This window comes from Bombyx mori, chromosome 15 (assembly GCF_030269925.1).
Source record: "Bombyx mori chromosome 15, ASM3026992v2".
NCBI lineage: Eukaryota > Metazoa > Arthropoda > Insecta > Lepidoptera > Bombycidae > Bombyx > Bombyx mori.
This window is the reverse complement of record NC_085121.1, coordinates 18,191,554-18,335,732: the sequence shown is the minus strand read 5'-3', so window position 1 is coordinate 18,335,732 and position 144,179 is coordinate 18,191,554. Positions and strand designations below refer to the sequence as shown.

Here is a 144,179-nt window from a genome sequence, read left to right as displayed (position 1 = left end):
AAAAGGTGACATACAATATCGGTGGCGACGGAATGTTTTTAAGTTGTGCTCACACAATAACGTACCTGGCGTCTCCTGCTACGTAAATATTTAAGAGAACAGCAGCGCCTTCTGGTGACATCACCCGACCAGAAATACTGTATTAAAATTTAATCTATAATTCACAAGTGTCTTTCTTCAAGCGGTTTAGGTAAGAGAAGTTTCTCGTGTAGTTCTTAGGGCTGTGTTACGAAAATCACTTTCCATTAAGCTTGCTTCATTCCTCTAAAACAAAACTAAAACATGTTCTGTTCTCTCTGATATTTTTCGTTATTAAATATAAATAATGATCTTTATTTTGTCCATTAGAGTGTTTGCTGTTCGGGATCGGAGTCTCTCATTTTCCTGCACTCGGTTAATCTGTCTTTGTTTGTCACAGAATCGTTGGCTGAACCAGAGATCTATGTTTTTATTTGACATCAAGGCAATGTTGGACATGTACCTTTGGTACATATGTTTTCTTGCAACCAGACTATATTTTATTCCTATTGAATAATAACACAAGAACACGCGATGGCTACATCACAAAATTGGATCTCTTACAAAGACTGTAATAGTAAATAGTAATAAAAAACTACAGAATAGATAGATACTTATCGGCTATCTGAGACCGACAGCTTGTGATTACATGTTAAAAAAACGTCAGAATGCAGGAGCAGCGATGTTTTCAGGCAGGTATCACTCTGTGTAATGTTAATTTATGAAGTTTCCGATAGTGTATAGTGTATACCTAGCACTACACAGTCCAGTGGACCTGCGCGGCATCACACCCAATGCTTACAAACGAGCGCCACAATCTGACTGCAATAAAGACACATTTACGACGCTCGCAAAAACTGTTGCGCGTTGAGGGGCGCGCACATGTCGCGGGCGCGGTCGCAAATCTCTCAGCGTTCGCTTTCTCACATAGGAACCGCACCCTAATTAATTACCTCACATCAAGTGTCACAAAAACAACGAAATGGTCGTGGCTTAAAAGCGGCGGCGCCAGGCCTGCGCCCCCAGAGGGACCCGAGGGGGACAGGAGAGGGCCACGAGGGGCTGCACCGGGGGCTAATGCAGGCGCCACTCGATAACGCGTCAGACGTATGGGAAAACGAGCGGCCTATCTGACCCATTACCATAATAATTCGAGTGACCCTATCGCCGATAGCGAGTCTCATTTTGATCAACGTCAACTCTCAATATAGGCCGTGTGAAACACTTACATTTTTCACAAAAAAAAAACATGAAAATCACAAAAAAACGCTGTAAAAGAAGGAGCGAAGTAGGAGTACGGTCGGCGGGTCACGTCCCAGCGGGTCACTTGCGTATTTATAAACGTGACGTGCGACCAGAACCGCTGCTTATGAATGAGAAATACGCAAACAAATGACAATTATAGCTCACCACAGTGTCGTTTCACGGGAAAATCGATTAAACTAACAATTAATATTATAAGGATGATAACTGCGCGGGTATTACCCACGCACTAATATGTACAGGAAACATTTAGTGTCCAGTCAATACCATCGACAAAATATAGATATGGAATAATTATTAAAATCCAAAATATAAACGAAAACAATATTAGAATTGCGTTTGAAGCTTCTACGACCGATAGATATATACATATATATGTATGTATGTATGTACGTATTGACAAACATGCATACATGAACGTGAACATTCTGTTAGCGTTGCCTGTTGCATATTACACAATGACATATGCAAGTGTTTCAAAATATATTTTAAAATTATAACTTTCCAAATAAAACGAGACATGAAGTAGGTACTTGTCTTAAATGATATTTTTATTGAGTTTCAAGAAGTATTTGAGAACCAAAAAAGTACAGATACCTAACAATAATTTTCATAGACGTGAATTACTAATAATTATTAAATTATAATTATTCAATTTAACGTTACACTGTTTTTATGAACTTATTCTAATAACTTGTCAGCACAGATATGCAAAAGCACATTTTTCCCTGCGCGTCCAATAATTTGGTCAGCGCTGGCCCGTACAACATCCAATATGCATGAGTAATGTCGAGGGTACGCGAGTCGCACTTATTCATAATAATGCATTTGTATTGTGCTGCTGGAGATTAGCGCCCGCACACAGCACTCAGACAAAAGGTTGCAAGCATATATATATATATATATATATATATATATTTGAATTTGTACAGAATATTTTATTAATATTCTCGATTATAATAATATGATGATAACAAATCTACAAAACTTATAATGTATATACCTTGAAAATGTCGCCGTTCGTGAATAGTAGCTTCTTATGTCTGTTTTAAAGACCACCATGAGCCATAGATGAGAAGAGACCAGAAATAAGTCCATTGACAAAATGTTCTCTTGGCTCATGTAGCAGCGTTGGCTAATAAGAATACATACATAGGTACAAGTAAACATAGTATTTAACCGTCCCGATTGTTTCCTACGACGAGATGCTCTTAGATTTAATGGAGTGCATCCACGGGTCTGTTATCGCTGTATCGAAACAATAAAACACGAGTTATCGACTCAAAGGCAGCGGCCCCACTCTCCTCCGCGGCTAGACTTCATTAACGGGCAAACGTAATGAATGTTACTTTTCTAACAGCACTATAGGTACTTTGAACCCTATGGTCACAGCCATTAAGCACTTTTCGGAAAAAATGATGCGCTTTGGAAATTTGAATAAAACATTTTTTTGTAGAAAGTTAAAAATTTTAAATAATATTTAATAATATAAGTTGTAGGTATGTTAAATTATTCATATATGTATCATATTAAAGGTCAAATGTTGAATATAATTAATTTGTATTTTACATTATTAAAATAGTTCAAGTTATTTTATTATTTTGTGTCATTAGTGTTACTTACTCAGACTACGCAGCTTAGTTACAATTTACAGTAAATGTTAAAAAGCTTTGCAAAATTAATAATTTTCCCAGACAATCATTACATCGAGAGGATGTGTCGTAATGATTCAAAGCGATTTCTTTGATGTGCGGTCAGTGAGGACGAGCTCGGAATATTAACTCATATTTGGCATTTCGTTACAAAAAAGGATAAAATCACAAAGAAAAAATAAACGATTTCAATACAATAATCATTTATTTTTCAGCACTATTATTACTTCATATAATATATTTATTTACAACACTGTCACTACACAACAAAGCCTTTTCCAAAGTTTATAATTCACAGAAGGCTCTGATCGTAAACAAAAAGCAAGAATTCTCCAAGTGTCGTTACGTATGGGACAATGAGAGCCGCTATCTCTCACAATCTCGACATGATGTCGAACAACCGACTGACATTTCCCTTCGGTGATTTGCATTCACGTGCTCTCTCGCTCGGCATGTCTACTTCACGTTATGTCGCATAATTAATGATAAACGCTTTTAAGTCTTTTTAATAGTTAAAACACGTGTTTCGGGTCGTAAGTGCGAAAGTAGAGCACATGGTATTTCACGTATCGTGTAACAGGTGAGAACGTAGGATGTTCTTACGTACTCCCGGACCACAGTCAATAGGCCAATGTATCTATCTCTCAGTATAAATCTAACTAATTTAAAAGTTTTCGGTCTGATTTTTATTGGTTGCTTTTACTGATTGATTACCGAAGACAATAAATATTCCTAAATATCACACCACCATCCATCTTAAGACATGAGATGGAAATCTCAAAAACACTTGGCCCTCGCACCAGCAGCTCCGCCCTCAATGTGGCATTCACGGTCACCATTCAATTCAATTTCGGTAGTAGAGCCGGTAGCCAGCGCTCGGCTCTGTTCGTGAGCACGCTTGCGTCTACATAAAGTAAACAATGTCAATAAAAACTGTTTCATAATTGTGTGCAATGCCAACTGACAAACACCTCTCTTGAGGACATTCGATACATAAGAACAGTATCAATGGACGCCTACTCAAACTAATAAAATAGTAATACGTAGCAATTAAAGCGATTATAAAAACGTAACGCAAATTAAATTCGTACTTAATTTAGCGTTTAACATTTCAATTTTATAATTCCTCACATTTCGGAATATTTGAACGCAAAATTAGTATATTCTAGTTGTGGACACCGAAGAAAATGCTTCATAATTATTGCTTTTAGGCTTATTCGTAACCAGATAAAAATGGAAATGGAACAAAAGAATTTTGCCTCAAACAAGAATAGCACGTACCTGTAAAATCGAAATAGACCTATGCATCAATCCAAAGAGGTTTTATAAGAGATATTATTATTTCCGTGTTTTATTATTGTCAATATTCGCAGTCGAACGTATGCATAGACAACCTAGCGACGGTAAGTAGACACTGACACTCCTGCTGTGCGCTGCCCACTGTATTTTTGTTTAAAACTCAATATTTAATATTTCCCAATATATAAAAAATACTTTTAATACAATATTTATTTAATTATTTGCCCGACATGTTTAAATGAATGTTCTGAAAAAAAACAGAGAAACAACAAAACAAAGCATAAGTTGAAAACAATCTACAACTTTGTTTAAAATTTAACTCGCATAACATCTGTCTACTTCAGAAGGTAAGTCCCATGAGTAAATATCATAACACGCGTGAGTCATTGACCGCGGATGGAATAATCCAAGTTGCGCCAATATTCGAGTAGGTACATCTATATTTTAATACGTGAAGTAAAAACTTTGTTTTCCTTTTTACGAAAATTGCGCGGACTGAGGAGTATGAAATTTTCCACACTTATAGAGAATATAGAGAAGAAGTGCAAAATGCTAATATTTTTTTTAAATAATGCATAAAAGATACATTAAGTCAATAAAGAAAACATTACACACACTACATACCATGTATTTGACGCACACACGTATGCATACTATTTATTGTCAAACTTTTGTTCTTCACGTCTGTGGTCAAATTGAGAATAGATTAAATATTGTTTGTCTTTGTTAATATTTTTATAGTGTAGTCTTGGCGAAATTTGTGATTATAGAAGTATAAAATACAATCATAATAGTGTACAAACTTACAATTCCAATTAATTATAGTCGAATTTCTACAACTGCGGGACCACTAGTTATCATAATTAGTTCATTACTCAAGAACTTGAACTTGACTAAATAATAGAATTACAATATGTATTAGGTTCAATTAGGGCAGATACGTGGGGTAGAATCAGTGTGCCCCCAAATCTGGCCGAGTCCACGGTCAGGCCCAGGGACGCACCTATCAGAGTTCCACACTCCGTCTACGTAATTCTAGTTCTACGTGAAAAACATGAAGTGTTGAAGTTTATACAATTGAATATTGAGGCCGGGAGTAGTGCTGTTTCTGCCGCTGCTGCTACAGAAATGCGTAACGCGATTGTTTGTGTTGTTACTCTACTACCTACCTACCTACCTACCTACTGTATCGCTTTTTACGTCGTCGTTATCTTTAGGCCTTAGTCCAGGACGCCTTCCTTCTCCTCGCTCTGTCTTAAACTTTAAATAATTGTATTCCAACTTCCTAAATCTCCTAATTAAAGTACAAGGCTTCCAGTCTGACCTTCGCGCTTAATTTAACTCCCCGTTTGATGTTACGATATCCTCTTCCGCGTGTCGAAGAACACAGCGCAGGGGAAGTTAGATTAATAATATAATGCACATCAAACAAGTTGAGTGCTATCTTTGACCGAGTAATGGTTCGTTTAACTAAAAATCTACATAACAAAATCATAATTTGGTCGTTAAATATTCATACTACATTGTTGTTGAAGCGTGCACACATACGCGAATAAAAGAGCACACACACTGTGTACACAATTACGCTGAGACTAGCAGCTAGGGTGACAGTGATATATCTTAAATATTTATTACTTTAAAAGTGTTATAATAAATAAACTCGTCTAATACTTTTTATTTATTTATTAAAACTGATATGATTGAAAAGAACATTAACTTTTGATTTGGTTTAACAATCGGTATCAGCATGATTCGTAACATAAACGTTGTAAGTGAATGCAATCAAACAAAAGATACCTGTAGATCAATGCATTTTAGTACAAAAAAATATCAAATAATTTAACATGAAATCATTAAAAATATATCAAGCTTAAATAAGAGGTCAACGTCCTGGAACATTCCGTTCCTCGTCTGAATTATTGCTGGTCACCCTACGAACAATAAATTACACAAAACCTGTATGTATCGGATCGGTGCGGCGCGGCGGTGCGGCGGAGTGGCATTAGCCGTGCGTTTATTCGGGAACGTTATTGTAGGGCATCACGCACGCCCCCCGAGGGGACGGGAGGAGGGGGATAGGGGGGCGGGACTCGAAGCCTCCAGTCTCCCTCGTCGGGCCGACTCTATTTTCTTTTCTTTTTGCTTTACATCGATGCTTTTAGTCGAATGAAGGTTTTACATGTTTATTTTTACTGTGCAGCGAGTTGTACGCACGTAAACTATCGTACATAAATGGACTTGAGTTGTTGTTTTTTAAATTGTAAAATATGTTATGATGTCTATTACTGGTTCTGTTTGCATTGGTGAATGTTGTGCTACTACACACATGTACTATTTTTATCGATTATTTTAGTCTTGCTGTGTTACATCAGACCTTTCCACTCACATGATGGTATGTGGTTCCTGATGTCCATGGACGCCAGCAATGCCAGAGACGAAACAAGGCCGCTGCGTATCGTAAATTAGGTCTTCTGAAAGCTCATTTGAATATTAATATCAGAAACCACTTGGCGGACACCATTATTTATATGTTTGGTAGTACGGGATAAACGTGACATAAGTAATGTACCTACTCTGCACCTACATGAAGTCATATGTACGAGGTGGTGTGGGTGAAGACAACTCCGGCGACGGATCATGTCTCTAAAGAAAGTAAAACATTTTCTAAAATGACACAACTTGCAAACAAAAACTAGAACAGCAGTTTTAATTATATAATAATATGCGACTCTTGAAAACTGAAGAAAATACCATCAATCAACATTATCTAGTTTTTTTCAATTAACAATTGGTTTCATACAACTCTTACATTATGACGAATCTCCCACGTCATTACGGATCCTCCCGATCCATTAACGGTGCTTTTAGGTACCGCAAGCACCGGTCATCGTCCTCGTCGAACCCGTCGCTTGCGACGAAGGGCTCGATGAGCGAATTAACCCATAAACACAGCCCACTGAGTTTCTCGCCGGATCTTCTTAGTGGGTTGCGCTTTCGATCCGATGGTAGATTCTGCGAAGCACTGCTCTAGCTAGGGCCAGTGCTAGCAACACTCCGGTTTGAGCCCCGTCAGCTCACCTACACGTTGCGGTGAAACTGAAGCCTCTCAAGCTTATCAGCATAGGTAGAAAAAAAAACGAATATCTTGTTTTAAAGTGTACGCACAGTAACTGTACCTACCATCCTTGTAGAAGAAGTTGTACCTGATAATAAATTAATTTGTCTGGTATTAAAAGTATTATTAAATATTTACTATCAACAACATAGACTAGTATCATGAAGTGAGTACCGGTACTTTAAAATACTGTTAATTACAACCTTTTTAACTAGAATAATAGTAAGGTATGTATGTACCTAGTCAGGTCATAAATTCTGTCACATGCTTAATGTAAAATAATTGAAACAATTTTATTCATTATGTAACCATTCATATACCAAAACGAACTTAACAAAACATAGATTCTTATGACACTAAAGTTTATTCAAAATGACCTCCGTGATTTTGAATACAGGCCTTCAATCTGCGCGGCCAGTCGTCTATCGCAGCACGAACGAGGTCCATGTCAATATCGGCGGCTGCCTTAATCAAGGATGTCTTGAGTGACTCCAAATTGGGATGACGCTTTGAGCACACCTTTTCCTCCAAGTGTTGCCATATCTTGTAATCTAACGGATTCAAATCTGGACTGGAGGAGGGCCAGTCTTCGTGCCGGATGAAGTCAATTTCACGCGCCGCCAGCCAGTCTTGTGTGCTCTTCGCTCTATGAGCTGGCGCCGAATCTTGTTGGAATACCCAGTGCCTGTTATTGAACATGGTATGAGAAACAGGTTCCACAGGGTTCGTCAGGACTGTATTTTGATACACAACTGCATTCGTTTTTATACCTTTCTCACAAAAATATACCTCTGTTAAGCCCCAATAAGAAACTCCCAACCATACCATGAGCGAGGATGGAAAATGACCTCGTTGGACACGCGGAATACGGTTGCTCGCTTCTTCACTACTGTGTGCGTACACTTTATCATTTTGTTTGTTGTAGCTCTCTTCTACGGTAAAAATTTTTTCATCCGAAAAAAGAATTTCCCGATATTTTTTTCCCGCGTACCGCTTCAACAAAGCGCGGCATCTCTTCAGTCACAGGTCCATTAGACGAGCATTCAAACGATGTCCTGTTTTTCTTCGATATGCCCGAAGCGCTAAGTCTTTATTTAACACCCTTTTCACCGTGGTTCTGCTTAATCCCATCTGAAGGGCCAACAGTTTCTGCTTACATTTGGGATTTCTTTGAATTCGCGCCTTCACAGCTTTTATCACTGCTGGAGTCCTAACAGACCGAGGGCGACCACTTCTTGACCTGTCATCTACACTAGAGTCTTCATTGTATCGTTTGATGGTACGATAAACGAATCTTTTGGTTATATACAAATTTTTCAGTATGTTAAAAATTTGAATTGGCGCGTAACCGCAACGATGCAACGCAATAACTGCAACACGGTCTTCTTTAAAAAAGCGTCCACTCCATATTTAAAAATGAGTAAAATTCTAAAAGTATACATTTTTATTTTCATGAACAATTCGAAATTCGAATTCAATAAACTTTTTTGTGGCCGGCATTCTAAAAGAAAAGTTTTTACTGTGTGACAATACTTATGACCTGACTAGGTATATACGTACTACTACTACCTAGTATGTGTCTAAATGAAATTACTGCTGCGTTATTATTGAAGACAATTATCTTATTACCCGACTAGCGATCCGCCCGTGGGTTCGCCTGCGTGCTCTACACTATACCTATCCCACGCGGCCGGAGACCTGTGCTCAGGAGTAAGACACAAAGTAGCCTATTACGAGTATATTCTTTCCCAGAACTCAAACTACATATTTCCATTCCGTATTTTGTCGAAATCGGAATAGCTATGTGGGCGTGCAAACGTAACAGACAAGCAGAATTACTTTTGTATTAATGCTATATACTCGTATTGTATGTTATATTATATAACAACTGATAACATGTAACTTGTATAAAAATTAATTGTAAAAATCTGCAAAGAGACTACCTTTTTGAAATGAAACGAAGTCTATGTGCAAATAAACACACAGACAGCCAGACAAAATAAACTTCAAATATCGTTAATTTATCTTCTATTAATCTTATTTAGTTACCAGGGAAGGAGAAGGGGTCTCCATTGTTGTTAGTGTTTTACATTGGGCAAAAACCCAATACCCAATTCCCAATTCTATACCAGATTCTACTGTTTTGTAACTGACTGTTTTTCGTTTGTTTTGCTTACACTATAAACTAATACACACTGAAATTAGTTTGTCTTAAAATAATAATACCAAGGATTTTCGAGATGATACCAACGTCTCGTTTTTACCATCGCACCGCCCGCCACTGGAGTAGAGTTCATCCATACTACCTGGAGCCACTGCGGTCATCCACAGTGCGTTTCCAGAGATCTTTTTTGCCACATACCATCCGGCTATGGAATGTTTCCCGAGCGCTATGATATGTCCTTCTTCAAACGAGGCTTGTGGAGAGTATTAAGCGGTAGGCAGCAGCTTGGCTCTGCCCTTGGCATTGCTGAAGTCCATGGGCGACGGTAACCACTCACCATCAGGTGGGCCGTATGTTCGTATGCCTACAAAGGTAATAAAAAAAAAAAAATTTGAACAATGAAGTATGGTACCAGGGAGATTGATACCACGTATTGTGATCGTCAACGAACATTAACTGATGGCAGGGCGTATGCCAATCCGCACAGATAGCTACCAAGGACAGGACAGCCGTTCTTTATCTTTGATTATTATAACTTGGGCGGTAACAGAAACGCCCGAGCTAACTGATTACAATGTGAATATCAAGACTCACTTTGTCACATGAATTGTGCCTTGTGCCACCCTTTCAGTGGGAGCACATAGTTACTTCTTCGTCGTTCTTCAAACACATCGCTCTGGGGATTTTTTCAACGGTTAGATTAATTTTACTGCTTTATTAAAGTTGTTTTGGTTGTGAATAATAAGGTGTGAACTAGTCGTTTGCTAAGCCCCCTTGAATAATCTGCGCAGCGCATCGACTGAAATACCAATTATTGATGTATCGAATGACTGCAGAGCCCCGACGCGTGCTCACCGCCATCTGTCGGCGAGGGTATAACTTAGATTAGATAACTGGTGATATATGTCCCCGGTCGTGCTCGTGAGCCCAGGACTCATAGGGGCAGAGTCGACTTTTTGCCGTTACACGTTCATTACCTACAATTAGTTTCGACGGTTTTATCGTTAAAATTTGTTTGACTTTATGTGAATGTAGCTTTATCTTTTGATTTATTTCATTTGGGTTGGGTTTTATACATTTCTGTCAAATTAGGTTTCATTTTTATAGACTTGTCAACTTTGTTCATTTAATCCAACTGGGGTATACGGCCTACCTGATGTGAAGTCGTTGCTTTAGTTGCTTATTTATTCAAGAGAGCTAGGTATATGAAATCAGCTGTATGTTATAACTGCGTGAATACAATGTTAAGAACTGATGGATGCTTCCAGCTTGACATAACAATCTACGTGAGCAACAGTTCATTACAGGCCGCCAGTTGACATAACTTGTATAGATAAACTTACATAAACATTACTTTTATCGCTATTTGACAATGCTTCATTGCATGATCTTGAAACTTTCACATGCGCTCATCAAACTAATTGAGTCTACAACTGTAATGCGCTTGTATTGATATTCTCTGGTTTTAGTCATTATTGTTTGCGTTCCATAGTTCTGTGAGAAATAAATTTGAATTACCTAAACTATTTAAAGTACTCACTTACTCACCTTGCTTTTATTTGATCGTGAGAACGCTTTGAAGTAACAAAACTGACTTTTAAAATTTTAGATACAATTATACGTCTCTAAATTTAATAAAATTAATTAGTAGTTAGTTTTTTAAAAAAAAGTGACGCGGGTATCGAGATATTATGTACTATTTAATATAATCTCAATGGACGCGGGTCATATTTCTCAACCAGATCAATAAACAAACAGAAAAAAAAGATTAATAACTGGGCATCCGGATAGTTTTTATCTGAAATTAATTTAAAATATGTACGCTAAAAACTAGTAGTATTGAAGAACATTAGTTAAAAGCTCTGTTGATTCGAAGTCCTAATAAAACATAAAAAAAACCTCATCGCGATCATTTTTTGTCAAATTTCTTGAATGTGTGTGAAGATGTTGTTGTGTACAGATGAGTGAAGATGGAATAAATAGACAGAGGCACTTATAGGTAGGACGGCCCAGATTAAATACTGGGGGAATCCGCCAGCGTTAGATACTTCCTTTGTCGTGTCACTCTTGTCAGAGCGGTCGTGGTTGTCATTCAGTAACTATCATTGCTGTGGGCAGATGTTATGCGCCTCACAAGTGATCACCACTTCTCCCGGTTTTTTTTATTGCTTAGATGGGTGGACGAGCTCACAGCCCACCTGGTGCTAAGTGGTTACTGGAGCCCATAGACATCTACAACGTAAATGCGCCATCCGCCTTGAGATATAAGTTCTAAGGTCTCAAGTATAGTTACAACGGCTGCCCCACCCTTCAAACCGAAACGCATTACTGCTTCACGGCAGAAACAGGCAGGGCGGTGGTACCTACCCGTGCGGACTCACAAGAGGTCCTACCACTAGTAATTATGCAAATTATAATTTTGCGGGTTTAATTTTTATTACACGATGTTATTCATTCACTGTGGATGCCCCGCTTATCTCTGCCGTGAAACAGTAATGCGTTTCGGTTTGAAGAGTGGGGCAGCCGTTGTAACTATACTGAGACCTTAGAACTTATAACTCAAGGTGTGTGGCGCATTTACGTTGTAGATTGTCTATGGGTTCCAGTAACCACTTAACACCAGGGGGGCTGTGAGCTCGTTCACATATCTAGGCAATAAAAAATAAATAAAAAAGAAGTCAATCGTGAACATTTGTTAAGTGCGTATTATCAATTTATAGATACCTCAATTTTAAAACATAACAATCAAATAGCGTTTCGTGACATATTGAACAAAACTCCTACAGTTTTTGAGAAAACAGCTTGAAGTGGCCACAACTGTAAATCCTCGTACAGATGTTTCCACTACAGTTAAAAAAGCTTATAATGTTTTTTGTGTGAAAACGTATCTCAAGTGGAGTTGGCTGGTTTAAGGGTACATGCACTCGACGCGGTCACATGTGGGAACTGTCCCGTTATGTCTCACAAGTGGTGTCTCAATGAATGTTTCATCTTCGAGAAGTGATTTTGTATTGATTTGCGTATTTGACAGTTATTGCAATAATATACCTAACTAAATCATTCACGGATAAGTGATGCATTGACGATTGGCTGATAGGCGATAAGTTGAGATAACCTTTACAAGACGTGACCGAGGCCTGTCCTTACGTAGTCAGAGAGTTGCGCTGGGAAAAAACCAGGTTCCCGCCTATTTCTTACCACGTACGGCCATTTCAGTACCATTGAGACTTCGATTTAGTTAGGTGATTGAGTAGCCAGTTGAGGTGTCCATGGACTTCATTATCGGGCGGCCGGCGGGCTGCCATCACATCCACCCATCAAAAAAATTTCCGAAAAAAAAGATAATCATCATCATCATCAACAGCCCACAGTCGTCTACTGCTGGACATAGGCCTCTCCCAATTCACACCACTTCTTGCCGGCCACCATTCGGAGGTCATCGCACCACCTAGCCAGGGGGCGTGCCACGTTACGTCTTCCGCTGCGCGGTCTCCACTCGAGAATCCGTTTGCTCCAGCGGTCGTCACTCCTACGGCCTATATGGCCAGCCCACTGTCATTTCAGCTTGCTGCCTCTTTGAGAAAAAAAGATTATGTACAATAATCCTACACTTCCTATCCAAAACGTATTCACAAACGATTTCAAAAGAAACAAAATTATCTAATTTAAAAAAAAAGCACAGTGAAATGTGTAACCAGCAGTCGTCGTGCTCAGAAGCGTAGGTCCTGCGGTCCCCGGTCCGTCGCGAAGGGCACGAGAACTGTTAAATAACACAATTCATTGGCGACATTTACTTTGCGATGTGTGTGGATTCCTCCTCCTATTTGATCGTAATGAAGTAACCAAAAACAGTTTTAACAATATTTGAAGACCTGGTGATCACCTGGTACGGTTGTGGGCTTCTATTGTGCGTGAACTTTGGATCTGCGTTCAGTTGCGCCATCGTCGGTGGGATTCGGTCACCTATTAACAACAGGTGAGCTGTGATCTCATCTACCCAACTGTCCATTAAAAATAAATTATCTCATTAACACGAATGTGGTAACCGCCACCCACCTTGAAACAGCTTTTAATAGTAAAATTAAATATGTGAACCGAAGTGCTATGTAAAAGATACAAGTTCAAATCTACATACCGCTTCACAGCCGTTGAATACATTTTCTAAATGATCTCTTATTAAAAACTAATAAAATGAAATTTAAAAGTATTTTAAATGTGTAGTTAAAGAACTTTCACAAGTTCCCATGGGTCGCGACTGGTTCACGGCTGGCTCCGAGCTTTACCGACGCGGCGATGTCGACGCGCGGACTCATGTACCTACTCGTACCTACCTACTCGTGGTAGTGAGTAGCGCGGGGACATCGGCCGCGGACCTCGTGTTCAACATCTATAATTATTATTTTAGCTACGGATTTTTATTCATTTTTTAAATATTGTTGTATTTTTTGTTTAGTATCGTTCGTCATATGAACTTACTTTACATGAAATTAATAAAGATAGATCAATAATCTGGTAATGTTACAATAAAAGGGTTCTTACCGCAACACGATTGAAAGAAAAATAAGCAGGCTTCTGGGCGGAACTCTGAAGTTTTAAGATTCTGTTGAATGACACGAAAACAAATAGTAATTATATGATTTATGAGGACTGTAGAGGAGTAGATGATTGGGCTCACCGGTAACCCCAGACCGGAGACTTCATAATGACAGCACCGCCAACCGCCTTGAAGCAAGTAGTCCTAATCTCAGTTGTACTGTACAACGACTGTGGTAATGGAGCCGCTGGGTACTGAGCCGGGACGAGCGCACGGTCCAGCGGCTCCGATATCCTTGGACGAGGACATCACAACACATAAATGAATAATTTAAAATTAATTTAAAAATTATTTTGAAATAAATTACAAGGGCTTCCTATTCTAACCCAGTACGCGTGACGACTCCGAGCGTTTTCACTGCACGGATGTCGACTTGACCTGAGCAAACACGAACCTAAGGAGTATTTTAATGAAGTCAGATAGAAGACGCAACGGGGAATATACGAAAGCCGTGAATTCAAGAGCCCTCAATAACACGCACATTATCAGTGTTCGCGCGCTATTCCTGTACCTATTAGTTGGGGGAGCACATGGCTCACGTACATTAGAGGCACCTGTCGGCCACCGGACCACTTCACGCGATAACATCCGCACTAACTATCGAATTTAGTGTTTAGTGCAAGCCGAGTCATACTCTAGTAAGTGCGTTACTTGAATGGATTCACTTGTCGCTTCTTGTTATCGAATTCTCTTAAGATACTGTGGTGGGTGGTGGATACCTACTGGACATCACATAAATGTATTGACCTGCAGAGTCTTCTTATAATAAGTATAGGTTATGCTCTGTATAACTAGCGAAGAGGTAAAGGTTTAAGACTGCGCACATAGCACTAAGTTAAAGGGAGTCAATATATCTACGTAAAGTGACAAAATGTAAGTTGTAAGTCGTATCCTTAATTGTATTCACGAAGGCGATAGTCGCTACCTGTCCCACGTCTAGGTATCATGTTATATGGAGGCTGGATGGTTTGCCGCGAAGGTAGGACACTCGCTATCACAATACAACAATGATTACGAACTCTACATGAATAGCGGCATTTATATTGTGAAGCCATGAGCTCCAGTGACCGCTTAGCGCCAGAAAGATCATGAGTACGTCTTTCAATACAACAATAAAAAGAAATGTCAACAAAGTATTTTAGCATTGTTAATGACAAGGACGTCGCTTGCGCACAAGCCGTTCGATCGGCCGTATCTCTGTACTCACTTATTGAGTAATGTCCTACGGTTCTGATCAATAACTATTGAGTTAATTCGTGAATATGTAAAGCTAATGTTCAGATGAAGATATATTGTCTAGGTTGCAAGCACGTTCGTAATATTGTAGGAGTGTGAGTGCGTGTGGCGCCGACCCGCCGGCTCGACTCAAGTGCTACTAAATCCGGCGCGAACCGCGGGTTGGCCTAGGTCGAAACACACATCTTGGAATTCACATATGATTCAAGATCAATTACTTGTATTCATTTGGCTTTTTTGCTGGCTTTAAGTGCTCATCAGAAGCCACAATACACTAGACGAAACACACTGTCGCGGTGTGATTGCTTGTGACGGCACGTTGTAGGGAAGAGTGACGGACTACAAAGACTTTAACAGTGAATATGAGGTTTGAATACTGTGATAATTCGTGATAATAGAGGGGAGCAGTTGAACAAAATGTTACATTGACTAGTCTAGTCTAGTCTTAAAGAGTGCGCGCAGAAGGAATAACAATAAGTGTTTGTCCAAACTACCTGACAGCGACATGAAGCTATCACACAACATTCAGTTTCTGCGGCCGGGCAGTGATGCGATCCAGTCTGAATAGGGGGGGGGGGGGATACTTTGTGTAATACAATACAAACACCTTCGCGTTTAAGTTGTATTTTATTGCTTTGAAAGGCAGTCAAGCATACGACTCAGCTCATGATGAGTGACCACCGCCAGTCATAAACTGCCTGCTGCCTTGACGGGATTCACGTTACGGTATCCATGGGCATGAGTAGCCACTTGACATCTGGAGAAACGTGTGCTTGATGACGTTGTGCAGTCACACACTAAAAACTGCAAAACTTAAGTAGGCGTTCGAGCTTAAATAAGTCTTAATTCGAATCATATGCTCATTCGTTAGGGAGCGGCTTGGCTCTGCCCCTGGCATTGCTGAAGTCCATGGGCGACGGTAACCACTCACCATCAGGTGGGCCGTATGCTCGTCTGCAAGGGCAATAAAAAAAAAACTCACTGGTTTCAGTTCAGTAACTCTTTTCAGTTATATATTTAGTACAGATGACGGTAATGTTATAATACTGGTTAGTATAGATCTGAGTCCAGAACCGTTAGGTACAGCTGCCTACATCAAATATTCAAACTAATTTGGAAAGACCAATGAAGCATACTTTAAAATAAAATTAGCGATCAATTTAACCAACATTAATATTTTTATATAGTCACTATAAATAGCACGTGATTTATACACTAATGCAACTCATAAATTAGCAGGCGTCGGCTCTCAGTCTTACAGTTTGTCTGGACAACATAAAATGTTAAGATAATCGCTGCACTAAAAACAATATCATGGATTATGATTTCTCTTCATAAATTAAATTTATTGTATGAAATGGATTGTAGGTACTGTTGGGACCAATTGGAACTGACAGTCAACTTACTAATCCTTCTTCGATTTCTGCCTCGCCCTTTCAACTTCTATGGTGTATTTTATTCAACACCTACAAATACATCTACACGGGCGCCATCTGTCGTGTGTTGATGGTACTACGACAAAAGTTTTCCAGAAATACCGTAAACAACTGGGCAAAATTTCATAACAATCGGCCCAGGGACGCTTACAGGACAAACCATCAAAAAACATATATGTAATAGGTAATAAGCTACCTACATTTACATGTTCTCATTTCTTTGCAGAGTAACAGTAAACAATACAACGGCGATGGAAATAAAGCGAAGCCTTCTGGACAGCCGGAAGGCAACTAAGAATAATAAATGTTTCAGAACAAAACCCACTTAATCATTGAATACTTCTTCTACAAAACCACGTAAATTTACTGTACAATATGTTACTTTTTGTGACTTGATTACATTTTATTGACTCGCGTTGTGTTGATGAGTTTTAATCGGTTTTGATGAATTAAAAATAGACGCATGAGATGTTCGAGAGACTAATGTTTGGCTTACTTAAGAAAAGTGATTATAGTAGATACATAACGTGCGACATAGAGCTGTTCTCCACAAAGTTGTCTGCTGTGCATCCAGCGTAGCACATGTCCATAAGAGACAGTGACTGCTTCCATTAAAGAGAGTACGCGACAAGGCAGTGGCCTTCGAATTCAATGAACAGATGTGAACACACTTCACGATACGCACAAACAGACTTCAGGAGAACTAAAAACGTACTCAATCTTGAACCCGAAGGTCACACACACATTCTGACAATCAAGGGGGATCTCTCACATACAACCGTGCGTTGCGTGAACAGCTCTATGCTACGCAGCTAAAAATCATTATATTTTATCATTATCCATCTTGACCAAATCTCAATTGTATTGTATAAAGGCTGTCTTATCTCTCAAATCAGAAAGCATTACTGTTTGGCGTTAGATATAGACAGGATAGTCGCTACCTTCCCGTACGGACTCTCAATAAGCCCTCTCCGTAAATGTCGCTCCGCTGCTCCCGATTCTCTGGCGAAACTCAAGATCCCATTTGACAACATACACGGGAAGAGATGGAGCGGTGTTGTCTCACACCTGACACTCATATTTATATAATGGGCACGTCAAATTAACACAAATAACAAGAGGATGTTCATAGTTTGAGAAGCACTAATACCGCATCTGCTCAACTACATTCTACTCAACTGCAAACATAAATCAGTATTATCTATACTAATCTAAAAATCTACAGTGGTTTTTACGGATGTTCCGTTATATCTACCAAACCATGCATCCGATTGAGTTGAAACTTGGTATCCATGTAGGAAAATACATGTACTTAATGGATAGGCTAATATTTATATGAGTGTTGGACTCCCTACACCCGTTGCGGAATCGTTAATGATGAGAATCTTTGTGGGAGTGACAAATAATAATGTTAATTTTAAGTGCCCAGCGAAGCGGACGGGTACATCAAGTATGTTATATGTATGTATACTGATTTCATAGCTGTAAGGGAGATATTTTTTCCGTTAAGACATTTAGTATTATTCTCATGATAATATAGTGTTTATTATCTGTATAGAAAAAAAAACTTCACTCATTGAAATTCAATTTAGAATTTGAGGAAACTTAGTTTTTAAGCCCTTAGATAAAAAATAAAGGTAAATATTAAGTATGCCAGATCAGATTTGTCTCGATACGACGTGCAATGACGGTAGATATGATAATAAAACCAGTGAATGGAACGGTGACCATTTGAACATTTATACACAATATATCTCACATCTAGCGAAACATTATAAACTGGAAAAAATAATCTTAGCTTAATTTAATAGGACCTAGAGATTATTCAGTAGGTATTACATACATATGCCACCTTGCCTATTTCTGCCGTGAAGCAATAATGCGTTACGGTTTGAAGGGTGGGGCAGCCGTTGTAACTATACTTAAGACCTTAGAACTTATATCTCAAGGTGGGTGGCGCATTTACGTTGTGGATGTCTATGGGCTCCAGTAACCACTTAACACCAGGTGAGCTGTAAACTCGTCCACCCATCTAAGCAATAAAAAATATCAAAATTAAACAAACGCTAAATTAGTTTGTAGAGAAAATGTCTTCTAAGAATAAAAAGCACGCGTCAGATATTTGAAACGAAATCTCAATATACTGGTTCTTAGTCGGACACTCTTGTCGGAGTGGTCGTGGTTGCGCTGACGATGTACGTGCAGAAGTATTTGTTAGGTCGCCCCCGTTCCCGAGGATTGCCCTCCTGACCATGCGCTTCAAGATCTCTCGATTTGAAGCGTTTCGAGTACATTGACCATAGTGAACTCAATTGCCTTCTTTATTAAGTCAGTCCAGCGGGTTGACGATCGGCTTATCAATAATCTGCCGCAATGTATCCTTATATTTGTTCGCGAAACTAAATCTACATTGAAATAAAATTTAAAATATTGAAATAGTCACCATTGTTTCTTAAATTGCACTCACAATTTCTAATTTACGTTGAATAAAGAAAAAAATAAATTCCGTTAAGACTTCGTAATTGTTTGCGAATAGCCTTGAATTGTTCAGTTTCGCGTTATTCAAATTAGAATATTTGAATTGTTAAGAAAATAAAATAATCCCACTGTGCCGTTTACAATGAATTATACATGTATATAATATTAAAATTGTGCTAAACGTGAGCACTCGTGAATATTTTTGAGGTTAAGTACGTATGGTGTTCAGACAAAATGGAATCGTAATGCCACGTGCTCAGAGTCGTACTTGCACGTGCGTGATGAAGACACGCCGCGTATCCCAAATGGAACTAGTTGTGTTGTTAATTATCTCATCGCCCTTAACCCGACCCTCAGTGAATTCCCGTAAATAAAGTTAATGTGACGCGGCCCTGTCAGCTGAGTGTCGGAACGCGCGGTATTCCGTAACGCGGAGCTTGGGTTCGGACCCGGATTGTGATTTAAAGCAGCTCACATGTTCACACGTGCTGTAAATGTACCCGATATTTTTAGATCCTCAAATGATAAATTGATTCTGACTTTACATTCTGCGGTTTGTCTGTAAACTTGTTCAAGTCTTCAAACTCATATTTATGTAAATATTTTGATGTGCGTCCGTCATTTCTTTTAGATTTACTTTTTACCTCTGCCCGAGTAACTGTGGCTCTAATTATACATAATATGTAGTCAACTTATATCTTCTCACCAATATCATTACTATCTCTACAGTTTATCTCCCCATATATAATTTATCTGCTCTAATTCCGGAGAGACGAGGAATTTTTCAATAAAGTTCTCACGGAATTAGCCCTTGGATTCTATGTGTATCGTCCGTTATGTCTTGACTATTTCTGCCAGAGATTACAAAGGTGTGTTCAGATTTGGACGGTACGGTAGAAACTATAGTTACGCGATTAAGCATTAAACAGGATACACAGTAATAAGGCTAGCAGAGGCAAGCCTGCCGGTACACTAACCTGTCTCTCGTTGCTTAGAAAAATCACATCTCAATATAATAAATGCACTCCAACTTATCTCGGAACAAAACCTCGTATCGGCTCGTGTGCAACGGCCCGATACAGCACGTAGCTATGTGTGTAGTTGCCCTTCATCTAACTTCGACATTTCGTACAGTTCCTGAAAACTATTTCATAGATACTATTAATATTAGGCAGTCAATGTGTAATAACGTCACAAGAATAGGAGCTATATATTTACATATGAGTATATGCTCAAATTCAAAGTACTAGACGTACAAATTTTTCGCAGTGTCTCTAAATAGGAATCTACAAACATATAATACATTTTAGATTTAAATTTGTTACTGATATATATATATATTATAAATAAAAAAAATCAGAAATATTATTAATTTATTTATTTATTAAAGTTAATAATTTTAAAGTAAAACTAATTAATTTTAATGGAAATATTTTAAAGTGTTCTTATATTGACAAGGTGTCTGCGACATAGCATGCCATAACATTATTTTTTAAGCCGAAAAACGCACCTTAACGCAAAGCATTATGGACTCGAGTCGACAAGAGTAAATTCCTGGGTAATTACCAAATATCAGTTGAAGGTAATCATTGCGACAAGTAAATGTGTTAGTAACTTATTTGTTGTATTGAACACGTAATGTGGGCCAGATTTGATAGAAGGTTGCACAATCATCTCGCAACCGACTCATATCACATAATAAGCTGGACGCACTGATATTGTTTTGTAAAAATATTAATATTATATCTATTCTACAGTTTAAACACGTTCACCAATTCTAACAATTTTGGTTGAGTAATTGTTTTAATTGTTTTCGGATCTTATCGATATTGTTATCTTTTCTTTATTAGTTTAGAAAAATATAAAAACATATGAATGTACTGCTACGAGCCGATGGCGCGTTTAAACTAGAGTTTCTCGAGTAGGTATACATACGGTGGCACCGCACGCACACGCGCCCGCCTGATTAGCAATCGCAAGCACTTATCTATTTACTAATTGTCTTTTTACTAATAGAAAGACGACGAAACAAACATTTTTATAATGTTGCGGATACTGTGCATTTAACATCCGTAATTATATGTATCACATTACAGCTGGCTACCTCCCTGTACTCCGCGGTCATGTTACTTAAAAAACAACTGTATTAACTCAACTAAACCGGATAAACGACGTGTCGGCGTAATCATCAAACATCAATATCACAAATTAGAAAACGTGAACTTTAATGTTAATAACAGATGATTAACAGCGATAACGCGTAGTACACATCGTGTATAGGCTAGTTTGTGCTCAAAAACAATATCTTGTCGCTGCAGTAGGTACCAGTCGACAAGCACGAGTAGAACGCCGCCGCGCCGTAACGCAGAGTACACACGAGCGGCGGTCGCGAAAGCCTCAGCAGATACGACGACCATACTCGATCCAAATTATTTTAATCTCCGGTTTACACAGCTAACAGCACTTGACGCTATCTACAGTACTTATCAAGTCAATTAGCAGTAAATCGATTTATTTATTCATTTAGAAATGTGTAAATAATTTTCATAGCGCATAATTATTAAAACAAGCAACTTGCTTCCCAACAAATTGATTTATAAACTGGTGTCCTGTCGGCTGTATCTCAATTGATTTATTTATAGATGCATTTATCTAGAAGTTGAAAAAAAAAGTTCAGTATTATTGTTAAGGCTGATAGACCATGTACTTTCTTTCATGTAATTATCAGATCTGCGTCGCAATAACAACACAAAATACATTTTATCAGCTCCCATACCACCGATTCGCGAATGAAAGTGTACAGTAACAAACAAACAGTAACAAAGCCGCAACACCATCCAACCAACTTAAGGAAATGGCTTTGTTGTATTGTCTATATGGTATTAAATAGAAATGTAATTTTAGCAAATCTGTCGTTATGTGATTAGGTGAATTAAGTACATAAAAGTGTGAATATCAATTTTTTGAGTCATCAAAAGGGAACGTAGCAACATTATATACAATATCTCTTACGTCATAAAAGAACTAAAACCAAAATATCTTATTAAATCTCACTTTATATCATATTTCTCTAAGACACTGGCTACGGCTGGATAACGCGGGCAACACGCTCCGAATGACAGCTTATAATATTTCCTACTAATGTATTAACTGCAACTTGTCTGATACTTGTACCGCAAAGCGATTCCTTCTAGTTTGAATGGTGGAACTGTCATTACACCTGTGTCAATATCTATCATTATATTAATACCATTTCTAAGTTTTGAATACTCATAAATACCAGGTTACTATGAAATCAATTCTGAGTTGTACAACAAACCAAGTGATCTTGAGATAAGACCGCAAGACTGTGTTTTTATTTATCGTAGCTATGCTGATAGCCTTGAGAGACTGTTTCACCTTCACCCTAACGTGTAGATGAGCTCACGGGGCTCAAACCGGGAGTGTTGCTAACATTGGCCCTAGGAAAAGCGGTGCTTCGCAGAACTGTGTTCGATGTGAGATCCGCGACTTCAGTAATCATACTGTAAACTAATGTGCAGCGCTTGTTCCAGGATTAAGTATAGAATGTTGAGGGAGCAGCAGTGATCGCCGCGATGTTTGGTGGCAGTGGAGCCGGCAGCGGTTACGGCGGGGGCGGGGACTGCGCCGAGGGCTACGGGCTGGGGTACGTGGCCAGCGGCGGCAGACTCCAGCAGTACGCCGCGCACTTCGCTCCGCATCAAAACGTTTGGCACCATCACCATGCAGCTCACCATGACGGTTATGGTATGTCTGATTTACTAATATCTGCGGTTTTTAAACTACCGTCATTTCTATCACAAATCAACATAGACTCTGCAAACATCGGCTTGAGGACGATGGTTACACACTGTGCTATTAATGCACGTCGTAAACCTCTTCTTGTCTTTACAATCTTCTGCTACACAAAGTATTCATTGAATTTATGTAAGACCCGTCCCGACTGTACCCAGTGTAAATACTGTAAGTGACCGCGCGCCGCAACGTCGCCTGAGACAGCCACTTTGACCGTTCAGTTGGCCATCGTGATATTCGCTTTCAGAAATTTTATAATTTTCTTTCCACGCTTTTAATTTTTAGTTCCTGAACCGTAAAATCTCATGCCTCTGAAACAATTTAGTTTAAACGTATCATTATCGATGATACAATGAAGCCTATAATTTCAAACTAAAACATTGATTAGAAATCCTAGCTTACAATAATGATTATCATTTACAAGAGATAACATTTTGTACTTTAGATCTTCCGGCGGCTTGGAAGCCTACGTCGATGAATAATGGAAATAGTAATTAAACTAATATATTAAAACACATGTATCTGAAGAATCTTAGAAATCTAATCGTAGATAAATGTTTTAATGATCTCACCGCTATCATTATTTTGTAGGCTTTCTTACGTAAGGAACTTATATTTTCGTAATTTATCGGGATCCGTTTTGAAATTTTATTCATAATTAATTCAGCACATAAAATTGATACTTAATCTTTTAGAATTACCTACTCGTTTGAGTTTCAAATTCCTAGTTTATGAAGTAACAAATTGTAGTGGCCGATAATTGACACCTAGAGCTACGTCTACCCGGTACTTGTACTACACATAGTATAATATGATTGAATGCTGTAAGATAAAATTCAATATTTTTATCTGCCAGGATAAATAGTCTTTGTTTCATGTATAATCTACTGAATCAACCTCTAACATCATTAATATTGTTTTTCAACTGTGGCGTCCTTAGTCTAAAGCTGTTTAAAATTTACATTTTATTTACCAAACCATAAAAGCTTTGAAATTTTATTTCTATTTTCTAACATGAATAATTTTGTCATAAATTGAAGACAATTATAAATGAATGCCGGTTGTATATAACGCTACATTCGCGGTATCCTCGTACGATATCTCATCAAAGGTTCATGAGCTCATTGTTGTCGATAAGCGTCCACAATTATTCTATTGTGTCCGAGATAAGCAAGCATTTATATTGTTTTTATCGCGTGACTCAGCCGCTACTAATATCTATTTGTGAGTCTATCGCGGATACATGACAAATAATTCATAATGCTCAAACAAAGTATTATATAAAACTATTATCGTATTCGATAAATTGAATTTGATTTAAAAACTATTCCAGTCAACGGTTGGGCTCATATTTATAGAAGTTATAACAACTAAATACTTTGAACTTTAATCTGTTTCTCAACACTTCAAATAACAGGATGGTATCTCCAATTAAAATTCAATTAAATTCAAACTCCAGTGCTATAAAAGTTAGTTCTGCCGTTTTATTAGAACATTCTCAAGTCACTAATCATTAAATTGCATTCACAATTTTCTTCGAGTTATCGCACAGTACACTTTTATATAATTTCCACAACCTTTATAATGTCTAATGTCTTACGCATGAAACCCTGTTTAGTTGATAGATTACAGATTACAGATTCCCGATCATATGATATTGCTGACCCTAAAAATATGTAGTTAAATGATAAATAAACTTATTCTGCGTTTACATTCAAGAAAATAGTTTTCAAAGCGTGATTTTCCGGTGCTATTTATGAGAATTATTGTCATTAACAATAGTATTTGTTACAATCCGAAACAAACCTAAATCGAGGTAGCCCTGTCAAATAACATCCTCATATTTTGAGTGTGTGACAATATTTTTACTGAGCGCTATCGAGCTGCGCGCACGAGTACGTAAGCACAACCGCAAAGTTATTAAATATCACAAGTTAATTCCCAGTAAGATATTTTTTTTCCTTCAGGAGGATAAATCATGTTTTTCTGTCGAATGTATGTCTGTGTGGCGCATGCGAACGGTGACAGCGATATGTTAATAGGCATTCCCTAATAGACTTGCCTTTATTAAGCAGTGATTTTGTCTTTTGATAAAATTGCCTTAAAAGATAGCTTTAAAGCCTACTTTAAAGTATTAGTATGTTAAATACTAGTTAGCTAGTTTTTAATGCGAGCACGTCAAATAGAGTGATAAATTTATTTCCGTATCTCATATAACATGTTACGTTATTTAGTTATGTTGTGTGATAATTTGTAAAATGTATAATAGATAACGGTAAACTTTTTTTTTAATTTGGTATTAATTTTATCACTTTCAATTGATTTAACAGATTGTCTTTTTATATTTCGAATAAAATAAAAAAAATCTGCGGTACAAGCAGTACAAAGGTCCTTGAACCGACCTGTTCTCTTATTTGTAAGCCTTGATGATAAACTTTGACAAATAACGCCTAACTCAAACAGGTAACCTAATTTCCATAATTTTCCTGGGATTTTTCTATTGTCGACTTGTAACGTTTGTAAAACTGTAAGCAGTAAAACAGTCCATAGCTCATGACTTAGTCCCCGCTCGGAGGGTCACAGTGACGTGATTCAGCGAGCGATAACCGTCTGCGGTACAGACCAGGCTCGCCAATCGTCGACACTCTGAACACTGAGCAGTCGGTGCGCGACCTGACCTGCGACTGCGCGGGTCAAATGTTAACCACACATTCACTTGCAATCAGTATAATCGACTAATAATCAACCGACAATTGATTACGATCACCCAAGAATCGATTAAAGTCGACAACATGGATGCTCTCTCAGTGAACTGGCTCAAAAACATAGCCTTGCTCACAGGTAACTAATTTATATTATAATACGATAATTATAATAATATGTTATCAGTGGCATCGAGTCGCGCTGATAAAGATCAGTGTTCGTTATAAATACTCTATTACTGTATGTTGATATGTTTGTACAAGTTTCGTTTGCGATACCATATTTTTTCAACTCTAATTGTTTTTTAATTAGGCATTAAATTTGTGTGTTTAATCTAATTTTATTTTTAGTTCAAGAAGTAAGGTTTTATATTAATATTAATATAATTGATAAAGTTAAATCAATTTTCGCATTCGATTGTCATCTATTTTATATAGGTAATATTACAATATGGCGTCGTGTTTAATATTTCTTGTAATGGAAATTAGTACCTATGTATAATTGGAAACGCTAGCAGCGTATTTGCTATAAAATACAATTAGAACACTAGTTTACTGGCCGCGTAAGAAACATCATTTTAGCGTATTGTTTTTACGCAACAATGTTGTTTGACATATTTTACTGCTTTCATTTTCTCATTAAATCGTAACAGTATTTATACTGGGTAAAAAAATAGGAACAACAACAGGTCGCCTTGTCTGTGAGCTAAAGTACTTGCGCATTGTTACAGTCAGAAGCTACTTGTCCATTTAGATATAGCTTACAGACGACCTTCCTTGAGACCTGCCTCCAGAATTCAATCATAAATATAATCTTGTGACTTGACACGTAGGTATACACCGGACATCTTATCCGGCTGGGACCGACCTTATGTGCCCATTAATACCTAGAATATAAAAGACGTGTCAAAGTATCTGTCTATGTTTTAGTTAGCTTTTATATATATATTTTTTATTGATTAGATGGGTGGACGAACTCACAGCCCACCTGGTTGTTAAGTGATCACTGGAGCCCATAGACCCTTCAAACCGAAACGCATTACTGCTTCACGGCAGAAATAGGCATGGCGGTGGTACCTACCCTACTTACAAGAGGTCCTACCACCAGTAAAATTACGACTTAATTAGTTGAAGGTGGATATTTTAAATGAAATAATGTGTTTGGATTTAGTATTTAAAGTATACATTATGCGTCAGCAGGCGGAGGCAGCGTGGGCGGCGTGGGCGGCGTGGGCTCGGTGGCCGGGGGACTCTACGGCCAGAACGTGGTCATGGGCTCTTGGTGTGCACCCTACGATGCTCTGCAGCGTCCGCCCGCTTACAGTGAGCATTCTCAGACCTATTTACAGTGACTATTGGACAACTACAGTTCTATCCTTCTTGGCAGAGGGTCGGGACGAGCCCTCGGCGGTTGATGATGACTTGACGGGCCTCTGATGTTGCAGATGTCCTTGAACGACACTGATTTCTTATGATCAAACCAACCAACCAATATTTAATATGTGTATTCGTAAAATTCACTCTGCTTAAGCCGCCTGGAACTGTATCTTGTAGAAATTATTTTAATTAGAAGATCACTTGCAGACAGTTTCTGTTGATATTTGTAGTGATGGGGACGTCACAAAAACACGGTCCACCTCGCGTACGAAGTCGTTAAAGAAAGTACGACGCAAGTGTCGCCGCTTGTGGCTCCACGACACGCACTCGACTCCCAAATGTTATTTACATGGTCAGATTCATTGAAGTAACAGCTATTCTGTCCTACAAAACAGAGCACACATTTTCTTGATGCCAAAAATAGTCATCTAGAATGTACCAGCCCGTATAAAGTTTAATGGCTATTTTTAAGCTGTGCCTGCTAACACTACTGTCTTTAAAATACATTAGTATACCTAATATGTGGTTTTATAAAAAAAAAACAATTTTCTTAAAAAATTAACCGAGAAAACTAACAATAAATATAGAACACACAAATTCCACTGTCTTTCGTTTATCAAGTCTAGTAAATTAATTTGATAAGAGCTGAGGCGACGTTTCGCATTGTTTCTAGTTTTTCAATTCAATTAAAATGTAACGATGAACAAATTAATGGATTTGGGTTAGCAGCAGATGGCTGCTGTTATCGCTCCGGATAGCTGATAACGTAACTGTTCACCCACCTAATAATACAATCAAATGCACAATATACAAAATGTACAGTATCGCACGTTTTGTACAATCATTCAATTAATTACGTTTAATGATACTGACTGCTGATTTCCAATTTACTTCAACAAAAAATTAAAAATCAGCATCAGCACCGTGCTTGCCTTAGACGATGCTAAACCGAAAAGTCATATTTCAAGGACTGGTTGCATTGCTTTGTAAATCTAGATCATTTTATTCCAAAGTTTGGTTCTAGTTTAGCGCATGTGTGTGTATTATGAAAAACTTTATTTCTTTTGATTTTACTTCTGATATTCGTTGTCATAATATTTATAATATAACGATGGTTTTAATCAAACATGAACAAAATTATATTTGTTTAATTAAGATAATATGCGCTACTGTACTATCATTATATCTCGTGTATCACATTACAAAGTGTAAGCCACGATTGTTTTTGTTCGAAACATTCTCGGAAGTAGATAAGCGATTATCGGTTGTGAGTAGGTACCCACATTATCCTGTGTGCCTGAATGTAAGTTGGTATACAGTAAATAAAAACTCACTGAATCTGTATTTCAAATTAAAAGTAGCAAAAGTATTACTAATTTAGAGCACGTAGCTCGTTGAAGACCTGGTCCCACGTCTCATGGCACATAGTAGTCCGCAGTCTTTTCATTCCGGTGTTCACGCGCTTTGCTGGGCTTTCTTTTACACTACGTCTGTGCTGAACTTGTTGTCAAACACAATATGAAGTCAAGGATCTTAGAATAGTTTGTCCGGCTATCTCCTGCAGCTGGTTTTGTGAATCACCTAATTTACCTTGTTAACATTCTCCCTACATACCACCATATTCACCATTACTCGGATCTTGTATAGGTTACCTACCTACTTGGTATAGGGCACAGGACATACGTAATATATCAAGATAGGAAAGTGACTCTTTAAAATTAATCAGTAGGCAGGGATTTGGCTGTGCCCCTGACATTGCCGACGTCCATGAGCGACGGCACCCGCTTACCATCAGATGGGCCACTTGCTCGTCTGCCTAAAAAGGCAATAAAAAAAGGTCGCACCGTGAGTCTAAAGAAGCTAGCAAAAAAATAATCATTCTAACTACCGCCCAAAAGCTTATTGTCAAAGAGATGTGTAGGTTGACACACCAACAGGAAGCAATGATATAAGGAGGTATGGAGCGCTAGGTTAGCGGTGAGGGTGGTAACGTGCGTGTGGCCACAGATGGCGCCCTCGAGTACGAGGAGGGGCGCGAGTGCGTGAACTGCGGGGCCAACAACACGCCGCTGTGGCGCCGCGACTCCACCGGCCACTACCTGTGCAACGCGTGCGGCCTCTACCACAAGATCAACGGCGTCAACCGACCGCTCGTGAAGCCCAGCAAGCGGCTGGTGAGTCTCTCCAGCTCTCAGTAACGGTCTGTCTGCGTGCAGGTGCGGACGCGGACCTCCTCACGCGCTTCTATAAGGAGGGCTCCGTGCAGAGATGGATGAGTGTGGACAGCATGACGCGGGGCATGAAGAAGGTGAGTCGGTGGCGTGTAGACTAGTGCATGTTTGGTTCGCGCGCACGCTGAAGTGGCTCCCTGTTGTTTGGCCTCGAAGGCTACACGCTACCGCTCCCCACTTCGGCCTCTGCTTTTTACTTGGCTTATGTTGCACTTTCCTAATTGATAACGGTGGGAGGGCCACTCACTGGGCTTGTATTTCGATGATCGCATTGACTAGGCGGGGCGGCCGCGCGCTCTGCGCCTATCTAAATAACTTGAACTAGGTGATAACTTATAACTGAAATGAGACTAAAAATAAGGCATTTGAATCTAGCTAATATATAATATATCCGTTGTTAGAGCTGCGTGGCATACCGCATAACTTACACACACAATTTAATTTTCATGCACAGTTTCAAAATTATAAATTAAAATTTCAACCTTTCATACTTCCACTAAAAAATATAGTACATATATTGAAATGCAATATTTACACATTAATATATCGATGGCTTGAGCTAAAACGTTTGTGGGCAGTAAGTTTTATTATTGCATGTTGCGATTAAGTACATAAATATACAAAAGTTAAACTGAATCCTTGGTGAAAACAAGAAAAGAACATGCATTGTATAAAATGCGAGTAGTCTGTCAGCCCTTGGCGCCGCCTCCCCGGCCGGCCGCCTCCCGCGCCATTGGTGCCGCCCGCTGCGACGCATACCCATAATCACCGCACCTACTGTATTATTTGATAACAACATGGCGCATTCTGTACATAGCCGCTGTCGGCACGATTGTATTTGCATGCAAAAATGTACAATCACTCACAGGCGACTTTAAAATAAGACTTATAGTCTTTATTAAAGTTGACTGGGTATCTACACTCGATTTATTGGTTGTTTTTTCTATGCACTTTTATGTGTTGTTGCTTAAGATTTATTTTAGAGCTCTTATTCCTTCCTAGAGCATATTCTTATTATATAGATTGAATTTACTCTATAATAACTTTCGATTATTTTAGTACTAACTATAAATTTATTGAAATAGATAGTCAACTGTTTAGTGAAATATAAAATAAATGTTATGAAATTCATAATTACAAACCCTATCGTTAAATTTATTATTATTAAAAGTTAGAAATAAAAGGTACATCCCGAGATAACACAAAAAGTTTCTAGGATAGATAGAGATTGTGCTATTTGATAAAACAACAACTCAAAATAATATGCATAATTGTTCTTCGGTAGACTACAGCTTAGTTCATTTTTGAAGCTCAGTCTGCCCAATTCCTTACTCTTCCAATTTCAAATATTTTTACTGGTGGTAGGACCTCCTGTGAGTACGCATGGGTAGGTATCGCCACCCTGCGTATTTCTGCCGTGAAGCAGTAATGCATTTCGGTTTGAAGGGTGGGGCAGCCGTTGTTACTGTACTGAGACCTTATAACTAATATCTCAAGGTGGGTGGTGGCATTTACGTTATGGGCTATGGGCGTCTATGGGCTTCAGTAACCATTTAACACCAGGTGTGCTGTGAGCTCGTCCACTCATCTATGCTATAAAAAATAAATAAATAAAATCTTAATTTCATAGAGTCTAACTAATTTACTATTACATAATTACATAGAACTACAGTTGATCTTAGTAGTAGTTAGGTACTTGACCTCTGTCATTCTAATACATCTTTATAATGAATAAATATCTATTAAAAGTTACACTTATTGCCCAACAGAACTTTTAGCTCGAAAGATTATTTGACACCGGGTCCGACCCGCTAGTAGCCGGGGCGCGTCCAGAATCAATCTGGTTCATACATTTTGTACCACGTCCCGCAAACTGCGTTTAGGTACTTGACCGATCATACATCGTCTTTAACGAGTTAAAGGTCTTAAGTGAGCAAACGTGTGTGTTATGCTACATGCATAAGTTATATGTACCTAACGCAGTAATGGCCACCTTTGGCGCGTCAGTGAGCGCTAGTTGTTAGATCGAGACCGTATCAGGGACAGTACAATGTGGCATCCCCCAGTCGGCGGCTCGTCGTCACGGCCAGTGCTGCACGAACTGCGGATCGCGGAACACCACGCTGTGGAGACGAAACAACGATGGAGAGCCCGTGTGCAACGCGTGCGGACTTTACTACAAACTGCACGGAATCAATCGGTAAGTCATTAAGGTATATCATAGAAAATGTATCCATGTTAAGCTCGACTTCAACTCTGTGGCGGCGAGATCCTCTTAGCTCCTATGCAAATTCTCTTGAAAATCTAAACGAACAATGGAAAGACGCGTCCACTTCTTCCTTGAACTCTTTCATTTATTTGCAATGAAAAAATCGCACACGGTTGTCCAAAAAAGAGAGACCAGTGCCTCTTCATATTCATAATCGATGTTGCAAAGATTAGGTACACTCTAATCTTTGTTACTTTTTCTTGACTTTCCTACCTCTCTTACTGTTCGAACCGACAGGCTAAACAGAGGCGGTGAATAATTCTAATCAAGGAAAGTGGTGATGAAAATGTGGTGTAAAACAAACAAAATCAAAAAGTATTCGCAATTAAAGTACCTATCTATTAACATTACGTAAACCTGAATAAGCAAGCAAACAAAATATAATTAAACAAATATTTATCCTATAGTAATCATATTTATTGCCATGTAATGTTTTGTAATTATTCAGTCAGTTATTGACATCATTATTCATTATGCCTCGTGTACCTACCTGCCCACAGCCAACCGCAGGAAAACTATTCCATCCAAGTAAACACGATCAACAAACAACTTTAGTTTTAGATATTATTAGGTATAGGCCAGAATTTCTAATTTTCTGCCAAATAATTCATTTAATTGAGGTATAGAGACAAAAGAGTGCACGATCCACTTAGATTGAAGCCAAGATCTTTGCATTATCTATAACAGTACCTAAAACTGTAACACGACTTTTACGTGTTAAAAATAGGAAGAAAGCAGGACCAAGCCACGTGGGCACGCAATAAGATCCGTAATAAATTACATATTATGGATTTTTATTGTTACCCGTAAAGGAAATTGTTGGTTGTACGTGCGAACATAATATCCGGACATCCGTGAGCCGGATCCGCGCGTTGTTGGGACGCGGACCTTTAATGAAGCAGAAGCGCTCCGTCCTCATCTACGTGTTATTCGTGTACTTAAGAATGTGGGTTCGAGCGTTTTTATTCGGAATTATTAATCCTACATCTCCAAGCTTATCTTGTAAATGTCGTTACCGAAGTTCAAGTGCCTACACATTCTATGATCGTTACCGCTACAGCTTGACCGTTCCAATCAAATTTGCTTGTTTACGCTTTACGATTAAAACTATAATGCATTACAGACCTCTGGCCATGAGGAAGGACGGTATACAAACCAGGAAACGGAAACCCAAAAAGCCAGCTAACGGCGCGAAACCAAATGGTGAAACTCCCAAAAAAGATGGACACAGCTCTCCTGCGATAGATGGTAATCTTGTGCTTTTAATTGGACTATAAACTGTTGCAGGTTCACTATTGAAAATGAAACGAATATAAAATTTTAATACCGATAATTTTGATGTCGAAATAGGTCTGTATGTTTTCCAACTGTTATCTTTGTATATTTTCTGCATAATTGTATTATCTTCGATTTATTTTACGAAAGTTTATTTGTCGACAAAGTGCTCGTTACATATTAAGTACCGACTAGTTTTTTTGCTACCTGTATCATTAGATATATATTTGTCTATTTCTTTAATACATAAAAATGTATTTTGACGTTCCATAACAGACAGCAAGTCGAGTAGTATATCCGAGGCGGCGCTCCCCCTGTCGGTGGGGGCGGCGGGGGGCGCGGGTCCCGCGGGGGTACACAAGCCGGACGCGTCTCCACAGCAGCACCATCACCACCACGTTCAGGTATACATCTTAAAATATCTTACTAGCACAATAAACCGAAGGACAAAAAGCGTTTCCAGGACAACTAGGTACGAATACACCACCCCGGTCACTTTGTCAGTACGTTCTTGCTCCTAACAATTTCCTCGGCCTTAATAACAAGCCACGCCGAGGCATTGCCGCGGTTGAGGGAGATTGAAACTTACACGACGCAAAGTGTCGCCATGTTTTTGAGTAAACGGTAGGTAGCTTCGAGGGACTCGCGTAACGAACCATTTAACTACAGCTACTTGCTACTACAGTTAGGCTAATTCCAGGTCTATTCAAATCAATTGTTAAAATAGCACGGCACTGCTGTGACTAGGAATCGCCTAAAAATCTTATGTAGCTTGTCGTATTCTACTGAAACATCATCATCGTCGGCATTTTATTAAGTATCATTTTTTCACAATGATTTTTCGAACCTATTTCTAGCTTCTACACAGTCGCGACCGATAGACGCCTGCTATTGTTTGACTCCAACTTATAAATTACAATATTCGACTGATATAAATAAGCACTTGTTAATCTCAAATAATTGTTAGATAAATTCAGTCTCGAAACTCGAATGTGGGTGATGTGATTGAGCATTCATTTATTGGTTTTATGTGTTTTATAACGGATCACACGTGACTATTTATAGTTTAAATGAAGTTTCGATAGTGTCCAAGCTAATTTAATAATTAAAACTACTTTTAGTTTAATCTTTGTGTTTTTACTATCGTTAATTATTTGCGACGTGACCACAACATCTGTGCAGTATTGGAAACGTCGGAAATAATATGTACAACGACAGTACCTAAACGATGCGATATACCGGCAACGTATTGACATGATGATGTGTAAGATTAATTTGAATACATTCCAGGGTCACAGCCAGGGTCAGTACCCGCTGGGTCTGTCGTCCCCCTCGTTCCTGTCGAGTCCGTCGCTGTTCAACATAAAGAGCGAGCCGGCGCCGCCGCCCTACGACGCCTACCCGCCGCCCGCCAACCACTATCACTCCCAGCAACACTATCTACACGCATTACAGGTACGTACTTAAATATGTTAGCACTTAAATTTTTTTTTATCTCGCGCTTATTCTAATCGCTTGGACTGAAACTTTGCAAGTATGATGGCTGGCACTTCCATACATTTTTGCGCAGTAGGTACCTACCTACTGTGAATGTAAAATAGATTCAAATAACAGTAACCAGCTAATTACAATTGATATATGATATATATCTATACTAATATAGGTACAATATAATACACGATTCATTTGGAACTTATGCCTAGTAGTTATCTGCAGTAGTCAAACAAATTATTATGAAAATAAGTCGTCCTTTTTTGCCCTACATATGCTGATAATCTTGAGAGGCTATATCAACGTTACCCTAGCGTGTAGGTGAGCTCTCGGGGCTCAAGCCGAAGGTGTTGCTAACACTGGCCCTAGCAAGAGCAGCGCTGCGCAGAATCTACCACCGGATCGGAAACGCGACTCATTGAGAAGATCCGGCGAGAAGCTCGGTGGGCTGTCTATGGGTTAATTTACTCGCCGAACCCTTCGTCACAAGTGATGGATTCGGCGAGGACGGTGACCTGTGCCTAAGGTGTCTAACAGCGTTGTTAATGGGTCGGGAACATCCGTAATGACGTTTTTTTTTATTGCTCGGATGTGTAGACGAGCTCACAGCCCACCTGGTGTTAAGTGGTTACTGGAGCCCATAGACATCCACAACGTAAATGCGCCACCCACCTGTAGATATACGTTCTAAGGTCTCAAGTACCTATAGTTATAATGGCTGCCCTACCCTTCAAACCGAAACGCATTACTGCTTCACGGCAAAAATAGGCAGGGTGGTGGTACCCACCCGCGCAGACTCACAAGAGGTCCTACCACCAGTAAATACGCAAATTATAATTTTGCGGGTTTCATTTTTATTAGGTACACGATGTTATTCCTTCACCGTGGAAGTAAATCCTGAACATTTGTTGAGTACCTAAGTATTTCATTAGAAAAATTGGTACCCGCCTGAGATTCGAACACCGGTGCATCGCTCAACACGAATGCACCGGTCGTCTTATCCGTTAGGCCACGACGACTTCAAATTTAGAGCGTATTTAGAGCGACGTCGACTATTTACCATTCGGTCCACAGGACCGAGTATGTAATTTCCGGCGGCCACGACAAGAAGGATTTCGTGTCGTGCCGCCTTCTCAAATTGATGACGACTGAATATACTTACTGATTGAGTTAAGCTCCAGGTCATCATGGAGCTGCGCATTCTTTAAGAGCCACGGTGCTCCGACGGTTATGCTGCAAAAACGGGATTGAATGACTTGAAGGGGTTTCAAGTTGGTGCGGGCCGCGTGAGCGAACACTACACTAGCATAGGTCATGACGGGGCGTATCCAGGTTTTGTAGTGTCACCTTATTACGAAAGGACAATTTACTTCGTGTGCAAATCATGGGAATAAGTCGCCAAAAAAACAGTCATTTAAATATTGAACGGCACCGTCGTCCGGTACCCGCGTGCAGATTTTTTTCTTTTTTTTATAGCCTTTGTAGGCAGACGAGCATACGGCCAACCTGATGGTAAATGATCACCGTCGCTCATGGACGTCAGCAATACCAGGGGCAGAGCCAAGCCGCTGCCTACCATAAAGTGCTCTCCGCAAGCCTCGTTTGAAGTAGGACATGTCATAGCGCTCGGAAAACACCGTGGAGGGGAGCTCATTCCAAAGCCGGATGGTACATGGCAATGCTGGATATGCTGGACATGTGTCGACTGTTCGGTGTTGTAAGAGATCGAAACGTGAACTAAGAAAGTTAATGGAGCAGTAAGGGAGCTCAGCTCGTGATCCGTCAGCTGGTCCACAAAGAGCACAGATCTTTTCGACAAAATATAAATTTCAAAACTTTAGCCACTTGTTATCTATATACTTTTTATAATCGTTATGCCCTTTCTTCATCGAACTATGCAGGCAGGCAGGTACCAATCGTTGTAATGAAATACGTAGTTAAGCCATGTTCACGAACGACTTCCACGATAAAGGAATACTGTCGTGTCGTCTCGTGTAGCTTTAGATAGAAATCAAACCTGCAGAAATTATCGTCCGAATACGTATCGTATACGTATCGAATAATCGTTGCGTTATTACTCGTAGCGGAGCGTAGTAGAAGACGGCGGCATTAACTTTCAATTTATCACTCTACAATTAAGTTGTAAAAATAATACTTAGTGTATTTTTCTTTTTCAGTACGGTCTGGGAAACAATGAAGAAGAGGAAGGGAGTGGGTTTCTGCATCAGCGCAACGTGACAGCTCACGCCAAGCTCATGGCTTCCACGTAACGAGAGGTCGTCGGCATGTGTGGCGCCGCACGCTCGCGTCGGATGCACTCTCGACCGATCGAACGTAATCATGGACTAGCGTCGAATCTCTATAATAACTGAAAGTAGCTTAACGTGGCGACTACCAACCCACACATTGCACACAGCCATCAATGGATTGCCTGTATGCGCGGTTGGCGTGATAACCACACAGAATCAGATCTTTAAAATGTTCCACGGAAAATAATAGGATATGCTAATACTAGCACTCAAAACCAGATAGATACCTGTGTAATCCACTGTGTAGAGCCACAGAATGGATTACTGATGCACTCTAGACTATTATTGAACAAATTAATGACAAGATGGTCTCAATGTCGACGAAGTTAAAAATATTGTTTTATAAATTAGTTTTTTTCGTAGACTTCCAAGTTATTTTAAATGCTGGTTTATAGAAGGAATGTAAATATTGAATGTATAAACCCTCGTTGTATTATATTCTAGTGGAATACACTTAGGTTAATTAAGTTCATAAGGGACAAGACGTCAATTTAATGATATATGTAAACAATCCCGTACAATTTTCGTATTCACTTTTTACCTACTGACTCTGTATTCAATAGAACCGCGATGTTCTTATATTCGGTATAATTCGTGGATATATTTTAAAACGCACCAACCTACACTATAGATTAGATATTTTGATTTATTTCGTCATTTATTATCAACACTAGTCGTGTGACTGTAGGTTAGATCTCGTTGTTTGTGAGATGTACAATAATACGCGGTAAATGTGTAAATACAATTAGAGTAGCACGTAATATTATAGATGGTAAGTATGACCAGTATTCACATTACGCTACCTATTACCTAATCTGTAATATTTTACTGAATGTTATCGCAGTTATTATTATTTTACTAGATAGAAGTATAATTAAATCTTATTGGATAATATTAATTGCGATTATTTCGACATCGCATAGCAAAATATGATCTGTCTTGTGTGAAATCGGCACTCAACTGAACACTAGATCGATTAACTCCACTACTTACAGATAGTTCCTAACTTTCCATGACTTTACTTCTCTTATACTGAGACACGTAGGTACTATTGTAAAACATTTAGTTGTAACTCCATATGCTTAGGTAGTTTAACGCATTTGTTTAATTGCAAAATGAATAGAATCCATGGAAATCCATCAACAAACACATCACAATGAACAAAAAATACGTATTAGTTTTTTTTTTTTTTTTTTTTTTTTTTTTTTTTTTTTTTTTTTTTTTTTTTTTTTTTTTTTTTTTTTCCTACCTAAGCTGATAGCCCTAGCGGCTATTTCAGCGTAGCCTTAACTTTAGTAGGTGAGCTCACGGGGCTCAAACCTGACGATGTTGCTAACACGAACCCTAGCAAGAGTCGTGCTTCGCAGAATCTACCACCGGATCGGAAACGCGACCCACTGAGAAGATCCGGCGAGAAACTCAGTGGGCTGTGTCTGAGAGTTAATTTACTCGTCGAGCCCTTCGTCGCAAGCGACGGGTTCGACGAGAACGGTGACCGGTGCTTGAAGTACCTAAAAGCACCGTTAGTGGATCAGGAGGATCCGAGATGACGTGTTTAGGGCGACGTCGACTGCTTTCCATTCTGTCCGCAGGATCGGGAATGTAGTTACCGGCGGCCACGATGAGAGGGTTCTCGTGTCGTGCCGCTTTATCGAAGTGGCGCATGGACGCCGACTGAAGATACTTACTGATGGACTCTAAGTCCAGGTCGTCATGGAGGTCGACGTTCCTGACGAACCACGGGGCTCCGACGGCTATCCTGCAAAAACGGGATTGAATAATTTGAAAGGATTTTAAGTGTATGCGGGCCGCGTGAGCGAACACTACACTTGCATAGGTCATGACGGGGCGTATGCAAGTTTTGTAGAGTGTCACCTTATTTCTAAGGGACATTTTACTTCGCCTACATATCATCGGGTAGAGCGTATTAGTAATTAGATGTTACTATACATATTTTATTAAAGCCAGCTATGTACATAGAATATATATAGATACGTGATATACATACATAGAAGCAGACCTAATTTTAGAACAGAACAAAGTACAAACAATATTCATTTAATTAAGAATAAAATGATTTGTCGCTAACAATAATCAAATTTTGTTTCAAGTACCAAGTAACCTAATATTATACAATCACAATCAACAAATAGCACTTTCATGACATGCATCATCTTCGGACCCAAAATCAAATTAATTCGGTGTTGTAATATAAAGCACATACTTGGTCTCCGTCTATCGCAAACATCTGAACGTCACTGCCACTACTTGTTGTTAGATGCGCGCATCAACGGCATAGTTAGGCGTTAGGGCATACAATGTTCTCAATGGGTCACGATTCCGATCCGGTGGTAGATTCTGCGAAGCACTACTTTTGCTAGGGCTAGTGTTAGCAAATTCTCTCAGGTTGAGCCCGTGAGTTCACCTACACGGCCGCGCGTGGCTGGAATAGCCTCTTTAAGGTACCAGCGAATAGGTGGGGAAATAAGTATACAATGTGTAGCATCGGCGGTTTAATGTACCTACATATTATACGTGCACCTACCTGGGCACTTTATTTCGGAGTAAAATGGCCGCACATATATTATTGTTAAACATTTATAATAAAATAACCTTAAATTTATATTAGATCTTATAATTATAATATTTTTGAGCCCTGTCCGTTTTTTTTCGCATATTGGGGCGTAGTTTAGCAGAAATAATTCAGTTCTTGAAGTCAATAACAAATTCTTGTAGGAAGCCAAGCTTCAACTATAAATCTTCGTTCAGAACAATAAGGTTAAAATCATTTGAGACAAATTAATTCTCTAATCTCAATATTTTTTGGAATGGAAATAACCGTTTTTGTATAACAGATTTAGGTGTAAATGTGTTGTCGTAAGCCGTCTGACATTTCATAATGAAACACTACGATAACGTAACATTAACAATCTAGGATAACTTAATACATTTCCATGTAACGCGATGACTTTGTTTTGGTCCCTTCTCTTGATTGAGCAAGTGTATTAGCAAGTATCAAAATGTTCTTACAAAAGGTTTGACAGGATAATGTTCATATTTTTCACACACAGAAGTGCCTCTTAACAGCTGCTTTGAGTTAGTGGGTGCGACCTTCCTTCTGATCTACGTCCAATTTTGAAGTATTCATTTTGTATTTAGTTTTAATTTTGATTGTCAGTTAAATGAGGCAATAACGTGAGTTAGTGAATATACTTTAGGAACACGGCATTTATAGATAAGATGTAAATAGTTTAGAATAGTCTTATAGAGAATATACAGATAAGAGTATTTCAGAAACATTGCACATAAATTATCACAATATCGTACGAGGGTATAGTGAGGCTCAAAGGATTCGCAACTGTAATATTAAAATGTCTATCTCATAAACTGCCGAGTTTGGAGGAAACGCAATGTTATTTTGAAGGAAATGAATAAGAATAAAAACAACACAAATGTACAAAACGATTTATGGTGTAAACTTAATAAATAAAAACAAAATCAGCACATAGAACTATTTTCTTGTACCCTATCTAATTTTATTTAAATGGTTCCGCGACCAGGTAACTGAATGTATGGATATGTGAGGATGTCTTCCCGTGTGTCAAAGATCGAACCGCAGGCACTTGATAGACGGAGTCCGGGTCGGTTGGTACAGCGTGTACTGTCAGGGTGCCGCGGCCGCTGCCAGCGGAGGAACCACATAGGACCAATAAGTGATGTCATCGGCACCGCGCAGACGATTGTAATAGTACAATAATTTCATGGTGTATATGTTCAAATGGTTTTTAGGTTTTTAAATAACTTTAAATCTACGTAATCAAGAACATTTACCTAGCCATCTTTGGCAAAGTCACGTAATGCATCTCCCGTAAGCCTGTAGTAGCACCACTGCTCCTTGTTAGTTAGATTTACCGCACCTTTGCTCTCGTAAAACGAACAAGCAGGATTCCACTCCAGGACGTGGAAGTCCAGGCGGCAGCAGCCCGTCGCTGACGCTTCCTGGAACATGACTGTACTAAGGATCGGCGGTGCGTGGGCTCCCGCGACCACTCAGCACCAGAGCACCCGCGCTAACAAAGATGTATAACTTCTCGACGTCAGCCAGGCAGTCATTACAACATTTGTGTGTCGGCCGTGCGCGCCGCTACTCCCAATGCATTTGACGGTTGTCCACATTGCGCGCTACATATCGAGGGCTAAGGATATTTGGTTTACGCGACATTTTTGCAACATTACAAGAGAGTCATTTAAAGTTTAAAAATTGGAAAAAATATAAAAAAAAAAATTCTTCAACTATTTTAATGGGGTAAACATAATATTGAAGTTCAATTAAAAGCATTGAGTTGTTGACACCTACTAAGAGCAAATAAAACGGACCTATAATTACAAGAATAAATGTCGCGCATTAAGCGACATGTCGGTTAAACCAAATAGCCTTTCACCCTTCGTTATGATGGCGGGTCGACGTGGAGGTGAATTTTTTTCAACTAAGAGCTTGCTTAACTTAAATTATTCATACTTAGATGAGCAAACGAATAATGTTTTCTGTTAGTGTGTGCAGCGTGCTCACATGTGCTGTGTGTGTTGCATGAGTGTATGTGAATGTCGACGCTTGAAAGGCAAACATGACTAAGCGACAAAAGTAGGTAAAATGAGTTAGATACACCATTGGAATCGTCTGATTTTTCTGCGTCGTTTAGTATAGGTTTCATCACTCTGTGACGTGTTTTATGTCGCTTAGATATGGTGTGATTTTCATAAAAATGCAGAGTTTTTTCCTACCAAACGACAAAAAAAAAGTTATTTTAGAGACATCCTGCAGTTAGGACATTTTAATAATAAGGTATTATTCACTTAGTCAGTTATTCATGTTTTTAAATTTTCATTTGTTTGTATTTATTTATTTTTACTTGTTATGAAATTATTCTTTGAAACCACTTAGTAGATTGTACCTATACAAAGTAGTCGTAATTGGTACAGCTATACAATTTAACCTGAAACAAAATGGAATAATATTGAATCTTAGATAGTTTTACTTGTTTAACATAATATCCCTTTCCATCCGTAAATATTTTTACATGACAACATTTCTAATAACTACGTCGCCTAGATAATTTTACTTGATTAATTGCAATGGTTACTTTTGGCGCTTAGTTTTGTTTACCCGTAAACAAAATAAATTTTTTTGTCGCTAAGGAACTGCGCAAGTTTAAATACGTCGCGTGGGTATGCGCAACTAGTCGCGTACCACGTTTTGGCGGGCTGGTAAAATGTGACATTCGTAAGCTGGGCGTCGCTTAGTAAAGTCGTTTGTCACATTATTTTGCATTTTGTTCCCATGAGGGAGATGTGAACCACCAAATAAGACCAAATAAACGACTATAGATTCCGTAAAAAGATTTATCAAAAGTTTACAGAGTCGTCGTGGCCTATAGGATAAGGCGTCCGGTGCATTCGTATGTAGCGATGCAACGGTGTTCGAATCCCGCAGGCGGGTACCAATTTTTGGAATGAAATACGTACTTAACAAATGTTCACGATTGACTTCCCGATCATCGTTCTCGTCGAACCCGTCGCTGGCGACGAAGGGTTCGGCGAGTAAACTAACCCACAGACACAGCCCACTGAGTTTCTCGTCGAATCTTCTCCGTGGATCGCGTTTCCGATCCGGTGGTAGATTCTGCGAAGCACTGCTCTTGCTAGGGCCAGTGTTAGCAACATCGTCAGGTTTGAGTCCCATGAGCTCACCTACTAGTTAAAGTTACGCAGATACATCTTGTGAGTCTGCACGGGTAGGTACCATTACCCTACCTATTTCTACCGTGAAGCAGTAATGGGTTTCGGTTTGAAGGGTGGGGCAGCCGTTGTAACTATACTGGAAACTTAAAACTCATATCTCAAGGTGGGTGGTGGCATTTACGTTGTAGATGTCTATGGGCTCCAGTAACTACTTAACACCAGCTAGGCTGTGAGCTCGTCCACCCAACTGAGCACTAAAAATAAAAAAATACCAGCGGTGCCTTCGCATTACTATCGTCAAAATTCGAGCAAAGTTTACCTTTCTGAAGAAATTAGAAATATCTCCAACTTATACAAACTATACAAAAAGCACAACACAATATTGTAAGCGAGAGAATTTGTCGTATAAATATCGTAAATGTCGTAAATATTCTTAGATAATTTCAACATCGGATTTCATGTACCTATAAAAGTCAAGTGTCTAAAGCGTCTTTCTTCACTACGAAAAAAATTAAAAATCTCGAAAAACAAAGAGAAAAGCAATAACATGAAACAGAAAAAGAAGAAAGCTATACCCGTTTTAGAGCCCACAAAAATATAGACGGAGAGGATCCGTCATCTCATATGCTAGTTTCGGAAAAAGTACTCAATACGCCTTTTGCACAATCTATGCTTTTGTATTATGCTCGTAGTAAGAAACTAGGCGTATATAATTTTTGTGTTTATGAAACGGAACTCGTAATGTTTTTGGTTACTACTGGGATGAGAGTATTGGCAAGCGTGGTGCCAATGAGATTGCAACTATTTTACATAAATATATTCAGTCCATTGATGCTAGAAGAAACGTTACGCGATTACTTCTCTATTGCGACTGTTGTCCAGGCCAAAACCATACGGTATTAGCAATGTTGCATTATTCAAATAAACTTTCTTTTGACGGGACACACTTACATGTCGATACCATGCCATTGTAGAGAATCGATCAAAAAATACCACTGTTTACGCATCATCACAATGGTTTACAGTATTTTCAACAGCTAGGCAAGATTCATCGCCTTTTCAGGTGGAAAGACTGAGCTATGAAGATTTTTATAAATGAGATAGTATTAGTGATAAGTACTTCAAAGGCAACCAAACCGGGAAAATAGGCAAGATCCGTGTTATGACTTTCAAAAAATACAAGCAAAGCGTTAAATACAAAACATCTATGAATGCTTCTGCATTATCTTTTGATGTCGAAGTTCAGCCTAAAATCAAGTTATCACTGACATCTTGTTATAGGTCTCAGCTACCCATATCAAAAGCCAAATATGATGATTTGCTCAAACTTTGCACTGACAAAGTCATTCCTAATTGTCTTAAACAAAAGTTTCTGAGCATTCCACGTGCACGACATTGTACGATTGTGATTGATTAACAAAAAATAACAAGATCTCATGTCGCATATCTATCGTATGCCTTTGGAGACTGATTATATTAGGTACAATAGTGTTGTTAAGTTTGGTTATGTTCAATAGCAGAATACAATTTATTATTGTTGTGAGGGAATAACTAGATTTTGGTATTATATTGGAATACACTACAATGTGTTATGGTTTATTTATGTAATATTGGCAAAATATTGTATAAAATATAATAGCAATAGCGTGATTTTGTTGCAAAAAACATATATATCCCTATTGTTTTTTACATTAAATGTTTATTCATAAACATCTCGCTCTTTTGGTTTCGCTCTTTTGCATGATTTACTATAGTAATTTATTACATCTTAGTTCAATTCTTTACACTTTCTACATGCATAAAAAATGGAATAGTATTTAGATACATTTACTCGATTTGTTATGAACTATGGGATCACTTTAGTCCAATATACCCAAAACGAAACTGTAAGCTGTGCGAATTTGTCTAACTTTACATGTTACTGAAAATCTTTCAACGATAGCTCATATTGTTTTACATGTTACTCCAAATCTTTCAATGCTGGCTTAGATAATTTTACTTGTGACGAGAAACCTTTTATATAAAATTCAGATAATTTTACCTGTTTATCAAATTATGGACAATATATATAAGCGACAATAACTGCTATATACACAAATGATAGGCAATAGCCTTTAAGTATATTCGATGGGCAAAAAAAAACTATATCTAGGTCTATTAAAATAATTTCTATCCTACAGTTAGATTCGTCAAAATAATTTTTTTTTCAAATATTTCAACTTTAAATTGCTCTACTGTAAAGTTCACGCATTGTCGCTTAGTCATGTTTGCCTTTCAAGCGTCGATGTGCATGTGCGACTCGGTATTGCCTAATTGACCAAATACCTTTGCAACTGCATCGAAAAGCAATCTACCAACACCTCTGCGCCGCTCATTCATTCTCACGTACAGATCCTCCAGCATTAGCGCACGTCCCTCCCACGTGGAATACACAGGAAAGTAAATAGCATAACCTAAGATATTTTCTTTGTGTTTTTCTGCAACTTTACAGAAGAACTCAGGTGGTTGTTTTTCAAAGCCGTCATGCACCAAATCTGTAATTTAAGAAGCATAAAACACTGAATAAAGTTTTATGCCAGTAGGAATAACGGATTTGACGTCTGATAGAAAAATCAAATATCAAAACAATTGGAAGCCCTCTCAAAAGTTTTGGCAACATTTCTTAATGATTCTAGAGGAAAACCTCAGTATTCTGTATCGAGTGTCCTAATGACCCCAAGAAAGAAGAATCCAGAAAATTCTCAAATGTTCGAATTTTATCGAGAGTATTCTAATAATCCCAAAAATGTTCTCGACATAGGCAAAGCTAGAAAATGATCAAATGTTCTAGTTCTGTCGGAAATGTTCTGGAAAATGGCATACATAGTGAACATTAATAGTTCTATTTGAAACAATACAACAATTGGGTTACCAAAAGAAAACAAAGAAGTGAAATGGGATAGTAAAGTACACCTGAAATATCATAATAATGAAATTCACTTTTAATTAGTATTTCAGTAAAAAGATTATTTTTTTATTTAGCCCTATAACATAACAATAATGATCATGATTCAGAATTTCAACAGCAAATGTAGTAGCAAACTTCACAAGATATTTATGGTAAGTACTGTCCTATCTCACAGCCAAGGACCCAAGCAACAACCACTTAAATTCAAAAAAGGTGCAGGCAATGGGTTCTCATTGATTGGAAGGGTTCCAAATAATGAGCTCTTTATTGGCTTGGGTGACAGATAAGCAAGCCCAAGTGATAGTGAGTGGTTGAAGTCTCTCATGGGCATGAGAAGTGCAGGAGCAAAATTCAGTCATTTCAAACTTGAACAATGAAATTTAGTTTAAATTAAACCCTTTGAAGACACAGGTATGTTACATACATACTATGGTCAATGTTATTTGTATATTTGTCTTTCTAAGACACGTTATCATAGTAATCAAGATACACACAATGATGAATGGGGCTTCCTAAGACACATTGATCATTTCATAGGGTAGCAGTATCATAAAGTATCTTCTGTGTAAATTTTTGATTATATAGATTGATGGGTTTGAATATTTAAACTGATTTAAATTGATTTAAAGGTTCTTCGATTCAGGACTCATCACAACTCTGCACCAAAGCAATAAAATATTTTTTTATGATTTCAACAAAAATATTCATTAATTTACCTTTAATGGATAATTTTGGACCATCAGACATTTTCTCGTAATCTGCTAATTCCTGCAATAATCTCATGAATTTAATCATGTAAAAATTATTTTTTACAATGACAACAACTGAGAAATCTTTTTTTGAGAGACAGCAATAAATAATTTATGTCTGGAGCCAATGCCTCAAAACAAGCCTCAATATACAAAATAATATTTTATCATTGTTTAATGTCATTGTTTCTGTTGTTATTTAATGACAAAAGAAATGTTTACTAATATCCTTCTTCTTATTGATACTTCTTTCTAATAGGTCGGACAAAATTTGTTTCAATTCGAGGACTGAAGAATTCAATTGGTTCTCAGTTGTAATGTATTTTATATACTTATGCAACCGTGCTCAGGATGAGATTTTTTAATAATGTTAATTATAAGTTATTTGACAATATTTTGAAGTCGTCACTCAATATGAAAAAAAAGTAAACTACGCTTCTGGTTGAAGACTTATTGTATGACAAAGAAGCATCGAAAAGAACACAACAGACTTGGATTTTATTTCTTTGGATACTTTTTAAGCACAAAAAGCCGAACATATAACTCGTATTCCATGTAGTTCCATACAATAAAATTAATGTAATGCATGAAACAAATAGTTTTGTAACTTTTCATTTTTAGCTTTAGGGCTTGGCTACTGAAAAACTTATAATACCTGTATCATTTCAGCGACTGCACTCATATCATGTTTAGTTGCTGCACGGACTATAACTTCACCGCTTTTATATTTGTTAGACATTTCAGGTGCTTTCCTATATACAGCCTAATATGAAAGACCTAGCGTTGTGTAAACTAAGAGTGAACAGTATACAATCCGAAGTATATATGTAGTTGCTGTGAATTTATAATTAATCTTGAGTGCGTAACTCAAAACACATTTAATTACATAATTTACATTTTTTAAGAGATTTTATGACCTAGTGACTGATACCTTTAAGTCATGTCTTATTTTAATTTATATTATTCATATTTTATGAAAAATGATATTATGGAGTGAAATGAAATGAAATGAATTGAGATGATATGGGATGAAATATAATCTCAGTAAAATGGTGGTCATTTACTAAGATTTTTTCAGTGGACTTTTTGGAGGATCCCGAGAAGTTACGTCCAGCGGCATTGTTTCATTTTCCCACATTTGTGCACTTTCACAGATATTAAACAGTTAATAAACCACCATTATTACACATTTAAACCCGAAGAAACACTAAATAGACAAAATAAAACAAATCACTCAACTTCATTCCTCGCGTTCCCGCCAAAAGTCCTTACAACTTACATTTTTTTAAAGGGATTTTATGACCTGGTAAGTAAGACCTTTAAGTCATGCCTTTTTTTAATTTATATTCTTATTTTTATGAAAAATTATAATATGGAGTGAATTGAAATGAAGATGATTACTTTGAGACATTAATCAACTGGGATGAAATTAAATGAAATGAGATGAGATGTAATATAATCTCAGTAAAATGGTGGCCATTTACTTATTTATTTAATAATACTCGTACATAAAGTCACTGCGATTAGGAGGATAGACTTGTTAAATAAAATGCAAATAATGAATAACTAATATTTTAATACAACTGAATATCATACAAGTTTTATATAAACAATAATTTGTGTACTTCTGTCTGTTTCTCTCTCTCTCTCTCTTTCTCTCAACATATATATATTTATTACATTACATTTTAGTAAGAGCGGTTTCACATGACATCGGATTTAAGAGCAATTAAAAAAAACTATAAGTTAAGTACATTAAAAGAATGTCGGAACGTATACTTTTCGTCAGAAACACAAGGCCGGATCTATTCTGTCAAAATCGCTTTGCAGTTCCGGTGTTGTCTTTTTTGTCTTTTTTCCGGGGTCTCGACGTCTACTCTTTCTCGAATTTAGCATTCTCACATTTTTTCTGGTAAAATGTAGGTACTTTAAATAACACTACTGTCGTAAATTATTGTGCATACCGACCACTTAGTGAATCACTACGTTAATGACCACTCAAACGAAAATCCCAGACGAAAATCGGTTTTGATATAATACAAATAAAAAAAATCACAATTAAGACTTACACAAGTCACTCTGCACTTATCTATCGCTCAATTGCTTATTTATAAAACAGTAAGTATTAGGTATTTATTTAGTGAATGACTTTTTTTTTAATTGTCAACGCATTGATTATGGCCAGTAGGGATGCGTGCTTTTAATTGTTTTGTGTAGTATCACTCCCAGGTTTCATGAGGATAATATCGATGTTCGAACATGTTCATTGCCGTTTACGTCCTACCGCACGCCGGCTGTGAGCTGGCAGTTCACGATCCTAAGTTTGACAAAGCGTTATCCTGAGGTCGGAGGGTCTGACGGCCTCCCTCCATGAGTTTCGTCCTCACAATGTTGACAAAGCGTAGAGTATATTTAAACGAGTCTCCCCCACCTTATCTCTGGATATGTACAATTTATCTTTATCAGTTGAATATGTTCAATCTAAAACATCAAATCGTGGACATTGGACGTTGTGAAGATTGCCACTATGTTATGTGTCCGAGAGGGCTTCCCTAATCGTTAATGCATTTACGGTTTTTGTTGTGGCTTTTCACCTGTGATTCTGGAAGACTCATTTTAGTTGCAATTCATTATTATTCATACTGTTTACATTTTACAGCTAACTCTATTATATTGTGCAAAAATAAATAACGGAACTAAATGTATTTATTGTCCATTCGAAAAAAGGTTGTTTGACATATGTTCCGCTCGAGCGACGCGCCCGCACTGGCCACACACACATGCACTTAGGCCTTTAACACGTAAGAGAAACGTAGAGTATTTAGTACAAAAATAGGATTCACATTAAAAATCCTTAATTAATTACATACATTTAAAACATTTATCTAGTTATTTTATATTACAAGTTAGAGTAGTTCATCTACACGTACCACGTTCGTGAAGCGTGACGTCCGTGCCTGAGAACGTTAGGTGCTGTCATGACAATGTGACATGAACATTGACAGTGACAGCTGCCGCTCGATCTACTCGCTGACGGTCACCGCTTAAGTAAAAACAAGTCAAATGGCTTACGGTCCGAAACGACAGTGTCGCCCAAAAGAATCGAATTTACCTAAATTGATTGTACACGTTTTAACTAATAAATAAACTAAAATTTTATTAATATATACAAAAACATAGATTTTAAGTGTTTTTTTATATACCTAATTATCTACATATAAGTATATTGCTTCATAAAATTCAATCTGTTTTGATTGATTAAAATTTGTTTTTGTTTTTAAACTCTGCGAAATTATATAAGAATATTAGTCATTGTTAGTCATGTTGTTGCCGCCTGTCCACCCCGGAGCCCGGGACCGGCTGGCGGGGGGCGGGGGCGTGAGTCCGGCTCGGGGCGGGGGGAGGGGGTATGTCTCCACGAAGGGAGAGTGCTGCTATCTCGGAGTGACCGATTTAAATTTTTCTTATATTTCTGGTAGTGCCTGTGCATTCTTTTTTCATGTTTTCACTAAGCTTTGGTACCATACCAGTTAATTTGTCATGACGCCACACAAATCATTGTCGAACAGTGACTTGTTACTCTTTGTTACACAAATATAATATAGTTGATTAATTAATATGTAGATTGAATAATATTGGTGGATTAAAAAAAATTAATTTTATTAATGTTTAGTAAGCCCGCCCTAATAAATAATATTTATGATGACACAATTGTACTGCCACGTTATGAAATCTGAGTAAGTATTTATTGATATGAAGCTTCTTTGAGCGCGACACAGTTGAATGTGAAGGTCACGATTTAAAACCGAAGCTTTTCTATTGCAAAAGGGACGGAAGATCTCTCTCGCTCTCTCCCCTCCCCAGCACGGCCGAGCCGACTGTTGTAAAGAAATGTTGAACTCAGGGAAATAACGAACACAGCGACGCACGGCGAGGGGCCGGGGCGGTGCGCGGGGGGCGCGGCGGGGGTCAGTGCGGGAAGTCGGGCCGGATGCCGAACTCCGCGGCGTACGCGCCCGACCACGTCGCCGCCGCCAGCAGGGCCGGCGAGGGGGCCGCCAGGGGGGCGGGGGTGGCGCCGCGCGACTGCGGGCTGCGCTCCTCCTTGCTCTCCGGGTCTGTCGGAGGGTCAGGGCGCCGGTCAACGGGCGTCGCCAGCAGCCGACACGTCACAGTCAACACATTTGCTTATACGTTACAGGCACGAGAAAGTGGATCTTTAAGTTTTACGAACCGCTTCTTGAAAGTATCGAAGTCACTTGCGCTGCTGATGTACATACGTGGACATACTCATGTGACATCGTGATACTCGTGGACATATCATTTATGTTAGACATAACTGCTTGATTTTAAGATTGATTATTATATTATGCACAGGGCTCACGGTGAGCCAGCACGAGTCGATCCCACCGCCCTGCTGATGTCTCCTACGAAACGGCCATACGTTCTGAGACTTCGACCGCGGGCCAAGACGGCGCTATTCTAGTCGTGATGTCTATGGACTCCACTGACCGCCTTACAACGGATGTGCCGTCAGCTGGTTCACATATTTACTCGTTAAATATAGAGTTAATAATAATATTGCGTGTCACCGTTGCTGTCGGGCGGGGCGGCGCGCTTGCCGAGCGCCTGCGCCTTCAGCATCTTGCTCATGGTGTTCCGCGGCGTGGGCGGCGGCCGCTCCAGCGTGCGCCCGTGCGCCGCCGGCATGTGCCGCTCCAGCATGTACCTGCGCGCGCGCACGCTACACCCGCCGCCCCGCGCCGCCGCCGGGCGGGGCGGACCCTCCATGAGGGGTGTTATAAATAAAATACCCTTTTGATTTTGATTGAAATTCTGTTATACGAATGAAGAAATCTTCGTAGATTATAGTCACAAGTGCCGATAGCGCACGTCGCACGAAAGCAAACGGTTCCCAATGTTCGAACTTAACCCACTCCTCCCAAAACGTTAATGAAGATATATAGTTGTGGTCAATAGTTAGGATCGATTTGATGTTCCAGAATACCACGTCCCAGGGTATATATACATTTTTGAGTCAAGGACTCAACTTTTTTTTTAAACTCCTGATGACATCATTACTTTCAATTACGATGACGTTATCAATTAGTTGGTAAAATATAACTACAGTGAATATTTAAAACAGTTCCTTAAATAAGTCTATTGCAACTTTTTTTATTGGTTGCACATTATAATAATATATATAGAATGCGCACGTACCGTCTCTCGTATCTCTCGGGACAGAAGTGGCAGCGGAAGAGGCGGCGGCGCTCGGGGCGCGGCGGCTCGGCGGCGCGCGCCTCGGGCCCGTGGTGCGATTTGGCGTGCGCCATGAGGTTGTACCTGCGAGAGACACGCGGGCGTGAGCGCGACGCGGCGGTACGGGGCGGGGCGGGGCGCGGCGGGGCGGGGCGGCACTCACCTCTCCGAGAAGCGCTTCCCGCAGAGCGCGCACTCGTGGCGCTTCTCGCCGCTGTGCACGCGCTTGTGTCGCTTGAGGTGCGAGCGCGTCATGAGCGCCAGCCCGCACACGTCGCACGAGTGCGGCTTCACGCCGGAGTGCGAGAGCTTGTGCATCTTGAACGACGACGTGTGGATGAAGGACTTGCCGCACAGGTCGCACTGCAACGCACACCGGACGGACTAGTGTCGGACAACGTTGTCGCGTGCCCCACGTCTGGCCACCGTTACTCACCTGATAGTTGAGCTTCCCCGTGTGGATGTTGTTATGCCTCTGGAGTGCATTCTTTGAAGGAAACAGTTTATTGCACTCTTCACATTTCCAATCGCTTATACCTGATGTAATAAAAATCTAATAAATTCTAATGCTCATGTTTGTTCGTCTTGTGGGATGTATACACCTATTAGAACATAGTTTATCTGGATGACATTCTTTCTATTCTTGTTCTTGACCAATTAGGAGAGGTGATAAATCTGGATAAAGGTAAGGATAACTCGTCTACAAGTGAGTGAGTGCGTGCGATTTGCGTGCGTGTAATTAATAAACTTAAAAACTACAGGAGCTACTTTAAAAACGCTTTCACGGTAGAATTCTTCATTACCACTGAGTAACTTATATTAGACTAGCCTTTGATTATTATTTTTTATTGCCTTTGTATGCAGACGAGCATACGGCCCATCTGATGGTGAGTGGTTACCGTCGCCCATGGACTTCAGCAATGCCAGGGGCAGAGCCAAGCCGCTGCCTACCGCTTAATACTCACAAGCCTCGTTTGAAGAAGGACATGTCATAGCGATCGGGAAACACCGTGGAGGGGAGCTCATTCCATAGCCGGATGGTACGTGGCAAAGATCTCTGGAAACGCACTGTGGATGACCGCAGTGGCTCCAGGTAGTATGGATGAACTTTACTCCGATGGCGGGCGGTGCGATGGTAAAAACGAGACGTTGGTATCATCTCGAACAATTCCTCAGAGCACTCCCCATGGAACATACGGTACAAAATACCGCAAAGAAAACCGCAGTCCCTCCGCAGACCCAGAGGTTCCAAACGATTCGAGAGAATGGGATTATCGACAATCCGAACGGCCCTCCTCTGTATGGAGTCAAATGGAAGAAACTGGTATTTGGGAGCCCCGGCCCAGAGATGGGAGCAGTACTCCATGCGAGGCCGGACTTGTGCTTTATAAAGCAAAAGTCTTTATCCAGGCGTGAAGTACCGCTTCGCTCTGTTGAGGACTCCCAGCATTTTGGACGCCAACTTGGCTTTGCCTTCCAAATGACTCCGAAACTGGACATCGCTCGAAATGTCGACCCCAAGTATCCCGATACTCTCGGAAGGTTGCATGGATACTCCTTGGAATTGCGGCGCCATGACAAAGGGGTCCTTCTTCGCAGTGAACGCGCAAACTTGTGTCTTTATCGGGTTGAATTGAACCAAGTTCAATTCACCCCATTCGGAGACTCGCCCCAGAGAGTTCTCCACTTCAGACACAAGTTTCGATCGTTTCTCTTTTGTCCGCAACTTCGTCCACGTGGAATTGTTACTTTGGGATAACGCTAAATTTTACCCGCGACGTCATTTACGTAGAAGGTGAAAATTTTGAATAATAGAATGTTAAGGAGCTATTTAAAGTACCAAAATCACGCTTTTTGACCGACCTCAAAAGAGGAGGTCATTAATTCAACCACCAGTCTTTTATCTATGTATGTTTATCGTTTTCTCGAGAATGCTTGAACCGATTCTGATAATTGTTTTTTTTTTGTTCGGAAGGATAGACTTCCCGAATGGTCATCTAATCATCAGGATCAAGATCTGACGATGGGATCCTAGAGAAATCAAAAAAAATCGATCTTGAAGTGATTTGGGTGTTTCCTGTTATTCTTATTAATCTGTGCCGCGCGCCCCGGCCAGCTGGCGCCTCGTATTATGCGCTTGATCATAATGTTGCTGCGATGTTATTTTAAAACTGTAATATCTTCTAAGAAACTCATTGAAATTATATGATGCAAAGGGCAAATTTCTTTCAAATTAAATACTTAGATGGTTATTGCAAAGTACGAGCGCGCGTGGCCTTTATTTGTAGTTGTAATCGCAAATACACATTTTCGTTAGTGTGTGTACTCGACGGAGCGGTCAGTAGCTACATTAAGCTGTCTACTGATGATGCGATTTCGTATTCAATCTGTTGATTCAATTTGTTGACACACCGCACAATTTGTCAAATCAACTCAAATTGAATCAACAGATTGAATACGAAATCGCATCGTCAGTAGACAGCTTTAGCTACATAGTCTCCATTGACGCGTATACAGATTGTCACTCACACAATTAAGGGCGGCGCGCACTCGTACTTTGCAACAACTATAATGAATAATGTATGTATTTGGATAGGGATTAATATCACCTTTATAAAAATACCTTCACAAATAATGCTTATTTTAGAACAAATTTGGTTAGCATAAAAACCGTTATAGTGAGCCAACCTTAAAATATAGACATGTGCTGTCACAGACTTTTTTTTAGAACTTTATAGGGTAAAAATTCTGTCCTATATTATTTTAGCGAAACTTTAACTGCTTCCGCAGCGAACGCAGCGCAAGCTCTCAAGAGGGAAAAAACCCCGATTTTAAAACATTATTAGTGCTCCGCTCGTATTATTTATTATTTATTTATTAAGTTGCACCAACAAAGTGATCATCAATACAAAACATTGACAAATTGACAAAAGTTCATGGCTGATGTCACCTCAATTATAGGTGCAATCGACAGTGCATTAACATCAAAAATAAAAAAAATATACAGCTAAGATTTGAATACATTTCATTCATTGCTTATGATTAATTTAATTGGGAGATGATCCGCGACAGATTTTTCCTGTAAGTAGTGAGACAATCAGAAAAAACATCTATTTCACTTAAAATAAGTTCAACGCAATCGGACGACTCCGAAGGAACACTGACGGAGACCGCGCTACCGTGGACATTATTGTAGTCCCAAAGGATTCTGTTTAAGGGAGAGTAAGCACCTAAATTCGAACGAGCGGGCTTTCTTATAAACGGTTTATATTTCTTCGTTCTTGGTAGGTACTTAGGGGCTGATATTTTTATCTGGGTTAATAGATTAGGCGTGTCGGTTATTCCATGAATTAATTTGTACAGAAATATACCCCCCATTAGTTTTCTCCGGTTTAGAAGAGAGTCTAAATTAAAGTGGCAAAGTCTATCTTCATAGCTGGGTAACTTCCTACCCAGATTGTAGTTGTAAGACAAGTACCATAGAAACCGTTTCTGGACACTTTCCAATCGTTTCTTGTATATTTCATAGTAAGGATTCCACACAATGCAGCAATATTCCAAGGTACTGCGTACGAGAGCATTATAAATTGTGATTTTAGTGTGTGGTTTTTTGAAATCTTTGCAATTGCGAAATATAAATCCCAATGTTTTAAAGCTCTTTCTGGTAATATTCTGAATATGTGTGCTGAATTGCAGCTTACTATCAATGGTCACACCCAGATCCCTAATAGAGTCTACCTCAGATAGTGGTGCACCATTAATATGATACGTTCGGGAAAATGAGCGTCTTTTTCTAGTAAAACGAATTACATAGCATTTACTGATATTCAGACTCATGCCATTCGCACTGCACCAGCCAAACAAACTGTCCAAATCCCTCTGCAATAATTCAGAGTCAAGAGATGAGTTTACTTTCCTGAAGAATTTTAAGTCGTCGGCGAACATATAGAACTTTGTGCTACGAAAACACGAGCCAATGTCGTTGATGAATGCATTTATTTGTCCCCATATCCCTATGTATGCTTAAATCTTTAAAACTACGCAAAGGATTTTGATGCGGTTTTTTTTAATAGATGGAGTGATTGAAGAGGAAGGTTTATATTATGTATAATAACATCCATTAAATAGTGGAGAAATCAATAATAAATTACAGGGCGGGTCGTTAGTTCTCAATAAATGGGCTATCTAACACTGAATGAATTTTTCAAATGGGACCTGTAGTTTCTGAGATTAGCGCATTCAAACAAACGAACAAACTCTTAAACTTTATAATATTAGTATAGACTAGTATTTTAAACTTTCTAAAATATTAAAAGATTTTGACTTCATCTGGAAAATCACTATGCAAGGTGTAAATTCTTAGTCGTAATAGCGTTTTTTTCAAGCAGGGTGTTGATTGATTGATATCCAATTCTATTATTATATCAGATATAGTACCGGATATGGCAACAGGCAGACACAAAAACAACTGTAAGAATGAGTGTCTACATTAGTTTAGTTTGGGCACAGTGATGTCTCGAGCAGTCCTGTGTACGTACCCTTGTGTAGAGCTATGTGTATGTCGCAGGCTCGCTTGTGTTTGTAGTGCGCGCCACATATCTCACAGATGTAAGGAGGCTTCGAACCTTCATGTTTAATTTGTTTGTGACGCTCCAAACGTACTGAAAACAAACATTTACCATATTTACTAAAATTTAAAGAGTGTTCTGTTTACTTCTTTGAGTTGACTAATACACAATATATTAACACAAGAAACACGCTAATGAATTTATAATAGAAAAGTATTGCTTACAGTTTTGAGTCAATATGCAGCATTTTGACACATTTTAAAGAAGACCGAAGGCAGAAAAATATAAGTAATCAGACGGAAGAAAACTGGCAGTACTTACCTAAGGAAGTATACCTGTTAGTACACTGATCACACTGATGCATTACTTTCGTTTTTGTGTCTTTTAATACTTTCTTTTTCTTCCGTGTTGCTTTAGTTTTTTTCTTTTTTATTTTTTCATCTCCTTTACTAGATTCATCCAGATTACCAAGTGCCAAGAGGAGCGATTCCTTAAATGTGTATTTAAATGGACTTTCTGAACTGAAATGCATTAAAATAGTGATTATGTTGATGTGAAATTGTATACAAATTAAAATATCCAAAAAATAAACATTCTTTACTCATTACCAATTATGCTGTGAATTCAATAATGGCAATGTTAGGTTATTACATTTGTTATTGATTAAGAAGTAATAATGGTTGTATAGAGTTTTAAGTAATCTGCACACTAGCTCTTTGAAGTCATCGTGGCCTAAAGGATAAAATGTTCTACCACGTTTGTTTATGTTGGAACCCTGCAGGCATGTCCCAATTTTTTTCTAATGAAATATGTACTGAACAAATGTTCATGATTAACTTCCACAGTGATGGAATAACATCATGTTATTAAAAATCAAATCCACAAAATTATAATTTGCATAAGTAATTACTGGTAGTAATGTAATGCTGGTAGTAAAGTAATGCGTTTCGGTTTGAATGCGTTTCGAGTTCGTTTCGGCATACAAATCTTTAATCTTTTCTCAAATCTTAAATCTTACATTTTCAATGGTCTATTAGTTGAGTGTTATACAGTTAATGATTTTGTTATAATCATATAGAATGTTTGTGGCAAAATATTTATGCCATATGCAAGCTATAAATAGCTATGCCAATAATTATAGAGGCATCCTTCTCCATACTCCATACTGCTACAACCTTTTGCTTTTTTTACCAAATATTAAAGTATAGGTTCAGACTTTTGTGAGGATATCCCAAGATTTCTTATAATTTATTTTGTTTTAACTAAAAAAAATATATGTTAAATAGATTATTCTAAAGCTTTCCCAGATACGAATTTAGATAGGCAACAGTTTTTGGTTGTGCCACTCACATTGTTGGTGTCCATGAACACTCATAATTAAGTGGGCAGTATTCCATCACCAAAAACCACATGAAAACAGTCTTACCCATCAGCTGAATCTTCAGTCTTGACATCATTAAAAGCTCCATTATTCCCTGAATTCATACCAGAGTGTACTGATAATCTGTGAGCTTCTTCAGCATTAGTACCACCTTTATCTCCAGTCTCACCGCATAATTCACATTTCCAGCTTAATAAATGTTTTAAAATATGTAGCACACAGGATTATCAAAAGTACACAAATAGAAACATAAAAGTAAAATTTTATTAATTTAGTTTTTATATGGTTGGTAGCAAACAGGTAGTATATAACATAGTATATAACAATTTTATCATTGATGTCATTAGCTTACAATAGTTCAAAGCTTTAATGAATTAAACAAATCATACCTTCCCTCAAATTTTTTGCTATTAGGTGTATGTTTAGCAGTTGTACAATTTTTCTTAACCTGGACTTTTCTTTTCCTCTTACACTTTACTAATGGCTCATCTTCAGAATCCTCTTCTAAATTATTAAAATGTACCGACACATCATCGTCATCATCATCATCATCATCATCTTCATCATCATTGTACTCAGCCTTTACAGTAGTTAATTTTAAAGGCACATTTGATGACACAAATAGAGGGTTTTTACTTATTATTGCTTCAAATGCCTCTTTTAGCTTAACATATTCTATTTCAGCCTGATCTAAAATGTTGATTAGGTCTAGGCAATTCTTGCAAACGTGTTTGGAGGACTTTACTGCGTCAGTGATATCCGTCTGAGTGAATTTAGCCAAGAATGTAAGAAGGCTCGTGCCCGACGCTGTCGTGTTTGTTGTGTATATATCATAGCAGTCCTGACTGCGAGTTACGCACACGAGACACTCACAAGGTTCCGGCTTCACTACAACCTCCTTCTTGATGCCCACGTCCACGGACGAGGAATTAAAATGCTCCACTTCCATCAGAGAGTTCATTGCACTTTTTTCGGCCATTGCAATATTCCGACATCAACGCATTCAGAATCGAATGAATATCCCGACCGATATTTAGATACATTTAGTCGTCGATTCTACTTAATTGCAATATTGAGATTGTTTTTTTTATTATTGCTTATTGGAGACATCAACTTTTGTTAAATTTATGACTTCGAAGAATGATATAAATCTGGTGTCATGTGTCAATGGTATGAAATGTCAAATTTATATGTTTTGGGAATAGAGGCTAACGCCTAAAAGTAAAAAATAGTATACAGCCGAAAAAGTCAACACAAAACTGCCTAATTTTTTTCTATATCACTTCAATTATTTAATCACCTCAAATTTAAAGAAGGAAAGGTTCTCGATTCGGTGTTTACATTTTCCTAATTATTTCTGTTTATCAATAGGTGTGTAAATTTTATAAAATATACCACAGTATTTTCCACGGTCTTATCACGTTTTTACTTTTAATGATAATTAATAATGTACACAATGTAGACGGCCACGAAATTTAAAAAAAATCTAGTCGAGTTATGAATAAAATCAGCCGAATTTTACGATAATAAATAATAATAATTTTCCTAAAGTCCCGAAAAAATACTCAAGGAACTGATGTTGCATTACAACATAAATAATTCAATCAATCTACCCAGGAATTATTCATTCCAATTCATCCAAATTCAAAATCTTTGTCTTAAAAAAATGTTAATGGATTGAATATTGTTATGAAGTGGGACTCAGTACTGGACAGTGGATCTAATCTTGTTGGTTAAGGTGGGAACGAAAGGAAGATTTTCCACCGAACGGGTGATATTGCTCGCTAGATCGACGATCCGAATGTTGTTCGGAACTTGTATACCTATATGCAAGCTTATCTTGAAAATGTCGTAAGCTAGATTCAGGCATCTGTCAAATATCTTGCGCTGTATGATGGCTACCCGCCATTATAATACTGGCCATTTGATACATAACTTATATATGACTAACAATAAATTCTAAATTCAAATGAATTCTCTAAGGATTATTTTCAAATCACGCTTGCAGAAGATCATATTGGTTACTTAATGAGCCTCTTGCCGGGCTTGAAAAAATACAGTATAGGCATCCTTTGTGAATCTGAGCTCGCACACAGGTCTATATGGTGGATCATAGTATTAGATAATAAACTTAATATGGTGGATACTACCGCGTTAATGAACTGCCTACATTTGCCTATTTCAGCTGAAAACGTGCTATGTGTTCTACCCGATGATAGAATATTTTTTACTGGTGGTAGGACCACTTGTGAGTCCGCGCGGGTAGGTACCACCGCCCTGCCTATTTCTGCCGTGAAGCAGTAATGCGTTTCGCTTTGAAGGGTGGGGTAGCCGTTGTAACTATACTGAGACCTTAGAACTTATATCTCAAGGTGGGTGGCGCATTTACATTGTAGATGTCTACGGGCTCCAATAACCACTTAACACCAGGTGGACTGTGAGCCCGTCCACCTATCTAAGCAATAAAAAAAAAAAAAGGCAGGCGAAGTAAAATGTCCCTTAGAAATAAGGTGACACTCTACAAAACTTGCATACGCCCCGTCATGACCTATGCAAGTGTAGTGTTCGCTCACGCGGCCCGCACTCACCTAAAATCATTTCAAATTATTCGATCCCGTTTTTGCAGGATAGTCGTCGGAGCCCCGTAGTTCGTCAGGAACGTCGACCTCCATGACGACCTGGACTTAGAGTCCATCAGTAAGTATCTACAGTCGGCGTCGATGCGCCACTTCGATAAAGCGGCACGACACGAGAACCCTCTCATCGTGGCCGCCGGTAACTACATTCCCGATCCTGCGGAAAGAATGGAAAGCAGTCGACGTCGCCCAAAACACGTCATCTCGGATCCTCCCGATCCACTAACGGTGCTTTTAGGTACCTCAAGCACCTGTCACCGTTCTCGTCGAACCCGTCGCTTGCGAGGGGGCTCGACGAGTAGCAGCATAGGTAGGAAAAAAAAAGCTATGTGTTCTAATTTGGTCGATATGATAGCTGTTATTTTAATTCAATACACTATCTATATAGAAGTAGCTCTTATGGCAGTTTGAGTATAGCTAAGGTACTTGATATAATTCTTCGTATCGCTTTACTGGCGTGAAGTGCCAGACTGGCTTACGGTCTAGCTGACACTATATCACTACTGACACTATGTAACAGAAATAGGCATAAGACACGGCCTTACGGATCCGTCAGATACTATAACTGTTGTATTAGACGCTTTCAGCTCTAACACTAGGAGCAGATTTAGGGACCCCGGTAACCATACTCGTCGAATTCGGCAATGAGTTAAACGTACAACCTAGCCCATGCATCAACCCGCTCAGTTTCTTGCCGGATCTTCTCAGCGGATCGTGATTCCGATCCAGTAATAGATTAATTCGCGAAGCAGCTGCTCTTGAGTTGTTAGGTCTCGTTAGAGACGTTCCGGCAGCTGTTAGCAGATCCCCCCACCCCTCCTGATTGGATTTTTGCTCGCCCATCAGTCCTGGTGAAACTGGAAAAACCTCTGGGCCACCAGTAATCTCTAATACATTTTTTTTTGTTGCTTCGATGGGTGGACGAGCTCACAGCCCACCTGGTGTTAAGTGGTTACTGGAGCCCATAGACATCCACACGCGGGATACTTCTCTCATTACAAATTATAATACGCCCTTTCACCAGTAATAATACAAATACATGGTTATGATTTACCATTCCGTCGTGCAAATCATTCTTGGACACGTTCCAGGTAAATTGGAAAATTGGTTACCTCACTGCCAGCACACAACTATTAGGAGTATGGATACGATAGGGATATTAGAGGAGCTTAGCTAATTTATTCAAAATAAAGTCTAAGCACAGTCGAGTAAACCGACCGTTGTCAATCGTATTGGTAACGTGTGCCGGTGTATTACAAGTGCACACGCGCAGGGGAGGCTAGTTGTCAGCGGCGACCCCACCCTTGCCCACTTGCCGTTAACTTGCACCACCATCGCTCGACAGTTTTGGCGCCAGTTAACCTGCTGGCACCACTGCGATTCCCCGCGCGTTATTCCACCCGGTGCGGTGTAATTTCACACCGTGAATTCAAGCCCCATTCATAAAAAGAAAAACATTTTGGAATCTTTGTTCTAGTTATTTTTAGTTTTGTGTTATTTTTTTCTAAATTAAACAGTGTTGCGTGCGTGAATTTTGAAAAAGCAAACATTGTGATTGTTTTGGACCGTGCAATGTGAGTTTATTGTTTTTTCTCATGTTTTTGATTTCCTTACATATTGTATGTACACATGTACTGGTTAAATAATATTTTGTAAATTTTATGATTTGATTTACAACTAGGTATTTGGAAAAGAGTTAGCACTGAGTTTCTCGACGATTCTTCTTAGTGCACTCCGACTCGGTGGTAGTCACGAAAGAAACTTTTGGGTTTTCTTAAAAAGTTCATAATGGACCCTTCGATCAGCAATGAAGAATGGACCAATCAATGATTCCGTTATTTCTGTTATGTTTAGTTTTTGTTCTACATGAGGTCCCTTGCAGCTTTGTTTTGGTCGACTGGAAACAAGGGGCGCGAACGTAACGCATCGCTACCACAACGGTCAATGCATTAAGATTGAGGCACTTCACTGCTCACCATACATAATGCATAACATGCATGACATACAAGTGTGTGCATAATACATTTAAGATCTCTTTCTATAAAATCTCGTTGACTAATGTAATTGTTAATCAGGACTCCGGATTTGGTTACAATTAATGTTACTATTATTTTCTTAAATATTTTTAGATCCCAAACACTTCCGTTAACTACGTAAGTAATCGGGATCTAAAAATGCAACTTGCAAACGCTACGTTGCATGGGAAAAATGCGTTGTCAAAAGAAAAATTTTTTTTTTTAAATATCCACTTGTTTATTTGTTTGTTAGTAAAATACACTGACTGCACTTATAATAATTAGTTTGGTTATCCAGTTGGAATTCCAAAATTTATTGTGGAAATAACATAATTGGCATAGAAAATACATTACACTTTGGCGACCGTTCATATCATTGAAATGAGAGGCTCCGAAAAAAAAAAACCAATAAAAATGATTACATAATCCTTGTAAGTAGATTGAGTTGAATGCAGCGCCTCGATGATATATCTTGCATTCATTTTACAATTTAAACTAAAAAATTAGAACACGACTTACGTACTAACCATTACTTCAAATAAACTTCAGGTTAGCTTGAAATTTTGAATTTGAATTTTGAAATTTGAAAGTGACAATAACTACCAACAACTAACTCGGATGCTTATTTTAGCCCAGTTAAATTCGCTAATGGGAAAAGCTGGATCTTCAACAGGTCTTAACCAAATGGCTCTATTACTACCACCCTCCGCGACATTATACTATTCAATAACAATATTCATTTGAATCGAGGCGAGGTTTTATCAATTACATCTCAATATGCTTTTGGAATTACTGTAACTTATCTACAAGTTTCGCATCACTTAGAGCAATAAATAGTTCCCAGTTGAATAAAAGCTAGCCAGGCTGGTTGTCTGTAAGTTAACGTCATCGTCATATCCAAGTATTGAAATGTGCTCCATTTAATGTTAACAAAAATAACTCTCACAAGAAACTCGTGCTTAACTAAAATTAATGAGAACTGTATATTTCCACTGCGTATGTGCATAATTATCATAAAATTGTATAAAAGTGGGATTTGCGCACTTACTTAAGTGTAGATATGGTCGGAAAGGCTGCGCGGTATCATGGCGCAACAACGGGTAAACCCAGTTAACCACGTGCCATCAAATGTACAGAATACTATGTATGGTGTTGGTAGCTTTACATGGCACACAGAAACTAGAATATCATCTGTATATATTATATGTAATATTACTTTTCACAATTTTATCATATGAGGATTATCTTTTTAATAACTGTTATGGATTGACGAACTCGCGAACCATCTGATTTAAAACTGTTACCGAAATTCATAGAGATATAATGTGAATGCGCATCCACTCTTAGAACGAGGTCTACGTCATAAATCTAACAAAAAATGTCTACCCCACTCTTCGAACCATAACGCAGATTGGCGTAAAGATGCGTGTCGGTCGAGAACAATATCTCTGCACTTATGTAGGTACATGTGTATGGGGTGGATGGGCTCAATTGCACCTCTTCACGATACAACAACTATTTGCGTTGGACTACTTTGTTGAACTGCACAGTGCATTACGGCAACGGGCTTTAAACTACGGCTCAATTTCAGTTTATAGTACCGTAACCAGGTGACAAAGAACGAAGCCACTATCATTTCTTAAAATTTATGTCTCCGTCTCGCTGCATTTGTCAGACCGGTAGTGCTTATTAAAGCTTTCAAGCGTAGGGGTAAGTATTCTGCCTGTGTTTTACTCAAAACAGTCAAGTTCTGCGGCTTAAAAAGTGAAATAGCTGATATAAAATATAATTGCGCTTTCATCCTTATGACTCAGTCACGGTGACAGAAACTGTTGTGATGTCTACGGGCCGCACCACGAGATGGGTTTTGTAGGCTCGACTCACGCTAGTGCTATAAAATTGTTATTTTGTAGTCGATGCCTTTAGTTGCAAGTATCCACTAAGATAGAACTATTGTTAATTTTCATAAGAAATGAATGGTTGGAAATGTAAATTTCGTCACTATGAGGAAAAAGAATGAAATGCAAAGCTTTTATATAAATTCTAGGGAAATATATGACAATATAGTTGCTGAAGGGTTACTTTTAGTATAATACACCTATCCGGTCGAGCGTAGCCGAGGGAGGGTCACTAGTTTATACTTAAATAGGTAAAGATAAAACAATGATGCACCATCTCCTTCTCAGTTTTTCAACTGATTTTATTTTGCTTAGAAAATATGTAGCAGCTTTGATGCTGGCATTTTTTTAAGCATCAAATGAATGAACCAAAGATGAAAACATGAATTGAACCGTGAGGTGTCAAGGGTTACGGGTGAACACTGGCTTACAAAAATGTGTATAAACCGCCCTATGGTGTTGGTAAGGAAAGTAAAATACGAGCGAACATGGTTGCAGAGTGCAGGGTATCGCTAATAGCTTTAAAAATAGGTTTTTGATATATATTTGCCATAATATCTCATGCGGAACAACTGTAATTATCCAGTTAATAATAATAATAGTAAACACAGCATCAGCGTGTATCTATCTCGTATATCTGAAGCGAAAAATTGGTTACGTTCTAATACCGATGTCGCTCTGAAGTTATGACGTCACAAGACACCACACATCCAGGACGCTCTAGAAAATGTGTAACTAGAGCTGTTTTGACGTTAGAAAATACTTTTCTTAAGATAGAATTCAGTGATCCTTCTTCAAATGATGCATTAACATCTCAATAGATGCATTTCAATAGAACTGGACACCATGTTCTAGGACTACAGATTGTACACATTAAACTATATACAAATAGTTAATAAATAATATAATAATAATAAAACAGTTAATAAAGTGTGACCCAGTGTGAAGGCATGAGAGGAAATAGAACAAGTCGAGGCTGCTCATTACACATGAGTGGATGCGATCAGGTGTCGAGGGGTGTCACGGTATCCTGCGTTGCACAAACTTTTCTACCCGAGTCCTGCGAAGCGAAACGAGGGTTATGGAAGTGTACGTATGGGGTTATGTCTCTATTTATCGAATTTAGGCAATTCTGGTGTCATTCAAGGTAATTGAACTCTGCAGATTAAGACTATCACTGCACATAATCTAGTGCAACATGGTTTGTTTTTTCGCAGGTCCATTTTTTGTTATTACTGTCTCACGACCCATCAAGTGTAACAGATATGACAATGTGAAACGTGAAACTTGATCTAATAGTTAGACAAAAATAATTTTTTGATTAAAGATACCAATAGAAAATATTAACATATAAAAACGCATTATGAGAAAAGCACCATTCATAGAAACTTGTAAAATGAATGATGTGATTAACAAAGAAAGATATTGTTGTTCCATTATTGATAGATTACTTAACTCGGTTGGATGTTGACGTCGTGGGAAGCAGGCCGGTCTACTGTGCCGCTCGGTACTGGGTTAATTGTGATGTGTGCGTCTCTTGACATGAACTCATCAACGTAGGGTCAAGGTTATACTTGTTGTAGGCGTGAAAAACTTAATTTTGTATTTGTATTTAGAATAGCATAGAAAATCACTCCAAAGTGTCAACGATACTGACAGAGGCGACTGAATGTAGCGGATAGACAAATCATTATTTTGAGAATAGTAATTTTCGGATGACGTTTGAAACTGTTTAACGAAAATTATGAATTTATACCATTTATGTTACAACATGGGTATGTCGTGTTCTTAGGGGCCAATAGTGGAGTGAAGTAAAGACTGTCTAAAACTTCCATAAGCGTTGGCAATTAACTTCCTGCTTCCCAATTAGTTATAAACTGACACTTTAGTACTTTTTTTGTACATAATTACACCTCCTTGGAAATAAAAATATTGGGTATCAGCTCAGGCAAGTAAAAATATTAGTTTCATAGTTAATTTATTTTTAACCAGTTACTTATTCGCCTTGTTACCTACCTAGACGCAATTTCCTTTCAAAACTCGAGAACGTTTCATATTAGAATGATTTCGAGTAATTTACGCAATTTCGTTTTGCTTTCACCTGAAGCGGTCGTGTTATGTTCTTGACGTCAATTAACGGTGCAAGTAAAAGTATATACGGTATTGTTCCGGGCAATCGTGTCGATTATCCGCTCTCGATTGATATGAGCTCAACACTTAAGACGGATCCGCCACACCGATGAATATCGCCGCGTAAAGCAGGGCCGTTGTTGTGTGTATATTAACCATTAGCCCATCGAGTAGGTACATAGCGAATAATCTAATACTTCTGCTGTTAATTGTATGTTACATCAAAAGATCTCGCGTTTCGATCATAGACCAAATTTAAAGCAAATAGTTGAGAAATAAGGCCAAGATAGTACTTCTACAGACGAGTAATGATGAAAAGAGACAGAACAATATTTCAGGAAAGCCGAGGCTACGTAGATACGTAGCGTAGTACGTACTGTATAAATATCCTCTGCAACTGGTGCTATGTGTGATTCGTTCGTTGGTTCGGAGCCTACACTGATTTATATCTCCTATAATTTATACCTGCAACCCAAATAACAGAAAACAATAACTAATTGTTTGACTGACATTAAATATAATTCTATTTAGTAATATTATTTCTTTTTTGTGGTGATTACGTTTTGAAATCCGAAATTGTCATATTTGTATTGCTCACTTGCTTGCAAACGTATAAACAGATGTAACATAATAAAATACTATGAGAATTGCTTGAGATGATCCCATCATCTCGTTTTTACCATCGCACAGCCCGCCATCGGAGTAGAGTTCATCCATACTACCTGGAGCCACTGCGTTCGTCCATAGTGCGTTTCCAGAGATCTTTTTTGTCACGTACCATCCGGTTTGGGAATGAGCTCCCCTCCACTGTTTTCCCCGAGACCTACGACACGTCCTTCTTCAAACGAGCCTTGTGGAGAGTACTTAACGGTAGGCAGCGGCTTGGCTCTGCCCCTGGCATTGCTGACGAACATGGGCGACGGTAACCATTTACTGACAGGTGGACCGTATGCTCGTCTGGCTATAAGAACAATAAAAAAAATCGCCCAGTTGTCCAAATTCGACTAATTATTGACATCTCCAGATTTGGATTAGTTTACTTGTAAGGTTTTGTATTTTGTTCGGGTATTAACATTTTTTCTTATGAAAAAAAAAACAATATACTTATGTACTCATCAAAAGAATCGATTAACAACAAATAGAAGAGCAAAATGTACTGAACTAACTATTTTATCTTTAGATATATGCGTATAATTTTCTATTTTATATCGTTACCTTTTTATATTTCGTAATAAATAAGTATTAACATCAGAGCCAAACATTGACAATAATACTCGTAATTATCAATCAATCTATTTATAATAATTTTACTAATGTACTCGTATGTGTGTAGATTTTGAAAGATTTCAGTTTCTTTAGCCGTGCAATACAGTTTAGCAATATTATTGCAATACTAGTTACAAGAAATAAAACGGTGTTCGCATGCAAATTTTCTCGGAGTTACGGCAGAGAGCGATCGTTAGGTTAAGAGAGATTTTTAAGTATTTTTTCCGCTTTCTAAAGTCGACCGCCCGTCGTGGTCACTTGAGTATCATCAAAATAATATAATAATGATATTAGAGTTATGGTAATTCTAGACTTATATACTTTTTAAATGTATAGCGCAATTTTGTATTAGCAGAGAAAGAGATCTCAACTGTGCAAGATAATTTAACCACCTCTTACCAAAGTGAATGTAGCCGTGAGTGTTCGTGAGTACTTTACTTACAAAGCCAGGCAGCAAATTACACCAATAACAAAATTAAAGTACATTTATTAAAATTATATACATTTTATATTGGTATATAACAACATTTTTTCGTTTTTACGCAAAACTATATGCTCTACGCGAAATGTATTTGTGTGGACTCAACAGTCTTAGACAGTTTAGCACAAATTCACGAAATAAAAATCGAAATGTATTTTTTTTATTTTTATTGCTTAGATAGGTGTACGGGCTCACAGCCCACCTGGTGTTAAGTGGTTACTGGAGCCCATAGACATCTACGACGTAAATGCGCCACCCACCTTGAGATATCAGTTCTAAGGTCTCAGTATAGTTACGACGGCTGCCCCACCCTTCAAACCGAAACGCATTAAAGCTTCACGGCAGAAATAGGCAGGGTGGTGGTACCTACCCGTGCGGACTCACAAGAGGTCCTACCACCAGTAAAAACATTTTGTATTGGTAATAAAACTATATAGTTTTTGTACTATCAACGAATATATAAGTAGAGAACGCGAAATACAGCTTTGTATTATGTACAAGCTTAAGAAACGTATGACTTTTGGTCCCTGTCGTTACTAAGTGACGGAACCATGGACATCATTCACCAGAACAGTCTCGCCAACGTAAGGTAGAGCCTGATTGCTATCTGAAGTTAGAAACTGTTTCAAGATTGCAGTCTCATTTCGTGTTCTAGGTCAAGTATGTTATTAAATTAAAGTGATATATTAAACGTAAATTGTATTAGTTAGGTAATTACCACCGGCTCCACACGCGTTGTCAACGAGTAAACTACGATAAGAATGGAATTTATCCTGATCAGCTTCAGACTCTGTAACTTCGGACTGTTTTAATCTCAGATTCATCAACTGTAACTGTTAAGTAAGTAACTGTTAAGCTTTGAAACGACTAGACGTGTTATTGTAGTTCTAACCGATTTTATTTCTTATATGGTGTCAAGATTGTCTATATCAAGCCTTAAGTTACACTACCGTAATCAGTGAATCATAAGCTGTGAAACTGTGTAAAAATTATTGTTTAATATTGTGTTAAAACAGTGAATAAACCAAAAAATAATTTCAAAATTATATATTGATATAATAAAAAGAGGGTATGAAGAAGGTTTGAAGAACAAAAGATTGGACATTGAACTAACACAACATTTAAACTTGAGTATATTCAATAAATTAGCACACTACTTTAAAGTCGCTGCGGTCAAGCGGTTAGTCAGACGAGTTTTATGCACCCATCAGCTGCTCAGGCCTCAAGATCGAATCCTGCAAAGTACATAATTTTTTTCCTTTTTTTCTTTTTGGCAAATACATTTATAATTTTTATACATAGAACTAGTAATTAATTTCGACAATAAGAATATAATTTGGGAAGATAAAAGAAAGGAAAAATGTCATCAGTCCCAAAGATTTGTTCTGGATGTAAAAACAAACTTTCTAGGAAGGAATACATGATATGCTCCGCATGTGGCTTAGGTTATGATTTGTTATGTGCTAATATAACACCTAAATCTTACTTTCTTATGGATCAAGACCGTAAGAATAACTGGAGTTGTCAGGAATGTCGTAATAAGATACCGAAATCTGACAACACAAATACTCCTGCTAGAGCAGTAAGTCGATCCGCCACTTCTGATGAAGATAACGGTCTTGGAGAAGAAAGAAATATTACTTTGCGAACAAAAAAACACAGCTCGAAATGTGACAGCGATGGATCCTACGTTACTGAAGGACATTTACGTATCATTATTAAACAGGAGATAACAAAAACTATCAAACAACTAGTTTCTGAACACTTATCGAATATTTCCCAACAAATAGCTGACTTCCACGAATCCTTAACATTTTTTAATAAGCAATACGAGGAACTCAAGCAAATGGTAAGCGAGAGGGATGATACAATTTCTGATTTAGTTTCTAAAAACAATAATTTAACAATACAAGTGAAGAATTTGACAAATAGACTGGGGCAAGTAGAACAAAGCATGCGTTCCCCAAATATTGAGATCAATGGTATCCCTGAAAATAAATCAGAAAATTTAATAACGACTATTGAGCAGCTGGGTAGAATTGTCGGAAATCCTTTTGGCGACAGCGACATTCTCCACGTAACACGTATTGCCAAACTTAATAAGGAGAATGACCGTCCTCGCTCCGTGATTATTAAGCTACGTAGTCAGCGCCGTCGCGATGAGTTGCTGGCTGCAGTTACTAAGTTCAATAAGAAGAATTTAGACAACAAATTGAATTCAGAGCATCTAGGAATCGGGGGACGTCGTGTGCCAGTATTTGTATCTGAACATCTAACGCCGATAAATAAACACTTACATGCGGCCGCTCGTAAGAAGACAAAAGATACTGGTTTTAAGTTTATATGGGTGAGGGATGGTAAAATTTTCGTAAGGAAAAATGAGCAGAGTCACGTTATATATATTAAAGACGAAGAAAGCTTAAAATTAATTGCCTAGTGAGATAAAATAAATTTGATCAAATGATTTATAATAGATTTTTTTTTAAAGATGTCTGTAAATATATATTATCAAAACGTACGCGGCTTGAGAACTAAGACAGAAGATGTACTTAGGAATATAGCTGTTAATAAATTTGATCTAATAGTATTCACCGAAACTTGGTTAAATTGTAATGTTTTAAGTAGTGAATTTATGGACAAACGTTATGTTGTATATAGGAAGGATCGATCGTATTCGACGAGTTCCAAGGCAGATGGAGGGGGTGTTATGATCGCAATATCTAAACATATCCCATCTTATAGGCACTTAGGTTGGGAAAGTACTGCTGAAGATCTATGGGTGTCAATCGATATCAAAACTAACAACTTGATCAAGAAAGTTTCTATTTGCGCTGTTTACCTTCCCCCTCCAGTTTCCTTGGAGCACTTGTCTAGTTTTCTGGAAAACTCTACAAATGTTATCGAGCAATCTGATCAAGTGATAATTTTGGGTGATTTTAATTTGAGTCATATTGGTTGGTCTCAAAAGTCGGAAAGCTCTCCATGTAGTGCAATGAATTATGGATCTAAATTGGGACTTTCTCTTATTGATTTCATGTCAGTTAATAATTTATCACAATTTAATAACGTGAATAATGTGGATGGTAAAATATTGGATCTTGTTCTTACTGATTTCAACGGGTTGGAAGTTACTGAATCCAATAATGTATTGAGCAAAATCGACCAAAAGCATCCTCCTCTGTTAGTTTCCTTACCACAACATAGTCCCCATTTCCTCAAACCTATATTGAGACCCCGATACAACTATTTTCGAGCAGATTATAGTCAAATCGTATCCTACTTAATAAATGTTAATTGGAGTGAAAAGTTAGAGGGGTGTCAAAATGTAAATGAAATGACTGACATATTTTATGATTTCATTTATACGGCTATTGATTTATTTACTCCACGAACGAAGCCTGTGTCTACTAAATTTCCCCCATGGTTTACCAACTCTCTAATAAAGACTATTTCCGAGAAAAATAAAGTGAGGTATCGATTTAAGAAATATAAAAATCCGCGCGACCAATTAGAATTTGAGCTCCTTCGAGAGCGTGTTCACAAATTGAGCGAGAAATGTCTTCATGTATATAAGAAGAGAATTGAAGTTGATATTTGTAGGAATCCTAAAAGCTTTTGGCGCTTCATCAAAGATAGACGAAATGGTGAGACCACTGTACCAGCAATTATGTATCAGGGAAATCAGATCGCATCTACCGGACCGCAAATCGCACAGATGTTCGCAAGTTGCTTTTCGTCAGTATTTAACAGAGATTCCCTAGCTGATTATGTAGACTTTTCTTTTAATACAACTCCTTTAAGTCGTATTAACATATCAGAACGTGACATTCAACGCGCAATTAAAAAGCTAGACATGTATAAAGGTGCTGGACCAGATGATATTCCCCCGGTTTTTGTTAGACGTTGCGGCTCTGCTTTGGCTTTACCTTTGTCAATTATCTTCAACAGATCCTTGAATGATGGTGTATTTCCAGACATTTGGAAGAGCTCTAAAGTAGTCCCAGTATTTAAGAAAGGCGCCACAAGCAATGTTAGTAACTACAGACCAATTTCCATACTTTCATGCATTCCAAAGCTCTTCGAGTCACTTGTCTGTCCTTTTATTACACAGCATCTAAATAACTTTATTTCTGAACATCAACACGGGTTTAGAAAAGGCCACTCTGTTGAAACTAATTTAGTCTCATTTACGTCTTACCTCTGCCGAGAAATTGATAGAGGTCTGGAAGTAGATACAATTTATATGGACTTTTCCAGTGCCTTCGATAAGGTCTGTCATTCTCGTTTAATAAATAAATTACGAGGCTTTGGGATTGGTGCGTCGTTGTTGGAATGGTTTCGTTCGTATCTTGCAAAAAGACTCCAGTTTGTAGTGGTGAATGGTCATAAATCACAGGACTACATAGCCATTTCAGGCGTACCACAAGGCTCCCATCTCGGTCCTGTATTGTTTTCGGCTTTTATTAATGATATAACTTCAGAAATACGCGACAGTCAATTTTGTCTTTTTGCTGACGATTTAAAAATATACAGAACAGTTACTTTACCAACAGACTCAGAACTTATACAATGTGATCTAGATAGAATAAATGTATGGTGTAATTTAAATGGAATGACATTAAATACAAAAAAGTCCTATTACATAAAATTCTCTAAAAAACTAATCCCTATGACATCCTGTTATGTACTGAATGGTGACATTCTGCAGCAAGTCAATGAAATTCGAGATTTGGGCGTGATGATGGATAACAAATTAACATTCAAAGCACATATTGATACAATTGTTATTAAAGCTGCCAGAATGCTGGGATTCCTAAAAAGATATACTAAGGGATTTATGTCCTCAAACACTAAAATAATATTATATAACTCGCTGGTTCGCAGTCAACTTGAGTTCGCATCAGTAGTTTGGGGTCCCCATTACGCTACTTACTCGCAGCGTATTGAGAGCGTACAGCGTGCATTCACTAGGCACTTGGCATTCCATTCTTCTAGCATATCTTACCGTACCACATATGATCTACGTCTTAAACATTTTAAAATGATATCGCTCGGCAACCGTCGTAGAATAATTAATATCATGTTCCTAAAAAAACTAATTTCCGGAAGCATAGATTGTAGCCACTTACTTCAGAAAATCAACTTTAGCGTTCCATACCACTGCCCACGGCATCCTATTACTGAAATTTTCCATATTCCCGCAAGTAGAACAAACCTCCTTAGATATTCCCCTTTATCAAAGATTTGCAGTGAATTTAACCAAATATGTGCATTAATTGACGGCATTGACATTTTTAACGACACGTGTCCTGGTCTCAAAAACAAACTAGTATCCAAGTTCCTTTGCTTATAATTGATGAGAGAATGTCATTCTGATTACATTGCGCAGTCTGTTCTATGTATTTATATTTGTATTTTTTGCATTGCCGCGCTCGACTTTTTTTAATTTTTTTATAGTTTTATAATTTTTGTTTATAATTTTTTACTATATAAATATGTGCATTATTTTTTATTTAGTAATCTGTAAAGTTAGTAGTGTGTGCAGTTAGCTCTTGTTTTCATGTTGTTTTCAATTGCTGTAACATGTCATAGTGTGTTATAGGAGATTGCTGTACATGCCTGTAACTGGCTTACATACCAGTACTTAATTTTATACATGTTAATTTTAAGCTTGAATGTTTTGTGTGTATTGCTGTTGGTGTGTCTTAATAAATAAATAAAATAAATAAACTGAGATAGTTTCTCAGTTTCAATTCTTCAGTTACTCAGGGACCTTTTTTTATTGCTTAGATGGGTGGACAAGCCCGCAGCCTACCTGGTGTTAAGTGGTTACTGGAGCCCATAGACATCTACGACGTAAATGCGCCAACCACCTTGAGATATAAGTTCTAAGATCAGTTACAACGGCTGCCCTACCCTTCAGACCGAAGCGCATTGCTGCTTCACGACAGAAATAGACAGGGTGGTGGTACCTACCCGCGCGGATCACAAGAGGTTCTACCACCAGTAAACTTTGCCACTGGAAGAAAAAAAATTACGACGTCTTCTTTGTGACAGAATAATTTAGTTTTAAATTGAAATTTAAACTTTGTATTGTACTCACAAACATCAAGAAAATAAATTATTTAAAAAAAATTGTCATTTTTGTTTCAGACGGAGGCGCGGCAAGATCTGCCCGGAATGCATCCGAATCGGTAGCGGCAGCATGCCTGCTCTCGCTCTCTTCCTCCTCTTGTTTCTCCTGGATACACCTTCCAGTTTACGCGCTCAAGGTAAATTCCAGCCACAGTGTTACTTCGCGGTACAACCTTAAGATTAATTCCTTTTATATTGAGCAGTCACAGGAACAGACAGACATCGCCGCTACGCGACTCAACACATGAGCTCAATATCTTACAATCAACTCTAAAACGAAAGTATATAAATCGGCCACGCTTCCACCATCAAAAACTATGAAATAGTTTATACATCTATGTCGACGATGTTCTCAATATTAAGCTTCGTAACCTCAATAGTGGGCAGTCACCCCTAAAGCTTTCACGTGAAGCTTGGAGTTAAGCTTATAAAATTTAATCAATGTACATATAAATACCTTTGTATAGGAGTTTCACATTGTCTTGATACGTACAATGAAATACATAAGCTCAAATAAAATTGCGAAGCTATAATGACGGCTCTGCAATAACGTTAATATTTGTATTAGTGCAAGCTTTACACGATATATTTTTACACAACGTGTGTGAAATCCAATCCAACACCAAGTGTATCACGCGAATGCACATGCAGGGTCAATTGTTGTTTGTCGGACATGTAATTACACCCAGATACAATTTGTCTTTGGAAATTATATTATGTTATTTTATAAAGTACTTGTAACATTTACCTATACCCGCTGATCGGACGCTGTGAAATAAACAACCGTTTCTCTTTACTACGCGATTAGTCTTTATCTAGAATTCGTTTTTAACGTGCTGAGAGACCGTCTGATGTGAAATGGTTACCGGAACCCTCGGCTACAATATCGCCCAATTAAGGTGAGCTTAAGATGTCCTTAATCTATACTGCATATCTATGCAATAAAAATGTGGTTACCGAAGCTTTTAGACATCACAACGTGAATGTCGCCGCCTGTCTTGATACTCCTCGAACCGGTCTACACGAAAGCTCCGCGACAAAGACAGGCGGAAAAGTGCTACGTAGCAAAAGTGGACTTCGAATCCATCGGGCCAGTAGTAATGCAGATTTTGTTTTGTTTTTGTTACAAAATGGTATCGCTACACCGCGGAAGTCATTCCCGAATACGTGTACTGAACGGATTTGCTTAATAAAATTTGTACCTGCTGGGTTAGAGCACCGGCATATTTGCAACGCTTCGAGTATACTTGATACTACATACCCAGCGTGGGCGTATTTAGTCCCTTTGATATTACCAATTTCACTATTTTAAGTAATGCACGCAGATTTAGTAGCTTATTGACCTTACTTTAAAATCAATTAAGTGATCCGACAACAACAGATTTCTCCTCAATAATCCAATAATCACAGCAGCAAATTAACAATATTAATTTACCAAACAACGCATACAACGTTACAAGATTACATAACAATAGTAATTACATAGGATTTTCCATTTTCCTTCGGTATTGTTTTGTTTGCGATCATTGAACCGTACTCGGCGGTGGTTTGAGGTCACTATTGAACACATTTTAATGTTGAATTCCAAGACAAGTCATGTGAACTAGAGATTGATTTTTTGTAATATAAATAGTAATACGGATAAATAGTGTAGTACACTAACTAGATTTAGATTAACTAAGGTAGCTTTTATGAACAAATCGTTTTTATTGCATAAGAACATTTATTAAATAATTTTAACAAAATTTTTAAGGGCCACTAATTGGAATTACATTTCTCGTTTTCACCTCGAAATATTTAAATATACGGAACAGGAACACCACTCATACAATGCCAGTAACGATTATTAGAATACTTTCAAATAAGGTCAAATTTGAAGAATTTTAAAATGTATTTTTTAGACGATGTGTATTGTAATGTGCGGTATGCGAGCTGTTGTTCGCGCTCCTTGCGGGTCCGTGAGCACAGTAATTAGGTATTGTGAGGTTGTGTGTCGTGTGTTCACTTAGGTCGCCGACCTGATGCAAGAACCGACTCAACAGCGTCAGTGAAACCTGGGCTATGTAATCAGCACATACCCTCATGATACTCTATGTTAAAATAGGAATTGTGCAATACTTTAAGTAAGCATGGACTGCAGTAACGTCAGTGACAGTAAGTTTAGTTTTAGTAATTGCCTCGTCTCTTGCGACACTGTGCAAGCCGTTCTGTGTAATTATTGTTTGCTGTTTGTTATGTACACACGAAAAACGTTTTATTTCGTAACAATGAGGGGCACTTAAACACTGGCTTTAAAATTTCTTAATGTTTAAAGTTGCGAGCAGTTTTTTTTTTATTGTTAAGTTAGGTGGACGAGCTCAGGGATCACCTGTTGTTAAGTGGTAAACTGTGTCCATAGACATTAACAACGTAAATGCCACCAATTATCTTGAATTAATTCTAAGTATGAGTTTTTACATTCTGGTATTTCCTTTGTCGAGTTTTTGAATAACATCTGTAAAATGTGAAGTTTGAATTTCACTACGTCGAAAAAGCCACTGTTGGAGGTTGTACACAAAGGGAATTATTACCCTCACTTTTAGGCTGATTTGCTGCCTTCAATTGACTCTGTACCAAGGTGTAATAGTTAGGATGCAAAATGTCCTGTTCCAGGAGCCACACAGTCTGCTTTTGGAGTTTTTGACGCGTGTCTTACTGACCACCTGTGAAGTAATAAACGTAGATTGTCTACATTACAAAATTATCGTCTGAAGTCGTTAAATCGAATGCAACTTTTAACGATCATTTAGTTTCGGTTTTCGATTCCTTTGTGTCTGCATTGTTTCATAGTCGCGGCAATAACAATAATGGAACTGCTTCACGGCTGTTAATGACAAACCATACAATTATTTCGTATTGCTAAATATTTTTTAACGGGATATGATGTAAAGCTATGGACATGTTTTGTAATCGCAATTTATTATTAGAGTACATGCGATTGGGCTACAGAGCTTCCTTTTTAGTATTAAATATTAGAGAGCACACTCCGCTTCCTCTATCATGTTCTGATGCAGCTGAGATACAGACCCAAGGATCTGCGGAGCGCAAACACATTGACGCCTTTGAGAAGTTGCGGTAGGCAGCGGCTTGGCTCTGCCCTTGGCATGGCTGAAGTCCATGGGCGACGGTGACCACTCACCATCAGGTGGGCCGTATGCTCGTCTGCCAACAAAGGCAATAAAAAAAAAAAGTTGGCTCTGCAGGAATTCCACGGCCAGTTTTTTGGATCAGCGCGTCTATGCCCAGTTCCAAATCAACTGATGATCATTTGGTGAATAAGCGTCGATTCCCAGCTTCTATCAATTCTGCTGTTCTGATAAATAGGTAGTGCAAAACTCTTAAACTAGTAGATAGTACTTACAATTGTTACAAAGACACACATTTTGTAAGGAAAATCTTCTTGATGATCAAATAACAACGTTAACTTGAGTTGCTCTGTTTAAAAATTAAACTAACAAATTGGTATGTCTTATCCCCTTACGATTGTTACAGTCGCAATATACCTTTTTTTTTTTAATTGAACAATTAACTTCGCATTGGAATCGCGGGAAAACATATTAAGTACCTACTCAATAAATTACTACAAATAAAATTATCTTCCAATATTGGCTTACCATTAATTCTCATAGACCCTGCTAGTCGGTGTCACTTGTGAGCTGAGCCCGTGGACGCTTCCACATGAGAAATGCAATATGTAAGCACATAGACACAGGCCTTGTCTGTACATAAAGATCCTCGTTTTTAATGTATCCTTTATCAAAGTAAAATCACGCGCTCGCCGTCGGAAATTCATTGTTCAACAAATCGTTATTAATGTAACACTAACAGCTGAATGCTTCCGTTTCTTATTTAACTTCGGTCCATGCTCGCAAATATACCTACTATTTTATTTTATTGTAAGTTTTAAAGATCACTTGCTTAACAGACTAGAAAATTTACTAGTTTATTTTGTGTATGACTTTTAAATGTGAAGGATTGATAGTTCTTCTTTTTCCACACCTTATCTCACTAGGTGGGGTCGGCACAGCTAATTTTTCTCTTCCGTTTTCTTCTATCAGCCGTCATCTCAACACTCACTCCTCTCTCTCTCATATCGTCATTCACACACTCCATCCATATCTTCTTCGGTCGACCTCTTCCCCCTCTACCTTGCACTACCGTTTCCATACATCTCCTAGTCACATGCATCTTCTCTCTACGCGTCACATGTCCACACCACGCTAACCGTCCGCTCTTTAATTTGTTGATTACCGAGGCTAGTTTCACACTTCCTCTGATATACTCATTCTTTATCTTGTCCATTCTTGTCACTCCACACATCCATCTCAACATTCGCATAATAGTTATTTGAATTAATTTAAAAAACGATATTTTCATTCTGAAAGCATCTGCTACAGTATTCATTCATATTTTTCATATCTTAAATTCCAAATATAATAAGCATCTGAGAGAGAGTGTACCAGCCGATGTTCAAAGCGTGAAGTACTGCATCGCATTCGACACGATTGCATAACGGTAATGGGAAATTAAAAACGAATTTTTGATGAGGTGACAAATTCATTATGAATTCTGTAACGCTTCTAGTAAAAGTTATATTGTTAGTAACCACCACCGAGTCGACTACGGTAGCGCCAAAAGAGACTTATTTATTAGTAGTGTAATTTAGGTCTGTAGGTACAGTTGTACAATTTTAAACGTTGAAGAAGACTATGTAGTTGTAAGTAATTTTTCAACGCTTCTTTTAAAAGTTTGAGATGGACATGTTTTGGCGGTCGGGGTTCAGAGGGGTATGTTGATCGGACTATCAGTAACCATGGCGCTTCCTGTGGTGTGGTGCGGTGATGGAAAGGGGATCGTAGGATCATCTTAAACAACCAACACTGTCTAATATACATATACAACGAAAATGATGACATTTACACAGGTAATCAGTGCCAATTCATGTATCAATGATTGGTAGACTTTATATATTATTATCTTAACATTATATATGATGTTATATTCTATAATACCCAGTTCAAACCTGCGATCTCACATAGCATCGCTGAACAAGGAGCAAAATATCAAAACTTGGATTTTCACCAGTCGCATGCGTCAAACTATGTACTTTATGGACAAGTAATGCGCTTTAAAAACAATCTTATTATAAATATTATCATTAACCGGATCCCTACCACGATTTCATGTTTCAGTTAGTTCCCGATATTTCATTGTACTTTATTTTTATGTTAATTTTACAATCTCCGACGTTTCGAAGACAACAAACAGTATTTGATGTCACGGACGACTGAAAATAATAAGCCCGAAATTAAACCATAAAATTACTTTTCAACACAAATGCAATCACTAGGCTTAAGTAAACAGTAACTATTTCAAATTTCGCTGCGACTATAAAGGCAGATGATCTCACAACAAAAATGATCTTTGCAAATAGCGTTTAAGTACTTTGTCTGAGTCACAGCAGACAGTTGGCGGAAGCACGCCTCACGGGGCACGTGTCCCCTCGCCTCAACCGCAAAGCCTCCTATTCACTTGCTTTACAACTTAGTGTTTACGTAACCATTGACAGGATTGTTTTTGATAGCAACTGCAATTTTCCAATGTGGATTTAAAATTAGCACACCGTTGTGATTATTGGCATTATTGTATTTTCTAAAATTTATTTTACTAGCAACCCGCCCTCGCTTCGCTTCGGAAACTGTAATTTATTATTGATTTCTCCACTATTTAATGGATATTATCTCTCTCTTAACTCTATTAAAAAAAACCGCATCAAAATCCGTTGCGTAGTTTTAAAAATTTAAGCATACATAGGGACAGACAGATATAGGGACAGAGAAAGCAACTTTGTTTTATACTATGTAGTGATATTGTAATGTAAGTTAACGATTTGATGACAATATGTCATTACTATTGTCAATGGCACCGGCTATTGTTCCCTGCGTGTATGCTAAAACGAATCACAAAAGCTTCCACGGTCTAATCTCTTGAGTATTTCCGAAGTCTCAAACGTTTACTACTGAGATAACAGAAGATTTTCCTTTTCTCTGAGAAAATGTCAGTTTTTTAATTGACTACGGATTATAATCAGAACATAAGTTGTTTCAAGGTAATATGTGATTTCCAGACCAGAACCATAAGAAAGCATAGCCCCAGCAACAAGTTTGTATCGTTTATATTGGATTTGATTGTAATCGCATAAATATATCAAGTATGTTTACGTATTTTGCAGTATTTTTTGTAAAACTGTGATTGACTTAGAACCATCCGCAACGTTGGGATATTATTGACTTATGATAAGTAGAATGTCTACCTCATTCCGATAGAGGCACCCGTCACGTGCGGACGTGCTCATCGTCCACTCGATCGCCCGGTCTTTGTTCGCCCGGCTTTTGTTAGCCCGGCCATTGTTCGCGCGGCCTGTGTTTGTGGTACATCTGCCGACTAAGTGCTCTTTCTGGAAGTTTTTATTTGTTTTGTTTCCTTTTGTTGTTTCTGTGTTCGTGGTACATCTGCCGACAAAGTGGTTTCCTGCAAGTATTTATTTGTTTTGTTTCTTTTCGTAATTTCTGTTTTGTTGTGCTTTTTCTCGTCCTGTAGTAATCGCGCCGCATTGCCACCTGTGTTCAATAGAACCGCTCAGGTCCGAGAAGTTGGGGCCTCGCCGCAAGGCGAGTGTTTTCAAGACCCGGGGCCGCCCCACCTGGGTACTCAGCGATCATGGACGCTGTATTCGCGGAATTCCTCCGACTTCGCCACCCACAGCTCGCCTCGGAGTTTTTGGCCTTCAAGGCCAATCACACTGCGAGCCCTCTCGAGGACTCCGCCGCGCTCACTGCTCCTGCGTCGCCTGTACCTGCGTACAGAGCTTCTGCATTGAGCACCGCAGCCTCTGTCGTGCCTGCCGCTCCCGTGTCGCCTATACTGGCGAGAAAAGCTGCTGCGTCGTCCGCCGTGACCATCGTTTCAGCTGAGCGATCATCCGTGGCCTCCGTCGCGCCCTCTAAAACACCTACACTTGCTCGTAGGTCGCCTGCACCCGCCTCCTCGTGCTCCGACTCTGACTCGGACATGGAGGTCGACCTCGCCCCCGCCTCATCGACGGATGGATTCACCCTGGTACAGAAGGGTAAGAAGCGTGCCGCGGAGTCTCGAGCTCCCGCGGCCGCTAAAATTAGCAAAGCCGTGAACGCGTCGCGCCCCCGCCCTCAGACTCCCGTTGCGCCCCCAGCCCGTGCCACTCCGTCGCCGCGTCCGGTGGCACAAAATAAAACCCAGACCCCTCCCCCGGTTATCCTTCAGGAGAAGGCAGCTTGGGATCGAGTTTGCCTGGCCCTTAAGGCCAAAAATATAAATTTCACGAATGCCCGTAACCTCGCGAACGGCATTCAAATTAAGGTTCAAACACCCGACGACCATAGGGCCCTCTCTTCTTACCTCCGTAAGGAGCGTATAAGTTTCCATACGTATACGCTCCAGGAGGAGCGCGAACTCCGCGTTGTAATACGCGGAATCCCTAAAGAGTTAGATGTAGAGCTCGTAAAAGCCGACCTGTTAGAACAAGGCCTACCAGTGAATTCTGTGCACCGTATGCACACCGGTCGCGGTAGGGAGCCATATAATATGGTTCTAGTCGCTCTCCAGCCTACCCCCGAGGGTAAGAAAATCTTTAACACACAGACCGTCTGTAGGCTCTCTGGTATCGCTGTCGAAGCCCCCCATAAAAAAGGCACTCCTAGCCAGTGCCATAACTGTCAATTGTACGGGCACTCTTCCCGTAACTGTCACGCGCGCCCCCGATGTGTTAAGTGTTTGGGCGATCACGCCACGGCCCTCTGCGCTCGCGACCAAAAAACCGCGACGGAACCGCCTAGCTGCGTCCTGTGTCGAACACAGGGTCACCCCGCGAATTACCGTGGTTGCCCCCGAGCCCCTAAAATAAATCGCCGCGTCGCCCGCCAAAACCGCCTCCGAGCTTCCGGCCCAGACATCAAAGCCTCGGCACCCTCTGCGTCGCAGGCTAAGCCAGCGTTCGTTCCGGCGGCGGTGCCCAGTGTCTCGGCCTGGGCAAAACCGCTGCCGTACACGAACACGGCTACAACTCCCTCCTCCGCGATTCGTCCCGCCCCCGCGACTCGTCCCTCTCCCGCGACTTGCCCTCCGACCGCGTCCGACAATCTCGCTTTAGCGATCGACTTCTTTCAGTCGATCAACTTTGAGCGCGTTAACGCTTTGGGCGACGCCATTCGCGCTGCCTCCACTGCACAACACTTTATCGCCGTTGTGCAGGAATACGCCGACGTATACGCGTCATTAAATACGTACGTCCTCCCCTCACTCCGCCGGTAATCAATGGCGTATATAAGTAGAATAAAGCCCCTATCCGTAACGATAGGATTTTTTAACGCTTACGGTCTCGCAAATCAACGTGATCAGGTTTCTGACTTTTTGCGTGACCACCAAATTGATATCTTTTTAGTGCAGGAGACCCTACTTAAGCCCGCGCGCCGTGACCCTAAAATCGCGAACTATAACATGGTCAGGAACGACAGGCTCTCTGCCCGTGGTGGTGGTACCGTCATTTACTATAGAAGAGCCCTGCATTGCGTCCCGCTCGATCCTCCCGCGCTCGCTAATATCGAAGCATCAGTGTGCCGAATCTCACTGACGGGACACGCGCCGATCGTTATCGCGTCCGTTTATCTTCCACCGGATAAGATCGTTCTAAGCAGTGATATCGAGGCGCTGCTCGGTATGGGGAGCTCTGTCATTCTGGCGGGCGACCTAAATTGTAAACACATCAGGTGGAACTCACACACCACAACCCCGAATGGCAGGCGGCTTGACGCGTTAGTCGATGATCTCGCCTTCGATATCGTCGCTCCGCTAACCCCGACTCACTACCCGCTAAATATCGCGCATCGCCCGGATATACTCGACATAGCGTTATTAAAAAACGTAACTCTGCGCTTACACTCGATCGAAGTAGTTTCAGAGTTAGATTCAGACCACCGTCCCGTCGTTATGAAGCTCGGTCGCGCTCCCGATTCCGTTCCCGTCACGAGGACTGTGGTGGATTGGCACACGCTGGGCATCAGCCTGGCTGAATCTGATCCACCATCGCTTCCGTTTAGTCCGGACTCTATCCCGTCTCCTCAGGATACCGCTGAAGCCATAGACATCGTAACGTCACACATCACCTCGACATTAGATAGGTCATCGAAGCAAGTTGTAGCGGAGGACTTCCTTCACCGCTTCAAATTGCCCGACGATATTAGGGAACTCCTTAGAGCTAAGAACGCCTCGATCCGTGCGTACGATAGGTATCCTACCGCGGAAAATCGTATTCGAATGCGTGCCCTACAACGCGACGTAAAGTCTCGCATCACCGAAGTCCGAGATGCCAGATGGTCTGATTTCTTAGAAGGACTCGCGCCCTCTCAAAGGTCTTACTACCGCTTAGCTCATACTCTCAAATCGGATACGGTAGTAACTATGCCCCCCCTCGTAGGCCCCTCAGGCCGACTCGCGGCGTTCGATGATGACGAAAAAGCAGAGCTGCTGGCCGATACATTGCAAACCCAGTGCACGCCCAGCACTCAATCCGTGGACCCTGTTCATGTAGAATTAGTAGACAGTGAGGTAGAACGCAGAGCCTCCTTGCCACCCTCTGATGCGTTACCACCCGTCACCCCGATGGAAGTTAAAGACTTGATCAAAGACCTACGTCCTCGCAAGGCTCCCGGTTCCGACGGTATATCCAACCGCGTTATTAAACTTCTACCCGTCCAACTCATCGTGATGTTGGCATCTATTTTCAATGCCGCTATGGCGAACTGTATCTTTCCCGCGGTGTGGAAAGAAGCGGACGTTATCGGCATACATAAACCCGGTAAACCAAAAAATCATCCGACGAGCTACCGCCCGATTAGCCTCCTCATGTCTCTAGGCAAACTGTATGAGCGTCTGCTCTACAAACGCCTCAGAGACTTCGTCTCATCCAAGGGCATTCTTATCGATGAACAATTCGGATTCCGTACAAATCACTCATGCGTTCAACAGGTGCACCGCCTCACGGAGCACATTCTTGTGGGGCTTAATCGACCAAAACCGTTATACACGGGAGCTCTCTTCTTCGACGTCGCAAAAGCGTTCGACAAAGTCTGGCACAATGGTTTGATTTTCAAACTATTCAACATGGGCGTGCCGGATAGTCTCGTGCTCATCATACGGGACTTCTTGTCGAACCGCTCTTTTCGATATCGAGTCGAGGGAACCCGCTCCTCCCCACGACCTCTCACAGCTGGAGTCCCGCAAGGCTCTGTCCTCTCACCCCTCCTATTTAGCTTATTCGTCAACGATATTCCCCGGTCGCCGCCGACCCATTTAGCTTTATTCGCCGACGACACGACTGTTTACTATTCTAGTAGAAATAAGTCCCTAATCGCGAAGAAGCTTCAGAGCGCAGCCCTAGCCCTAGGACAGTGGTTCCGAAAATGGCGCATAGACATCAACCCAGCGAAAAGTACTGCGGTGCTATTTCAGAGGGGAAGCTCCACACGGATTTCCTCCCGGATTAGGAGGAGGAATCTCACACCCCCGATTACTCTCTTTAGACAACCCATACCCTGGGCCAGGAAGGTCAAGTACCTGGGCGTTACCCTGGATGCATCGATGACATTCCGCCCGCATATAAAATCAGTCCGTGACCGTGCCGCGTTTATTCTCGGTAGACTCTACCCCATGATCTGTAAGCGGAGTAAAATGTCCCTTCGGAACAAGGTGACACTTTACAAAACTTGCATAAGGCCCGTCATGACTTACGCGAGTGTGGTGTTCGCTCACGCGGCCCGCACACACATAGACACCCTCCAATCCCTACAATCCCGCTTTTGCAGGTTAGCTGTCGGGGCTCCGTGGTTCGTGAGGAACGTTGACCTACACGACGACCTGGGCCTCGAATCAATTCGGAAATACATGAAGTCAGCGTCGGAACGATACTTCGATAAGGCTATGCGTCATGATAATCGCCTTATCGTTGCCGCCGCTGACTACTCCCCGAATCCTGATCATGCAGGAGCCAGTCACCGTCGACGCCCTAGACACGTCCTTACGGATCCATCAGATCCAATAACCTTTGCATTAGATGCCTTCAGCTCTAATACTAGGGGCAGGCTTAGGGACCCCGGTAACCGTACTCGTCGAACTCGACAAAGAGGTCGACGTGCAACCTAACCCATGCATCAGCCCGCTGAGTTTCTCGCCGGATCTTCTCAGCGGGTCGCGATTCCGATCCGGTAGTAGATTCATTCGCGAAACAATTGCTCTTGAGTTGTTAGGTCTCCTTCGGAGGCGCTCGGGCAGTTGTTAGCAAATCCCACCCCTCTTGGCTGAGCCTTTGCTCGCCCACCTGTCCTGGTGAAACTGGAAAGGCCTTCGGGCCACCAGTAAACTTTCAATCATAAAAAAAAAATGTCTACCTCACAGTATTTGTTATGTAATTTAATATTATACTAATAATGCATCTTAATATACATCCAAAGGCTATTTTACGTAATCTTGTCAGTGAAGGAACATTACAATTACCGAAAGTGTGTAAAGTTTTATTACTTTTTAACATTCATCGCTAATATCTCAATAACTTTAACTTTAAAAAAGTGAAGTCGGAAACAAAGCCCAAGCACTAAGAAAATATAATGTGAACCAAATACCCTTACCTATGGAAATGAATAGTTAAGTTGTACAAAATCGTTTCGCCCCACATCTGACCGGCAGCCATTTTGAATAGCTAACAGACCGGATGTGGCGCAGGGGATTTATTGCGATACCGTCTTCCGGTGTTCCACTTCTTCCTACGCACCTGTTTTGTTGCACTTTATAATTATTATTTTACTTTTGTTCATCATACGCATATACTTTTGTAATAAAAATATGAGTAAATAAGAATAGAAGTTAAAATTTGTTGAGATCGTCTGTAAGACCACAATAACCGGCTTAATTTAAGTATTTCGCGGAAATCAATAACCAAATGGCTGGAATTATTGGAAATCGAATTCTAATTTACATCTGTGTATTGAAAACGTTGATGGCCCGATGCACTATGCTTCTCCACGTCTAGAGCATCGAGCGATCAACACTTCAAGCTAAACACGACCTGCAGCAGCGAAGACACCGACTAAGGAGATTGTAAACGTTAAAATGACTAAAGGTTACACAATAATATCTATTGTATCGTGTAATGATGATATAAACTGACCTCAGCTGGCGAGTGGTCTCCGAGACCTAAGAGAGATGAAGCGGCCACCACTCCACCTGCCGCCACAGTCGCTGCCATCGCATTGTCTATTAAATCTCGTGGTGAGTTGTAGTACTCACATCGCAACAGGCACAACATAATATTCATAGTGAAATATACGTAGATAGATGCACATTTAACTTTTGGTGCAAAAGGGTAATCATACTGACTAATAATAATAACCTAGCGGTACCTTGCATGATTCTTGAACACGAGGCCTAAATTTAGAGTTTAAGCACACATTTTATTTTTGGTAGGAACCTTGCTTGATGTTCGCTACTGGAGTCAGAAGAACCTGATACCGTCCTCTTTAAGACGTGAAGTTAAAATCTTAAATGCATTAGTATAATGTCCGACCAATCCGTCGCACCCACTCGCATGATGCTTTGCAGTAGACATAGGCAAGAGTGTTTTATCTACCAATACACTTTCGGCATTACTACTACTATTAGCATTTACTATCAGTGTCAGGACGGTGCAGCCTACGAGTGCGTGGTCATAGCTCGACCACGTAGGTACTGGTAGCAGTATGAATACAATATGTAGTTTTTTATGATTGAAGGCTTACTAGTGGCCCGGAGGCTTTTCCAGTTTCACCAGGACAGGTGGGCGAGCAAAAGCTCAGTCAGTCACGAGGGGTGGAACTAGCTAACAGCTGCCCGAGCGCCTCCGAAGGAGACCTAACAACTCGAGAAGTAGATTTCTATGAATTATGAGTGCACGAACATAAAGCGGTAAAGAACAGTCGCTAATAAAATTAAATTTATATCATCTTTATGTTTGTAATGCTACTTTCACCAAAAGATTGTAATGCTGTAATCTAGGAAGCAGAATGTAATAATTTTTTCTTTTCGCCGTCATTATTTTTGGGAAATATGCGTGTGGCTGTGTAAGTGCTCTTGTGAAGACTTTCTCCGGTAGATGAGCACTTTGAGCACGACCTATGTCATTGAAAATAATAATATAATAACTACCAACCGGTTGTTGCGTATGAGCAATATTGAACATATTATTTTATGCACAAAATACCAATGAAACAAATACAGATTTGAGGCTAACAACATACAAACGCATTCGTGCCTTTAGATTTTTTTTTTAATTATCTTTTAAATATATGGCTAAACAGTAATTATTATGTAGTAAGTATATGGTAGGCAGCGGCTTGGCTCTGCCCCTGGCATTGCTGACGTCCATGAGCGACGGTGACCACTTACCATCAGGTGGGCCGTAGGCTCGTCAAAGGCAAAAAAAAAAAACAAAAAAAATTGCAACGAATACATTTGGATAAAATTATCTTTTGATTAATTGGATACTATTGTCTAGCTACTAGCTAAGCGAGTATACAGCGCCGGAGACCTCGAGCTGCAGTTGCTACTTCCCTATCTGTAGGTTTGTTCCAGTTTGGAGGATTTGATAGTATTCAGACTTCGTTGCTATCTGTTCAACGGTGTCTTTCACGCTGTGGTCTCTCTAAATTCACTCGAACAGTGAGCTCCTAAGTAGTGTTATAATAATCAATTTAAAGAACTAAGGACGGACTAGGGACTAGGCGACAATCAAGTGTTCTGCTGTGCAATTACCGATCCGTGCGAACTCACCGTTCTGCACTAATACATTTGAACGTATGATATAATTATGAAGTATAATTTGAAGGTCAAAGGTTTTACTTGGATGAATGATTCGTGATAGGTTAGAGCTATTTCTATTTCCGATGATCATTCGCTATCATCATCCGTTTCCGTTAAGTTGAATGCAATTAATTCTGAATTAAAGCAACTGAAATATGATTTAATTGATATTATGAACTAATATATAGGTCTGGGAATATTACGTAATAATAGTCGATTAGTGAATATAATTTAGCATATTCTGGCCACGTCCTGCTACATCACCGTTCCGTGGTAACACAGGCTTCTAGACCTATCCTGATTTGCAGATTATTTTCTCTATAATTCCCGAAGCTCAACAGGCAATTGGATCATAAGCTTTTGGTGAGAATCAAAATATAGATATATAACCTATTAGATAGTATTGTGCTACTGTAGACCATGGCAAGCTCGCGGTCTCGTTTGCATGGCATGGTTTGTCCAGTGTTGTGGCGGTGGTGCTTGGCAGTAACTACTTGTCGTAGGCGATGATCGACTTCTGTGAGTCTACTCGTGCTTTGAAGGTGTTTACATCCGGTTCAATTTTCATCTAAATAGAAGCTTAACTACGACACGGGAAAAAAATACAGTACAATAAAATGAAATAAAAAAAAAACATAACATAATGTTACGGGCAGACAAAAGATTTTAAATGAAACTATATGATTTATGTAGACCATAAAAGATGACATGGATTTCATTGGCACAAAACAATGACCATTCTAGTGCAATCACATTATTATTAACACTGTTGTGCGGTTCAACCTTCCTGTCCATTTATATCGCAAAGCAACCGTGAGCTCCCAGTTTCAAAAACGGTTTTTCGTATCCCTGTTTAGATTTGTGTCTCAACGCTCAACGTAAGCGATAGCGTTCGTGAGCTTCTCTATACCACCTACATTAACAAAAACTTGAAATATAGAACTATATAGTTTAGTAAAAGTTAATTATTCGGTCACGAAGCAGTAAATGGCCTCTGTCCTGGATAGATAAGTGGGCTGATAATGTATTAGTATCGATTAAAGGATTAAAGCAGTGGTGGGCAAACATTTTTAATGGCGGGCCACAAAGTTTAAGAAATTCTAGAGAAGGACCAGAATTATAGAAAAAATATTTTTTTCCAATAAATAATAATAACTGTGACAGACTGCCGAGATAATAAAATATAATGATGGCAAGTTAATTATGAGATAATGAAAGTTCAAAACACCCCTGACGAAAACTTTCATTAAAAATTCGAAGATTTTCAATTATAAACGTCAGATTTTATTTTACGCGCCAAAATGCTGACTACAATATTTAGGATGGATGGACTCTCGGCGGACCGGATTAAATACTTCCGCGGGCCGTACTTTGCCCATCACTGGGTTAAAGCATAATGAATGACTGACTAAAAGTCTTAGGAATAAAACGGACCATCATGTAAGACTTATGACAAGTTTCAAGTCTAAGCAGCGCACTATAATAAAACGACTTTTCTTAAAATTTAAAATATAAAATTTTGTACATTACGTGAAAAACTTGATTCATTAATGTTCAGGATTGACTAGTATTGTATTCATATTATAAGTAACGATGAGTTCAGTTGACGTTTGAGTTGGTGCTTGGTCGTTTGGAGTCGCCAATATAAGACCAACACTACGAGTATAAATAATGTATTAGACAGTGCACACCAACACATCGAGCAGTGGAGTACTTTAAGTATTATCTGATGCGTTTTCGACATCCTCGTATCATATGGTAATTTCGATAAATGTAATCTACGCAGGAATTTCATTGCATATATTCAGTATCTTTTTGCAAGCCGTTTGGGATGACACTGTTATATTGTGAAGATATCGCTAGCGTTATTCAGATTATTACTTGTTACAATACGCAGATGTAACTTATTTATGAATAATTTTACCTTTGACCTGACAATAAAATCAAAAACTCTTAATTCACCTAGTTGTAGTGTAAGGCACAAATATTTGTGACCTTTATTTAGCGATTAGTGAACGCATGACCCGCTTTAGTAGCCCACATACAAACTATAACAATAAAACCATTTTAATTAATGAATTAATTTATTTTTTTCTCTATTTGTACGTTTACGCAGCCTACTTAGATGTCGGAAGGAGACAAGGAGGTTTGTGAATCATTTTATGTGAATGTAACGATAAGCTAGTGAAACTTCTATGGTACTCAGTATACAATACATACATAAGAGATAATATGATTATTACATAAGTACACTTACCTATAGAAAGATAAATATGGGCTGTGTGAATAAATGACTTAGATAAAACCATGAATTTATACTGATCATTTGATCATACTGATCATCTTAAATGTACCAAAACGTGAATAGTATTAAACGATGAAACTATGAAATGAAAGTAGTATTAGTATATACTCGTAGTTTGTTTGTCTAATACCTACCAAAATCATAAATGCGTTCATCTACTAAATTAAGCATTAAATTGAAATTTATAAATTACATGGAATAATGTACCTAATGTAAGTGTAGCAATCAGGGCTTGCTGAATTGAATCAGAGTTCTGAATAAGCAGTAGCAAGTCCCTCAGATACAGTGACAGATACAGATAAAGCGCGCTACGGAAGGCTACTGTGGTCATTGAAGCTTTAGCCTCTAGACTTTCCCTTAAGAACACGCTACTAAATTTGTGAGAAATAGATCGCAAGAGCATGAAAATAATAGGTATATTAATTTTCTTGTTTCAGCCATACAAGACAGCAGATGCTATCTGATGAATGGCGGCGCCGTGGAGAGCTTCTTCATCAGCGAGGACACACCCATCGGCAGTATTATAGGTAATTTATAATTTTTATATATTTTTTTCATGAATTTACAAACAACTCTGGCAAAATTTCGAATAAAATAGCAGTAGCTGTGACCGGTACACCAACTTTGCTATTGAAATGTTCGCAGGGGGCAATATTTTTGTGGTCAAATCAGTAATTGTAAGCGTCGTCTATGTCCATGAACGCTCTTTTTTCACTTAATGTCATTCAGAAATACTGAGTATATTCCCGATTGCAAAGAAATAGCCCACGCTGAATTTCAGCCAGGACCGGGCCGAATACACTGTACGTTGAAGCAGAATAACATGACTAAATTACTTCAATCAGATACTTGACACATAGAATGGTATAACTGAAAAATGGCATCGAATTATATCTAATTAGCTTTAAAATAAATCGGCGGGGTGTTATGATTGAACCAAGCTAAAAGCATCCAACGAAGATGGTTCAATAAAACATTTTTTTTAATTTCAGATATAAGTATTTTTTTATATTTGTCAGGTACCTTAAGTGTAAATGGAGATCCTTCAGAAGACCTTGGAGACATCACCCTTCGGCTTCAAGAAAAGGGAGCAGCAGTAGGCATAGTGCCTGGTAGCAAGAACTTGACACTGCTCAGAGCTTTGGATCGAGAGGAGAAAATCGGCCCTTCTAATGTATACGTTAATGTACGGTGTGACAGAAGACGAACTACTGATCCGGTAAGGTTCTCGGAATTAATCTCCGTTTTACTGGAGCAGATGGGATTAGGTGTTGAAGATGATTCGATTTCTTATACGGGGACCACCGCAGTCTAACCTGCTACACCAGCTGTTGTTTAATTGCTATAAAAATATTAACATAAATAACAGTGGGGTCTCAAACTGAGTCCTTCTCACTTCTATTACAAAACAACAGTCGACTGCCGTTTTAGGCAAAGTATATCGAAGTATAGAGAATTACCTCATATATAGCGAATATGGGCTAGGACCTGTCATATCCGCGGTCCGCAGTTTGCATATCCTAAAATGTAGATTTTGTTATTTTCAAGAGGTGCATAATGAATGCAATACCGCGTTCCGGTTTGAAGCATGGGATAATCGTTCTAACCAGTACTGAATACTTTCACTTTATATCTCGAATATCGCTTATGCAAATACTGTGAGGCCTTCTCTGACCGGGAAATAAGCCAATCAGTTCACGGTCCACCTGGTGTTAAGTGTTTATCGGAGACATACGAGCTTTACGTCGCCCTTTTTAAGGAACTAGCCTCAACTAGCCGAGTTTAACTTTAAAATGATAACACATAGTAAGCACGGACTAGTTGTCTGGCTTCTGAGGAATGAGTAAATTTTTGATTTAATTTAGAACAAATTATGTTTGATGTAAACAAGAAAACTTTATTTTTGGTTTTCTCTCGTAATGAGTGTGGCGTCTTAATCTTAACGGTAATCCACAACCCGGACAATGACAATCATTAATAATTAGTGGAGGGGTGCTGTCGGGAGAGTCCGAGCATGGAGATCAAGTTCTTAACGGTGCTGTGTTGTTCCGATGATCGTAGAGCTTCGTGATCCCGGTGTCGGTGCGCGTGTGGGACGTTAACGACAACGCGCCGCAGTGGGAGGGCGCGCCGTACGCCGTGCGGGTGTCGGAGACGGCGGCGAGGGGCGCGCGGGCGGCGGCCGTGCGCGCCTCCGACCGCGACCAGCCCGGCCCGCACTCCGCGCTGCACTACGCCGTGCTGCCCGGACCGCATTCCGTATGTACTCCTCTTTGTTTTCCCTACCTACGCTGATAGCCTTGAGATGCTATTTCAGCTTACCCTTGACGTGTAGGTGAGCTCACGGGGCTCAAACCGGAGTTTTGCTAACCCTGGCCCTAGCAAGAGCAGTGTAGTGCAGTAGCAATCTACCACTGGATCTGAAACGCGACCCACTGAGAAGATCCGACGAGAAACTCAATGGGCTGTATCTATTGGTTAATTTACTCGTCGAGCCCTTCGTCGCAAGTGACGGGTTCGGCGAGGACGGTGATCGGTGCTTGAGGTACCTAAAAGCACCGTTAATGGATCGGGAGGATCCGTACTGACTCCTCATGTTACCGACAAACCTACCACAATAATTGCTTTTTAATATCGCTTCATAAGCTCGCAATATAAACCAGCCAATCAGTGGCCGAAGACAGCCGGTGAGTGGCCGTCTCGTATGAAACCGTTGACCCCGAATCTTGCCCGGGATTAATTAGTTTACGTTCCAAATGATCGCCGAGTGTTTCATCGTTTCTAAGAACATATTGCTTCTAAGCAGTTTTAATTGCTTTTCCTATTAAAAAGTTAGTAATAATATCTACCAACAGTGGGCTATCATTAGAGGGGATTATCTAAGCTGCACTTTATTGCAAATTAAATAAATTTGATTTCCAAATGATTACAACTTGGATATGACTCGTAGACATGATTACTACGCGATTATCGACAATGCTGCACACAGTTATACAATAAGCCTCTAAAGATTCATATTTTGGTGAATTTTCAAGAAGTAGAATCGTGTTAAAGCCTTACATGAATTATGCACCAATTACAATTTATGAAATAGTAATAGATTTCCAAAACACAATAAGAGAAAATAGTGTGAGGCTAGGCCAAGTCATCACTGGCAGCAATATTCTACTGCTCCTGGACTATTAAGTGACTTTTTTGTTGTAAAAACATGTCACAATTCTGTTACATCCAAACAGTGAGCCAATTTTATAAATCGGTGATGCCTACTGCAGATGAGCTTCTGCTTCTAATGAACCGCGGCACATAAATTTAATATATCCCCATAGCATCTTACATGAAACAAGTCGGGGCCAAATAATTAATAATTTGAAAATTATTAAATATTTTTTCCAGGAATATTTAGGTTTTGAAAATGAACTAGAACCAATAATAGTAGTTAAGAAGCCTCTGGACTTTGAGACAGTAAACAACTTCACAATAAAGCTCAGGGTACAAGACCAGGGCTCTCCTCCGCTGTACAGCGATACCACCCTGCAGGTCACAGTGCTGGATGCCGACGATCAGAACCCTAAGTTTACCTACGAACATTACACAGCTCTGCTGCCAGATGATGCTGAGGAGGTAAGGGACCTATTACCTTATATAATGACTCCATTATTGGCACGTGCTGGTACCACCGCCACAACTATTCCTCCCCATAAGCTAGTTTAGTTTTGATTTTTGGATACAGCTTTTGGAGGAGATTTTCGTTATGGTGTTTATAACTTATAAACAGATTTATCTTCTTTTTTAACATATTGCTTAGCTATTTGGTCATCTTAAACGAAATTGAAAGCCCGTTAGTTAGTAGTTAGGCAACCGTTGAGATATTCACAGCCTGGGTGTCACAGTAGCAATTAGCTTCCCGTGGAGCCAACCGGCAAACATTGGTATGATGAAAATATTAATTTGTCCCGTATTAATATATTTATTTCGACGTATATAAGTATCTACAGGAGTCTCAGGTTCCAACGGGACAAGAAATCCTTGTTCGGGGCCAGATGACCGTGCAATATTTGTCCCCAATTACTTATTTATATTATTATTTTAAACTTCGTAGATGTTTTTTTCAACTTTGGTTAATAAGAGTTTATAAGAATAAAATTTAAATAATCTCTAGAATATGACCGTCGACTCACTGACCCTCTCAGCTCGTGATCTGGATTGGCGGCAGAACCCGTTGTTTTACTATTTTGAACCATTATTATTATTATTATTTACTCTTCAGGGCACATTCCTCACGACCTCTCCCGGGCCGATATCAGCAGCCGACCAAGACTTGGGCATCAATGCTCCGCTGCAGTACTCCAGCACGGGAGACCACAAACAACTGATTGTCGTCAATAAGGACACTGGCCAGGTCGCCGCTACTAAACAGCTGATCGCAGAGTTGGATCCCTCCGTCACTATTGTTTTAAAAGTTAGTGACACATAAGTTAATTAAGCTAATTAATTATACAATAGTGGTACGTAATAAGCCCACACGTGGTACACACCACACTGATAGTGGGACCTCTGAGTCCGCACGGGTAGGTATCGCCACCTGTCCTATTTCTGCCGTGAAGCAGTAATGCGTTTCGGTTTGAAGGATGGGGTAGCCGTTGTAACTATACTGAGATCTTAGATCTTATATCTCAAGGTGGGTGGCGCATTTACGTTTTAGATGTCTATGGACTCCAGTAACCGATGTTCTGTGGCATTTGACGACGCGGCCTCACTTCAATTGCTTGTATGTTTACTCTTAAACTTAAATTACAAAGATAACCATCAGAATAATAATAAAAAATTGTTAAACCTCAAAATGGTGATTAATTTATTTCAGGCAACACAAGTGGATAATCCAGATCGGTACGCGTTAGCGACGCTTACCATCCGTAGTACCACACCACGATCTTCCACTCCGCCCATCAGCAGGCTTCAGTTCACCCAGAAGCAGTACTCGACCACAGTCAGTGAAGGAGCCTCGCCAGGATCCGTGCTCCTGACCCTAACCACCGTGCCACAAAATACAGAATTTAGGGAGGTATGTGAAAATAACTTTTACTGAATAAATACGAGGAAGGTCCGTTTGGATTTTTAAAGGAGTGAAGAGAAGATGCTTTTCAAATATCAATCGGCAAGCGATTAGTGGTCGTCAACACAACAGACTGCAGCTCGAGTATTAGATCTGCATTTCGCGATTGCCAACACTTATTCTCTGCTGATAGTATTGTGACGCGCATGCGCTCTGATTGGAAAGTATATTCTTTCACATATTGTGTCTCAAAATGAAAGAAATTTCACATTGTTTCAGAGTCCACTACAGTTCTACGTATCAGACCGCAGCTTCTTGGATAAATTTGCCATCAACAACGCCGGTGAAGTCATACTTAGGAGATCCCTTGACTATGAAACTACGTCCAATTACTTCTACCAAGTTATGGTCACTGACTCTATATCAGTAAGTTGATCAATGTAACGCTTTTGAGATCCGAGGTTCCTTATGATAACAGTATGTCCGGTCATAAATCAAAGTCCACACTACCACCACGGTTTTACCAGTGCCCGCCTAGATGGCACCGTCAGCTGACACTACCGGCATACCCGTTTTTTTTTATGATTGAAAGATTATTGGTGGCCCGAAGTCCTTTCCAGTTTCACCAGAACTGGTGGGCGAGCAAAGGCTCAGCCAGGAGGGGTGGGATTTGCTAACAACTGCCCGAGCGCCTAACAACTCAAGAACAATTGCTTCGCAAATGAATCTACTACCGGATCGGAATCGTGACCCGCTGAGAAGATCCAGCGAGAAACTCAGCGGGCTGATGCATGGGTTAGGTTGCACGTCGACCTCTTTGTCGAGTTCGACGAGTACAGTTACCGGGGTCCCTAAGCCTGCTCCTAGTGTCAGAGCTGAAGGCGTCAAGATACACCCCGTGGGGTAAGAACCAGCGTGGGTTGGGGAACACAGTCTCCATCATCCGGTTACACCATCCTCTTAAGAAGGAAATTTGAAAATTGTGTATAAGTTGAGAGTGGGTTAGATGTAGGTCATCTATTCTTTTGATGTCTGGGAAGGATACCACTAAACTCTTCGATAACAACTATTAACTCTAAATTTAAATTTTCTTGTTCATTCTAGAATGACACAGCATCAATAAACATAAGCGTGGAGGACGTGAATGAGTGGGAGCCGCGGTTCCGACACCCGCAGTACGAGTTCGAGGTGGAGGCGGCGGGGGGCGGGGCGGGGGAGGCGGCGGGGGGGCTGCGCGTGGGCCGGCTGGTGGCGCACGACGGGGACGCCGGCACGCTCGCGCTCAGCCTCGCCGGGCAGCACGCGCGGTACGTTGGGCAACATACTGATCTTGTGGCAGCTGACGGCAACTTCCGTCCATTCTTTTCATAATACGAACGTTCCAAGACGCATCTCTTTTCCGCTTTCCGGCTAAGTTCCGGGTTAAATTTTATTGTCTCCCGATTTGCGAGGAGGTATTTCGGAATCTAAATTCCTACGCCTTTTATTGTCTGCTTATTAAGTTCGTTGCGGATTCAAGAAAAATAAGCCTTAGAGAAAAATGAAGGAAGAGACGCTCTGAAAATATATTAAAAAGCTCTTAGTGCGATTGAGTGACTATTATTGATGTAAATTTAAATGAATGTATATAATTTTCAGTATGTTCTACATTAATGCCAGCGGAGATTTATTCCTGCGGGAGGAAGCGATCGGAAATTTAAACTCGTCATCTCTACACTTGGTGGCCACTGCTATAGATTCAGGGATTCCTCCACGACAGGTAATATCTTATATTCTAAATAAAACTTTGAAACAAATTAGTAATAAGTTATAGATACGACAAAAGGAAGATCTTCCACCGAGCGGGCGATGTTGTTCTGTAGACCGACGGTCCGAATGTTGTTGTTCGAAACTTATGGAAACTTATCTTGAAAATGTCGTAAGCGAGATTCAGGCCTCTGTCAAATATCTTGTGTCTTGTGATGGCTACCTCCACAAAATATTAATATATATACCATATTTTACAAAATAGTACTTAAATCTAAGGATTAGCGAGCGACAATAGTTTTATATTGACCCGCGCGCTGCTTGCGTGCGCCTCACACGTGTCGTGTACAGGAGCTCACCTACCAGTCCGCGTGAAATTGGAATAGCCCCTTAGTCTACCAGCGATTAGGTAGGGTAAATAGTAGAGTAGCTAGTAAAAGCAGTAGACAGTGGCTCGGCTCGATTTTAAACGATGACTGTGTCCGTACAGACATCGGTCCCGGTGACGGTGGTGGTGCGCGGGGCGGGGGGCGCGGCGGGGGGCGCGGTGCGGGGCGCGGGGCTGCTGGCGGCGCTGGTGGCGGCCCTCGCGCTGCTCGCGCTGCTCGTCTGTGGACTCTTCCTCTACATATACACCGCGTTAGTATCTTTTATTTTGCAACTTTTGTTGCTGCATCATTTACTGGTAGCATTGTGGATAGCTATGTCATCTACACATAGTACCAAAAAGAGAGGTCAAAGTTACTCTGGAACTGACAACCTGTAAAGAAAACATGTGAAATACAGAGCTCATGTCAGAGTTCGAGAAGCACTTTTCACTACGAGATTACATTTTATTAAAAAGGACATACTCAATTGTAACAATCGCAATAAATATTTAATACACTCGTGTGGAATAGAATATGTATTGAACTTGTGTAAGCTTGCATCCAAGCCATCCTACATGCAAGCAGTTGAGGAAGACGATCACCCGGAACACCAAGTTACTGCCGGAACACCTGATATAGTTCGATTGCGTTGCTGACATTGCACTTGTTATAGATTTCAACCTTACGTCACATGATAGTTAGGTGGAAATACACAGGTTACAGGAAGACAGTGTGATCATCAGTAATTTATGCCAAAAAGTAACTATATCACAACTCAAAGCGTGAGATCCAAATAAATAAATACTAAAGTTAATTGGAATGTGAAAAGAAGATATTTTTCCTTACTAATTATTGACAAACATTTTAGCAGGAAAAAACGTATCAAATCTCCAGCACCGGCTCCACTCAAACCAGCTGGATTCATCAACCACGAGAAATCCCGACCGCTCCCCTCACCCCTGCCCCCCACCCTCCCCGACTCCGGCGCCAACGGCACCAACACTATTGCCAACAATGGCACAGCAACGCTGGCCACCAGCAGCTCCCTGCAGAGTGTCAGCGCCGGGGCTAGTACTATACTAGCCGGCTCTAGCTCCAGTCTTCATATGCCTGACGCTGCCACTAAGCCGTCAAATGGACACGAAGGTATGTTATGTCTATATGTATTCATTATAGATAAAAAGCTTAAAGACTCGTGTCGAATTGACCTAATTCAGATCAAAAGTCATTCAACTAAATTACCGTGTCCCGTGATTAATTCCCGGGCGGACTATTGCCGTGCTCATTCTTACGTTATGGTTGTTCGAGTGGCTGTACGAGTTGCGACATCATTTTGCCATTTTTATGAGGCAGCTATGTTGGTTTTGGAAGAGCTAGAAAAACTAAAAAACTTTATTGAAATGCAATTGATATTACGCTCGGAGGTGTTGCTAGCACTGGCCCTAGCAAGAGCAGTGCTTCGCAGAATCTACCATCGGATCGGAAACGCGACCCACTGAGAAGATCCAGCGAGAAACTCAGTGGGCTGTGTCTGTGAGTTATTTCACCGCAATTGTGCAACTGTCTTATGACAAGCAGGTGCGAGGAGCGGGGAGGCGCGGCGGGGGGGCGGCGGGGGGGTGGCGCCGGCGGGCGGCGGGCGGGTGGCGCCGGCGGGCGGCGAGTGCGCCATGAGCGACCACCTGCGCGGCGGCGGCGGCGCGCGCTCCGGCGTGGCGTGGCCCGCGCACACCATCCCCGCCACGCTCAAGGCGCTCGCCTGGGACGACCACAACAAACAGGTACCTCCTGATAACCCCTCATGAATATTATTTTAAAATTTCACTGGTAGGACCTCTTGTGAGTCCGCACGGGTAAGTACCGCCAATCCGCCTATTTCTGCCGTGAAGCAGTAACGCGTTTCGATTTGAAGGGTGGGGCAGCCGTTGTAACTATACTGAGACCTTAGAACTTATCTTATGGTGGGTTGCGCATTAACGTTGTAGATGTCTATGGGCTTCAGTAACCACTTAACACCAGGTGGGCTGTGAGCTCGTCCACCCATCTAAGCAATAAAAAATAAAAATAAATGTCAGCCATTGAATTAAAAGTGATGCACTACATTTTACTTGTAGATAATTACATTTAAATACTTAGAATTAAGGTGCACTGAAACTTAAAGCAAATAAGCAGAGGTAATTCGTTAAGATCCGTTTAAAAGAGCCGATTGTTCCAGAGCAGCGACGCAGAGAGTCCGGTGCACGACGCGACCAACCGCGCGGTCGCCGAGCACATGAACCTCACCGTGTACTTCTGAACCCACAGTCTGATCTGACAAACAATGACGATAATGAAATATCTGATACAAACAACAACCTCATCTTGGACGAGTATTTGAAAGCCAACATCATGCCAATGTATCCACTGCCAATGAAATATTTAACGAACCATAACTTGACTGACAATGTTAAGCTTACAAAGATTGTTAATACCGATTTTGCAGACGATAATCAAACTAGTTTAAGTAAAGAATATTGTAATCCAATTGAAGCTATAAATTATTGCTTCCCATTACAGAATTATAATCAGAAGAAACTTTCTGATAATGAATGTAAGCCCGTGACGTCATACGCTTCGCCATCCCATAATAGGAATGCAAATAGTGGTGAAATGATTACAAAAGGAATTCTTTCAGAAACTACACATATTTTGAAATCAAAAGACTATGCTTTGGCAGAAAGCCTTCCTACTGCCACAAAGAGCTCATTAAAAGCAAGATATGAAGTTGAAGAAAAAATCAAAACTAAACCTAGAACAAACAGCCACAACGTTCATTTTGCTTTAGAAGAAAATAATAAAAGCTCTAACGATTCTATGGTCCACAGCAACAAAGTTATTTATAAATTTGCACCCACCAGTAGCAGTAGTACACTCTCCTCTAAAAGTAGGCTTACAAATGGAAATCAATCAAATAGTAATAAATTAACGCCACTTATTTCTAGTCCGAGTCACAACAATTCGTCAATGGATAAAATAGAATTATCAAAACCTAAAACAGCACCAAATTCTGTAGATTATTTTCCAATCGAGAAATCTTATGGGAGTGTTCCCATCGTCCCCCACGACACAGGGTACAGCAAACCCATCGCCCCAATACTATACGATGTGGCCGGACCGGTTCTGGGCATAATGTACCACGACCCGCCTCCTGCCTACGCGACTATAAACCCTAGGAAGCTGCACAAACATCATGTCAGACCCGCTGTATTCACGAGAACTGGATTAGATCCGAGATTCCAGATGATATAATATAAACTCACTTCTTTACTTCCAAACTTTACCAAGAACTACAGATCCAAAGAAATATATAAATCGTAATTTGATAATTGTACAGTTGTCCACCGACCTAGCTAAAAGTAATTTCGGTGGCATGACACAAAACGCATGTACGACAATCGAATTAAGCTATCTTTGTGTTCTGATCCATGCGATGTTATACCTTCAGGTGTAGGGTGCATTAGTATGGGATCGCTCGCTGCTCATGACTTTATTAAATACAAAGACTTCTTAACTTAAGAAGTTGGAGTTCACGCAACTAAGTTTCGGTTCTTTACAGATACGATGACTACTGTCTGATCACGATCCTCTGGTTACTGCGCACTGTCGAATAGAACCTGTCGCTATCGACAAATAAGCATTAGTTCTCATCAATCAGCCCGGTATGCACCCCTTACGCAGGTGGAATACATTTCTTACTTTTAATTAAGCGGCATACTTTATCATTCCAGCAGTCTGATTAGTTAATGAGTTGATAATGTGTTTAATTACCAAATGAAATAGTCATAGATTAGAATACGCAAGGCTTATTTAAAAACATGTATATGTTATATAATATACTATTATAATACACACTTGGTGGTGGCGTCACGGGTTCCGGTAATTTCATATAAAATCAAAATCATATCTAACAGTAAGTGACTACTAATAAATCACTTTTATCCTCATGAAAAGCGACAAATTATAGTGAAAGAAAATTGTATATGAAATGCAAAAATTATACATATACATACATACGTATGATAACGATAATGGGATTTATAATGATGTACCTTACCTTTCTACTGAGACCTACCCAAACTTTAAATAGGTGCAGTATACCAAATATTTATAACAGCATAAGTTAAAAACTTAAGTTACGAGAATTAATACATAGTGTTATCTATATATTATGATGGTAAATTAGGTTGTTTAAAGTTATGAAGAATACAAAGTTAACAGTGAAATGAGATAAGTTTAGTATGTACAATAATACAGATCTAGAAGACAAACGTGCTAAATGCAAAATATAAGGAGGGGGAGTTTTAATTGCAAATATATATAATTTGCGCTATTGGCGTAAGCGTAATAGCATAACAATAACATTAACTCTTATTTCAGCACTGTTATTGAAAAGAAATCAAGATAAAGGCAAAAAAATTTAGCCGATTTCCTCTTCTATTTACCAACCGATTTTTAGTCCTTTTTATAATGAACTTTGTGTTATCAATGAAAAAGGAAAATAGTATTGGGCGAACACTAGATTTAGTGAATGAATATAATTTCCGATTGACTTTAGGACATACCCTTTTGCACCCGACAAACATAATGAAATCGTCTCTTTTCTATTATAAAGCAATTCTAAATTTATAGCACATCGTAAGAATCTTTCAACTAGTGTGCGAGCACAAAGCGAGGGTGCATGCAGTATTTGTTAATGATAAGTCTGGATTTTATTAACTCACCTTAATACACAGAATCACGTACAAATATTCTGTGTTATAAATGTCAAAGATTAATTTTAAATGTTATCGTTAAAATATGTTAGGGTCGCGACGATTGCACCCGATTCCCGTGGAGCCAGGTTGTTGAACGACTTATGTTCCTGTTCAAATGCAACTTTAAAATAAACATGCAGTGTGCGTTATTGCTTGCTTCGCTAGAAGTAATAGTGTTCTGTGACTAAGATGTTCGGTTGTATTACATCAAACAACTAGTGTCCTGGAACATTAGGAATCCTGTGGTCAGCACATTTGTAATTGATGTCAAGAATAGATTCAGTTTAATAAAACGTTAATTGACGAAAGTTAATGATTTTACCTCTTAACTTTAATTTTCGTATCGATATTATCTAACGCTAGAATTATAATACATAAATAAGAAATGTTTTGAACTAATTTATGTTTGCTAGTTTTTTAGTATTATTTATTAATTTTTAACCTTATCTAGTTAAAGCAACAATGTTATGTACTGTTTTAATAAATGATTTGTTATATATTTTATTCTTTGTACTTCAGATTGACAACGAATATTGCAATATCCATCTGGAATTTTATTCGAAGCTAAATATAATTGTCACCACAGATAGTAATTGTGTTCTCATGTGAGAAGCTAAACTAAGCTAATCTAACCCCATGATCTGTAAGCGGAGTAAAATGTCCCTTCGGAACAAGGTGACACTTTACAAAACTTGCATAAGGCCCGTCATGACTTACGCGAGTGTGGTGTTCGCTCACGCGGCCCGCACACACATAGACACCCTCCAATCCCTACAATCCCGCTTTTGCAGGTTAGCTGTCGGGGCTCCGTGGTTCGTGAGGAACGTTGACCTACACGACGACCTGGGCCTCGAATCAATTCGGAAATACATGAAGTCAGCGTCGGAACGATACTTCGATAAGGCTATGCGTCATGATAATCGCCTTATCGTTGCCGCCGCTGACTACTCCCCGAATCCTGATCATGCAGGAGCCAGTCACCGTCGACGCCCTAGACACGTCCTTACGGATCCATCAGATCCAATAACCTTTGCATTAGATGCCTTCAGCTCTAATACTAGGGGCAGGCTTAGGGACCCCGGTAACCGTACTCGTCGAACTCGACAAAGAGGTCGACGTGCAACCTAACCCATGCATCAGCCCGCTGAGTTTCTCGCCGGATCTTCTCAGCGGGTCGCGATTCCGATCCGGTAGTAGATTCATTCGCGAAACAATTGCTCTTGAGTTGTTAGGTCTCCTTCGGAGGCGCTCGGGCAGTTGTTAGCAAATCCCACCCCTCTTGGCTGAGCCTTTGCTCGCCCACCTGTCCTGGTGAAACTGGAAAGGCCTTCGGGCCACCAGTAAACTTTCAATCATAAAAAAAAAAGCTAATCTAAGCAAGCATATGAACACAGACAGCGCTGCAACAAAAACTACTACACATAATAACATTTTTTTTTTATAAATCACTTAGCTCCCTGCTATAAAGTTGATATTTAATAATACTGGACATTTGAAACATAACTTACGTACTATGACTGACAATTCATTCTAAATTCAAATGAATTTTATTTTAACTACATACATTTGATTGTTACAAATACCTGTGACATTTCGGCTGTGAAATATCAAAACCCAGTATCTGCATAAAACTAAATTTTACAGGAGAGCCGAAAAACAATTTCATATCTTTGACAGCGTGCCGTTTCAATAATATTAGTCGTATCGTCTTGAGAGTGATTGCAAAATTTGAGGTACATAACAGGCTTTATAAAAAAGTAGATTTCATGATGAGATGTGCGTAGAGGAGCAGTTACTAATAAAAAGATTGTTTTCTTAGATCAAACTTTTTGAGTGTGACAATTTGAAAACCTTGTAAGATCACTTGCTTTGTTTTCATCTAGTTCTAAAATATAATGAGTGGGGATAAACGTAAATTAATAGACTTAGTAAGATCACTTGCTTTGTTTTCATTTAGGTCTGAATTTACTGAGTGGGAACTAAATGCAATTTTATAAACATAGTAAGAAAAAACAGAATAAAACAACATAAATATGGGCAGAAATAAGCAGTTTTAATGAAAAAGAAGAAAAAAAACACATAATCGGAAACCAAACACTATTTGTTCACAGTAAAAAATCAAAAAATAATCACTCAAAATATTTGAAAACAGTCAAATAAAAATAAATTATTCGGTTATTAATAATTGTCCACTAGAAACTAAATTAACTGGATTGTTATTAATCGGTACACTTTGCCAAAACTTCTTCTCCAAAACTTCTGTTCATTGGCATAAGCTAAATAAAGTTGTTACTATGCCTTCCTTTTTACTTTCGTTAATGCCTCTTGGAATATTTTTTAAGGTTGGCATGATCAAGGGATTGTGTTTTTTAATAAGAAAATCCAACTCGGAATACGGAGATTCAAAATCATTCCTATAAAACATATTACGGCACCCATTTACAAATATTACTTCAACCAAAGAACTAAGCAAAAAATTATTAATGGGAACAAGGTCATCATTGCGTCGCGGTATGCGTTTCTTTTTTACTCACTCATACGATTTTTGGAATTCGATAACTTCAATATGCGATCTGCAACCCAAAATTACATTCTTATAGTCTTCAAAATCGTACACAGCATCTTTTGTTTTTAATCTGCCTCTCCATATTGCCATGAACTCCATCAGCTGACATACGTGTGTGATCTTTAGTTAGGTAGGTATTACAAAGTCAAACTTTCTAAATTGAAAACCCAGAGATTATTATAGTAACAAGTGATGTAAAGAGGATCCAATTTTTATTTTGAGCTGTGCAATTATCACACCACAATATCAAATGATTAAAATCTCTTTCTTTTTCGATCATTGCTGCAATTGCATTAACAATGTCATGAGCATCTCGTCCAGAATAGGCTTCATGCCATAGAATACAAATACTATTAACATTAGTTTTCTTTCTGATTGGTGCAAATGTCAAGTTCAAAGTTATCAATCATTCTACTCAAGAAAAACGATTCTTTGACTTTAGGCATGTCGGGTAACAACATAACTTTTTGTAAATCCATCGAATAGTATCTCACAGAGGAAGTATTTTCTAGGGAGGCATCTTCTTGATACTGATGTATTGCTTTACTTGCTTTAGCTTTGTGATCCCCGTATGCAGTTTTAACATCCTCTGGAATATTTGCACCTTCATTTACTTTATGTGTCGTAGTAGGTTGCAATTTTGGAAAACAAAAAACCTTGACAATAATAAAACACACTGAAGCGTACTTACATTTCACCATGTTGTTCTTTTAAAGCATTCAAGATCAATTTCGACCTATAAAACTGATTTTTACTCATTTTATAGACAAAAACACGAACGACGTGCAACGATTTTCTCACTTACTAAAGTTTCGCGGGAGTTTTGACGTTTATTTCAACAATTTCATTGACTTAGTATCTGCATGAACCATTTTAAATCCAAGTAACTACAAGCACTTATTAGGTTTTTAAAATGGTTGATGTTATATACTATGTTCTAATCTTGTAATTTTTGCATTTTGAAAACGTTTACTGTAGATATTAGGTTTCCGACTTTGTGTTACTTCGTTTTTTACAAATTTTTGGGGGTTTTTGCTATCCTAGTATGTGGAGAATGGTCTACAAGGTCGAAAAATGCAAAAACACACTTTTTTTTTAATTTGTCAGATACTAGGTTTTGAAATTGGACAGCCGATTTCATTTTACGAGTACATATATACTTTTTATCTTCCTCTAAATTATTGTTGCCAAATTTTATTTGCGCGAAAAAGAAATGGAAATAACAAAAATAAAAGTTATGACATCTGGTACACACAACGCCATTGACTAGTCATTGACCGCGCGTCGCTCTCGACCTTGTGTCGAAAGTTGTTGCACAACGTACTGCGAGACTGCGACACTGCGGCACTGATGCAGGAGCGGCTATGATATGTGTCCGTAACTTGAATAAATATTTAGTGGAGAATGAATGGCCTTTGTTATTCTCGCCGGATCTTCTCAGTGGGTAGCGTTCCAATCCGGTGGTATATTCTGCGAAGCATTTATTATATTTTATTTTTCAGGATAAAATTGACTTGTACGCATAAGTCACGAGCGCGTATGTACTAGTTGTAGTTAGTCTTCATAGTGGTAAGGTACTGACCTTATAACTTTCTCCAAATAGATTGGTAGCTGAGCTTACAATTCTTTTAATTTAAAATATTTACCGATGTAACCACGTGAATATAGTGAACCATTTTGAAATATGAAATTTTAAGTCAATAACAATAGTTTATCCTCCTTTAAACCAAAACGCCTGACTCTTTCACGGTAGAAATAGATCTAACCATATTAGCGACCCGTAAGCTCTCGCAACACTTCACCCAGTATGTACAGGGTGCAGAAGATAAGCTTGTAGTTCTCCGTCGACTGCCCTCTCCAGTAGAAACTTAATCCCTATATCAAATATTTCCATAAGCCCAAAACGCTTCACATCGGTTTGTACATATGCGTAACACATTCTTACACACATGAAGATAATATAAAGCATTTAAAACGTATCATGTATGTTTATATAAAATATTTAAATACGAAGAAGTGAAAGTTAGCGAACTCTAAAAGACATTGACATTAAAATATATTTCTGCATCTATTCTCATGTATCGCTAACTACTTATCGCTAATTAACCACCGCTCATTTGTTTGGTGCAAAACTTTTTCTAAGCCATTAAAAATACGTTATAGCGCTGTTAAATAATTACATAACAGTGCGTCAGTTAACTGGAAACTCTCATAGCTTCGTGACGGAAACTTTAGTGAGGTGAAAAAAGAGGTGTGAGTTCGAAAACCGTCAGTATACCTTACATTTTTATAATAGGGCAGTGTATACAAAATAAATAACAATTTATCAGTTCAGAACCAGATTATTATAACGAGAGTAAAATGTTATCAAAAAAATCAAGTGATTTTTTATTTAAATTGGCGGGGGCATTTCGATTTTTCTCATCGATTTAGGATTCACTATTTCGATTTTCTCATTTTCTCATCGGTAATAAAGTCGGGGCCATTACGCTACTATTACCTGTAAACTAATAATTGATCGCATGTGTCTGAATCTTGTAACATATCCATAATGTTGTTAATAATTTCTCTTCCGAGTAACAGTGAGTGCGTGTAACAAACAGTGGGAGTCGACTCAGTCGCGCATTCAAACTCAATCGAGTCGAAAGTGTACATTGCTGGGAACCTTATGTTTTCAAGTGTATTTAAACGCCTTATATATTTTCTTTTATTCATTTCATAATTTTTAATGTGTTAAACTTTATTTGGAAGGTAAGATTTTCTTTTACTTTATTTAAGTAAATAATTAAATGCTGTTAGTATTGTAATATTCAAAAGAGTAAAACTGAACAATAGTCAGCCATTTATGACTTCAACCTCATACATAAACGTAGACGGTTAGATTTATGATATACATATGATAGGTTAGCTGATGAACTGATCCTCCTGGTATTTAGTGCTTACCAAAACTCATAGACAAAATAACGTGAATCCTTGAGAGATTCCACTTCGAGATATGCGAACAAAGCTGACTGCTTTACGACACAAATAGTGTTATGTATAGAATGAAATAAAGAAGTTAATACCATTTGGACCATACCATACCAATAGCTAGTACCATTAGTCGTGCATTTGTATTAAAGGTGTTGATTTCCTATCCAATATTGCCGCCTAACAATCTCGCCTTCCAGTGGCAAGAATGAGCGAACCGGTATTTTGTATCTCAAGATTTGTGGTAGTGTTCACGTTCGTACAACAAACTCTTATAATTAAATCTTATCAACATACTCTTTATGGCAACTACGTGACATTAGTAGTCACGCACTACTCGGAAGATGAACTTATTGGAAAGAATGTAATGTTTCTATGCTTAGCTTAGTAGGCAATTTTGTCTTTTGTTCACTCTGAGCTAGTCTGTGGCTGTTATTTGGTCAGAATGAAAACCTCACTCCGTATATCACGTTTAATGAATCACAAAATAATCTGAACAAGCAATGATGAAGAATTGTCAATATAGAGTTTGATTACGTCACAATTGTGAAATGATGAGAAACGAAATTACCAGACATCCGACGTGGACCCATGAACATATCCTTACGAATGAGGATACACAGTGATTCAACGAACCTTGCGTAATATATACTTAAATGTAGGTAGGTACCTACTAAAGTTAGAAAATATTATTCATAAATAATATCTGATCACTTCGTGCTAGTGACAGGGTATACTGGTTGCCTATACGAATGACTTAACAGATGAGACTTCAACTTTATAGATTTAAGTATATTTTTATTTTTATTTTTTATTGCTTAGATGGGTGGACGAGCTCACAGCCCACCTGATGTTAAGTGGTTACTGGAGCCCATAGACATCTACAACGTAAATGCGCCACCCACCTTGAAAAGAGGGGCCATCCTCACAAGATCTCTGGGCGTGGGTATCTACTGGGTTTTAATGGTTATGAAATAAAATATTATAGAGCTATAACTGCAAGGCTTGTGGGCTGATCAATACCACTTCATTTAGTATGTTCTAGGTTCACTATTGAAACAGCTATTTTGTTATTTGCCAACACCGGACGTTCCGCTACTAGCAGCCCCTTGAGATCATATTCTGTTCATCATAAACACACATCGCGTTAAAAACATAACCATAATAAGTAATTTACAAGCCGAAAGTGCACTTCCAGCAAAGTAGCATGAACAACCTTTTCGCGTATTAGTAATTGTAGCTCTACACTTGAAGTTGTCTTTTGCAGTCGTCGTGGCCTAAAGGATATGACGTCCGGTGCATTCGGGTGTGTTCGAATTCCAGGCAGGGACCAATTTTTCTAATGAAATGTTCTCAATTGACTTCCACGGTGAAGGAATAACATCGTGTAAAAAAAATCAAACCCGCAAATTTTCATTTGCGAATTACTGATGGTAGGACCTCTTGTGAGTCTGCGCTACCCGCGCCTATTTCTGCCGTGAAGCAGTAATGCGTTTCAGTTTGAAGGGTGGGGCAGCCGTTGTAACTATACTGAGACCTTAGAACTTATATCTTAAGGTGGGTGGCGCATTTACGTTGTAGATGTCTATGGGGTCGAGTAACGGCTTAACACCAGGTGGGCTGTGAGCTGCTACTCATCTAAGCAATAAATAAAAAAACACTACTTTCTTAATATTATGGAAAGCAGAATTGCGTGAGTCTGCACTGGATTGAGAAAATGGAATACGTAATGGTACTTAAAATAATAACAATAAACGAAACAATTTATGAGCATTACTAACAGTTTATAACCAAACCTGCGATTCATAAAATCACACGAATGAAGATTAAAATCTGAACTTTCCACTGGTCTCTGGCGGATCTGCGTCAGGCATCCTTGTCGCTTTCACCGGCGCGGCGACCGGTATATTACGAGTCAATTACGTCACGAATACGATCCGTCTCGTAATAACTACGTGACTAACATCGTACTGAGTTCGTTTTGTTGTGAAACGGAATGTAGGTTAAGGTGGTTGAAGTACCAAAGTATGGTAGGATGGCCAAGGAAAATAGTAGTTTAATTAATATCTAATAATAAAAAACTACATACTAAATAGGTATATATTTGAATTAATACAAATGTATGTTTGCTTTGCGGTAAGAACAGAATAGGTACGAATAGTAGAGGATCCTGCTTGCTATTACTACCGGTAGTAGTACTTCGGCAACGGTTATCCATAGCCGAGCCTTAGAAATATTTTTAAACGTCGTTTGAAAAATGACATAGCCCGCGGGAAACAGGTAGGAGAGTTAAGTTCAAAACCGGATAGTGAAGAGCCAAAAGAACTGTTGAAACAAATCAGCGATTTTCTTTTAAACTACATACTATTAAATAAAAGTCTGCATTAAATAATACAGTATTAAATAATCTAAAACAATATGTTGACTTAGTATACTTCGTTGTACAATGCAATTGCTTTAAGTGAGTTTCCCATTGAGATACTCTACCGAAGAATGAGTATGAGCACAATATTATATTTTATTTCTATCTAACTCATTTCAGATGCAATATCTAGTCCAACTCGTGGTGGCATTCCTCTTGACGACGCAGGCGAGTAGTGACAACAGCACGCTTTCAGAAGACACGTGCATCACGGAACACGGACTATGGGGCAGCCTGCTCGAAGAGTGGGCCGTCTCTGCAACTCCACAACATACAAGACAAGGTATTTATTCGTTAGAATAATCTTTATTTTTTATTGCCGTATAGGCAGACGAGCATACGGCCCACCTGATGGTGAGTGGTTACCGTCACTCATGGACGTCAGCAATACCAGGGGCAGAGCCAGCCACTGTCTACCGTTTAATACTCTCCACAAGCCTCGTTTGAAGAAGGACATTTCATAGCGCTCAGGAAACACCGTGAAGGGGTGCTCATTCCAAAGCCGGATAGTACGTGGCAAAAAAGATCTCTGGAAACGCACTATGGACTCTGGAAACGCACGCAATCTCAAACTTTTTTAACTTCAATAGAAAAAAGTTTGAAGGATCTACCCAAAACTATGCTTTATGTTCAAGAACAGTGTCACAATTATCTACTAAGGCAATTATTCTCAACCTTTTTTTGTTGCGGCACATATTTAACGATTTCAAAATTTGGCGGCACACAAAAAAAAAGATAAAAATTATTTACTTACTACAACACACTGCATAAATAGTTTATCAAAAAATTTTAATATACGAAATAAACTAAAATATACCATAATATTTTTTTATGGATTTAAATATATATTCATGTTTAAAATATTTTTCTTTTAAAATGATATAATTTAATAATATTAACATTTTTATATTTTCGCAAAATTTGGCGGCACACTTTTGAAATTTGGCGGCACACAAAAGTGCCGCGGAACAGTGGTTGAGAATCACTGTACTAAGGATTTTAACTTTACTGGTAATTTAACAGATTTATAACTCTTCTAAAAATATACCTACATATAAAGACCTATATTTTAAACAAAAGTAAATTTGTAATTTATTTTATTAGCTTAATCTTGAGTAGATAAAGTAAAGAACGTTTTACTATTTTCCAGGCCGCATAATGGCGTTGCCCCCTGCCCACGGTTACTACGTATCTGACCGGATAGATCTCATGCCACCACCACCACCGCCTCCCCGCTTGTACCCCACTACTCAGCATCTGCCTCACCCCTCGCACTACAATGAGTGGCAGGCCAGTCCGCCACCGCCACCAGGACCTGGGAAGATTGTTAATCGACCACCAAATCCATATAAGGATAAATTTAAACCTAGTTATGTAAGTTACATGAAAAGTAGAGTAGTAGTTACTAAAAAAACAAAACATTAACCATTAGGAAAACTGTGTACTGAACCAACGAACTCACAAGCAAATACGTTGTAACTTTTTTTTTTTTATTACCCTTGTCGGCAGACTAGCATACGGCCCACCTGATGGTGAGTGGTTACCGTCGCCCATGGACTTCAGCAATGCCAGGGGCAGAGCCAAGCCGCTGCCTACCGCTTAATACTCTCCACAAGCTACTAATCTAGTAACTAACCAAGTAACTAATCGAGGCCTACACTAAGTGACAGAAATGAAGCACGTCGAATCAATTAGATCCAAACTTATAATTTTACATTAAATTTCAGTGCGGGTAAGTAGACGAGCTCGTGTTCCGGTTGGCTCTGAGTGGTTACCCAGGCCCACACACACACAAAGACCAAAATCGATATGAAGAAGTCAAAGTCGCTAATATATGCATTAGACTAATGACCTCACACCGTATACAAACGGAAAACTTGTTTGCTTCGTGGTAGAAGTAGGCAGCATTGTCAGTCTACCGGTTAGTACTAGTAGGATACAACGCTATACTCACCAGTACTGAAGATAGGAAATAGAGAAACAATTAGGTAGAAAAATTCAGGTTATTTTTTTTTCTATTCTTCTGTTCCATCTTAGGTTATTATGGACGGACGTCAGACTAAAAGTACTAAGCCCAGGCGAGATAGTAACTTCTTTAAGCTAGTTGTAGTCCTAGTCTTTTACAAATACTACTAACAGCGGTGATAATATACCTATAGATGAATTTAAATTTATATTAAAGTATAATTTCAAAATGGCGATAACCATTAATTACCATTTTTCATGTACCCATAGGATTAAGAGCGTTATGAAATACATTTAATGTTGCCGATGTCTGACAGCCTAATATTCTCATATTTGTTTCATCAGCCGCCTCCATCACAGAATCAGCCAATCCCAGTTCACACTCCGCAGCAGCCATACGCTCCTGGAGGATTAGTCGACCGGGTGGACGAGACCAAACCGAGCAAACCACAGAAGCAAGTTTCGGAAACCGATCTATATTTGCTAACCGCTATAGAGAAATTGGTTTATCGAGTGGACTTAATGGAGAAACGGTTGCGAAAAATGGAAGAAAACGTCCATTTCGTTTTGGCTGGAACTGATGTGAAGCCGGGTAAGAAACATTTTCTTTTGAAGAATTTTACACATTTGTTACGTAGAAAACTGAATGTAACTGGGTACTTACACGGGAAAAAAATAAACTTCTTCATTATTTCCTATTACCTACTGAAAAAAGAGCAACGAAAAAGATAAATGTAAGACAATTTACTAAAGACACCCAATTAATTGTTTCAATAACTTTCACTACCACGCGTACAAATGTTCCGTGTTATTTTATACCGATCAAGTATCAGTACCAACCTGTATCAAATTACGAAACATTACAATGCAGAGCCCTGCGCCAGTAACTTTACTCGCGTCGGAAGCGGCTGCTATTACTTCTCGACGGACGCGATCAACTGGAAGAATGCCAACTACGCGTGTCGGAAACTGAAAGGCAACTTGTTGGAGCTCGACGCGGACGACGAGAAGCGGCACTTGTTCGCCAACTTGCTCTCCGACAACAGACTGAAGGGTGCGTCCAATTATGTTGTTTCTATTTTATTTTCTGCTTTACGTCCTAAATATTTTGCAGGTGCACTCATAGTTAGCGTTCTGTTAATAATGTATTTTAATAATGCTGGACAATGTGATACATCAGGGATGTTTTAAGCCACTTGCTAAAGTATCGCTAGCGTTAACTTAAATTCAAGTAATTTCTATCGACTCCAGGTGCAGATTATTGGACGGGAGGTCTGAATCCAGGTCTTCTATGGATCTGGTCCCACTCCGCCAAGCCGGTGTCATCCAACAATACAAACACAAGCAGCTCGCACAGCATCGCGGGCGAGGGTCGGTGCTTGGCGCTGGTGCATGACCCGGCTCTCCACTCCTACCTGTACCGCGGACAGGACTGCGCTCTGAGACACAGATATGTTTGCGAAAAGGAAGAAGATAATGACAAGTTGGGGAATGAAATAGAAAGGGTCGCCAAGAAATTGAGAGAAGTTAAGAGGAAATCTAGAATTTTGATTAGTGGAGAAGACCCGTGATGCAACTGATGCTACTTGCATCGCGTCCCAGCCGTGCACTTGTTCACTTACATAATTAATAGTGACTATTTGTGCAGCCGAGCAGAACTTCACGCTCGCACGCACAAACCAACACACACTGCACATTTATTTAAGCTTGTATAAGTTAGTTCATTAAATGTTAGTTCCAGCTTATCTCGCAAGCGAAACTTCAAGCAAATGCGTACATTAGTCATTGTCAACACATGTAGATAGATATACCTATTGCTTCTAGTTACATTGTAAGTGATCGTAGTATATGGTAGAAGTGGGTGGGTGGAAGTCGTCTCCGTGACTGAAGGAGGATCGCTCAAAGCAAACGGAGTCGATGCATAGAGCAATATTTTTTCTAAAATTAGGATTAAATTAAAACACCAAATCGTTTATGCTAACTTATTTATATCTTTGAATATTTACAAAATTACAGGGTATATATAAGTCACAACAAAAATAAATTATTACTAAATACAAAACACAGAAAATGAGTAACTAAACTGCAGAAGTATCGTATAAAGTAAGTAATCGAAACACAAGTGGCGGACCTGTCCGGCTCCACCGAGCGCCCCGCACTGTTAGCGACTACGCGGACCGCGACGGCGGACGGCGCGGCGTGGCTCGGCGGGGCGGGGCGGGGCGGGGCGGGGCGGGGCGGGACGGGCAGATAGAGGACTGATTTTTTTTTTAATTGCAATAGTAGGCAAAAGCCTTAAAAACATAAGTTTTTATACATTAATAGTTATAAATAGACTTATTGTTATATATCAGTCGCAGATTATTTGTACTTTAACAATAAATAGTTTTTTTTTTATTATATTCAATTGTCTTATTCATTGTGCAGTACATTTGAGCTTTACTCCACAGCCGGATCTCTATCGAACGCATTAGTAATTTGAATACAAGCCAACAATCCAGTAGTTAATGTTCAAACGATACAAATATTACTCATGTTAAAATGATCTTTTTTAATATGAGTAATATTAGTATATAATATTATTAGGAGTGTTTTAGCCACCAAGAGAAAAAGCAGTTCAATAAGCTAATGAAACGGCTCTCCGGCTTCTTGCAATCGCCAACCAAAACATTATTGTAGAAAACAAATCATTTCACAGAATCATAAAGTGACTTTTTATAAAACTAATATCAGCTTTATTGTTTACAGCAAAATGTGTTTTTGCTTTAGTCGCTAACGTGATTAATCAAGTTTTAAATTTTAGTATGGCAAGAAAAAAATCTGTAGAGAAATAAAATAGCAAGAATACAAACAAAATAAATTAATGTAGTATATTTTGATCTAATATTTCAAAAGATATTAAGACATCGCCATTGTTACCGGGTCTCCTCGTGCAGCCCCCGGCGTGACGTCATCTCGCGCGGGCGACTCCAGCGCGGGGTGGGCAGAGAAACATAGTTGCGATTTGTTTATAAAACATTTAATAACAAACTTAGACTAGTTTTCTGGCTTCCTCGTCTATTCAATGTCTTTAAATATTTACAATTTATTGAGTTAAATTATTTACAATATTATTTTTGTAAGTTCTGGGCGCGCGTGTGCGTGGTCCACGGCGCGACAGTTAAATGCGAGAATGAGCCGGTCGTGAGGTTAGTTGAAGTGGAACTTGAACTGGAAGGGGCTGCCGTGCTGGAAGTGGTGGAAGGGCGAGTGGAAGGCGTCGTGTCGCTGCGCGTCGGGGTCCAGCGGGTCCGAGCCACCGTCGAACTGCGCGCGCTTCTCGGGGTCCGTCAGCACCTGCGGGACCAACCCTCGGTACTATACACACTCAGACCTCGCCGCACTGGATTTCAAGGTCAAAGGATAAGACGTCCGGTGCATTCGTATCGAGCGATGCACCGGTGTTCGGATCCCCAATTTTTGTAATGAAATACGTACTCAACAAATGTTCACGATTGACTTCCACGGTGAAAGAATAACATCGTGTAATAAAAATCAAACCAGCAAAATTACAATTTGCGTAATTACTGGTTGTAGGACCTCTTGTGAGTCCGCGCGGGTGGGTACCACCACCCTGCTTTTTTCTGCCGTGAAGCTGTAATACGTTCCGGTTTGAAGGGTGGGGCAATTTATGTCTCGAAATAGGTGGCAGCATTTACGTTGTAGATGTCTATAGGTTCCGGTAACCACTTAACACCAGGTAGGCCATGAGCTCATCCACCCATTTAAGTAATAAAAAATTAAATAAATAAACGGGGAGCGCCCGCTCTCAACTACTACTACGTCACGTATGTTTCTGTGCTATTCACTCTCAGGTATAATTCCAATGCATCAAATTAAATTTGTGTACAGTCACGGACGGCCAAAGTGGTTTGTGTGATGGTGACGATGAGATGATGGGATGATGAATAATCTCAAACATTTCCTCAGAGTACTCCTCATGGAACACACGGTATAAAATACAGAGAGAAATGAATTCCTTCCGCAGACCCCGAGGTTCCGAACGATCTGTGAGAATGGGATTATCGACAGTCAGAGCGGCCCTCTTCTGGATAGAGTTAAATGGAAGCTGGTATTTGGGAGGGGGCTCGCGTGTAGTGCCGGGCGGACATGGCGGCTCGTGTGACACAAACCTCTTTAGCGGCGGCGATGTCGATGAACTTCTTCTCGGCCAACTTCTTCTCGTCCCCGTGGTAGCTGTCCGGGTGCCACTTCTGCGCCGCCTTCCTGTACGCCTTGATGATCTCTTGTTTCGTCGCCGTCCTGCGGAGCGAAGGCTCGCGTCACTACCAGTATTACTACTACTACTACTAGCACGGCGAGTGGAGCGAACGTTACCTCTTGACGCCCAGGATTTTGTAATAATCTCTTTGTTCGGATTGTTTCTGCAGTTTCTGTGCTCGGCTGAGACCTTCCTTCGCTCGCTGAAACCCTTCATCTAACTCCAAAGCCTCCTTGTACGCGCGGATAGCTGTGAACAGGAGCGGCGCTGTAGATGTGTGTGGGGGGGCGGTGGGCGGCGGGGGTGCACGTACCGTCGTCGTACATCTCGAGTCCGAGCAGCGCGTCGGCGCGGTCGCACAGCAGTCGCGCGTCGCGGCGCAGCTCCAGCGCGCTGCTGCAGTGCCCCAGCGCCTCCGAGTACAGCTCCTCCTGTACAGTCAGGACGTGTTGGAATAGTGAATACTATTACTTATTAAATATGCCGGAAATTACTCTTTATTTATCTCATAAGATTATAGTTCTGCATATATTTTGGTTCTTTAATTAAAATGTATTGGCTGAATTGATTCCAGTTTGTTTTGCTATCCTATGTCATACTGATAGGTTGCGTCGTGGATATTCAAAGGAATGTTTTTTTTATTGTTTGCTAAATGGGTGAACGAGCTTACAGCCCACCTGGTGTTAAGTAGTTACTGGCTCCCATAGACATCTACAATGTAAATGCGCCACCCACCCTGAGATATAAGTTCTAAGGTCTCAGTATAATTACAACGGCTGCCCCACCCTTCAAACCGAAACGCATTACTGCTTCACGGCAAAAATAGGCGGGGTAGTGGTACCTCCACAGATAACCCCCAATAGATACCGCATTATTCAACATTTGTTTCAATTCGACTTCACCAAATTTTGAGGTAAGCATGAGTGACGGGGGACGTGTCAAGTGTGCTGTGATTGGATATTTCAAAGACAAACTTATAATGCATCAAATCATAGTGATGGGACAGCTTTAAAATTGTTGATCGATAAATTTGTAGGATGATCTGGATCATTGATATTTTAATTTTATTATTAGTTATAAATAAAATATAAATTAATTCTAAATTATCCAATATTTATTAAAATTAATAAAAAAGGATCTAAGTATATTTCATTGATTTTTAAAATGAATCAGCTTAGTAAAAATTCGTCTTACAGAATTCTTAGGATCTGTCTTCCTTGATAAGTAAAGAAGTCTTATATCTATATATTTTTCCACGACACTGTTTTAAATCAATAATGTGATTACAATTTTCGTGATCAAATTGGTGATATATCAGGAAAAATACTTTCACCAACAAAACTACTTAATGTTTGTGTTACAAAACGTTTTTTCTTTATATAATATTTTACAACCTCAGGTTGTATTTATTGAGCTTCGTATGACTTTCTTGATAATGTTTTAAACATTAAACATTACTGGTTTAATAATAAGGTTTTTTTTGCTACAATAGAAAAAAAATAATAATGCCCAAACAAAGGTCGACTTGTAAATCACAACACTATCGATACACGTGCAGATTTAGACAAAGACAACTATTGTAATTTACATGATGAGTGAAAGGGACATTTCAAAAAGACATCAAGGGGTGCTTTGATATTATTACTTTTCACATTTCTTAACAGTATAAGTTGAACTCTGGTTTATTCGAATTAGGTTAATGTAATAAAAGTACAGACAAGTAACAGTAGTTACCGATGAAATGTTATGCCATCTTTTTGATAACCACATGTCTTAGATGACTTGCCACACCATTTTATTGCATAGGAAGCCATTTATAATATTATTTGAATTTAAAACTATCTTTAAATATTGGCAAGAACTCGGCGTGCTTACGGGTCTTAAACTTGGTCAATACTGATGTCGTGATTCTTAGCGTCACTTCATATACTAGCTAAATCACTAATGTGCTGTGAACATTTGTGGCCCTGTATGCGGAATCTATTGGGGGTTATCTGTGGTGTGGACTCACAAGAGGTCCTACCACCAGTAAGAAATAGAATAGAAAAGAATGTATGTAAAGGTCCCCCAGATGATAAGTAGTCACAGTCGGTGAGGCGGGGCACAGCTCTGCAGTTGTGGTGTGTGAGCTTGTGTCGCTCATTAAAATAGGTGCAGCAACTGAGGTGAGCTCACGCGAGCGAAATTAAGCTTATGAGACAATGAAGTTTATTTTTTTTTCAAACGCTCTTCAAATTTGTCATCATACTACATAAGTTTTATTTAAAAAGAACGAGAAAAGAAAATCTATGTCAAAGCCTAAGATCGAGTGTGTTCATACCTTCACCGCACAAGAGCAGAGCCACCTTCGGGCCTCGAAGATCACCAGAGTGACTTCTGTCTCTACGAGCAGGACAGCGGAAGCACTCTTCATGCATCCTGCAAAATCTCTCGCTGAACTCTTGTCTTCACACTCCTGGAGAAGTTTGTCCACTTTTTTCACCTTCTTGTAAAACGGAAAACATTTCTTGTGCTCCGGATCTAATTTTAGACATTCTCTGATTTCCTGGGGAAGTTGAAAAGTTAATATGACTGTTTACAATTAATTAAATTGAACAGATTTAATGAGAGGTACTCACTTTGAGCGCGTCACTGACATGTCCCAATTTGTACAACAAGGTAGCGAGCCGGTAATATCCATCAGTAGAGTCTTGCTGTAATCTATTTACTGATCTTATGTCTGACACGGCCGAAAATAAATCATTCTGAAAACGAAATTACAAAAACACTATGAATCTTTAATATCATTTTTATGAAATATTGTAACATCAAGTATTTTTAAGTGTTATATTTCTTCGATACTTTTAATAATATATTTTGTGTGACAATTCATTATTATGATTTTAAATTAAATAAAAAGATGGGGGGTCTACCCACAAACAGCAATTTCTATGGTGCTTTTCCTCTCAGGACAGAAGTTTGATTTAGGAAAGAGATTAGTTGTTGTAATATTCAACAGTCTGCCTCAGTTTGAAATGAAGGGTAAATATTTGACAAATAGCTGGTTACCAAAGCCACGTAGGACTCTGCCCGCAGCTGCCGCAAGTGTGCGCTCCAGGGGGACACGTCGAGCAGGCGGGTGGCCAGCTCCACGGCGGCGCGGTGGTCTCCCCCGCGGTAGTACGCCTCCACCAGCCGCAGATCGTCTATGTACTCGTCTATCCTGTGGTACTGATTGATTGCTTCTTCGTTGTACGGATCCGCATATGTCTACAAATTAATTGAATATGTTTAATAGTGAATACATAAGCTTTATACCTGTAGGGAACAAACAGGGTACAGGGTACCAAATATAGGGTTCAGATGCATTATTCTGGGGATCTCTAAAAATCGTATAAAATTTTACATTAAATTAAAACAAAGTGTCATATGTCTTATGGGTAATAACAACGTAACTTAATACCCAGCAGCACAGGTCAATTATAGTGACAAGTCTAATACTTAGTAAGAGATTTATGAAAATATGTCTTAATAGCACTTTTGAGCCACAGTAACATACCTGGTTAATAAATATACATAGTATATTTGTTAGACATGTTAGATCTGATTTTATTTGCTTTAGATTTCAATTATAGGGTAGAATTAACAATTAACTACATATTCCAATTTAATTTTTTTTTATTCTGTTCTCATCAAACAGCAGAAGAAATTTTATTTTGTATGTGATTTTGTATCATGTTTCATTAGGAGTGTACTAAGCAGTTTTTCAAGTTCATCTTGTCATCTCTTTTTATCATTCAACTACACTACATTGATGTTTACTACATTATATGGTTACTACCCGCTACATTTAACATGTATTTCCAGATAGTTTTTGGTATTGCAAAACGGGTTGTAAAACTCATCATTGTGAACATGATGACTGTGACTGCTATTCTAAGAGTGCAGCAAAAGAACAAGAATCCCCCCTCCATACTCTCCTGAGCACTATAAAATGTCTACATGAAGTTTTAATAGAACCCATGCAGTTGGTATAGGTTGTCTGTATGCCTGCCTTCTTAGCCATTAAAAAAAGTTAACAACAATATTTCAAAAGATAGTAATAAAGTAATTTTTTTAGAGAAATTGATTATTCAATAATCTTGATTCTTCTTATCATACATTTATCAAAAAAATTCAACATAATATGTGATAGCATAACATAGAAATAATATTTCTAGAAACTCACTTTTTCACTCTTTTTTTGATATTTAAGAAATATTCATAAAAATTGTAATGTATGTGGCCCACATTCTACACTGTGTGATACATTAATGTATGGTCCAGCGGTCGACATTGCAATTAATTAAATATTTTCACACATCTGTAATCTGTACCTTTTTTATAAATATGCCCAATTTAACATTTTATATTATTCAATATCTATACAGTAGATGTTTCTTATCTAAAAAATAAAATTATACTAATAAGAGTTTTCCAATTCACATTGTAAGTTTTTACAAAGACATTTCCTTTGTTCTTATTGATATCAAAAACAATAACTATGACTACTTATTCAGCATGCACTCAAGGCCGTATTAGACTGATAGATTGTTAAAATACCTGTCTTTTGTTGTAACAAAACATTAATATATTCATTTTACAAAAAGAACAGATAAGACTTACCAATAATTATTCACCACACACAATTAAATTAATGTATTGATAATGTTATTATGATAATGCACGCATATGGCTTATGTTACAAGCCAGATTTTTTTATTGTTGTTATTTATTGTGTTTTTTTTAGCTTGTAATGTGGATTGTGTGCCTAATAAATCAAAAATTATATGTTTGAAGATTGAATTACAGTATTTAGGCTGCCCTATACTGTTATCTAGACATAATTTTCACAGTATTGAAATGAAAAAGTTTCTATTAGTATTAACATAGTGATGTTTTACAGCCCTACTGAGTCCTTACACGTTGAGTGGGCCATGAACTTATTTTACCCATCATTAGAAATAAAATATACTTACGACTTCTAAATAATCATTTTTGGCATCAGTATATTGTGCTAATTTGAGGTAGACATTCGCTCGCTGTAGTCTCGCTGATGTGAAGTCAGATTTCAGCTCTAGCACCTAGAAAATAAACATTTATTGCTATAACATAAATTCAAAAAAACACTTGCAAAATATACAAGTGAGGTTGTCATATACCTTTGAAAAGTCTTGAAGTGCGAATTTTGCTTTTCCGAGGGCATAATACACTGTACCTCTCTTGAAGTATGTAAGATAGTTGTGTGGATCTCCTTCTACAGTAAAAAAAGCATATTTTGGTAAATGTTAAAAACATTTTACTTAGATTGTAACTAGAGGTTTGATATGAGCTTGTGACCTTGATTCCCTATCAAGATTAAGCCTGAAGCACTCACCGACAGCTGCGTGATAATGAGTCAAAGCGTCAGAGAGTTGTCCTCGAGCCAAGAAGTCTCTACCCAACTCCAAATGCTTATTGACCTCCGCCTGCGTCGCGCACTCTGAAACTGCACGTCCACGTTTTAAAATACAAAGTTTCATACAGTATAATCATTAATAAAATAGTTTCAAATCCGTATTTTTTAACCTACATTCTAAAACAACTTCAAAGATTAAAAACACAAGGCAGGGAGTGACTTTATTCCAGCTGATACTCGCCAAGTAGTCCATTATAAACCTTAAATTAATAACAACACTTCTTCTTGCTAATTCACAATGAAACTGTTTTCAATACAAAATTATTATTTGACAGACCCACGATCCATCTTTCGTTCGTCTCTTTTCGTGTTTTGTTCTGATTGGTCCAAATCACTTAATAAAATATGACAGCTATTCATTGTCTAATCGAGCTATCAGTCTAATTTTTTTAAGGTTTTATCAACTGGTAAATAGACTTTCAAGTCAGGTCTTATTTCATCTCATTTTTTATTTTTGGAGTTTACTCCTTTAGTATCGATTTACATATATAGGCCCGGGGTATGAAAATTATGGGGACCAAAATCGTACTAGCATGTCACACGAAATGCGTTATGCGCCTGATTGGCTCCTGATTGCGTGATGCGTGCGCGCGCCAATCAGGAGCCAACGCGCGGCCGCGTTATCGCAGGTGACGCCGGGCTGCTGCGCCGGCAGTCCGCCACAAAGCCTCGTACTGATCGCGCGTTTCTCTCATTATTGTATTTTCATATATTTGTTAGTCGTTTGTTTTGTGTCTCGTTAATTTGTTAATAATCTGTAGTGTATCGTGTTGTCGTAATATAGAACTATTTCTCGTATTGTTTCGTTTAATTTTTTATATCCAGTAAACTCCAGTCGTGCGTCGGAGCGGACACACACACTTTTTTTTTTTCTTTTTTTTTATTGCTTAGATGAGTGGACGAGCTCACAGCCCACCTGGTGTTAAGTGGTTACTGGAGCCCATAGACATCTACAACGTAAATGCGCCACCCACCTTGAGATATAAGTTCTAAGGTCTCAATTATAGTTACAACGGCTGCCCCACCCTTCAAACCGAAACGCATTACTGCTTCACGGCAGAAATAGGCGGGGCGGTGGTACCTACCCGTGCGGACTCACAAGAGGTCCTACCACCAGTAAATGAAAAATGATGAAGCGAAATGAGACGAAGTTGATTAGTGTGATACTTTAATCAATTGGTATAAAATGAAATGAAACGGAATGAGATGAAATAAAGTCTCAATAGAATGATGGTTATTTACGAAGACTTTTTCAGTGATCTCTTCCTAATAGAATGGAGCCTTGAAGAAGTCCAGCAAACATTTGACGGTGCCGATAGTGGATAGTTCACGATAGATAGTTCCACGACTCCACACCTTCATGAAGGGCTCTAAAAGAAGTCTCGCAAGATGATCACGAGTCTATCTAGCACGTCTGTGTTTTACATTTTGTAAATCAAACCATTACTTCTCGTTTTATACTGAGACACTATTTCATTTTGTTTTGCCTTATTCAATATTATCTTAGAATCAATTTTAAAGAAATCTACTTCATTCCAAATTTTTCATAATCCGTAACAGACAAGGTGTTAGCTTTGCCTTTTGGGTTTCATTTCCTTTGCTTTTCAAATTGGTAAAATATTTAAAAACTCTTTGGTCAACTAGCTAAATGCAATTAATAAGTGGCAACATCGTTTCCTTTCTTTCAGATTTATAGTAAAATAAGTTCGGTTAGTTTATTCTTAGTTTACATTTATTTAGTAAAATTTGCAAGTAATCATTAAAATATGTGTTTTTTTATGAATTAACATGACAACTAAATTTAATTTCATTATGAAAAATGAAGGATTGTGTTTTAGTGTGGAGATAACTTGTGATATAGATATTGAATGTCAACATAACCTCTAAAGAGTAACGAGCTGGTGTTCGCTTATTATTTATTAATGATAATGACGTTTTAGGAATGGCAGACGCTGCGCCGTCCACTGCGCCTAAGGCGAAAACGCCTAAAACTAAGGCACCCAAAGAAAAAGTGGCCAAGGCTGCTCCAGCAGCTCCTGTGGAGCCCACAAAGGTCCTTCGCAAAGCATCAAAGCCCCGCCACGGCAGGCTGTACGCAAAGGCCGTATTCACAGGATATAAGCGTGGTCTACGCAACCAGCACGAGAACACCGCTCTCCTCAAGGTATGCAGTTAGGTTAATAAATTTATAAATCATAAAATAAGGTGTAAACAATTTAAAACAAATAGTGACACCTATTCATTCAGTAAGTTTAAATACGAACTTTTAGGGAAACATTGTATAGTTACTAGTGGTACCTTTATACCTATAAACATAAACAGTAGACTTGCGCAAAACATCACTTCCCAATGTAATGTGATATGACATCACTTTTACAGACAGGTGATATTACTCGAAAACATTACACATCACTCTTAACATTACTCGGTGCGTTCAATAGATACTGTGACGACGAATACATTGTATCTATACACCCGAATCATTACCTAAGTGATGTGTATCAACACTGTCATTACAGTAGTGTATTACAATACAAAGTACGAACTTTGTATTGTAATACACTGTTATATTACTTGACAGAGATTGACTTACTTAATAATATAATTTTATTTTTTACTTAATATAATTTATTGTGGGATGAACGGATTTCATATGGCGACTTAGACTGCAAATTGAGCTCGACAATAATGTTAATATACGAGAGCAGTAGATGCATTGTTTCGGCGCGATATCCTCAAAGTGCATCCAAGGAGGACTGTACTTTCATTTAGACGCCGTTATTTTTTTCACTTATTAAACACGCATTAAAACAAATAATAAAACTATCTTCAAACAAGTGCTTAAGTAATTCAAATCAAACACAAAAATTAATATGAAATATTACTAAACAATTACGAGCGACTAGCGATTTTACAAAAGTTGCGAATAAAAAATTAAGTAAGTACTTGCGGGGAGCTACCGGCTGGCCGCATGAAAAATATAAACACAAATACCTATATTAAAATTCAGACGTACCATAGGTATAAAAATGTACCTAGCGGCCAGGACATACGGTTCAAAATCACTAGGAATAATTCCGTGTCGCTTGCTCATTTATTTTGCGTCGATCGGTCTGTCTCGCTCGCTCGGTTCCGTTCATGTATTAAGCAACATTACACGACAAAGAAAGAAACATGTTGGGTGATAGTGTGATGTTTGTTTCCTTCGCGTAATGTGTGATGTTGCATTACATCGTAGAGTAATATTACCCGAGTAATATCACTCGCATTACTTACACATGTCTAATAAACAGACAGGGTTTAATTAGTAAACTAGTAAATATACTTTAATATGTCTTAGTTTTTAATATTACTGTAGTTATTTTGTGCCAGTAAACAATGTTCAACCAAGCAAAAAATAATAAAAAACTGAAAATTCAATTTATATTCAATATTTCAATTTTTTGTTTAGGAAAATATTGTTTCTGTCACTAATGACTAAATCAATATGTTTATTCTTACATCTAAATGATGGTAATGACATTTGAAACCTGAATTCACCATGTGGATAAAACTTCACACTGACTCTCTTAATGTTACTTCAAAAGTGCAGTCTTCTACTATAGTTTCTAACAACAGCATATAAATTTCAGGTTGAAGGAGCAAAAGACCGTAATGATGCAGTCTTTTATGCTGGCAAGCATTGCGTCTATGTGTACAGAGCTAAGAAGAGGACACCAATTCCCGGAGGTCCCCGTGGCAAAAAAACCAAGCTGCGTGCTATCTGGGGCAAGGTGACCCGCCCACATGGCAACTCTGGCAGTGTCCGAGCCAAGTTCAAGTCTAACCTCCCTGCCCAGGCTATGGGACACAGAATACGAGTGGTGATTATCTTTCAGATCATTTACATTTCCGTGTGCTTCAACTAAATCTGTTCTATGTTGTGAAATTAAAGTAATTCAAATTATTTACTCCTAAATAGAAACAATCAAATGAGAAATAAATTTAAAAATGAAAATAAATTTCTATCTGTATGATGGAAGAATACTTAGATCAGTAGGACTGATTAGCAGCTTAATTTTTCATTGTTTGTTTTCATAATTGTTAAGACATGGTTGTAAGAAGGATTTTTTAAATATTAGATTCAGAGTGGTTCACAGTGGTAGGCATTGGTTTGGCTCTGCTGCTGGAACTGTTGATGTTCATAAACAGCGGTAACCACCATCAGGTATGCCGTATGCTCATCTGCCTATGAAAGCAATAAAAAAACTTACTAGTATGTATGAAAGTTTTTACTAGTAAGTAATAAGTAATGAATACTTGCCTAATTGTTTAATAAACATCTCACATGGACAATTTATCTGCCAGGTGCAATGTTTGCTGCATGAATAATAGTCGACTTGATACATTGCTTCCAAATGATGGCTTGTGACATTTGAAACCTGAAATATGTTATTATGTGGACATAGTATTTGACTGACTGACTTTATTTTATGAATTATATTGCAGCAATATTTTTGTTTAACAAGTTATTGAAAATATATCTTTGTTGCAGATGCTGTATCCTTCCAGGATCTAAGAACCTTCTGCTAATTATAAGAATAAGAATAAAATCCAAAAAAAAACAAATAGTGTTTCCTTAACTTCTCAATTCAATAAAGATCCTCTTTTAAAAGGGTAATTTCAAGGGCTTCATATAATGTTGTGCTATCTACATAAATATATATTCACTTTATGAACAGCAAAAAGTGATAGTCAACTTTGACTCTCTTCAGAAGATAAAGACATCTTCCTGAAACAGGTTTGGAACTATTACATTAGAATTTGCCAAATATGAAACTAACTGGGATCAGGACTTCAAGTTTTCTAGAGAATAGAATCCAATATTAGATTTAGTACAAGCAATGGGCTCTCAAGGTGTTCCGAAACAACTACTTAACCCTTGCATTAGACGCCTTCAGCTCTAACATCAGGAGTCGGTTTAGGGACCCCGGTAACCATACACGTCGAGCTCGGTAAGGGGTTCGTCGTGCAACCTAACCCATGCATCAGCCTGCTAGGTTTCTCGCCTGTCTTCTCACCGGGTCGCTATTCCGATCCGGTACCTAGTAAATTCATCCACAAAGCAGCTGCTCTCGATCTCAATAAATGCGATAAACGTGGGAACAACCCGTTAAATAAGAGCGTCTGTTGGATTCAGTGCTATTTAAGAAACAAAAACGTTTACCTTTTTAAAAGGAAAAAAAATTGAATATAAATACAACTGTAAAAATAACATCCTGTTTTTTATTGCAGTAAGATTCATTAGGTTAATTCGTAAATACCTAGGTATCTAAGAACGAAGGAAGTCACCGTTTCCCGTCCGTTGACTACTTCCTCACAATGACTGATTCACCGCAGCTTTCGTTAGAGGATAAATGGGACTTGATACGTACCTAATACAATTAATTCTCTTTACAAAACTTCCAATAGTAGCTGGTGGACCTCGCATGATCGTAACGACGGTCCTGCCTCTTTCTCTTATGACACATTCCTCTGAGGGTGCGGTAGCAATCTGTTATAATTGAGATGGTCTATGGGTCTAAGGGAGCTCATATAGAGTCCTTTCTTTATTTCCACGTAGTCGTGTTTTATGTAATTAACACCACAGTTGAAACAATATAAATTTTATTGTTGTAGCGGCATAAACAATTCTAAGTAATTATATTACATTAGTTATTAAACACATTATAAATTATTTGTACGTTTTAAATATTTGGCGGTAATTTTTTTTTTTAAGAGATTTTATGACCTGGTAACTAAGACCTTTAAGTCATGTCTTATTTTACTTTATATTCATAATTTTATGAAAAATGATAATATGGAGTGAAATGAAATGAAGATGATTAATTTGAGACATTAATCAACTGGGATGAAATTTAATGAAATGAGATGATATGGGATGAAATATAATCGCAGTAAAATGGTGGTCATTTACTGAGATTTTTTCAGTGGACTTTTTGGAGGAACCCGAGAAGTTACGTCCAGCAGCTTTGTTTCATTTTCCCACATTTGTGCACTTTCACAGATATTAAACAGTTAATAAACCACCGTTATTACACATTTAAACCTGAAGAAACACTAAATAGACAAAATAAAACAAATCACACAACTTCACTCCTCGCGTTCCCGCCAAAAAGTCCTATTTGGCGGAAAATTTTTTTTTTAAGAGATTTTATGACCTGGTAACTAAGACCTTTAAGTCATGTCTTATTTTACTTTAAATTCTTAATTTTATGAAAAATGATAATATGGAGTGAAATGAAATGAAGATGATTAATTTGAGACATTAATCAACTGGGATGAAATTTAATGAAATGAAATGATATGAGATGAAATATAATCGCAGTAAAATGGTGGTCATTTACTGAGATTTTTTCAGTGGACTTTTTGGAGAAACCCGAGAAGTTACGTCCAGCAGCTTTGTTTCATTTTCCCACATTTGTGCACTTTCACAGATATTAAACGGTTAATAAACCACCATTATTACACATTTAAACCTGAAGAAACACTAAATAGACAAAATAAAACAAATCACACAACTTCACTCCTCGCGTTCCCGCCAAAAAGTCCTATTTGACGGAAAAAAAGGTTTCGTGTCACAGACTATATTCTGTTTCCCACATCTCGTGCGTTCCGGCTTACGCATCATAAAAAGGTGCGTACTTAAACGCCACAGGTCTATAGGTTATGGTCTATAAGTAAACAAAAATCCAAACAGAGAGCATTGCAAAAATTGAAAATGAAAACTGACATGTAAAAAATGTGAGCCGTCACGGGACGCCTGGCAGATATGAAACATCGACATTATTTTGTAAAAGTAATATGCAGAAAAGAACAGATTGTGATAGGAACTAAACATGTCATAATGATAAAATAAAATATTACGAAAAAATAATTTGTTTTCAAGTAAAACACAGGCTATGTGTACTGTAGTAAACAACACTGTATACACTACGGAGTATACACTATAGGTATCCGAGCTCAGTGTAGCGAGAGAGATGGCTCAACGCCGGATCGAGTGAGAGAGAATCGCACAGTCGATTGCGCATGGCGACGCGTCCCCACACCGTACACACTACTGCATATAGACTGTATATATATACCATCATATAGCGTGGCGTCGCGTCGCCACGCCAGAATTTTTTTTTTGTTTTACGTGCGGCTATAGATGTTTCACATCAAAAAGTTAGATTCAAATGAAATTTATAATTAAATCATGAGAGGCAATCAGTATTGACTCTCATGCCTCACACATTTTTTTCAATTTTTTTTTTTCATTTCAATTTTTTATAACGTGCTCAGATTTCATTCCTTAAATACGGAGGATATGTTACAATAATAATTACTTTTCAATAAATTTAGCATTTCTGTAATTCATATCTGCACCGTAAAATGTTCTCAAGGTTTAGTGGCTGTGTGTTGGTGCGTGAGGTAATAAAAAATGAGCCATCGCGGCAAGGCTGGCAGATGTGAAACTTTGATATTATTTTGTATAGGTATAGAGGCATAAAAGTATAGTTTACAAAGACAATTCACGTGGCATATTGAAAAATAAAATATTAATATGAAGAAACAGTCGCTTGCGCGTGGCGACGCATGTCATATAACTATAGCGGCGACACGTCGCCACGGCATGCGTCGCGATGCCAGTAATCGGTTTAACGTGCGGCTGTTGATATTTCACATTGACAAAAGATTGTATTAAACATGTTTAAGTCTGTGGATTCAGTTGCGGCCTTCCATCTCATATTAAAGTTAATTAAAAAATCTAGTACCGCAGTAATTACACAAAAAGTATAATAAAGCCATTTCTTTATGTAACGTGCAACACATTCTTATGTAACAATGTAATTTCATAGACAATAGAATATAATTGCATACCTTAATAGTGTACAGAAGGGTAAGAAGCGTGCCGCGGAGTCTCGAGCTCCCGCGGCCGCTAAAATTAGCAAAGCCGTGAACGCGTCGCGCCCCCGCCCTCAGACTCCCGTTGCGCCCCCAGCCCGTGCCACTCCGTCGCCGCGTCCGGTGGCACAAAATAAAACCCAGACCCCTCCCCCGGTTATCCTTCAGGAGAAGGCAGCTTGGGATCGAGTTTGCCTGGCCCTTAAGGCCAAAAATATAAATTTCACGAATGCCCGTAACCTCGCGAACGGCATTCAAATTAAGGTTCAAACACCCGACGACCATAGGGCCCTCTCTTCTTACCTCCGTAAGGAACGTATAAGTTTCCATACTTATACGCTCCAGGAGGAGCGCGAACTCCGCGTTGTAATACGCGGAATCCCTAAAGAGTTAGATGTAGAGCTCGTCAAGGCCGATCTGTTAGAACAGGGCTTTCCAGTGAATTCTGTGCACCGTATGCACACCGGTCGCGGTAGGGAGCCATATAATATGGTTCTAGTCACCCTCCAGCCTACCCCCGAGGGTAAGAAAATCTTCAACACACAGACCGTCTGTAGGCTCTCCGGTATCGCCATCGAAGCCCCCCATAAAAAAGGCACTCCTAGCCAGTGCCATAACTGTCAATTGTACGGGCACTCTTCCCGTAACTGTCACGCGCGCCCCCGATGTGTTAAGTGTTTGGGCGATCACGCCACGGCCCTCTGCGCTCGCGACCAAAAAACCGCGACGGAACCGCCTAGCTGCGTCCTGTGTCGAACACAGGGTCACCCCGCGAATTACCGTGGTTGCCCCCGAGCCCCTAAAATAAATCGCCGCGTCGCCCGCCAAAACCGCCTCCGAGCTTCCGGCCCAGACATCAAAGCCTCGGCACCCTCTGCGTCGCAGGCTAAGCCAGCGTTCGTTCCGGCGGCGGTGCCCAGTGTCTCGGCCTGGGCAAAACCGCTGCCGTACACGAACACGGCTACAACTCCCTCCTCCGCGATTCGTCTCGCCCCCGCGACTCGTCCCTCTCCCGTGACTTGCCCTCCGACCGCGTCCGAAAATCTCGCTTTAGCGATCGACTTCTTTCAGTCGATCAACTTTGAGCGCGTTAACGCTTTGGGCGACGCCATTCGCGCTGCCTCCACTGCACAACACTGTATCGCCGTTGTGCAGGAATACGCCGACGTATACGCGTCATTAAATACGTACGTCCTCCCCTCACTCCGCCGGTAATCAATGGCGTATATAAGTAGAATAAAGCCCCTATCCGTAACGATAGGATTTTTTAACGCTTACGGTCTCGCAAATCAACGTGATCAGGTTTCTGACTTTTTGCGTGACCATCAAATTGATATCTTTTTAGTGCAGGAGACCCTACTTAAGCCCGCGCGCCGTGACCCTAAAATCGCGAACTATAACATGGTCAGGAACGACAGGCTCTCTGCCCGTGGTGGTGGTACCGTCATTTACTATAGAAGAGCCCTGCATTGCGTCCCGCTCGATCCTCCCGCGCTCGCTAATATCGAAGCATCAGTGTGCCGAATCTCACTGACGGGACACGCGCCGATCGTTATCGCGTCGTTTATCTTCCACCGGATAAGATCGTTCTAAGCAGTGATATCGAGGCGCTGCTCGGTATGGGGAGCTCTGTCATTCTGGCGGGCGACCTAAATTGTAAACACATCAGGTGGAACTCACACACCACAACCCCGAATGGCAGGCGGCTTGACGCGTTAGTCGATAATCTCGCCTTCGATATCGTCGCTCCGCTAACCCCGACTCACTACCCGCTAAATATCGCGCATCGCCCGGATATACTCGACATAGCGTTATTAAAAAACGTAACTCTGCACTTACACTCGATCGAAGTAGTTTCAGAGTTAGATTCAGACCACCGTCCCGTCGTTATGAAGCTCGGTCGCGCTCCCGATTCCGTTCCCGTCACGAGGACTGTGGTGGATTGGCACACGCTGGGCATCAGCCTGGCTGAATCTGATCCACCATCGCTCCCGTTTAACCCGGACTCTATCCCGTCTCCTCAGGATACCGCTGAAGCCATAGACATCTTAACGTCACACATCACCTCGACATTAGATAGGTCATCGAAACAAGTTGTAGCGGAGGACTTCCTTCACCGCTTCAAATTGTCCGACGATATTAGGGAACTCCTTAGAGCTAAGAACGCCTCGATACGCGCCTACGACAGGTATCCTACCGCGGAAAATCGTATTCGAATGCGTGCCCTACAACGCGACGTAAAGTCTCGCATCGCCGAAGTCCGAGATGCCAGATGGTCTGATTTCTTAGAAGGACTCGCGCCCTCCCAAAGGTCTTACTACCGCTTAGCTCGTACTCTCAAATCGGATACGGTAGTAACTATGCCCCCCCTCGTAGGCCCCTCAGGCCGACTCGCGGCGTTCGATGATGACGAAAAAGCAGAGCTGCTGGCCGATACATTGCAAACCCAGTGCACGCCCAGCACTCAATCCGTGGACCCTGTTCATGTAGAATTAGTAGACAGTGAGGTAGAACGCAGAGCCTCCTTGCCACCATCGGATGCGTTACCACCCGTCACCCCGATAGAAGTTAAAGACTTGATCAAAGACCTACGTCCTCGCAAGGCTCCCGGTTCCGACGGTATATCTAACCGCGTTATTAAACTTCTACCCGTCCAACTCATCGTGATGTTGGCATCTATTTTCAATGCCGCTATGGCGAACTGTATCTTTCCCGCAGTGTGGAAAGAAGCGGACGTTATCGGCATACATAAACCCGGTAAACCAAAAAATCATCCGACGAGCTACCGCCCGATTAGCCTCCTCATGTCTCTAGGCAAACTGTATGAGCGTCTGCTCTACAAACGCCTCAGAGACTTCGTCTCATCCAAGGGCATTCTCATCGATGAACAATTCGGATTCCGTACAAATCACTCATGCGTTCAACAGGTGCACCGCCTCACGGAGCACATTCTTGTGGGGCTTAATCGACCAAAACCGTTATACACGGGAGCTCTCTTCTTCGACGTCGCAAAATCGTTCGACAAAGTCTGGCACAATGGTTTGATTTTCAAACTATTCAACATGGGCGTGCCGGATAGTCTCGTGCTCATCATACGGGACTTCTTGTCGAACCGCTCTTTTCGATATCGAGTCGAGGGAACCCGCTCCTTCCCACGACCTCTCACAGCTGGAGTCCCGCAAGGCTCTGTCCTCTCACCCCTCCTATTTAGCTTATTCGTCAACGATATTCCCCGGTCGCCGCCGACCCATTTAGCTTTATTCGCCGACGACACGACTGTTTACTATTCTAGTAGAAATAAGTCCCTAATGGCGAAGAAGCTTCAGAGCGCAGCCCTAGCCCTAGGACAGTGGTTCCGAAAATGGCGCATAGACATCAACCCAGCGAAAAGTACTGCGGTGCTATTTCAGAGGGGAAGCTCCACACGGATTTCCTCCCGGATTAGGAGGAGGAATCTCACACCCCCGATTACTCTCTTTAGACAACCCATACCCTGGGCCAGGAAGGTCAAGTACCTAGGCGTTACCCTGGATGCATCGATGACATTCCGCCCGCATATAAAATCAGTCCGTGACCGTGCCGCGTTTATTCTCGGTAGACTCTACCCCATGATCTGTAAGCGGAGTAAAATGTCCCTTCGGAACAAGGTGACACTTTACAAAACTTGCATAAGGCCCGTCATGACTTACGCGAGTGTGGTGTTCGCTCACGCGGCCCGCACACACATAGACACCCTCCAATCCCTACAATCCCGCTTTTGCAGGTTAGCTGTCGGGGCTCCGTGGTTCGTGAGGAACGTTGACCTACACGACGACCTGGGCCTCGAATCAATTCGGAAATACATGAAGTCAGCGTCGGAACGATACTTCGATAAGGCTATGCGTCATGATAATCGCCTTATCGTTGCCGCCGCTGACTACTCCCCGAATCCTGATCATGCAGGAGCCAGTCACCGTCGACGCCCTAGACACGTCCTTACGGATCCATCAGATCCAATAACCTTTGCATTAGATGCCTTCAGCTCTAATACTAGGGGCAGGCTTAGGGACCCCGGTAACCGTACTCGTCGAACTCGACAAAGAGGTCGACGTGCAACCTAACCCATGCATCAGCCCGCTGAGTTTCTCGCCGGATCTTCTCAGCGGGTCGCGATTCCGATCCGGTAGTAGATTCATTCGCGAAACAATTGCTCTTGAGTTGTTAGGTCTCCTTCGGAGGCGCTCGGGCAGTTGTTAGCAAATCCCACCCCTCTTGGCTGAGCCTTTGCTCGCCCACCTGTCCTGGTGAAACTGGAAAGGCCTTCGGGCCACCAGTAAACTTTCAATCATAAAAAAAAAAAAGTGTTATCTGCAATATATAATACCTACGTTGGTAAACAATTTTACAAAAGAAAGAGGTTAGTTATGGTAAAATTTTATGTACCAAACATTACGAAGAATCAACGTGGAAAAGAACGGCCATTTTTATTCTGAAGTTTGCACTACCTAGACTATCCGGCACGTCCACTACTGTGGATTACACCTTTCCAACTTTAAAGCACACTAATGAGTCTGTACCAAACGGTACCAAAAGGTTATAAGAAAACTCTAACAAGGAATTTCGGCACCCCTACTTAAAGTGAACATAACTGGCGACACAAGCTGCAGGTTTAGCGGGGAGAACTAGAGACCGTGCGTCCAAACACAGTGAGAAACACAAAAGATCTCAAGATTCGAAATGTCGCAACTGCTTGCCAAGCATCATGCCGATTACGATAATGTGAGATTTATAAAATACTCTATTACCATTTCAAGCCAGTGGAACTAGAGAAAGATTTGCGTGTTGGCTATATAACCTGTTATATACCAGCTTTGTAGTATCACATTGAAAGGCCTTCATTATCTAGAATATAAGGCAACCGTTCTCAGCTGTCAACCGATGTACAATGGACTCTGTTAAAGAACAGGACACACTATCGGAGTATTCTGAGTCTACACAATAAATGATACATTCAATGAAGATATTTTGAAAAGGGGATATTCTTGTAACAACGAAATAAGCGATCGTCATATAAACTTTAAATTTTTTTAGTAAAAAACTTCAAACTACATTCTAACTACAATCTACATTCTACACACTACGTTCGCGAGAAGTAGAATTAGGCGCCGCCAGTTCCGTTAAAAGTCCGAGTCTGAGAAATCTATTGGTGTTTTGTTGAAATCAATCCAAAAACAACCGTTGCAACAGGCTGGCAACCGCTTTATCTTTCAAAGCGACGTGGTTGCTCGCCGGGGCACCACCCTGGAACCTGGAGGCGGAGGCGCTCGCTGCGGACTAGACGTGACGTAGCAATCGGCGCCCTGGCGAAGAAGTTGTTCGAGCACGGAGACTGCCATTTCGGTAGTCCGTGTTAGAGGTTGGTCCCTGTCGGTCGATCGATCCACTGGTCCCCACAGACTGAGTGGGCCGCGACCGAGGACGTCTCCGAGTCTTGGTTTCTCCTCAAAGACTCCGTCCACCGGTGCAGGCACCTCGTAGGAGGTTAAACCCCGGTCTCAAAAGAAAATCTGGCAGACGCAATCAGGTTTTGAAAATACTTCAAAAAAAACTGAAAAGAGTGATACGTGCCTATAGGCTCTATCTCAAACTGATGTATTGAATGTGAAGCAAAAGTTATATTAAACAATAGTTACTGTCTGAACGAGTCGAACTTAATAAAGTTCGACTCGTTCAGATTAAGAATGAAACCTAATTATGTACGTAATAAGTTGCTTTACATTTCTCCAAAATCCTACAACAGGTATTTGCTCCAAAGCTTTTTCTTAAAACATAATTTCATTAGATACAACCTTGGAGTCCCAACATTACTCTCGATTAAGCTAGATATAATTTGCCAGTTCCAGTCTGCTTCTTACTTACTCAACGAACTATCATCGGTTCATCAGTTCTAAAGTGAAAGCCAATTGAGTTTAATTGTAGATCCTGCGCGACCGAAATAGGCAGGATGATAAATGTTGAGACCAGACTTGCCTTGTTTTGATAGTAGGTAAGTCAATCCGCAAACCTGAATCGTGCTAACAACACTTGCAAGAAAGTATAATAATATGTTCTTTTTTAACAGCAAATACTGGGTTATTGACAATTGTCACCCTTACAATTAAAACACCATAAAGATATATTATGTCCATTGTTTTGTAACATTAGTGTTCTTATTAACTGATCTACAGTTTTATTGAAATTTCGGACAACTATTTATATACGTAAGGAACACTTGTTTTACAATTTATTCCAGACTAGCTGCCCGTGACCGCGAGAGCTGTAAAGCAATCGAAACGTCGCAGAATAAACGCTAGTGTGCAACAAACTTAAGCAGTGAGTGTTTTAACCAAGTCTAGTCTGTGTCAGTGTAACGCATGGCCGATGCGCCAGCCCTGACCCATATACCCAGTTATTGTGTTATCGATTTTACCGACTTACTTTTAATTTCTCTATGTTCAGCGCTCGATTCCCTGGGTAAATGCGGTTTTAATGGCTGTTAACAGTACTCCAGTTTACGATTACCATTAATGTTGGTTATAACCCGGAGATATCATACCTAGAACTAGGGCATCTTAGTGGATCGTAAAATTATAGGAACTTTAGTAGCCGCAGCCAGAAGTGGCCTGAACTACGTGCCCGTGTCCTCTGATAATCCAGACAGGTAATTATAAATGTAGGATCCTTTGACCCCGAATCTGACCTCTGTATTTCATACGTTTAGTGAAAGTCACTCATTAGTTTAAGTGCCAATAAAACTGCAAATAAAACGACTCGTAATCCCACAGTTTTAAGTGTGTTTCACAATCACGGAGTCGTAGGTGAACTATCCGTCTATAAACAATTCGTATACTCACTATATTGTACTTGTATTGACTATTTGTAGTCGTCGTGGCCGAACGGATAAGACGTTCGGTGCATTCATGTTGAAGCGATGCACCGGTGTTCTATCTAATCCCGCAGGCGGGTACCAATTTTTCTAATGAAATACGTACTCAACAATAAATGTTCACGATTGACTTCCACGGTGAAGGAATAACATCGTGTAATAAAAATGAAACCCGCAAAATTATAATTTGCGTAATTACTGGTGGTAGGACCTCTTGTGAGTCCGCGCGGGTGGGTACCACCACCCTGCCTATATCTGCCGTGAAGCAGTAATTTCGGTTTGAAGGGTGGGGCAGCCGTTGTAACTATACTTGAGACCTTAGAACTTGTATCTCAAGGTGGGTGGCGCATTTACGTTGTGGATGTTTATGGGCTCCAGTAACCACTTAACACCAGGTGGGCTGTGAGCTCGTCCACCCATCTAAGCAATAAAAAAAATATTTATAAACAAATTATTGTTGGTAGGGCATCTTGTAAGTTCGCACGGGTAGGAACACCACCCCGCCTGTTTCTGCCGTGAAGCAGTAATACGTTTCGGTTTGAAAGGTGGGGCAGCCGTTGTAACTATACTGAGACCTTCAAACTTATATCTCAAGGTGGGTGGCGCATTTACGTTGTAGATGTCTATGGACTCCAGTAACCACTTAACACTAGGTGGGCTGAGAATCGTCCACCCATCTAAGAAAAACTGTGGGCTAAGTGATTTGCCGAGCTCGATGAGCTCAGTGCTTTGACTGCCGCTAGCGTTAGTACTAGTAGCGCTCAGTAGCACTGAGCAGATGCGTTGGTGCGTTGGTTCGAACTCGTGGGGTGAAACCATCACACTAAAGTTAGTAAGTCATGCAAAGATAAATGAAGTTTTCTGAAGGTGTAGTGTACGTAGCATGAAGCGTCGCCTGCTCACCCCAATGTCAAATTAATATTCGTGAGCATTGAGCACACAACATGAGCACTCGCGCCGGTGCACGCCCGCCCACGTGTTACAGCTACGTACGTATGTGCAGCCACGCTTCGGTTGCCGACACACTCTATTTCAAGCACTTTCCAGACAACGTTGCAATTTGACGCAATCTAAACATTTTCTCATTTTGTAGTGCTGTAAGCGTAGGTTTACACGTTTTACTGGTGATTACTCTGTCCGATGATCAAACGGCTGAAACTCAAGATCAAAGTTACATATATCGACGCGCCAATACATTAGCAAGTGGTAGGCAGCGGCACGGCGGCCTGGCATTGCTGACGTCTATGAGCGACGGTAACCACTCACCATTAGGTGGGCCGTATGCTCGTCTGCCTACACGGGCAATAAAAAAGGTACAATAAGATGTGCAGTCGTGTAATCTGAGCCTTTGCCTTGAGTCGACAGTTTTTTTTTATGATTGAAAGATTACTTGTGTCCCGGAGACCATGGGTTAGGTTGCACGTCCACCTCTTTGTCGAGTTCGACGAGTACGGTTACCGGGGCTCCTAAGTCTACTCCTAGTGTTAGAGCTTAAGACGTCTAATGCAAAGGTTATTGGATCTGATGGATCCATAAGGACGTGTCTAGGGCGTCGACGTTCACTGGCTCCTGCATGATCAGGATTCGGGGAGTAGTCAGCGGCGGCAACGATAAGGCGATTATCATGACGCAAGAGTCGACAGTGGGAGGTATCCTAAGCCTATATTATTATGAAGGTATTCATCCATTCCGATAGAGGCACCCGTCACGTGCGGACGTGCTCATCGTCCACTCGATCGCCCGGTCTTTGTTCGCCCGGCTTTTGTTAGCCCGGCCATTGTTCGCGCGGCCTGTGTTTGTGGTACATCTGCCGACTAAGTGCTCTTTCTGGAAGTTTTTATTTGTTTTGTTTCCTTTTGTTGTTTCTGTGTTCGTGGTACATCTGCCGACAAAGTGGTTTCCTGCAAGTATTTATTTGTTTTGTTTCTTTTCGTAATTTCTGTTTTGTTGTGCTTTTTCTTTGTCCTGTAGTAATCGCGCCGCATTGCCACCTGTGTTCAATAGAACCGCTCAGGTCCGAGAAGTTGGGGCCTCGCCGCAAGGCGAGTGTTTTCAAGACCCGGGGCCGCCCCACCTGGGTACTCAGCGATCATGGACGCTGTATTCGCGGAATTCCTCCGACTTCGCCACCCACAGCTCGCCTCGGAGTTTTTGGCCTTCAAGGCCAATCACACTGCGAGCCCTCTCGAGGACTCCGCCGCGCTCGCTGCTCCTGCGTCGCCTGTACCTGCGTGCAGAGCTTCTGCATTGAGCACCGCAGCCTCTGTCGTGCCTGCCGCTCCCGTGTCGCCTATACTGGCGAGAAAAGCTGCTGCGTCGTCCGCCGTGACCATCGTTTCAGCTGAGCGATCATCCGCGGCCTCCGTCGCGCCCTCTAAAACACCTACACTTGCTCGTAGGTCGCCTGCACCCGCCTCCTCGTGCTCCGACTCTGACTCGGACATGGAGGTCGACCTCGCCCCCGCCTCATCGACGGATGGATTCACCCTGGTACAGAAGGGTAAGAAGCGTGCCGCGGAGTCTCGAGCTCCCGCGGCCGCTAAAATTAGCAAAGCCGTGAACGCGTCGCGCCCCCGCCCTCAGACTCCCGTTGCGCCCCCAGCCCGTGCCACTCCGTCGCCGCGTCCGGTGGCACAAAATAAAACCCAGACCCCTCCCCCGGTTATCCTTCAGGAGAAGGCAGCTTGGGATCGAGTTTGCCTGGCCCTTAAGGCCAAAAATATAAATTTCACGAATGCCCGTAACCTCGCGAACGGCATTCACATTAAGGTTCAAACACCCGACGACCATAGGGCCCTCTCTTCTTACCTCCGTAAGGAGCGTATAAGTTTCCATACGTATACGCTCCAGGAGGAGCGCGAACTCCGCGTTGTAATACGCGGAATCCCTAAAGAGTTAGATGTAGAGCTCGTAAAAGCCGACCTGTTAGAACAAGGCCTACCAGTGAATTCTGTGCACCGTATGCACACCGGTCGCGGTAGGGAGCCATATAATATGGTTCTAGTCGCTCTCCAGCCTACCCCCGAGGGTAAGAAAATCTTTAACACACAGACCGTCTGTAGGCTCTCTGGTATCGCTGTCGAAGCCCCCCATAAAAAAGGCACTCCTAGCCAGTGCCATAACTGTCAATTGTACGGGCACTCTTCCCGTAACTGTCACGCGCGCCCCCGATGTGTTAAGTGTTTGGGCGATCACGCCACGGCCCACTGCGCTCGCGACCAAAAAACCGCGACGGAACCGCCTAGCTGCGTCCTGTGTCGAACACAGGGTCACCCCGCGAATTACCGTGGTTGCCCCCGAGCCCCTAAAATAAATCGCCGCGTCGCCCGCCAAAACCGCCTCCGAGCTTCCGGCCCAGACATCAAAGCCTCGGCACCCTCTGCGTCGCAGGCTAAGCCAGCGTTCGTTCCGGCGGCGGTGCCCAGTGTCTCGGCCTGGGCAAAACCGCTGCCGTACACGAACACGGCTACAACTCCCTCCTCCGCGATTCGTCCCGCCCCCGCGACTCGTCCCTCTCCCGCGACTTGCCCTCCGACCGCGTCCGACAATCTCGCTTTAGCGATCGACTTCTTTCAGTCGATCAACTTTGAGCGCGTTAACGCTTTGGGCGACGCCATTCGCGCTGCCTCCACTGCACAACACTTTATCGCCGTTGTGCAGGAATACGCCGACGTATACGCGTCATTAAATACGTACGTCCTCCCCTCACTCCGCCGGTAATCAATGGCGTATATAAGTAGAATAAAGCCCCTATCCGTAACGATAGGATTTTTTAACGCTTACGGTCTCGCAAATCAACGTGATCAGGTTTCTGACTTTTTGCGTGACCACCAAATTGATATCTTTTTAGTGCAGGAGACCCTACTTAAGCCCGCGCGCCGTGACCCTAAAATCGCGAACTATAACATGGTCAGGAACGACAGGCTCTCTGCCCGTGGTGGTGGTACCGTCATTTACTATAGAAGAGCCCTGCATTGCGTCCCGCTCGATCCTCCCGCGCTCGCTAATATCGAAGCATCAGTGTGCCGAATCTCACTGACGGGACACGCGCCGATCGTTATCGCGTCCGTTTATCTTCCACCGGATAAGATCGTTCTAAGCAGTGATATCGAGGCGCTGCTCGGTATGGGGAGCTCTGTCATTCTGGCGGGCGACCTAAATTGTAAACACATCAGGTGGAACTCACACACCACAACCCCGAATGGCAGGCGGCTTGACGCGTTAGTCGATGATCTCGCCTTCGATATCGTCGCTCCGCTAACCCCGACTCACTACCCGCTAAATATCGCGCATCGCCCGGATATACTCGACATAGCGTTATTAAAAAACGTAACTCTGCGCTTACACTCGATCGAAGTAGTTTCAGAGTTAGATTCAGACCACCGTCCCGTCGTTATGAAGCTCGGTCGCGCTCCCGATTCCGTTCCCGTCACGAGGACTGTGGTGGATTGGCACACGCTGGGCATCAGCCTGGCTGAATCTGATCTACCATCGCTCCCGTTTAACCCGGACTCTATCCCGTCTCCTCAGGATACCGCTGAAGCCATAGACATCTTAACGTCACACATCACCTCGACATTAGATAGGTCATCGAAACAAGTTGTAGCGGAGGACTTCCTTCACCGCTTCAAATTGTCCGACGATATTAGGGAACTCCTTAGAGCTAAGAACGCCTCGATACGCGCCTACGACAGGTATCCTACCGCGGAAAATCGTATTCGAATGCGTGCCCTACAACGCGACGTAAAGTCTCGCATCGCCGAAGTCCGAGATGCCAGATGGTCTGATTTCTTAGAAGGACTCGCGCCCTCCCAAAGGTCTTACTACCGCTTAGCTCGTACTCTCAAATCGGATACGGTAGTAACTATGCCCCCCCTCGTAGGCCCCTCAGGCCGACTCGCGGCGTTCGATGATGACGAAAAAGCAGAGCTGCTGGCCGATACATTGCAAACCCAGTGCACGCCCAGCACTCAATCCGTGGACCCTGTTCATGTAGAATTAGTAGACAGTGAGGTAGAACGCAGAGCCTCCTTGCCACCCTCTGATGCGTTACCACCCGTCACCCCGATGGAAGTTAAAGACTTGATCAAAGACCTACGTCCTCGCAAGGCTCCCGGTTCCGACGGTATATCCAACCGCGTTATTAAACTTCTACCCGTCCAACTCATCGTGATGTTGGCATCTATTTTCAATGCCGCTATGGCGAACTGTATCTTTCCCGCGGTGTGGAAAGAAGCGGACGTTATCGGCATACATAAACCCGGTAAACCAAAAAATCATCCGACGAGCTACCGCCCGATTAGCCTCCTCATGTCTCTAGGCAAACTGTATGAGCGTCTGCTCTACAAACGCCTCAGAGACTTCGTCTCATCCAAGGGCATTCTTATCGATGAACAATTCGGATTCCGTACAAATCACTCATGCGTTCAACAGGTGCACCGCTTCACGGAGCACATTCTTGTGGGGCTTAATCGACCAAAACCGTTATACACGGGAGCTCTCTTCTTCGACGTCGCAAAAGCGTTCGACAAAGTCTGGCACAATGGTTTGATTTTCAAACTATTCAACATGGGCGTGCCGGATAGTCTCGTGCTCATCATACGGGACTTCTTGTCGAACCGCTCTTTTCGATATCGAGTCGAGGGAACCCGCTCCTCCCCACGACCTCTCACAGCTGGAGTCCCGCAAGGCTCTGTCCTCTCACCCCTCCTATTTAGCTTATTCGTCAACGATATTCCCCGGTCGCCGCCGACCCATTTAGCTTTATTCGCCGACGACACGACTGTTTACTATTCTAGTAGAAATAAGTCCCTAATCGCGAAGAAGCTTCAGAGCGCAGCCCTAGCCCTAGGACAGTGGTTCCGAAAATGGCGCATAGACATCAACCCAGCGAAAAGTACTGCGGTGCTATTTCAGAGGGGAAGCTCCACACGGATTTCCTCCCGGATTAGGAGGAGGAATCTCACACCCCCGATTACTCTCTTTAGACAACCCATACCCTGGGCCAGGAAGGTCAAGTACCTGGGCGTTACCCTGGATGCATCGATGACATTCCGCCCGCATATAAAATCAGTCCGTGACCGTGCCGCGTTTATTCTCGGTAGACTCTACCCCATGATCTGTAAGCGGAGTAAAATGTCCCTTCGGAACAAGGTGACACTTTACAAAACTTGCATAAGGCCCGTCATGACTTACGCGAGTGTGGTGTTCGCTCACGCGGCCCGCACACACATAGACACCCTCCAATCCCTACAATCCCGCTTTTGCAGGTTAGCTGTCGGGGCTCCGTGGTTCGTGAGGAACGTTGACCTACACGACGACCTGGGCCTCGAATCAATTCGGAAATACATGAAGTCAGCGTCGGAACGATACTTCGATAAGGCTATGCGTCATGATAATCGCCTTATCGTTGCCGCCGCTGACTACTCCCCGAATCCTGATCATGCAGGAGCCAGTCACCGTCGACGCCCTAGACACGTCCTTACGGATCCATCAGATCCAATAACCTTTGCATTAGATGCCTTCAGCTCTAATACTAGGGGCAGGCTTAGGGACCCCGGTAACCGTACTCGTCAAACTCGACAAAGAGGTCGACGTGCAACCTAACCCATGCATCAGCCCGCTGAGTTTCTCGCCGGATCTTCTCAGCGGGTCGCGATTCCGATCCGGTAGTAGATTCATTCGCGAAACAATTGCTCTTGAGTTGTTAGGTCTCCTTCGGAGGCGCTCGGGCAGTTGTTAGCAAATCCCACCCCTCTTGGCTGAGCCTTTGCTCGCCCACCTGTCCTGGTGAAACTGGAAAGGCCTTCGGGCCACCAGTAAACTTTCAATCATAAAAAAAAAAAAAAAAAAAAAAAAAGGTATTCATCCATCGGACTCCTACGCTCCGTGCGTCGGATCCTCACGTCCGCGTCGGACACGACCGTAGTATGTAGTTCTCAGTTAATACGGTTTTTTTGCACGAATCTTTCTAACCACGCACGCCATTTTAACATTATCCATTTCGTTATCAATTCAAAACAATACAATACAAACTGACTGTTCATGTATTTAGTTTAAAAATTGACTTAATCACAAGTTGTTATTTGATCGCAATAATAATTTACATGCACTTTCTGGGGATCGTAAAACGGCTCTGTTCATTTCTACGGGGAAGATTTTATGGGATGAGACTTAAAGGGTGATAGGGTGAGAGTCTTCATGTCAATGCCTTTGATGTTTCGATTCATGTCTCGAGAAGGATAGCGCATTGACATTGTGGATGAACTCTGCTAGCTGCTACGTACCACGTGGGTTGTGAGCTCGTCGACCGATGATGTCTGTATCTCAATCAGTCAGTTTATATATTTAAGAAAATGACGATGTCGTCCACTGTCTCACTTCTGTATAAAGCTACTCATATAGAAAAGTAAAACCAAGTAAACGTTTTTAAACGAGAGAATACAGTACAGCGACTGCGAAGAAATCCTGACATCCGCGCGGTCACGTTACGATCGCACACAACACGTGCTGTACGTTAATCTAACTAACAAG

The 144,179-nt window shown here is 40.0% G+C and overlaps 8 protein-coding genes and 1 long non-coding RNA gene across 16 annotated transcripts in view; 5 read left to right on the top strand and 4 right to left on the bottom strand.

The window, feature by feature from the left end:
• LOC101740130 (GATA-binding factor A) overlaps positions 1-40,231 on the top strand; it is a 60,752-nt gene extending 20,521 nt beyond the window's left edge. The window contains exons 2-9 of one of the 6 annotated variants that reach the window (XM_012688906.4): positions 22,810-23,023; positions 26,974-27,096; positions 29,367-29,458; positions 31,448-31,581; positions 32,774-32,898; positions 33,202-33,329; positions 34,216-34,380; positions 36,594-40,231. In XM_012688906.4, the coding sequence (XP_012544360.2) occupies positions 22,852-23,023; positions 26,974-27,096; positions 29,367-29,458; positions 31,448-31,581; positions 32,774-32,898; positions 33,202-33,329; positions 34,216-34,380; positions 36,594-36,686 (1,032 nt within the window). In that variant the 5' untranslated portion in view covers positions 22,810-22,851 and the 3' untranslated portion in view covers positions 36,687-40,231. Of the gene's footprint in view, positions 1-22,809; positions 23,024-25,706; positions 25,913-26,970; positions 27,097-29,157; positions 29,325-29,366; positions 29,459-31,447; positions 31,582-32,773; positions 32,899-33,201; positions 33,330-34,215; positions 34,381-36,593 lie in introns of those variants that run through there. The other 5 variants (XM_038015865.2, XM_062672802.1, XM_038015867.2 and 2 more) reach the window with 5 other exon arrangements.
• On the bottom strand, positions 40,179-47,428 carry LOC105841379 (thialysine N-epsilon-acetyltransferase). The gene is made up of 5 exons (XM_012688912.4): positions 46,816-47,428; positions 46,128-46,179; positions 44,790-44,998; positions 40,557-40,724; positions 40,179-40,406 (listed from the first exon to the last, which is right to left on the bottom strand). Exons 1-4 carry the CDS (start codon positions 46,897-46,899, stop codon positions 40,557-40,559), a joined length of 513 nt encoding a protein of 170 aa, XP_012544366.1. The 5' UTR covers positions 46,900-47,428; the 3' UTR covers positions 40,179-40,406.
• A 291-nt stretch (positions 47,429-47,719) lies between these two features.
• LOC101737718 (zinc finger protein 98) lies at positions 47,720-58,560 on the bottom strand. Its single transcript, XM_012688911.4, has 9 exons — positions 57,758-58,560; positions 57,414-57,557; positions 56,309-56,508; positions 55,958-56,080; positions 51,856-51,956; positions 51,583-51,782; positions 51,381-51,503; positions 50,753-50,889; positions 47,720-50,278 (listed from the first exon to the last, which is right to left on the bottom strand). Exons 1-9 carry the CDS (start codon positions 58,345-58,347, stop codon positions 50,130-50,132), a joined length of 1,767 nt encoding a protein of 588 aa, XP_012544365.1. The 5' UTR covers positions 58,348-58,560; the 3' UTR covers positions 47,720-50,129.
• Positions 58,561-68,429: 9,869 nt separating this feature from the next.
• Positions 68,430-98,600, top strand: LOC101739725 (protocadherin-16). The gene is made up of 15 exons (XM_062672819.1): positions 68,430-68,634; positions 73,948-74,066; positions 86,230-86,325; positions 90,634-90,723; positions 91,216-91,415; positions 92,258-92,455; positions 93,590-93,817; positions 94,464-94,655; positions 95,058-95,258; positions 95,529-95,675; positions 96,354-96,556; positions 96,888-97,008; positions 97,486-97,634; positions 98,232-98,509; positions 98,581-98,600. The coding sequence occupies exons 2-15, from the start codon at positions 74,000-74,002 to the stop codon at positions 98,598-98,600; spliced, it is 2,190 nt and encodes a 729-aa protein (XP_062528803.1). The 5' UTR covers positions 68,430-68,634; positions 73,948-73,999.
• A 414-nt stretch (positions 98,601-99,014) lies between these two features.
• On the top strand, positions 99,015-102,655 carry LOC134200255 (uncharacterized). The gene is made up of 2 exons (XM_062672803.1): positions 99,015-99,144; positions 99,579-102,655. Exon 2 carries the CDS (start codon positions 99,752-99,754, stop codon positions 100,649-100,651), a length of 900 nt encoding a protein of 299 aa, XP_062528787.1. The 5' UTR covers positions 99,015-99,144; positions 99,579-99,751; the 3' UTR covers positions 100,652-102,655.
• A 4,574-nt stretch (positions 102,656-107,229) lies between these two features.
• On the top strand, positions 107,230-114,481 carry LOC101737575 (uncharacterized). Its single transcript, XM_021346846.3, has 6 exons — positions 107,230-107,473; positions 110,235-110,397; positions 111,265-111,488; positions 112,425-112,671; positions 112,951-113,133; positions 113,331-114,481. The coding sequence occupies exons 2-6, from the start codon at positions 110,235-110,237 to the stop codon at positions 113,648-113,650; spliced, it is 1,137 nt and encodes a 378-aa protein (XP_021202521.1). The 5' UTR covers positions 107,230-107,473; the 3' UTR covers positions 113,651-114,481.
• A 640-nt stretch (positions 114,482-115,121) lies between these two features.
• LOC101737435 (dnaJ homolog subfamily C member 3) lies at positions 115,122-122,124 on the bottom strand. The gene is made up of 11 exons (NM_001309623.1): positions 121,931-122,124; positions 121,736-121,846; positions 121,521-121,615; positions 121,338-121,442; positions 119,389-119,589; positions 118,959-119,084; positions 118,661-118,885; positions 116,654-116,771; positions 116,457-116,589; positions 116,252-116,381; positions 115,122-115,415 (listed from the first exon to the last, which is right to left on the bottom strand). The coding sequence occupies exons 1-11, from the start codon at positions 122,007-122,009 to the stop codon at positions 115,269-115,271; spliced, it is 1,470 nt and encodes a 489-aa protein (NP_001296552.1). The 5' UTR covers positions 122,010-122,124; the 3' UTR covers positions 115,122-115,268.
• Positions 122,125-123,370: 1,246 nt separating this feature from the next.
• On the top strand, positions 123,371-126,424 carry RpL35A (ribosomal protein L35A). Of its 3 annotated transcripts, none has more exons than NM_001043778.1 (4): positions 123,460-123,525; positions 123,757-123,980; positions 125,449-125,679; positions 126,351-126,420. In NM_001043778.1, exons 2-4 carry the CDS (start codon positions 123,759-123,761, stop codon positions 126,372-126,374), a joined length of 477 nt encoding a protein of 158 aa, NP_001037243.1. In that variant the 5' UTR covers positions 123,460-123,525; positions 123,757-123,758; the 3' UTR covers positions 126,375-126,420. The 3 variants fall into 3 exon arrangements, with proteins under 3 accessions (XP_037871533.1, NP_001037243.1, XP_062528315.1); XM_062672331.1 differs by having other exon boundaries at positions 123,495-123,568; positions 126,351-126,424; XM_038015605.2 differs by having other exon boundaries at positions 123,371-123,525; positions 125,449-126,424.
• LOC134200256 (uncharacterized) lies at positions 126,118-128,405 on the bottom strand. The gene is made up of 2 exons (XR_009975085.1): positions 127,231-128,405; positions 126,118-126,237 (listed from the first exon to the last, which is right to left on the bottom strand). It is a non-coding gene; the product is annotated as an uncharacterized LOC134200256 (long non-coding RNA).
• Between the last annotated feature and the right edge of the window lie 15,774 nt (positions 128,406-144,179).

Bases quoted from the DNA above. Each gene is read 5' to 3' on its own strand.
- RpL35A (XM_038015605.2), top strand. From the start codon at position 123,759: ATGGCAGACGCTGCGCCGTCCACTGCGCCTAAGGCGAAAACGCCTAAA. The intron at 123,981-125,448 runs GTATGCAGTTAG...TATAAATTTCAG, and splicing joins AGAACACCGCTCTCCTCAAG to GTTGAAGGAGCAAAAGACCG.
- LOC101737718 (XM_012688911.4), bottom strand. From the start codon at position 58,347: ATGGCCGAAAAAAGTGCAATGAACTCTCTGATGGAAGTGGAGCATTTT. The intron at 56,081-56,308 runs GTAAGTACTGCC...GTTTGTTTTCAG, and splicing joins TAACAGGTATACTTCCTTAG to TACGTTTGGAGCGTCACAAA. The intron at 51,504-51,582 runs GTGAGTGCCGCC...TGTCTCTCGCAG, and splicing joins GGGAAGCGCTTCTCGGAGAG to GTACAACCTCATGGCGCACG.
- LOC101739725 (XM_062672819.1), top strand. From the start codon at position 74,000: ATGCCTGCTCTCGCTCTCTTCCTCCTCTTGTTTCTCCTGGATACACCT. The intron at 94,656-95,057 runs GTTAGTGACACA...AATTTATTTCAG, and splicing joins CCGTCACTATTGTTTTAAAA to GCAACACAAGTGGATAATCC. The intron at 95,676-96,353 runs GTAAGTTGATCA...TGTTCATTCTAG, and splicing joins TGGTCACTGACTCTATATCA to AATGACACAGCATCAATAAA.
- LOC134200255 (XM_062672803.1), top strand. From the start codon at position 99,752: ATGCCAATGTATCCACTGCCAATGAAATATTTAACGAACCATAACTTG.
- LOC105841379 (XM_012688912.4), bottom strand. From the start codon at position 46,899: ATGTCTAACAAATATAAAAGCGGTGAAGTTATAGTCCGTGCAGCAACT. The intron at 44,999-46,127 runs GTAAATTAATGA...CTTAAATTACAG, and splicing joins TCCAAAATTATCCATTAAAG to ATTTGGTGCATGACGGCTTT. The intron at 40,725-44,789 runs GTATTTGGTCAA...GTCATGTTCCAG, and splicing joins TTTTCGATGCAGTTGCAAAG to GAAGCGTCAGCGACGGGCTG.
- LOC101737575 (XM_021346846.3), top strand. From the start codon at position 110,235: ATGCAATATCTAGTCCAACTCGTGGTGGCATTCCTCTTGACGACGCAG. The intron at 110,398-111,264 runs GTATTTATTCGT...ACTATTTTCCAG, and splicing joins TCCACAACATACAAGACAAG to GCCGCATAATGGCGTTGCCC. The intron at 111,489-112,424 runs GTAAGTTACATG...TTGTTTCATCAG, and splicing joins ATAAATTTAAACCTAGTTAT to CCGCCTCCATCACAGAATCA.
- LOC101737435 (NM_001309623.1), bottom strand. From the start codon at position 122,009: ATGGACTACTTGGCGAGTATCAGCTGGAATAAAGTCACTCCCTGCCTT. The intron at 121,616-121,735 runs GTGAGTGCTTCA...TTTTTACTGTAG, and splicing joins TCATTATCACGCAGCTGTCG to AAGGAGATCCACACAACTAT. The intron at 119,085-119,388 runs GTAACCAGCTAT...TTTCGTTTTCAG, and splicing joins CAGAGTCCTACGTGGCTTTG to AATGATTTATTTTCGGCCGT.